A 144,179-nucleotide genomic window follows, 5' to 3' on the forward strand; every position below is an offset into this window, starting at 1 on the left:
TGGTGTGGGCGGAGTTCAGCAGCTCTAGCTCCACCTCGCTCAGTACCGCCGCCTGCAGGCCGCTCAGCAGATCCGTCACCTCCTCCGCCGTGTACGTGTCCTCCGTCAGGCGACCCTCCACCACGTCCTGGAAGCACGACCGGACACTCTTCAACCGGAGCTGCCGCTTCCCCTGAGCGAAGCGAATGTAACTCATCACCTCCGCCCGGTGCGCCTCACTCAGATCCACCGCCGCCATCTTCACTGAGGCCTTCTCCGTCACCATGGACACGGAAACACAGTCAGCTGACCGGAACTACGCGTCTCCACGGCAACCAGGACTCGTCACTGCCTGGGGGAGAGAGACGATTGGCTGCAGTCTGAACCGCGTCACTGGACAGGCCAGCGCTCATTGGGGGAAAACTCCCCCAGTGCGAGTGACGTCCATAACAGCAGAGATGAGACGTGGTCTCCTATTGGTCCGAGGTTTCAGCGTGTCGTTAAAAGGCGAGAGATCATTGGAGGAACGCCCAGGAGTGAGGGGTGAGGCGTTATTGGGTAGAGCGGAGGGAAGGAGCGGTCTGCTATTGGCTGAAGCTTGAATAGGCCCCCCCGAGATCATTGGAGGAACGCCCCGGGGAGTGAGGGGTGAGACGTTATTGGATAGAGCGGAGGGAGGAGGCTGAAGCTTGGATAGGCCCACCGAGATCATTGGAGGAAACCTTCGAGTGACGGATGAGACGTGATTGGATGAAGCAGAGAGAAGAGGAGGTGATCTGCTATTGGCTGGAGTCTGGACGTGTCAGATATGATTGGCGGAAGGTTTTGCGCTTTTTTTTCGGACGTCATTAAAGGACGACACGTTTATAGGATACGGCTGAGAGAAGAGGCGGTCCGCTATTGGCTGGAGTCTCACCGTGACAGAGATGATTGGAGGAAGGTCCTCTACTACTTTTTTTTTTCGGACTCTATTACTGTATGTGAGGGACAGGGAACCGCCATCTCCGTCACCATAGAGACCGGACCGACGCCGCGTGCCTGTGTCTGCCCGGCAACCAGTGACGTCACCCAAAAAAAATTCTACTGGCAGCTTTCTCTTTCCGAGGGAGGAGCCTGGAAAGGAGGGGGGCGGGGTTTATGAGGAAAACCTGTGATGGGGAGGGGGGTGAAGGAGGAGCATGCAGCAGCCAGTGAAGGCCCCGCCCTCCTGTGTGAGCGATGATTACTGAGGAGGCGGGGCTCCGATGCCCCGCCCCCCAGCATTATAAATGTGCCTTACCATGAAAAGACATTCACATTATTGTTTTATTATTTTTATTTAATTTCAGGATTTATGTATTTGTTTTATTACTATATATATATATATATATATATATATATATATATATATATATATATATATATATATTATTTTATTTAAACTTTTTTTTATTTTTATTTTTACTTTTTTTTTATATTATTTATGTGTGTATATATATATATGATATTATTTTTTTATTTTTTTTTCTTCAGAAATTTTTAATCAATGTTTGCACATATACAGTAATAAGATGTGTGGGTTGTTGATAACATAATACAATCATCGTATTACATATCAGATACAATACTACAGGCAGTCCAAAACAATAAAAGACAAAACATAGTTAAAGATAAAGTTATAGATAAAGATAAAGTTATAGATAGGTGGCACTGATGGGTACTTATGGGTGGCACTGATGGGCATTTATGGGCACTGAGAGGTGGCACTGATGACACTGATGCGTGGCACTGCTGGGCATCGCTTGTCAGTACTGATCCATAAAGTTGCCAGTCAGTGCCCATTTGTGGGCACTGATTGGCATGTATTGGGCATATTTTTTTTATATGTGGATGGCCATGGGGTACATACCTGGACATCCACATGCTGGGGGCTTCCCTGGTGGTCCAGTGTGGGCATCCGTAGACATGTGCCATTAGTTTTGTACGAATGGAAAATTCGTAACGAATTTCCGTAAATTCGTACATTCGGGAGGATTCGAAATACGAATTGCTAAGCTTCCGAACTTTGTACGAAATACCGTTGACGAATTTCAGTTCCAAATTTCCGCTACAACGGAAAATGAGAATGTTCGTTAATTCCGATTATTCGTTATGATGAAGTTAAACAACCCCAGGAAGTCAGCACAGCACAGGGATGGTGGGAGCCCCTCCATAATGAGCACAGCACAGGGATGGTGGGAGCCCCTCCATAATGAGCACAGCACAGGGATGGTGGGAGCCCCTCCATAATGAGCACAGCACAGGGATGGTGGGAGCCCCTCATAATGATAAATTCATCATAACGAACATTCGTATTTCGTACAAATCCAAATTGTATTTCGGACACGAATTACGAAATATGAATTAAAATAAAGTTGGCAACTTTCATGGTCTAGTTGGATGGTCTCTCTTTTTAGATACGAAATATGAATTAATATTAATTCTAATACGAAACAAATTTATTGACAGCGCACATGTCGAGGCATCCGGGGGGGGGGGGGGGGGCCTACAGTTATCCTATATAGGTTGCTACAGAAGTGGTGTACCAAGCGTAACATAACTTTTATCCCCTGTATAGAATTTGTTTTCTCTGCAGTTTATGGGAAAGTTTGAGACTGTTGCTGGACCAGCCAGCAAGTTCCATCAGGTATGAATAGTGTTGGGGTATGTCCTGTGTGGTTTAGCCTGGACCGATTGCGAGGTCCAGCAGTGACCTAAAGGGTTAGGTAGAGTGGGGACAGGAAAGGTGGGGTGGGAACGACGGAGTTCTTATGTGTCTGGGCTGACTGTTACAGTGGAACCTTGGATTGCGAGTAACACGGTTAACGAGCGTTTGGCAATACGAGCACTGTATTTTAAAAAAATCGTAACTCGGTTTGCGAGTGTTGTCTCGCAAAACGAGCATGATTCAGGCCAAAGCATGTGCAGTACCGCGTTTGGCCTGAGGTAGGGAGGAGGCGCCGGACCGTTCGGAAATGCACAGAAAGGCCAGAGGACAGCTCGGCTGACCTCGGGAACAGAGTCTTTCCGAGGTGTCCTTGGGCCTTTCCGGCCGTTTCCGAGGCTCTCCGGCGCCCCCCACCTCTGGCCGCATGCGGTATTGCATGCCATTGAAGTCAATGCGGAACAAATTATTTTCGTTTCCATTGACTTCAATGGGGAAACTCGCTTTGATATGCGAGTACTTTGGATTACGAACATTCTCCTGGAACAGATTATGCTCATAATCTGAGGTTCCACTGTACTTGGTTTTCCCCTGTTGAGGGTACAGATGTGATCTGAGGGGTTTTAGTCACCGTGGAGTCTCTGTAGTGCAGGGATATGCAATTAGCGGACCTCCAGCTGTTGCAAAGCTACAAGTCCCATCATGCCTCTGCCTCTGGGTACAATGCTCTTGGCTGTCAGAGTCTTGCTTTGTCTCATGGGACTTGTAGTTCTGCAACAGCTGGAGGTCCGCTAATTGCATATCCCTGCTGTAGTGTATCCAGCAAGCCCAACTGTTTCTGTATTTAGTGTGATTGTCTTTAGCTTGGTGAATGAGCCTTTCCATTTCTGCAGTTTTATCTACTCTGCAAAGCCGTTCAGCAATAGTAGATGGGTTAGTACTTCTCCAATGGACAGGTATGCATTGAGTGGCCGGCGTTAATGAGGTGCAAGGAGAGGGATTTCTCTGGTATGCTGACCACGGCAGGGATGTGTGGGGTGGAGGAGATACTGTGCAGGAGTGAAGTCCGGGGTGTAGGAGGTGATGCTCACCATGAGGCCATGTACTTCCTACCAGAATGTTTGAATTAATGGGCATTCCCACCCAGGGGCGGACTGACCATGCGGCCACTCGGGCAGTGCCCGAGGGCCCCGGGCCACTAGGGGGCCATATTAGGGTTGCCAGCCTCAGTAAAACCAGGGACAGTATGTAAAAATCTGTGTTTTTTTTTTTTACATCTGTCTCTGAAATGTCCCTTACCGACATCCTTATGGTCTAAAAATCCCAAGATGATAGCTGCCCCACCTCTCCAGTACCTTCTCAGCCAATATAAACATGTCTGTGTATACTGTGTGTGTTTGTGTATACTGTGTGGCCCCATATTCTCTGATTGCCTGGGGGCCCCATAATCTCCTATTGTCTGGGGGCCCCATGATTTGTCAGTCTGCCCCTGTTCCCACCATATATGGTTGAGAGAGCCGAGGCTGGAGTTACATCGCCAACATGTTGAGGGGGACGGTCGGGAAGAATCTATGTATCTTATCAGGTGTGCGATACCATCCAGGGTAAATTTTGTATCTATTCTCTTGCGCAGATACGTTGATGGACCCCTTATGTGTGTGTGTTCATATATTCGTTCCCAACCGTCTTTAGACAGCTCAGTTGCTAAGTCTGTTTCCCAGCACCGGTTTGTCTGAAGGTTGGGAGTGTTGTTTGAGGTTAAGAGTGTAGAGATGGCTGAGATCAAATGGCTCTGGGACTCTGTGCTATTACAGATGTGTTCAAAGGGAACTAAGTCCCTGTGCCATTGAGATAGTGGATGGGTGCTCTGAAAAAAAATGCCTAGGTTGGAGAAATTTGAAAAAAGGGATATGTTGAGCTCAGGAAATTTAGAGCACATGGCCATGTGTGTGTGAGAGGAGAGTATCACCATTGAAGAACTGATGAGCTCTGACCGGGGAGGGGGGTCATTGGGAGGGGCAGTCATGTGCTAGCAAGCCTGGAGTGAACTCCGGATTTTGGGTTACTGGCGTCATTGGTTCCATGGACCAAATGTTTGCACGATGCTCTGAAGTTAAATACTGTTGGACCTATTAATGGGTGAGAGGAACATTCTTTAGTTACTGATTGTCGATTGATCCAGGGAAGATGAGAGAGTGGTATTTGCGTGAAGGCGCTCTCTACATGTATCCAGTCTTCGTTACTTTTGTGAACGGGCCAATCCACTATTCTTGTGAGTTGGCTCGCCCTATAGTACGTGTATATATCTGGTAACCCTATATCCCCTCTCCGCTTAGGAAGGATCAACTTTTCCCAGCTTAACCTGGGAGGTTGTGTGGACCATAGAAGGTTTCTGCACATTCGTTTATATGAAGCAAAAAAGGACGGGGGGAGGAGTTTTTGAATGGGATTGCTTGCAGCAAATAGAGTATTCTGGGGAGGACATTCATCTTTAAAATTGCCGCTCTACCGAACCTTTATTCCAATTGTTTAAGTCTCCCTGTATTTTCTGTAGTGTGGGTAGAAAGTTTTTTTTTGCGTACCGATCAATCAGTTTGGTGGGGAGTTTAATGCCTAGGTAGGTTATTTCATGTGGCTCCCAGCTAAAAAGGGAAATTGGTTTGGCACTGAGAGATTGTTACCGTTGGGAGTGTTATGTTGAGGGCTTTGGATTTCTCAAAATTGATTTGTAAGTTGTACAGTTTTTTTAAATAAAGAGAAGTCCTTAAGGAGGTTGGGGATGGATGGTGGTAATGGGATCCGAGAGGAATAGTAAGATGTCGTCTGCATAGGCAGCTATTTTATATTAAAGTGCAATGGTGAAAAACCAAAAATAAAAAAGTAAATATTAATAAAAATCAAAAATAAATAGTGAATAGAATATTAATACTAAGCTGCTCCCCTGATTGGACAAAAAGATCAATTAGCAGTATATAGGGGGCGCTAGTGGCTATAGCTAATTGGTAAACACTAGTGATACAACAATGTTACAATAGCAGGAAAAATATAAAAAAAATCTAAAAAAACTAATAAATAAACAATGTTGTGTAAAACAAAAGTGATAACACGCATAATAAAAAACAATAGTGATAGTGATAAAGTCCCAATAAAAAACACAACAGCCACAGTTGAATGGCAGATATAAAGAGGTGATCTTCTCAATGTAGGTGAAATCTTCTATATGAAAAGTGTAAATTCCTTCACCAAGAATTCAGTACACCCCCACAGTGGTCTGTGGATAATCTGCTTACCAGATGCCAATGACTTCTTTAGTTTAAAAAGAGAGTCATTAGTGCTTGTGCGGGATTGTGCCTGCTCACATAGGAAGGCTGGATGGCATTAGGCAAAAAGAAAACTTATGAGTGGGTGCCTACCCGGCACTGTGGCTGCTCGCTCGTCTGTGGTGGATCTCAGCATGGATGCTGTGACACCACTTCCCTAGTCGGCGTGCGTTCCACCCGATGAAAACAACAATCAGAAAACCGGAAATATGAGGAGATCACGTGACCAGGTACCGCTCCGACGTGCGTTTCGTATTAACATCTAAAGGGAAGCTATTTTATATTGCTTGTGTTGGATGTTAATCCCTTTAATATCTGGGTTCTCTCTCAGTCTGCGGAGGAAGAGTTCCATAGTGAGAACAAAAATGAGGGGTGAGAGTGGACAAGGAAAAAAGGAAGAAGAGGCGGACCACCTGGAAAATAAATGCCTAGTCAGCACAATGTAACTCTTACCCAGTGTCTCACCTCCTAATTAGGAGGTCATATCCGTAACTAAAACAAATATATTCAAAAAGGAAGGAAGGGTTTAAGGAAGGCACAAGAAAGTGACTCCTCTAGGCCCAAAGACAGTTACTATGGATATAAATGGACATTCATGGGAGAGTAGTGTTTTTCCTTCAGTTTTTTGTGATCCTAGTTGATCCGTCTGGACCACTTTGGATATCTTGCCTATTTGATCCATTTTACACTCATTGTTCTATACTTTTCTTGGGTCTGAGTACAGTTTTTTTGGGGGGTGACTATTATTCCCCTTTCCCCCATAATGGCCTTTACATTAGGGGAGGATATTGATAGAGAGATAAGAGAGACATTTGAAAAAGATGCATCCCAACCCTTGAATAGGGATAAGGAGATCAAAGAAGGATTTAAGGAACATAAAAAACTGCTGTTAAAACATCTCAATAGAAAATGGGACGTCTCCTTTTTGGAGACTTATATTGAACATAAGATAGTCCCTCGTGGACTACGAGATAGAACTATACCGGCAGAGCACCTCCATACGACCGATTCCTTTTCTAAATGGAAGGAACTGTGCGTTAATCATGGCATTGCGGTCATGAAATTAATAGTGGAGGAAGAGAAAATCCAGTTGACCGAACTTAAAGATAAAATAGAGGAGAGTGCTAGGGGACTGGACCTTTTGAAGGAGGAGGAAGAATTCACTAGACAAAATGAATTTCTAAAAAAGGAAATAGAGAAAGCACAACAAAATCTCAAACTAACCAAACAATCAAAGTATAGGAGGGATCCACAGGATTTCGAAAGTGATCAAGCTTTTGATCTGACAATCAGGAGAGGAAGGAGCAACTCCTCCAGAAGGGGCTCTCGGTCCCAATCTAGGAATAGACAGGACTGCTCCCCCCCCACCCGTAGATGAAAGCAATACCCAAAAAACAGTAACTTTTTTAGAGAAAGAGGGGGTGGGGGAAATTGTATCCCACACCCCCTCCCAGGAGAACCTCCCTACCCATCTGAGGACAAAAGAAAGCAGATCACAGAAAGGGAAAACATCAAAACAAAGAACAGGAGGCTCGCGAACAAAAAGCCAGAATCGTTAGGACAGACTAGAGAAGACCCAACAGGGAAATCAGATATGACTGTGATTAATTTATCATCATTCCCCTTGGCCATTAGACATATTCAATTATTGCAACGCGGTATGTCCTTCTCTCCTACGAGCAACATGGACGAATTTACTGTTTATAAGGATGTGATACTATACCTTAGAAAAATTTTCTTTAGATCCTTGTACACACAGGATCAATCAGTAGGAACGGGGGGAGTATGCCCTGATGTAGATGACCAAAATGCAATTGATATCCTCAACTCATTGTTAGAGGAGAATGAAGAGGGTGGAAGCAGCCATTCCCCAACAAGAATAATAGCAGATCTAAACATAAAATCTAAAAAAATGCCTCCCCTTAATAAAAACAAATGGTTAGGGATGTTTCTTGACATGATCCAGTTGGATCTGGGTGGGATTTCGTGGAAACACGTTGACCATGATAATCTCACTCAGATGGAACGCCAAGCACTTAAAGAGTTGAAGGAAGCCAAGAATATTATAATCAAAAGAAGTGACAAGGGAGGCAATGTCGTTTTGATGAACGACATAGATTATGAGAAAGAGGCCAAACGCCTCCTGGGGGATAATAATACATATAAGAAATTGGATGGAGATCCTCTCCCCAGGGTGGTGCGTAACCTCAACAGCAAATTGGATGATGCAGTAGAGGCGGGACTGTTGACCAAACAGGAATTTGAATATCTATCCGTGGAGGACTACAATATACCCACCTTCTACTGCATACCCAAAGTGCACAAATCCCTTGAGAAGCCACCAGGGAGACCAATTGTGTCAGCAATCCATGGACCCCTTGATAGAATAGGGAAATATCTGGACTCGCTTCTTAAGGGAATGGTTGGGGAACTTAGATCCTATGTACAGGACACACGCCATGTGCTGGCCTGACTAGCCGACCTTTCAGTAGAGGGGGAGGCATGGCTGGTCAGCATTGACGTTGAATCATTGTATACATCCATCCCCCACGAATATGGCATCTTAGCAGTTAGGAGTTCTCTGGAAAAAAATTTCCCCCTATGTGGCCCCCAAAATGAGTTCCTAGTGGAACTCCTTGAATCTACATAACAATTTCTTTCAATTCGCCTCACGATTTTATCAGCAAATCAAGGGCACCTCTATGGGGGCGGCATGGGCACCCGCCTATGCATGCCTCCATTTAGGTAGTTGGGAGGAAGAAGAGGTGTTCAATTGCCCGATGTACCTCAGCCATGTGCATACGTGGCTGAGGTACATCGATGACGTGCTGGTCATTTGGACTGGTGATGTAGATACACTCCGTACATTCATCGACCGGCTTAACACCAACGAGCGTAACATATGTCTTACGTACACTTACGATCGTTCCCAGCTATCTTTCTTGGACCTTAAGATAGGCTTGAAGGAAGGGAGGATTAACACCTGCACTTATCGCAAAGAAACAGCAGCAAACACTCTGCTGCAAGCAGATAGCCATCATCCCCACTGGCTTAAGAACGGTATCCCTACAGGACAATTCATGAGAATTAAACAAAATTGTTCTAATTCTACCGATCTGCGTAGGGAATCCAAGGACCTGTATATGAGGTTTCGGAATAGGGGTTATTCCCATAGACAGATCCGCAATGCCAAATGTAAGGCCGCCGCCAGGAGTAGAGCAAGTTTACTTTCCATGAACCATGAGAAGGAAGAAATAGAGTCGAAAACCGCTACACAGGGTCCAGTCAGACTAATCACCACATATGGGGCCCAATGGGAATCAGTACAAAGAATCCTTAAAAAACATTGGGGTATCCTCACAAATAACAAAAATCTGGCCAACATCGTGGGCGATGGACCCAAGATGGTGGCACGGCGAGCTAAAAATCTGGGGGATATACTTATTCACTCCGAATTCACGAGACATCAGGATCCCACTTGGCTGTTGGACTACCCACGTTGTAAGGGCATGGTCCCTTGCACGAGGTGTCAGATATGTCCATTTGTGGACAGGACGGACACCTTTAAGGATGCTATGGGACAGGGAGAATATGTGATCAAGGATTTGATTAACTGTTCCACCACTAAAGTTATCTATATGATCACCTGTTCGTGCCCAAAAATGTATATAGGAAAAACCAAAAGAGCTCTCAGGACCAGAATAGGGGAGCATCTGAGAGATATTAGGAAGGAAAGGGAGGGGGTGGTGGAGAAAAAGGTAAAGAAGGAAGAGAGACCAGTGGCGAAACACTTTGCCCGTTACCATCAGGGTAAAACCGAGGGACTGAGGGTGAAAGGTATTTATGTCCTGAAATTACCAGCAAGGAGAGGTGACTTCAATCGTGTCCTACTCCAAAAAGAAAAATGGTGGATATATACCTTGAAGTCCCTCGCACCCTTAGGGATGAATACAGAACTGAGCATGCAACCCTTCTTGGATTAAAATGAACCCATTCTCTCTCTTCCCCCAAGTCAACCAACTAGAAACCCCCTCCCCCCCACCTCCCCTACTCCTCTACTCCTCTTCCTCCTCCCTCCCTCCCTTCCTAACTCCTCCCTCCCCCCCTTCCCCAAGTCTATAATTTCCCTTCTTTGCCCATCCTGTATGTGGTTCTATTCCCTCCATGAAATACCTCCATCCTTGACTAATTACAGTTCCCAGCTCCCCACTACTCTCTATGCATTATATCATTGGCCTTTGGCCACAATGTCCCTACCCCGGTCCTAACTTTGGCATTTCCCCTTTTGTAGTACAATGACGGGAACTGTTAACCAGTGTGTACTGTTCTTTCTTATATAATCTTTAACTACATTAGGCACCTTAGGTGGTCTATTTATATATCAACCCCCTTTTTTGGTAGTAATACTTAGATAGGGTATGAACGGTAGATGCAATTGAGAAGGATTAGGGATCTCTAACAGAGATGTATGATAGAAATGGATTTTATGTTTATTTATTGTTTATTGTTATTTGTTTTCCTGTTTACTTCTTTTCTCTCTACATCTATGAATAACTGCTCGAATATGACCACCATCATTATATAAAAAAACTGTCTTCAAAACTAAAAAAAAAAAAAAAAAAAAAAGGGGAAAAAAAGTATAGTCAGAAACAAAAAGGACTTTTATCTGGGCTTGACATCACTGGCAGGATCTCTGCTATAGCCCATCCCGGTCTGAATAGAGTGGTATAATCAAGAAAGGAGGGACGGCGGCATCTTGGAGCAATAAGAGGGAGAGATGCCTGCCGGGCCCCTTTACGTCCAATTGAAGCTACGTAACCAATGACGTTGCGAAACGCGTCGACGTAATCACGCTGTGCAGACGCCGACTCTGCTATCTCCCCCTCGGCATGGGAATTGAGGGACGCTGCCGACAGGAGAAATAACATCTCTCCTAAAGAAACCGCCAAGCAACTCGCTACTAATAGCTGCTGTAGTCTGGGTCTTTATTAGGAATGGACTGCTATCCACCACGTCCCCACAGGAGCAAACCACAGCAGAAGCTATCCAACCAACAAACGGGTTAACCACGGTGTAACTCAGCTACCAGTGACACTTAGGAGAAGCTGTCCGGACCCCCTGCAAATAAGAGGTGGTAACGTAACTCTACTGATTTCAGTCTCAGCTCTCCCTCTTGCATTAATAGCAGTGTGGTTGTGCTTTGTTTTCAGCTGATTTTGGGACACTTTGACATGTTGGAGCAGTACCTGCTGATCTAATGATTGACTTTCGTTTCATCAACCAAGTTATCCCCAGCTAATCAGCTGTACCTTGCGACTTGTATGTGGCGGAGTCCGCAGCTAAGATTCATGTGATCATATCACCCCATATGCCCTATAGAGTTTCTTCGCTGGTTAATGTCCCATTATTTTGCAGAAATGGATTCGTCTGGATCTCTTTGATATGCTTGGTGCATGCGCATGCAATGATCTTAGGTCCATTTACTTCATATTCAATATTTCTCCAATTTGGATTCTATCTAGCAATTGGTGACACAGCCAGCGGGGCCCCTCCAGTTGGGACTATTTAGCATATTTTCAATATTCAGAAACCCCCCCCCCCCGGGGGACCACACATGCACAATGCCTCCTCATTACCAGGTCAGACCCTCTCCTTGGTCATTTTGATGTGGCGATTAGCCGTAGGGACATTGTGCATCTGTGGGAGTCTAGGCGCCTGCATTTTTGTTTGTTATATGTGAGTATCTGTTTGTCATTGTCAATTTTGCTTATCTGACTTATGTGCATATCGGGTGCAATGAGCACCCGGTGAGCACATCTTTCAGTGTATGGTGGATCATATTTTTGTGTACATCTGATGAATTTACTCTTGCTATTTTAATATATATATGCTAATAAACTATTAATAATTTCTTTAACACTACTCTCCCATGAATGTCCATTTATATCCATAGTAACTGTCTTTGGGCCTAGGGGAGTCACTTTCTTGTGCCTTCCTTAAACCCTTCCTTCCTTTTTGAATATGTGAGAGTGGACAACCCTGCCTGGTGCCATTGGCAATGGAGAAGGCGCTCGACAGTCGCCTGTTAACTTTGATCCTGGCAAGTAGGGGATGAGTACAAGGCCATGATCATTTGTAGGAGGCGTGCGGGGAGTCCTAGTGCTTGTAGTGTGGCGGACATATAGTCCCAGGCCACCCTGTCGAACGCCTTCTCCGCGTCAAGGGAAAGAAAGAAACCTTTGGTTGCAGTGAACGTTAGCCAGTGGTGTATGTTTATGGCCTTTGTGGTGTTATCCCTGGCTTCCCTGCCAGAGATAAAGCCGAGCTGATCGACTGAGATTAATCTGGGGAGTATGGGGAGCAGACGGTTTGCCAAAATTTTAGCATACAGTTTCACATCTACGTTGAGTAGCGAGATGGGGCGATCATTACAGACTATTGTAGTGTCTTTACCCGGTTTTGGTATTAGTGTAATGTGGGCTTCCAGGATATCTTTAGGCTCGGTTCACACAGGGGCAACACGATTTCAGCGCGACTTTGTACGGCGACTTCAACGCGGCTTCAACGCGACTTCAGCGCGTCTCCAGCGCGACTTTAGCAAATTACAATGTGACTTCAAGTCGCCTCCAGGCCAGGCGACTTTGACTGTGGCCAATCACAGGATAATCAGCTCTCTGGGAGGGAGGGGTTTGCCTGGGCAAACTAAATTTTTTCCCTGCAAAGTCGCTTGACTGTAGAGAGAGATCCGACTTGGAGGCGACTTCCATTGATTTCTATGGTACAGGTCGCCTACCAAGTCGGATCCATGTAGTACAGGGAGTACGCTCTGAAGTCGGAGCAACTTCAGTAGTGTCTATTAAGACGCTCCCATTCACTGTAATGTGAATCTCTTTCTGGGGCGACTTGGGGCGACTTGAGGGCTTACAAGTCGGATCCCAAGTCGTCCTAGTGTGAACCGAGCCTTAGTGGTTTGGGGAGAGGAGGGTAGATCATTAAAAGGCAGAGACAAATTGCAGAATTAATATGTCAGAAAAGGATTTATAATAGCTTGTCGATGGTCCGTCTGGGCCCGGACTCTTGCCAGCCTTTAACTGTTTCAGGGCCTTGAGGGCTTCCTCTATGGAGATAGGTAGGTCTAAATCCGTCAATGTGTTTGAGTTCAGTGGGGATGGGCTATATCTGGATAAAAAGTAATTTATGATCCTAGATCGGTCAGGGGAAGGGTCGCTTGTGCGTGTTTTGGGCAAGCTATATAATTTTGAGAAGTAGATCACAAAATGGCTAACTATGTCATCTGTATGAGCTATATTCACTCCTGATGGGGTTTTGATAGCATGTATGGTGCTAGCTGATTTTTTTTCTGTTGTAGGGCTCTGGCCAGTAGTTTCCCTGTCTTATTGCCAAAGTCATAAAATAGTTTGGGGGTTAGAGCGTATTTGCGTTTCAGTGTCTTTTGAAGTTCCTGTAATAATTCCTCTCTTGTTTTCAGCATGTCAGTGAGAGAATTCTTAGCTTGGGAGAGTTTGTGTGCATGTTCGAGTGTTTTTATACGGGCAGACAGTTCCTCAATACGGACCTTCCCAAGTTTGTTTCTTTTGGCCGCTAAAGAAATTAGAACACCTCTAATGACACATTTATGGGCGGCCCATGTAACTGTAGGTGAAGTACACCCTGTGATATCTTCTGTGAAATATGGAGTGAGATGCTCGGCTAAAGTTAGGGCATTATCCAGATCTAATAGCAGGGAGTCGTCTAGCTGCCAGTTCACGGATCTATTGCGCATTAGCGAGGACGTTAAAGTCATTGTGATTGGGTGATGGTCCGAGAGTAGCATGGGTTCAATTTTGGCCTCCGAGAACATTGTAAGGTCCTTTGTGTAATGAAAAAACAATCAATTCTGGAGTATTTATTATGCGGAGGGGAGAAGAAGGTAGTCTTTCACATTGGGGTATAGTGTGCGCCAGGGGTCATGTAGAGTCAAGGTGGTAAGTTGGGATTTTACGGCTCGAAGGGCTCTGTGCGTTAGGCAGGAGGACCCTTTCGGACGTGACCTGAGAAGGTGTCAGTGGAACTTTGAAATCCCCCACCTACAATTAGAGTGCCTGATTGAAAAGCGGTGAGTTGAAAGGTTTTGAGAAAGAAGGGATCTTGCTGCGAGTTCGGGGCATATATATTTGCGATAGTGATGGGTTTGCCGTGAAGTGTTCCTTTGATGAAGAGATATCTACCCCGTATGTCTCTCTGGATCTCCGATACCTGAATAGGGCAATGCTTTGATATTAAGATAGAGACTCCTTTCAAGTTTGCCGCCTCATTGGCCGCGTGGTAGACTGTCGGAAAATGGTCGTTCTGGAGCTTGGGGATACTATCCGCACGGAAGTGAGTTTCTTGTATAAGAGCAATGTGTGTCTTGGCTTTCAGGAGAGTATAGAGGAGCTGTGATCGTTTTTCAGGGGTGTTGAGTCCGCAAATGTTGAATGAGTATAGTTTAATTTGTATTGGAAGTTGTGTATGCTGGTGGGGTAACCTGAAAGGGTTGGCTTTGTCTGCCATTGTTACGAGCATGGAGTTGGGGGTTGGGTTGAATCAGAAAAACAAAAGGAGGGGGGGTCTTAATGTGCGTTAGAGGTCAGTATAGTGTTTTGATTGTGATAAATATCCCGATGAGGGGGAGGAGAATGTCCAACCGTCTCAAAGTGGGGATCAGATCGGAGAGGTACAGAGTGCAGAGGGTGAGCGCATGCCAGCTGGCGCGCTCTCACCATCATACGCTACTGTGTGGGGGTTGGCAAGTACGAAGCTATGAAGAGGTTCCAAGTATAGATAAGTGAATAAGTATGAGTCGGCCTGCCACCCCAGGATTTGGCCCGCCACCCCAGGTGAGGAGGTACATCCTCTGGTGAAGATAAGGGGAGGGGAATATACAGTGTGAGAATAAGAATATACCAGGTAGGGGGGAGGGTGTATTCACTGAAAGTCTGAGCTGTAACGGGTTTGATGCATTAAGTATAGACTCGGTACACTGATAGTCCTCTGTCGCGTGTCCCATTGCTGGAGTATCCACCGTGTATCGGTATAGGTAGACCAAAAGGGGGACAGGGTGTCTATATGGAGTTCAAGTCATGCCCCATACGTCTGTGCGAACAAGTGTAACATCAAGATAGACCAATTTTTAAACCAGACACTACTAATTGAAATAGTTGGAATAGTACCAAGTAACTAGTAACCGAGGTTCCTCACATTTCCTGACAATTCTAACACATGTGTTATATACTGTGACGGGAGTCACTTTTGGGCACAGGGTGACCAAGAAAATAATGAACCCTGAGAATAAGATTGGATTACTTCAAATGGGACAGTAATATTTGTAACAATATCATGTACTGGACATGAAACACTGTAGCTAGCTGCCATGTTGTTTGGAACGCAGCCATGACAGCTTGGCTAACCGTGTACATTACAGAGAAATCTGAACTCCCTCCTCCCTTGTCTTTGGAATTTAAAGCCTTTTAAGTTCAACAGAATCAACAGAGAAAACAGAACCAGACTAGGTCAGTAAAAAACAGCTTGTTGAAAGGGCAGAGTGTTCAGGCCTGTCGTAAAACTGTCACCCTCTCCATTCAGAGACCCAACAGGCCCCGGTTGTAAAATGTCTGAATACACATCCAGCTTAAAAGAGTGGAATAAGTATGAAATTTCAGCATGTTTCATAACTTCCGACTTATTAATAGCACAGCCATAATATGGACATATTTAGTTTCCTCAGATAATATGTAATGTTTCAAGTCCAGACACCCCTATGTCAGGTCATATGGGAAACTACTGGTACCCCTTATTCCTCCTAAGTAGACTATACACTGGAGATATGGCATGTTTAGATTTGTTTTGAAGGAAATCTCACGCTGAATAATAATATGGATATTTGCAGTCTGTAAACACTATAGATGCAGATATATGAATATGTATCACAAAATCTACCTGGGACGTGGTCATAAGTGTAGATACCTCCCAGCAACCAACCCCTAAACAAGATGACCAGACGATTGGTTACTGGTCGCTGTCAACCCCCCCTTTGATTTGACAGAAAAGAGGAGATGCCAAGACAATGGTCAGTTCTCCTTTTACCATCCAGGAAGAAACATCTGCCAAGTTGAGAACCGATTACCTAGCTCATCGATCGACCCTCGGACATTAATTGCAGGTATTCTTCCTTCCCAATTCTACCTTATTGCTTTGTGACTGTATATTGTTACATAGTTACATAGTAGGTGAGGTTAAAAAAAGACACAAGTCCATCAAGTCCAACCTATGTGTGTGATTGTGTCAGTATTACATTGTATATCCCTGTATGTTGTGGTCATTCAGGTGATTATCTAATAGTTTCTTGAAGCTATCAATGCTTCCCGCTGAGACCACCGCCTGTGGAAGGGAATTCCACATCCTTGCCGCTCTTACAGTAAAGAACCCTCTATGTAGTTTAAGGTTAAACCTCTTTTCTTCTAATTGTAATGAGTGGCCACGAGTCTTATTAAACTCTCTTCTGCGAAAAAGTTTTATCCCTATTGTGGGGTCACCAGTACAGTATTTGTAAATTGAAATCATATCCCCTCTCAAGCGTCTCTTCTAGAGAGAGAATAAGTTCAGTGCTCGCAACCTTTCCTCATAACGAAGATCCTCCAGACCCTTTATTAGCTTTGTTGTCCTTCTTTGTACTCGCTCCATTTCCAGTACATCCTTCCTGAGGACTGGTGCCCAGAACTGGACAGCATACACCAGGTGCGGCCGGACCAGAGCCTTGTAGAGCGGGAGAATTATCGTTTTATCTCTGGAGTTGATCCCCCTTTTAATGCATGCCAATATTCTGTTTGCTTTATTATCAGCAGATTGGCATTGCATGCCATTGCTGAGCCTATCATCTACTAGGACCCCCAGGTCCTTTTCCATCCTAGATTCCCCCAGAGGTTCTCCCCCCAGTGTATAGATTGCATTCAGATTTTTGCCACTCAAATGCATTATTTTACATTTTTTTACATTGAACCTCATTTGCCATGTAGTCGCCCTGCTTAGCTTAGTATCGTCTGCAAATACAGAGATTGAACTGTTTATCCCATCCTCCAGGTCGTTTATCAACAAATTAAATAGGATTGGTCCCAGCACAGAACCTTGGGGAACCCCACTACCCACCCCTGACCATTCTGAGTACTCCCCGTTTATCACCACCCTCTGAACTCGCCCTTGTAGCCAGTTTTCAATTCATGTACTTACCCTATGGTCCATGCCAACGGACCTTATTTTGTACAGTAAACGTTTATAGGGAACTGTGTTAAATGCTTTTGCAAAATCCAGATACACCATGTCTGTGGGCCTTCCTTTATCTAGATGGCAACTCATTTCCTCATAGAAGGTTAATAGATTGGTTTGGCAAGAACGATTCTTCATGAATCCATGCTGATTACTGCTAATGATATCGTTCTTATTACTAAAATCTTGTATATAGTCCCTTATCATCCCCTCCAAGAGTTTACATACTATTGATGTTAGGCTAACTTGTCTGTAATCCCCAGGGATGTATTTTGGGCCCTTTTTAAATATTGGTGCTACATTGGCTTTTCTCCAATCAGCTGGCACCATTCCAGTCAATAGAATGTCTGCCAGACCGTTGTTCCTAATTTTTACAATCACTTGACTGAGTTCCCTAAGTACCCTCGGATGCAAGCCATCTGGTCCCGGTGATTTATTAATGTTAAGTTTCTCAAGTCTAATTTTAATTCTGTCCTCTGTTAACCATGAAGGTGCTTCCTGTGTTGTGTCATGAGGATAAACACTGCAGTTTTGGTTACTGAAGCCCCCCGATTCACTCGTGAAGACTGAGGAGAAGAATAAATTCAATACCTTTGCCATCTCCCCATCCTTTGTAACCAGATGTCCTTCCTCATTCTTTATGGGGCCAATATGGTCTGTCCTCCCTTTTTTACTGTTTACATACTTAAAGAATTTCTTGGGATTTTTTTTTGCTCTCCTCCGCTATGTGTCTTTCATGTTCTATCTTAGCCGTCCTAATTGCACCCTTACATTTCTTGTTGCATTCTTTATAAAGTCTGAATGCTGAGGATGATCCCTCAACCTTGTATTTTTTGAAGGCCTTCTCTTTTGCTTCTATATGCATTTTTACATTGGAGTTAAGCCATCCAGGATTTTTGTTTGCTCTTTTAAATTTATTACCCAATGGGATACATTGGCTAATGCCCTTATTTAATATGCTCTTAAAGCAAACCCATCTCTCCTCCGTATTCTTTGTTCCTAATATTTTATCCAAATGTATGCTTTTTAGCAAAGTTTGTAGTTTAGGGAAGTTGGCTCTTTTGAAATTCAGTGTCTTTGTGTTCCCTTCATGTTTCCTATTTGTGTGATTTATACTGAAACTAATTGACCTGTGATCGCTGTTACCTAAATTGCCCCGTATTTCCACATCCGTGATCAGGTCTGTATTGTTGGTAATCAGTAGATCCAGTAGTGTTTTATTTCTAGTTGGTGCGTCTACCATCTGACCCATAAAATTGTCCTGCAAGACATTAAGGAACTGGCGAGCCTTAAATGAATGCGCGGTTCCCTCCGTCCAGTCTATGTCTGGATAATTAAAATCCCCCATTATGATAACACTTCCCATCCTTGCTGCTAATCCAATTTGTGATAGGAGATCCGTCTCCACTTCCTCCCTCAGGTTAGGGGGCCTATAGCATACTCCCAGTATTATTTTCCCCTTAGCTTCATCCCTTTGGAGCTCTACCCATAAGGATTCCACCTCCTCCCTAGCCCCCTCAGTGATGTCATCTCTCACATTCACTTGTACATTATTCTTGATATATAGGCATACCCCTCCCCCTTTTTTACCCTCTCTATCCTTGCGGTATAGGGTATACCCTTGAATGTTTGCCAGCCAATCATGAGAGCTGTTGAACCAGGTCTCTGAAATTCCCACAAAATCCAAATCCTCCTCGTACAACAGTATCTCTAGTTCACCCATCTTGTCCGCCATGCTCCTGGCATTGGTGAACATGCCACATAGTTTAGACCGGTCGCATATTGTCCTCGTATTGGGTGTTTCGAGATTGCAACTAGGACTTGCTACTATACTCACCTTGTGTTTTTGTGCTTTGGTTAACCTACCACTAATGCCCCCAATACTACCCTCTGGAATATCTTCCGCGCTGGCTCTCTCTGTCTCTGGACCCTCCCCCCCATCGCCTAGTTTAAAAACCCCTCTAACTTATTAAAAACCCCTCTAACTTAATTGTCTTTATCTTTTGAAACATCTTTTTTCTGTAAATCTTTTATTTGCATTAACTTTGACCTTTTCCTAATAAACCCTTATGTTGAAAAGTGTTAACCTTGTCTCTAAAGCTCTTAATGCAAGCTATAAACGAACCTGCCTCTTGAAGGGCACTACTGTTATAGAGTAAGACTCTGAGCAGACCTGTCTGTGGTGGCAGTGTGTGTGTGGCAGACGCTTATTCTAAAATTATAATTGGTATTGCTAAAATTTGGAGTCTCCCCCGGCTCGGTCTTTTAAATGGGGGTGGTGGCAGTTAAAGGGTTAATTGTGTAATTATCCCAGTGACAATCGCACCTAGATTCTGGTCCCGCAAGCTGGAAAATCTTTTGTGCTGGACGCAGCTAAGAGTGGCATTGTTATGTAAGTGACAGCGTGGTGTGAGGTAGGCCGGTCCTTCGTCGCAAGTTAGCGAGGAGGGCAGGGATCTGACACCCGCGTTCGTCACAATATTCATTAACAATATCTCTCAAGAAATATGAAGATTTTATCCCCTGTACACTGTGAGGTCTATGGCCAGGAAGTATAACTCCTAATATGGGCATTCCAGGAAGTTCAATGTAAGAGACCGACCGTCTATTGCTTAACAATGTTGCTTTTGTCTGGATAAGTAAATTGTATTAATCTTGTCTGAGGCAGCTTTCCCTTCACCTATTATTAAGTGTGCTAATGAACTCGCCTGCTGCTCGCTAGGGAAGGTATTGACACTCAGAAAAATGTGTATTGGGGACTCGTTATGTAACCATTGTGTGATGTTGTGGGTGGATCCGGGTCATTGTTCATGTGGCGCCTGCAGTATTCTCAAGTGTATAAAAAGAGCCTGCATGTTTTTCAATAAAGAGTCTGATTCCTGTTTGACCCTCAAGACAGAGCCTCATCTCGTACTTGGGGGGGGAGAGTTATTCGTATGGGTTTCTTGTTCGGCTGATTGGAGTGTTCGGTAGCTGCCTTTGTGTTCGGAAACGGAATGTCCTAAACGGCTTTAACCCATTTCATACTCGGGGTGTCTTTACATATACCTACTACAAAAGTCCCTGTATTGCAGAACGAGGAATGTCTGTAAGGAGAGAGAGAGGGGACTCCGGTTTTGTTGAATAGTCACTAAAGTGAGTTAAATTGAGTGGGAGCATACTTCTGTATTCCAGGAGTAGAGATGAGCCGAACACCCCCCGGTTCGGTTCGCACCAGAACCTGCGAACGGACCGAAAGTTCGCACGAACGTTAGAACTCCATTGACGTCTATGGGACTCGAACGTTCGAAATCAAAAGTGCTCATTTTAAAGGCTAATTTGCATGGTATTGTCCTAAAAAGGGTTTGGGGGACGTTTTTTCGGGAGCAGTGATTTTAATGATGCTTAAAGTAAAAAAAAAAAAAAAGTGAAATATTCCTTTAAATATCGTACCTGGGGGGTGTCTATAGTATGCCTGTAAAGTGGCGCGTGTTTCCCCTGTTTAGAACAGTCCCTGCACAAAATGTCATTTTTAAAGGAAAAAATCTCATTTAAAACTGCTTGCGGGTTTAATGTAATGTCGGGTCCTGGCAATATGGATGAAAATCAGTGAGACAAACGGCATGGGTACCCCCCAGTCCATTACCAGGCCCTTTGGGTCTTATATGGATATTAAGGGGAACCCCGCACCCAAATTAAAATAAGGAAAGGTGTGGGGCCACCAGGCCCTATATATTCTGAACAGCAGTATACAGGCGGTGCAAACAAGACAGGGATTGTAGGTTTGTTGTTAAGTAGAATCTGTTTGTCATTTTGAACGGGTACATTTTTAACGTGTTTAGCTCCAGCCAAAAAATCTTTTTTAAGCTTTTTGGAAAACATAGGGAAGGGTTATCACCCCTGTGACATTTGTTTTGCTGTCTTTCCTCCTCTTTAGAAGATTTCACCTCACTTTTTGTCCCAATGACAAATGTTTTTTGAGAATTTGGGTTTTTTTGTGGAACAAGGATTGGAAAGCATCAGTGGAAAGGAGAAATGTTTTTCCCATACTAACTCTTACAGGAGAGAATTTCCCTTTCTAGGGGTAGATTTCATCTCACTTCCTGTTGTCTCCTTCCGTTTGCAAGTAGGAGTCGTTTGTAAGTTAGATGTTTGAAAGTAGGGGCCTGCCCTATATACTCAGCAGAAATTTGGGCCTTAGGTGGTGTTGTGGCCACAACAACGTAAGCCCTCACAGGGCCCTGCTGTGAAATATTAGATCAAGAATTGTAATTATACACCCCTGTTGAACAGGGGCAGAAAAATTGGGCCTTTGGTGGTGGTGCTGGTGCCACAACACTGCAACCCCTCACAGACACTAGTTGGAATGCAGGAACGAGCTCTGCTGCAAAGTATTGCATCAAAAATCGTAATTACACGCCCCTGTTAAACAGGGGCTGAAAAATTGTGCCTTAGGCACTGGTTGTGGCGCCCAGAACCAAAAATGTTCTTACAAGCTATCAGCGTGATCATTGAGGAGGAAGAGGAATATTACTCAGGATAGTCACTCAGCATCAGCATAGGCAGTCTTTGAAGGGATCTGAGATTTCCAAAAAAAATATTTGGTTACATCAGCATCAGGTGCTTGGTAGCTGGTGGTGATCCAAGACTGATTCATTTTTATGAAGGTCAGTCGATCGACCGTGTCGGTGGACAGACGCACCCTGTGATCGGTTACCACGCCTCCAGCAGCACTGAATGTGCGTTCCTGAAAGAACGCTGGATGCAGGACAGGCCAGTAGCTCAATTGCATACTGTGCAAGCTCTGGCCAGTGATCCATCCTCAAGACCCAGTAACCCAGAGGATTTTCGGTGGGAAAGGTGTCCAAGTCTGATCTTGCCCCTAGGTATTCCTGCACCATGTAAAACAGACGCTGGCGATGGTTGCTGGAACCAATCATACCTTGAGGCTGCGGACCAAAAAATTGTCTGAACGCATCGGTCAGACGGCCACCTTCTCCACCGCTCCTTCTTTGACTAACCGAAGCCTCAGCAACACGTTGTCCAGAAACAGGAGTTTGTAACCTCCCAGTCTCTAGGAACGCGTTGCACAGACCTTTCTGCAAGGCCTCCCGAAGATGTTTCATCCTCTGCTCCCTCTGCGATGGCAAGATAAGGTCCGCAACCTTACCCTTGCAACGTGGATCAAGGAGGGTTGCCAGCCAGTATCGGGGTCCTTCTCCTTGATACCACGAATACGAGGATCCTTACGTAGGCTTTGCAGGATCAGGGAGGCCATGCAGCGTAGGTTTGCTGAGGCATTCGGTCTGGAGTCTTCTGGGTCACTAAGGACGACATGGTCCGCAGCCACCTCCTCCCAGCCACGTACAAGTCCATGTGTTTCTTGGGACTGATCCCTTAAAGACTGCTGCTGATGCTGAGTGCCAGACTCCACCTCCATACTGACACAATCTTCCTCCTCCTCCTCCTCGTCCTCGTCCTGTGTGATCGGCGGGCATGCAGGAACACTGTCTGGATAAAGGGGGCCTTGAGAGCTAAGGAAGTCCTCCTCTTCCTGCCTCTGTTCTGCCTCAAGTGCCCTGTCCATTATTCCACGCAGTGTGTGCTCCAACAGGTGGACAAGGGGGACAGTGTCACTGATGCATGCACTGTCACTGCTCACCATCCTCGTGGCCTCCTCAAATGGTGACAGGACAGTGCATGCATCCCTGATCATGGCCCACTGGCGTGGGGAAAAAAAAACAAGCTCCCCTGACCCTGTCCTGGTGCCATAGTCGCACAGGTACTCATTGATGGCCCTCTGCTGCGTGTGCAGCCGCTGCAGCATGGCCAACGTTGAGTTCCACCTGGTGGGCATGTCACAGATTAGGCAGTTCTTGGGCAGGTTAAACTCCTTTTTGGAGGTCCGTCAGCCGAGCACTGGCATTATATGACCGGCGGAAATGCACACAGACTTTCCTGGCCTGCCTCAGGACATCCTGTAAGCCCGGGTACCTGCCCAAGAACCGCTGCACCACCAAGTTAAGGACGTGAGCCAAACAGGGCACATGGGTCATTTGTACCTGTCGGAGGGTAGAGAGGAGGTTGGTGCCATTCCATTCCAGCCTTAGGTTGGCGTGGCGTCAACCACCTCTGAACCTGCCCCTGCAGAGCTGACAGAACCTCTGCCCCAGTGTGGCTCCTGTCCCCCAAACACACCAGCTCAAGCACCGCATGGCATCTTTTGGCCTGCGTACTTGCGTAGCCCCTTGAACAGCTACGGAACGCTGGTTCCGAGGACAAAGCACAGGAAGAGACCATGGAGGAAGAAGAGGAGGGGGTGGAGGAGAGAGGTGTGTCACAATCATTAGCATTTCGGAGGCGTAGTGGTGGAACAACCTCCAACACTACTGCACCTTGTCCTGCATCCTTCCCAGCTGCCAGCAGAGTCACCCAATGCGCTGTGAAACTTGAGTAACGTCCCTGTCCATGCCTGCTGGACCATGAGTCAGCGGTAATATGCACCTTACCGCTGACCGCCCAGTCCAGCAAGGCATGGACATTGCCTTCCACATGCCGGTAGAGAGCCGGAATCGCCTTCCGTGGGAAAAAGTGGCGTTTGGGTACCTGCCACTGAGGAACTGCACATTCCACAAACTCACGGAAGGGGGCAGAGTCTACCAACTGAAAAGGCAGCAGTTGAAGTGCTAGCAATTTTGCCAAGCTAGCATTCAACTGCTGGGCATGTGGATGGCTGGGAGCAAACTTCTTTCGGCGGTGCAGCAGCTGGGGCAGGGAAATTTGCCTGGTACAATCTGACGTCGGTGTACCAAAAGCAGATTGCCCACAAGTACTTGGCTGTGACACACCTAATTCTACACCTTCATTCCTCTCAGTGCCCGTCTCAGAGAGGACTGAAGGTATAGTGGGGTTGGAAATCTCAGCTGATGAGGAGCAAGGAGAGGTCCTCTTTGTTCTTTGGTGTGGGTCTTTTAGATACGCTTTCCAACGAACTGCATGGCAGGTCAACATATGTCTGGTCAAGCATGTGGTACCCAAGCGGGAGATGTTTTGGCCACGCGAGATACGCTTGAGACATATGTTGCAAATAGCAGCGGTGCGATCTGATGCACTCGTCTCAAAAAAGGCCCACACCAAAGAACTTTTTGAATAACGCGCAGAGACTGCAGCGCCCTGCACATGTGGAGCTTTGGGGTGTAATGCAGTCAATGTGCTGCCCTTAGGCTGGCCCCTGGAGGGCATCCTGCCTCGTTGGTGATGTGCCGCCTCCTCCTCCTCTCTCCTATCAGGCACCCATGTTGAGTCAGTGACCTCATCATCCCCTCCCTCCTCATCACTGGAGCAAACCTGGCAGTATGCTGCAGCAGGGGGAGCATGACTGCCAGATTACTGTCCTTCTTGGGCACCCCCTCTGTCCGTGCTCGTGTTACTGCCTTCATCGAGCTCAGTATCATCATCAGAGCCTTCCAAACGCTGGGCATCCTCCTGGAGCATGTACCCAACACTGTGGTCAAACAGTTCGAGGGACTCCTCAGGAGGACATGGTGGGGCTAGGGAAGGAGTCCCTGATGACATTGAGCCGAGGGAAGAGGACGCTGCTTTGCCAGACAAAGTACCCTGGGCATGGGTGAGAGAGGATGAGGACGGTTTGGTCATCCACTCGACCAAGTCTTCCGCATGTTGCGGCTCAACACGGCCAGCTGCCAAAAGAAAGGCCAAGCGTGTCCAACAGCCACGTGCTGATGGGGATGCACCGTCTCCACGACCAGCACTAGACACAGAGCCTGCTTGCCCTCTCTTATTGGCTTGTGACTGTCTGCCTCTCCTTCTTGGCCTTCCAGACATCCTAATGGCCTGTAGCTATACTAAGCTGGGATATATATATATATATATATATATATATATATATATATATATATATATATATATGTACTGATACTTCAGCTAGCAAAATCAACTGCCTGCCTGTAGTATGAGAACACCACCAACCTTCTACAGGTAGCTTTAGCTGAACACTGTGAGGTGGACCCACCCCACTAACTTGTAGGTTTAGCTGAACACTGTGAGCAGGACGCACTGCACTAACTGTAAATAGTCTAGCTGCCTAACTGTGGTACTAATAGGATCAAAAAACACCAGTAATTTTCTTCAGGTAGCTTTATATACTGTAACAAGACAAGCCTGCCTGTCAGTAAGAAGATAACAGGAACGGATCTAGCTGAACACTGTGAGCAGGACGCACTGCACCAAACTTGTAGGTTTAGCTGAACACTGTGAGCAGGACGCACCCCACTAACTTGTAGGTTTAGCTGAACACTGTGAGCAGGACGCACCCCACTAACTTGTAGGTTTAGCTGAACACTGTGAGCAGGACGCACTGCACTAAACTTGTAGGTTTAGCTGAACACTGTGAGCAGGACGCACCCCACTAACTTGTAGGTTTAGCTGAACACTGTGAGCAGGACGCACCGCACTAACTTGTAGGTTTAGCTGAACACTGTGAGCAGGACGCACCGCACTAACTTGTAGGTTTAGCTGAACACTGTGAGCAGGACGCACTGCACTAACTGTAAATAGTCTAGCTGCCTGACTGTGGTACTAATAGGATCAAAAGAACACCAGTAATTTTCTTCAGGTAGCTGTAAATACTGTAACAAGACAAGCCTGCCTGTCAGTAGGAAGATAACAAGAACGGATCTAGCTAAACTGAATACAGTGTATATATATATATATATATATATATGCAACACCTGGGATGCATATATATACACAATACACTGTAAGTTCAGCTAACTGACTGACTGTTCTGCCTAACTGTTCTATCTAACTCAAATCAAATCAAATCAAATCAAATGTCACTGTCTGTCTCTCTCTCTCTATCTATGAACGCCGGAACACACACTACACAGGGCCGCTGTGCAGGCGGCCTTATATAGTATGGGGCGTGTACTTAATCCCCTGAGCCATAATTGGCCAAAGCCTCCTTGGCTTTGGCCAATTAAGGCTCTCTGTTCAGGCGGCGCTGTGATTGGCCAAGCATGCGGGTCATAGTGCATGCTTGGCCAATCATCAGCCAGCAATGCACTGCGATGCCGCAGTGAATTATGGGCCGTGACGCGCCACACGAATTTGGCGCGAACGGCCCATATCGTTCGCAATTCGGCGAACGACCGAACAGCCGATGTTCGAGTCGAACATGGGTTCGACTCGAACACGAAGCTCATCCCTATCCAGGAGCTAACGAGAGGACATCTTGCAAATGTCTGTGTGAATTGCGATAAGCCAGCGAGTATCTTTCATTCCAACTGCTTGTGCTGCGGGTAGGGAATGATAGTACGTTAGAGCCACAGAATAATCAGGGGGGTATGAAGATTTCGTCTTTGCAGATGAAGATGGTTTTTGGATCCCAGAGTGACTCTGCCTGTTGTGCTTTCCTTCCATATAGTGGGTATTGACAGCGGTCAAATTAGTGAGAAGGGAGAAAAGTCAGTTCCGGATGCCCTGCCTTATGCTGCTGCGGGGTTGTGGTGAATCTCTTGCCTTATGTAGGTTGCGTGGGTATGGAGGGGAGAGGGTTGGGAGTGAAGAGGTAGCCATGCGTGAGGGGTACGCAGTAGGAGCAGATCGCTGTGTAGCTTCTATATATCTATAGTCCCGCCTATCTCCTACGTACAGTCAGTGATATACGGGTCAAGTCCACAGGTGGCTTGTACTGGTAGGAAGAAAGAGTGTAAAACTCCTCACCTGGCACACGGAGGCCTTTGCTCCTGCGTTGGCTGTTCCCGAGTTAGCTGTTCCGATGGTGATCTTATCCATTGATACCAGTGTAGCACCCTCTACCTAAAGGTAGGTGCTAGAGTAGTGTTTCCAGTTTAAGGGCCTAAGCATAGGTAAATCTGACCAGATCTGTGCATTAGGTTGGATCTGGTTGTGATGGTTTGGGACTGAGAGTGATCAGTATAGTGGGGGTGTGGCCACCTACACTCTGACTCATGCCACGTACAACCGAGCAGACTTTTCAACCAGAGTGGTCCGACGGACTTTCGGCAGATTTTCGGCGGACTTCCGATAGACTTTCCTAACGAACGGACTTGCCTACATACGATCACATCAAAGTCCGACTGTTTTCGTACATGATGACGTTCGACCGGACTAAAATAAGGAAGTTGATGGCCAGTAGCCAATAGCTGCCCTAGCATCGGTTTTTGCCCGTCAGACTAGCATACAGACGAGCGGACTTTTCGACTGGATTCGAGTCCGTCGGAAAGATTTGAAACATGTTCCAAATCTAAAGTCCGTCAGATTGTCGACCGAAAAAGTCCACTGCAGGTCCGATGAAGCCCACACACGGTCGGATTGTCCATCAGACCAGTCCAGTTGAAAAGTCTGCTTGTGTGTACGTGGCATCAGAGATATTGTTCTGGAAGAGAGGTTGGACTTGAGATCTGAGTGGCAGGCAGCTCATGTGAGGAGCCCTGGCCAATCATTAACTTGCATTGGCAAGGGGCAGGCCTCTCATATAAGCTGGGGTCACATGCTTCCAGGGAGGAGTTGGAAGTTACAGAAAAACAGCATGGAGTAGCAGGTGCTGTTCTGGGCATCCCTATGGGGTGATGCGCCATGCGCAGAGGAGGGATGGAGATGCCATCAAGAGAGAAGTCGAAGATAAGGATCTTCACCTTTTATGGAGACATCGGGTTGCTGTGACCGGGGAACACAGAGCTTGGATGTAAAGAAGATCAAGCCGAGGAAGTAGCGGTAAAGCGGAGGAGAAAAGAGCAGCATTCTGTGACCGGGGACACAGAACTGTTCTGGGAAAGTAAGGTCAATGTAACATAAGAAGAGGAATTGGTCAGAGCCGTGTAGAATGCGAGAGCCAAGGAACACAGTATTGGTAATGCTGGACTGAGGAGAAGCAATAGTCCGTTCACGGCCATATGTCAGGTCATCGTGTGGGGATACCGAGTCGTCAACTCCGGCCTGGTTAGCATAATGACTGTGCCTTCCAAAGACTATGTGGGTGTTTAATTCTCTGGAATGTCAGGAAGAAGCGGAGACAGTTTCTGGCCTTTGGTTCACAGAGATGATCCCATCAATGTCTAACTTTGAAGAGTTATTCAGAGTGACTTTTCATTGTCCAATTGGAAGGGAAGAGAAAAAGGACATTAGTCCTAAGCACTAAGCACTATACCTAGAAGTTGAAGAAGTAATAGTCTGCAGAGGAAATGACTGAAACAAAAGCAACTAGAAGAGAGGAGTGTACTTAGTGTTCCTACAAGGCCATGGCCAATGAACAACTATTTACTACATGTAGTGCATAAAAAAGCATCTCATGCTAACCTTTCCCTATTCAAGTTCTAATACTGAAAATAAACTTAGCAGAAAACTATAGGATTGACTGTTCTTTTATTTTAATGGCGAACTTAGGAGTATGGCAGTGGGGTGATTGGAGGATTGCTACAACCAAATCAGCAGCCCTTACGGGGGTACCGCTACACCAGTAATTGAGGGGCTGCGGGGTGAAGTGGCGTCCGTCCTGTGAGAAGGCATCATCACTTTGCGTCAGCTGTGGGTGTGTCCTGGGAGTTCCTGCCGGAAGTGTGGTGGGATCAGTTGCGGCTTCCGTTCCGTCTCAAGTTGAGAACCGCAGGGTGTTATGGGAGTTGTAGTTTGTTTGTCAAGGAGTGGGAGATCTGTGAGCCCAGCTTGACAGTCATGCAGGTACCTTGCTGAGTCCAGTGTTGCTGGGTAGTAGTAGGCATAGAGAATGTTAGGAAGGCAAATGGCGTCCTCGGTGAGTGTCATGTAGTATAACACAAGAATCATAAAACTGGGAATAAACTGAGTTTTAACAGGTCTGAACGGGGTTAATGGTACTTTCGTTGATTAAACATTTTGCCCGGGAAATCAACAATCCCGGCGTGCTCTCCTGGATCTCAGAGAGGTGGAAGGGCTGTGATCCTGGTGAGGGTTGCGCAACATGGTGTGGTGTCTGTGACCCGATGGGGATCGTCGCCTCCGGTACCCGGTATCCTGAGCTTCCATGGGTTCTTCCGGTGGCTTTTCTCTTATGCTAACTGCGCGTCTGAAGCTAGCATACCAGTGAGGAACTTCCACAAGGGGATTGCCCAGGGTATGACAGAAATGAGGCAGATCTTCTGCCACTTTGAGCAGTTCGGCCCTGAAGCGTGGCAGACAGGCAGAAAGGAAACTTCCATTTGTAATGGATACCCTTAGCACGAAGGGTATCCAGCAGGGGTTTCAGATCACGTCTGTGTTGCAACGTGATGCCCGATAAATCTTGAAAAATTTGAATGGGTGCCGTTTCATATGTGATTTGTTGTCGTCCCCTTGCTTGTCTCAGGATCCCTTCTTTAAGTTTTATAGTCCACTAAACAGCAGACTATGTCTCTGGGGGGGATCCGTGTCCCTGCCCTTGGGTCTGAGGGCGCGGTGGATTCTTTCCATACCAATCGCATCTTGTAACGGTCGGTTGAGCAGGCTGTTGAAAAGGCTGGTTACCGCCTGTAAGATTTGTTCCCCTTCAATAGATTCCAGCATTCCCCTCACTCTCAAGTTATGCCTCCTTCCCCTGTTGTCCAGGTCCTCCAGTGGCGCTTCATATCTCTGAGCTGAAGGGTGTGGGCATCAATCTTTCTGGTGGCTCGGCAGATGACTGTGTCGTGCCTTTCTGTTACTGTCTCCACTTGAAGCACTCTGTCTGCTAGTGCATGGATTTCTATGCGGAGTTCCAAAGTGGCCACTGACAGCGTGTCCTTGATATCTGCAGCGATGGCTCTCAGATCTTGTATATTCAACTGTGGTTGAGGGTGGGGGGGCATCCATCCCCCTGTTTCCCGGTGTGTTCGGTTGGGAAGGGGCCGATGGTGTTTTAGTCAGGGAGATCTCTGAGAGGGGTAGAGAATGTGCCTGAGAGTGGCCCTGAGTGTGGCTGTGGTGGGAAGACGCAGTGTTTCCTATATTGGTCCTGAACATCTCAGGTATATTCTGGCTTAAACCCCCATTCTGTTCACGGGGTTTGGGACTGGGATGTTGACGAGTGCCTGGAAGCAGTCTCCATAGTTTGAGCTGGGTTTGGGGTGAATGTACCTCCGTGATTGAGTGATGAAGTTCTGAGGTGGCGGGTGCTCTCAGCTCAAGCGTCCATCTTCCAGATAAGTCAGGCCACGCCCTTATTTGTATTTATTTTATTAAAAATTCTTATCGTCTACATTTTATTTTTTTTGTTATTTTTATTATGTATTTCTTTTTTTAGCTATTTTTAAAGTTTTATTAATATTTGATTTTATTTATTTCTTTAATTAAAAAAGTTTATTTGTTTTGTTAATTTTTAAAAAAAATTTTTTTTTTTTTTTAATTATTATTGTTTTTTTATTAATAATAATAATAATAATATTAATATTTTTAAATATTAATTCATTTTATTATTATTTTTTTAAATCCATTGTTAACCCCTGAAGACGTTGGGTATAGGCTGACGAAACGGCGTTGGGTGGTGTTTGAGATACGTCATTTCCGGTCAGCTGAAACGCAGGGCGGAGCGCTAACCCAGCGATTCCTATACAATACATGCTGATGCTTGTCGTCTTTGATGTCAGGGCAATACAACCTTTTTATTTAACCACTTCAGCCCAGGAAGGACAGGAAGGACCCTCTTAATGACCAGGCCATTTTTTGCGATACTGCGCTGCGTCGCTTTATCTGACAATTGCGCGGTCGTGCCATGTTGCACCCAAACAAAATTTATGTCCTTTTTTCCCCAGAAATAGAGCTTTCTTTTGGTGTTATTTGATCACCTCTGTGGTTTTTATTTTTTGCGCTATAAACAAACAAAAAAACGACAATTTTGAAAAAAAAAACAAAAAAACAATTTTTTACTTTTTGCTATAATAAATATCCAATTATAAAAAAAAAATCTGCCTCAGTTTAGGCCAATATGTATTCTTCTACATATTTTTGGTAAAAAAAAAAAAAATTGCAATATTGATTGGTTTGCGTAAAAGTTATCGAGTCTACAAAATAGGGGAAAGATTTATGGCATTTTTATTATTAATTTTTTTATATTTTTCTACTAGTAATGGCAGTGATCTGCGACATTGTGGCAGACATATCAGACGCTTTTGACACTTTTTTTAGGACCAGTGACATTTATACAGCTTCAGAGCTAAAAATATCCACTGATTACTGTATAAATGTCACTGGCAGGGAAGGAGTTAACACTAGGGGGCGATCAAGGGGTTAAGTGTTCCCTAGGGAGGTGATTCTAAAGCTGGACGCACACACCTTAACAGTTTCATTTTGTATGCAATCAGGCCGGCCCCCTCGCACTACATGGTTTTTGGTAAATTTAAAGGAAATCGGACAACAAAAGTTGTATAGTGTGTGTAGGGTCTAAAGGCCTCATACACGCGATACAAAAAATCTAATGGAAAGATTTGTATGACGAACGATCTGCCAATTTGCGGATCGTTAGTACAGCGCTTTCGACAGCTGATTTCGCTTTTTTCCGCCAGACAAAAGCTGGATGTGGAGGCTTTAAAAAAACTTTCGGATGTGAACTCAATGTCCAATTTTCATTTCATCAGTATGGTTTTCATAAGAAAAAAAAAAATCGTAAGAGCGAGACTGTGCATGCTCAAAAACCAGAAATGCGTACAAAACTATTCAACGCGTTCCGTCACTTCTAACGTGTTCTGTCGTACGAACACTTTCGTATTGTGAGTAACCTTCTTCTTTCCACACGAGACCCGCATGCCACAAAAAAACGGAAGTTTGGTCATCCGAAAATCTGATGGTGTGTATGAGGCTTTACTCCGGGGGGGGAGGGGACTGACTAGAGGAGGAGCTAGATCACAGTATCTACTTAGTAGGAACAGACGATCTGTCTCTCACGTCAGAACCCTGTTTACACACACAGATCCCTGTTCTGGCTCTCATGCCTGCGTATCACGGCAATCACACCCGCCACCTACACGCATTGTGTCCTCCGACGAGCAGCTGGTGCGCGTGCCTGCTTCTGCTATGGCTCTTAAAGGCAGCTGCTGTACATATATATGCCGATTCGCGCACGAGAGCCAACCTGCCGCCGTATATGTACTGGAACCGGTCAGCAAGCGGTTAAATAAAATGGAAGTGACGCGGGTTGCCCATTCTGCTAGGTTTGACATTTTGTCACAACACTGGGTGCTTCCGTCAGATTAGGCGACCCGTCAGATTTTTTTTTAACAGAAGTGACGTTCCATTGGTACACCCCACACTCCTCTGCAGTAATCCTACAGTCATAAGGCTGCAGCGGCCTTGGTATACCCCACACTCGGCTGCAGTAATTCTAGTCAGAAGGTGGCAGCGGCCATCTTGGTATACCCCACACTTGGCTGCAGTAATCTTACAGTCAGAAGGCGGCAGAGGCCATATTTTTTTTATTTATTTAGGAACTGCAACTTTAAAATACAAGCAGACTTTGCATGGTAGCAAAAATACGTCATCTGGCAATTATCCACGACTTTGCCACCAGGATTGACATTTGATTTGGCCAAGCACAACCTTATCACACACACAAAAATTCAAGACACTAGCAACACCCCAATACACTAACAGAACGGTGATCTTCAGGCCTTACAGCCTTATATGTACAAAATATAACAGAAGCTCAGAAAAGTCCTCCCCGACAACACCCAGGATACCTGGTTTGGACCTCACCAAGGACCCAGAGGCATCACTAAGGCCATGTATGACCTTCAAACCCGTCAATTCTCCACAATTCTTGTAAGGGTCCGGGGAGCAAAACTTTCTGTAATCCCTCTCAAAAATCAGAGAAGTGAGGTGGTCATACTGGAGCTCCCTTAACCGAAGCTTCAGGTCGGACACCTTTTCTTGAGAGCCACCAGAAGAGACTAGGCGATCCAATTGTCCCCTCAACTTCTGATAGGCCCTGTACTTGGAAACAGCCCGGTGCTTTGAGACATCACGGAAAAAGTCCTCCGACCTTTTCTTTACTGCTTCCCACCATTCCAGGTGGGAGCAGCCGCTCTCAAGGAGCGTGGCTTGGTCTAAATAGAATGTCTAAAAGGCCTCCCTAACTACAGGATCCTCAAGGAGCGTCACATTCAGACGCCACAGACCTTGGCCTCTCTGAGGGGTCTCTGCTACATTCAGAACTACCGACAGAAGTGATCAGAGAACTCCACCACCTGTAGCTCGGTAGCTGCAAAGACAGAGTCCCCCTTTAAAAAAGTAGTAGGTCTATTCCAGACCTACTACTACCTCTAGAGAAAGTGTGGTTGGGGAGGTGACGAATGTGCACGTCCACCAATCCAGCATCCCTTGCTATGCTATTTAGAAAAATACTATCATATCCCAGGGGGCCTCTGGCGCCCACCCTGTCTTTGGGCCTAGTGACGGTGTTAAAATCACCCCCGAAGACCACCTGCTGGGATGAAAAAAGATAAGGCTTGACCATCGTAAGGAGGCTCTTCCTGTCCCTCTTGCTTTGAGGGCCATAAAAGTTAATTAACCTGAGGAATTGCTCCCTCACGATGGCGTCAACCACTAAGCACCTTCCAATCTCTACTTCAATGACTCGTCAGCAAGCTACCGAACCAGTTTTAAAGAGAACTGCCACTCCACTATACAGCCTGGCCGCAAGAGACCAGAGGGAGGCTCCCCATCTCCACTCCCTTTTAGCAAGAAACATCTCTGCCGTAGATGTTAACCTGGTCTCCTGCAAAAATAAAATGTCAGCTTCAATTTGGCTGAGAAAAGTGAAGGCCATGTAACGAGCCCTTGTAGATTTTATGCTTGCAACATTAATGGTTGCAAGCCTGATTGGAGGGGGTATTGCCATTCTTAATCGGTAAAGTAGATTCTTTAACGATTGGTCTGTTACATACACACACAAAAACACATCAAACTCCACCACCCACCTCCTCCTCCATCCTTTCAACAGGCTGATTGCGGGGGAGATCCATGTTGGAGGGATCAATGACCGCAAATTTGTTGTTCAACAAAGTTTGTGGTGTTGCTGGGGTCATACCAGTGTCTAGCACTGGATCCCCAACAGCCATAGAAGGGGAAGGACATTTGTTTCTGCCTCAGAACTTCACTGTCTCCCAACCTTCATCCCTGTGTTTTTTTTCTGCTCTAGGGGGTAGCCCTTCCTCAGGCTGAGTCCCCTGAACAGACTTCTTCCTTGTCCTTTTCCCTCTTCTTCGGGACCAAGGCTTCGCCTCTGGAGGGTCCAGGACCTTAGAGCTACCAAGCTGCATGCCATCTGGGGGCAGGGGGGCAGGGTCCTGCTACCACATAGGGATCGGTTGTGAGTCACCTAGATGCTTAAGCACCACCCTAGGCTCTGGATGTGGTTTATTTTTTTTAGGGATTCCTGAGGATGTGCTTGGCACCTGGGTCTGGGGGGCTACTGCCGCATGAGGTACACGTACCTCTGCACCCTCCCGAGATCCCTCTTGATCACCACCCTCTACCAGGGGCGAGTTCCTCTCCCTCCTTTTGGCCAGTCGACTCAGTTTTGAGGGGCTTTTATTTCCCTTGGGCGACGGGCCTGACCAACGACCACAGGGGGGCCTGTCTCCCAGATCCCACCACGAACCCTCTGCCTTGGTCCGGTGGGATACCATCGGTCTGGAGGGCAGTGGCCGATGCGATAACTGACCTGGGACCTGCAGGCCCAGCAGAGGTCGTGGGATTCACCGGGGCACCACCAACCTCAGATGACGGGTTGCCCCTAAAGGCTGCAGGGCACAGAATGAAGGGGTGGCCCATGATAACACACAGGTTACACTGTATCCGGGGGCACCCCTCAGCCGAATGCCCTACCTTGTTGCATTTGGCACACCTGGTTTCAGTGCAATTTGTACTGTAGTGCAGGGGGCTGTTGCACTTAAAACAGAGTCTGGGCTGCCCCTGATAAAAAGCAAGAATCTGCTCCCTCCCTATGTAACCTGAAGCTGGTATATGGGTTACAGAGAGGCCGATTTTGCAGAGCTTGACAGGAACCGCCTAGCTCCCTGTCCATATGCCCCGTGTATCAACCTCTTTTTTGGGGGGACCATTACCTACCCAAATCTGCCCAAGCATGTTACAATATCCTCCGAGAGGACCAACTCATTCCTGACAAGAATCGTAAATTTCTTGACCTCATCCTGACGGGACAGAGGGATCACCTGAAAGGATTTCCAACTCGGGCGGCCCCTGACCACCTCATAACGTGACAGGAAGGACCCCATAAGTATGGGGGTCAGGAAACCTATGTCGTACTCCGAGGAGTTCAAGGGGTGGATAATGGCAAAGATTTCTGCAACCTTGAACCCCAAGGCCAGAACCATATCCACCACCTCGCCCCTGTTGTGGAATCTCATATTAGCCAATGTATTTCATATTATATATATTGATTTGCATATATTTTATTTATTATTATTATTATTATTATTTATATTATTATATAGTAGTGGTTTTATCAATATTATTATTCAATAAGTAAAGCAACAATTATTAATTTTTAATAATGTATACTGTGTTTTCCATAGATTTAGAAAGTCTTCATTTTTAAATGCTGAACTTTGGATGACCTCTCTGCTTCTTTCTTATACTTTATAGTTTACTGGGTGAAAGTTCATTAGAATAGATTCAAGTAATATAGAATTGTCTCAAGTCTGAAATGCATATAAATCAGACAGATAAGATAAGAAAACAGGTGGTTAAAATAATTAGGTGGAATACAGGAAAGTTATGTACAGAACATTAATTAAGTTTGACAGGGTCAAACAAAGGTCTTTTGAGCCCTCATTAAAACTACTGTTAAAATACATTGAATAAGGAAATACATGTGTGTATGTATTTGTGTATATATATATATATATATATAAGTATGTAATAATTAGACAATATTGAATTAGTAATTGGCTATGTGTGTATGTGTGTGTGTGTGTGTGTATATATATATATATATATATATATATATATATATATATATATATATATATGTGTGTATATACTGTATATATATTTGATACAGTACTTTTGCATATAGGATTATATAGACACATCTGGTGGGGTTATTGAAAGTTCATTGTCTCAGTCGTAAATCTGCAAATCCTTGAAGCTAGTATCAAGATAAGGAGAATTTGATAACACAGCTGGGTGCCAGACTGTCTCTACACAAGGGTTTTTAATTGGACAAAACCAGTTATAAATCACTTTAATGAACATATAGGAATTTGGGGAATAATTAAGTTTATCTGGTTGTAGAACAAGTGTCAGATTTATGGTTAGTTACTTTGACATAGATCTTAGCGACCAATCATATGTAAGAGAGATAGTTGAGATAAGACTTGTAAAATGGTATATAAATGCAAGCTCTGCAATTGTTAGACAGACAAGTCAGATAGGAGCTCATAAGGCTGAACTCTGTGTATGCTGCCCTATTGCACGGGTCATAGAGGTCAGAACCAATGGGCAAGTATCTGTCCATAACTTGTCTCCTCGTACGAGTCAGAGAAGACTCCTTAACTTGTTCCAGAATGTGGTCTCAGGTGAATTTCCCTCAGGAACTTGGTCGAGCTGGAACTCAGAACTCTGTGAGGGGACCAGACCACTGGCCAATTGGCTGGTCCCTATCAGGTGAGAGGTTCCTAAGAATTGGCAGTAAAGACCCATTCTGGTTCAAGGTGAGAACAATTCACAATTGTTTCAATTTGGTTAGAGGATAAGAATACCTATATCTAATGTGCATGCATTGTAAGAAACTGTATAAATTAGACCTGTATCTTGTAATATTTTGAACATAAACCTGTATGTTATCAGCTGTTAATAAACCTGCATTGCTGAAGTTCTGCCAGGTTTGATACTTTACTATTCTACTTCATTTGGTGGCCCGTACGGGGACAGCATAACCTCAACTCCGATCTTGACTAACTCCATGCTGGGGAGGCACTGAGCTCAACACAATATTGCGCAATATATCAGGTTAGCAGACACCTATTATTAGTTCTGCATTGTGTTGTGCCGTGTTTTGCTAGCGCTAGGAGGGGCAGGTGGTTGTTGTTGGGGTATCGCTGTCCACCAGGCAGATCTTTGTGATGGTAGGTTGGGTTTTCTCAACTGTGAATGCCTTAAAATGCATTGTGCAGGATGTGATACCCTGGGTAAAAAAAAAAAAAAAAGAAATAATTTTTCCAAAGGGGTCCCCCTGTAGAAGGCTAGCTACTCTCTGTGTGAACCTACCTTTAACATGCATGTTGGTATCCTAGACTGAATAAATCAGTCTAGAAGAGGTTATTTTGATTGGTATCCTAGACCTACAAGAGGTCTGGATGAGGTTCTGGGGTAAATGTTTTGACCCCTGGAGAACCTACCTTTAACATGCATGTTGGTACCCTAGACTGAGTAAATCGGTCTAGAAGAGGTTTACTTTTGATTGGTATGCTAGCCCTACAAGAGTTTTGGAAGAATTGGTATCCTAGACTGGTAAGTCCAGTTTGGAAGAGGTTCTTGAGTTGCCTAAATTTACATGCATGTTGGTATCCTGGATTGGCAATCAATTTGAAGGAGGCTTTGGGGTTATCAGACCCCTGGAAAGCCTAAGTTAAAAACAAAAACAGTACTGATATGTAGCTACTAGTAGAAAAAGGTACCTTTTTGTTTTGTATAATATTAATCACTTCAATACCAGGCACTTAGACACCTTCCCGCCCAGACCAATTTTCAGCTTTCAGTGCTGTCGCAATTTGAATGACAATTGCGCGGTCATGCTACACTGTACCCAAACAAATTTTTTATCATTTTGTTCCCACTAATAGAACTTTCTTTTGGTGGTATTTGATCACCTCTGCGGTTTTTATTTTTTGCGCAACAAATAAAAAAAGACTGAAAATTTTGAAAAAAAACACGTTTTTCTTTGTTTCTGTTAAAACTTTTTGTAAATAAATACGTTTTCTTCTTCAATGACAGGCACTAATATGGCTGCACTGACGGGCACTGATACGGCGGCACTGATGGGCACAGATGAGGTGGCACCGATGAGGTGGCACTGATGAGGTGGCACTGACAGGCACTGATGATGGGCACTGATAGGTGGCACTGATGGGCACTGATAGGTGGCACTGGTATGCGGCACGGATGGGCACTCATAGGTGGCACGGATGGGCACTTATAGGCGGCACTGATGGGCACTCGTAGGTGGCATTGATGGTTACTTATGGGTGGCACTGATAGTTGGCACAGATGGGCACAGATGGGCACTGATAGATGGGCACTGATGGGCACGGATGGGCACTGACAGGTGGCATGAATGGACACTGATGGGTGGCACTGATGGCATTGCTTATTTGCAGTGATGCCCCTAAGGGTGTCATTGCTGGGCATCACTGCAACATAATTGTGCCAATCGGTGCCCATTTGTGGGCACTGATTAGCACAGATTTGGCACACTGGGCACATGTGGATGGCCATGGGGTACATACCTGGCCATCCACATGTTGCCCCTTCCCTGGTGGTCCTAGTGGCGATCCCTGGTGGTCCAGTGTGGTGATCTGTGGGGGGGCTGCGCTGATAAACAATCAGCGCAGACCCCCCCTGCCAGGAGAGCCGCCGATCGGCTCTCCTCTACTTGCGTCTGTCAGACGCGAGTGAGGAAGAGCCGATCAACGGCTCTTCCTATTGACAGCGTGATCAGCCGTGATTGAACACGGCTGATCACGTGGTAAAAAGCCTCCGCCGGACGCTTTTTACCAAGATCAGTGTAGCGGTGTGTCAGACTGACACACCGCTCCACCGATCGCCGCGATGCGCGCCCCCAGGGGCGCGCTGCGGCATGTTATCCTGCTGGACGTCATATGACGTCCAGTCAGGATAACAGAACCACTTCCCAGACGTCAATCCGCTATAGGGCGGGCGGGAAGTGGTTAAACATAAAAATTGTGGTGTAAAATAATACTCATGAGTTTAGAAATGTCAGGTGAGGTAAGTCCTGACAGGTAAATAAGGTAAAGGTTTTGGAGCTCCATTTGTTAACAAAGTTAAAAGGTATGCATCGTCTTTGTGCTATAAGTGTATGTGTTTATATGTATCTGTTGTAACGGTCTGTGTACTAACTGAGTTAAGATCAGGTTGAGACATTCCTGATCGCCGTGGCAAGCAGGGCTTGGTGGTTTTTCGTGTCTTGAGACAAGCGTTTTGGTAAGGAGACGTATGCGCGTACGGTGCCTATTGGCTTTACTCTGAGCACTGCTGTCCATAAGTAATTACTAACCAACCTGTCAGTTTTAATAATTCTGTGAATATTTGTATATTTATATATAGTCAGGAATTTGTGTTCATGTGTATGCATACTTTGCTAGGTGGAGTGACTGTGTATTGCTATATAGAAAACAGAAGATAATGACATTTTGTTAATGAATGTTAACAAATGTAAGTTAATTTCTTTGTAATCTTTGTAGACTGTTAGGGAATATTATATGTGTGAGGGAGACTGATCATCTCCCAAATTAGGTTAGAATAAGTCTGTAGTGGTTGTAAAAACGTTGGTGTGGAAGGACCCTATGTGTTAGTTCTATGAGTGAATTGTAAGAAGTATGCAACTGATGCTGAATTCTGCATAGTGTATGACGAATATGGAAATGGTATGTATCTTCCATACAAATACAATTTGAACTTTTCTGTGTCATACCTTTGATTTTGTGACACGTGTTATTAGTATTTGTTAGGAGGATTTATATTTATATGAGTTAAATGTGTGTGTGTGTGTGTGTGTTTTGTTTTTTTTGGTTTTTTTTGTATGAGGTGTAAAATGAATCCCTATGTGAATGATTGTATGTCTTTCGTTGAGAGGCTAGGGATTGATAAATCTATGGTGACTGATTGACTTTAGCGTCAAAGTTCTAAATGTTATTGGCAGTGATTAAGTGTGTGTGTGGAAGGCACGATTCATTTTTTATTTTTTATTTATTTATTTTTTTTATTCTTTTGAATATGTACCTCAGCTAGTTAGCACCATTAATGAGCTGAGGGAGTTAGAAGTTATTTAAACTGTAGAAAAAAGAAAGTTGTTTGTTTTAAGTAATTTACGACACAAAGTTCACCCATATTTTTTTTTTTTTTTTATCCAGCATACTGCTTCTGGAAGGAAACAATCTGTAGATAAATTCAATGCCGCTAATGTAATTAATGTCATGCTTAACAGATTTTACAGTTGTAGGTTTTACATATTAGACAAAATACTGTATTTTTTTTTCAGTATGTGTTTAGGAGCTTATGTGCAACAGCATTAAATCACTTTTTGTGACAGCTCATCTCAGTGCTCTGTACTGAGATGAAAGGGGCACGTTTAGGGGAGTTATGTCTGGTGCCTTTAGACAGAAACTGGATGAGCTGACCAGAAAATAAATAAAATCTCAGAATACGTTCTTATTCTTAAACATTTGTTGATTTTTTATTAGAATATAAACTGTAGATTATAATAGGTATTTTGTCTTTTATATTATGGACTGTAGTAATGAAAGGTGCATTTTATTTTTAGTGTATCACTCTTGTAAGTAGGGTGCTTATTCTCCCTTGTAGCTTTTGTTGTTTATTTTGTCATGTCCCTATCTTATTGTACAGTATTATGTATACTGTCATCTTTATATATTTGCCTACTTAGTAGTACTCACAAAGATAGTAATGGGATTTATTTATTTGGTACAAGGGAACTCCAAATTTATTTTTGTTTCTTATTTTCTAAAAAGAAGAGTGATGCATGGTAACAACAGTGCTACCATCTTATTATATGTGCTATATGTAGCACATACAGGGGGGTGAATTAGATAATTAGAGTCTTAATTTTTAATCTTAGCTTGTAAGCTCTGGTGAGCAAGGTCCCTTATTGGTATTGGCTAGAACTTATTTTGTCCTACCTGATTACAATATTTAGTAATTATCAGGTTGATTATTAGTTTACCTAAATAAATAATGTGTTTCTTTATTCCAGGAGCAGCCAGCACATTTTCATATGTAAAGTTATAACTTGTAAAATTTCACTCCTTTTGATTTTTTTTATTTCCTAGTTATGCTACTACAGGTGGCAAAGTCAGTTTTTTGATTAGGGTCACTCTGCATTAATATGATCTAATTAACAATAAAATTTGTATATAATTATTCTTAAGGAAGGGACAGTAATGCAAATTTTCTTGACCTCTTTAGATTTAACAGACTGTGAAAGTGACCATGTAATTTTATTTTGATTTCTTTTTAATTATGAACAATCACAATGTAGTTTCACAAAATGTAGTTCTTCAAAGTCTATTTTGTGTGCCTGTATATAGACTTTATTGCAATGAAAGAACAAAGCTGTAGATATAGATATACTTTAATAAAAGTCTGCTCATTTTTAAAGTAAATCATAGTTTTTCATATGGTCATGCAAATGTACGAGACAACAGCTAAGTGTCTGATGTGGAAAGTTTTCCCCAGGATTGGAGTGTATACAGCACTGATATCAGATAATTGTACCCATTTTTATGAAAAATCTGTTCCATTTTGCTCTATGCGTGGCATAGACAATAGAACCTTGTGTCCACACTCATATTCATTGGTGGATAGGTTGCATGGGCTGTTGTAGACCAAATTAAATACAATTTTCTGGGCCATATGAAACTTTGGATAGATTTGTCACTAAGTTTAGGAGTTCTAGAGGCAAATGATAGTTGCTTAGACTTCATGCTGTACAGTGGGGGATAAAATGTTCATATGTTTAAAATAATTAACCAAATTGGTGTAGTTTTGTTTCTAAACAGATCCTTGTTTTGGATGTGATCTCTTGTTCCAGTCAAAGCCACTAAAGGAATGTATGTCAGTAACTCTTGATGACTGCAAGTACATTCATAAATCAACATAAATCAATCAATAAACAGATCATAAAAGGAAGTGGATGTCCATTTAAATCCACATTTGTGACAGTGACATTTTCCATTTCTATAGTAGTCAAAGTCTGAGTGAGATTACCAAGAGTGTTATTCACATGAGTGCAAGTGGAATATATACAAGAGACTGTTGAAGACAAAGACATTGGAAATATTTCAGTAATGGACACTTCTAATTAATTATATGTGATACTTTGTATGTAGAGACTTACTGTTGTTTTGTTTGTTATATATGTTATAAGTATTAATATTGTGAACACCTTAAAGTGGAACTTTGGTCAGAAAATTGATTCCTGCTGGATCACTTGAGGCTGACCCTTTTTGCAGGTGTAGCTATGAAGCACAGTAAAAAATAAGTGCCTATACTGTTTAAAATCCACTGTTCTACCCTGCTCTACACAGGCTCAGTTGTGCTCTATTTTTTTTGCACTGCAAATCTAGAGGACAGTCTGCTGACAGCCTGAAATTCTACTGCTGCTCAAAGGTTATGGGTTTCAGTAAAATGGTAGCATAATAATTAATGTGGAATGTATTTTTCTTGCTAATGAACCTTATTTTATCACATTTTTGTGAGTAGAGTTCCACTTTGAGTAAATGTTCAATCATTATAAACAAATATTTTTATCATTTTTTGAAAAAAAAAAAAAAGTGGGGAGGTGTAATGTAATGAGTATGACGTTTTCGATAAGAATGTATAATATTGATGCTTTATAATGTAATGAGTATGACATTTTCGATAAGAATGTATAATATTGATGCTTTATAAGATACGTTATGTTATTTATCTTGATATTTGCAGAGTTATTTAATATGATGTTTTATAATTTATGTTTTAAGACATAGGAGAGGTAGGCTACTGACTTAGACAGTATAGCAGTGACTGACAGAAGAGACCCATGCTGACTGTTATTGTATAATATTCTGCAGTATAGTATGTGCAGAAATGGACAAAAAGTGAAATGGTTTTGGGTTTAGCAAACTTTGTGGGAAGACTACAAAATTAAAATATATATTGACAGTATGACATGACCAGGGTAATAGTGACTGAAAGGTGGAGTCAAGGTTAAGAAATTATAAGAATTTACAATTATTGTATGGGAAATGGTATAGGTTGGGAAATGTAAAAAGAATAGTCTATATAAAATACTTTGTAGTGAAAACATGTACTTCAAGGGATTTATACTAATAATTATTATTAATATTGTAAGAGTATTGTTTTATGATAAAACTATATAGATATATTTATGTTATTTTAGCAGATGTTGTAGAAGTAAAAGGAACACACTAAATTAAGTTATTAAATAAAATGAGAATGTAGGAGCCATTGCTGTGTAGGTTGCCCTGAAGTGCTTGCCGGAGACCTATTGTATCCTGACACTGACTTTATTTTTATTTTTATTTTTTATAACTATATTTTTGAAGTGTATTTTATATTCAGACAAATATCGGGTGATCGCAGAAGACATGATGCAACTTGTTACAAGTGTTAATTGCTACAAAGGAAGGATTTCATGCAATAAAGGAACATCTGAGACTTGTACCCTTGCAGAACAGGTATGCACTGAACTTGTGTCTTACAGCATCCAAAGCAGCTTGTGCTATGATACTGGACCAGCAACTGATGATGAAGAAGGAGATCTCTCCAAAAAACATCAAGCACTTGGCTAAGCTGAAAAGACCTATGCAGGAAAAGGCAGAGCCTTATGGGACTGAGTCTGCTGAATGCTCCTTGGGACCACATACTTGGCTTTCATTCACTAACTAAACGGATTGTTCCTCTTCCCTGTTATCCTTGATGTGATGTTACTGAGTGACTGTTGCCTGTTGCAAGTAGTTTGTGGCAAGAATGATCACGATGCCACTGAGACTGACAACTATGTTTTCCGTGCCACATATGGAGAAGGACTTTGCAGCTACAGAAGAAGATGCAGTGTGTTTTTGATTGGACTGATTTATTTATTTTTTATTTTTTGGACTGATTTATTTTTATTTTTTTTGGACAATTTATGTGATCAGTGTTGGGTGCATGGGGTCTCTGAAGGGCATGGTGGGTGATCTGTACTGTAATTGCTGTGAGGCTTATGCCTCAATAGGGGGGGAATGTTGTGGAATCTCATATTAGCCAATGTATTTCATATTATATATATTGATTTGCATATATTTTATTAATTATTATTATTATTATTTATATTATTATATAGTAGTGGTTTATCAATATTATTATTCAATAAGTAAAGCAACAATTATTAATTTTTAATAATGTATACTGTGTTTTCCATGGATTTAGAAAGCCTTCATTTTTAAATGCTGAACTTTGGATGACCTCTCTGCTTCTTTCTTATACTTTATAGTTTACTGGGTGAAAGTTCATTAGAATAGATTCAAGTAATATAGAATTGTCTCAAGTCTGAAATGCATATAAATCAGACAGATAAGATAAGAAAACAGGTGGTTAAAATAATTAGGTGGAATACAGGAAAGTTATGTACAGAACATTAATTAAGTTTGACAGGGTCAAACAAAGGTCTTTTGAGCCCTCATTAAAACTGTTAAAATACATTGAATAAGGAAATACATGTGTGTATGTATTTGTGTATATATATATATATGTATGTATGTAATTAGACAATATTGAATTAGTAATTGGCTATATGTGTATATGTGTGTGTGTGTGTGTATATATATATATATATTTGATACAGTACTTTTGCATATAGGATTATATAGTAACACATATAGACACATCTGGTGGGGTTATTGAAAGTTCATTGTCTCAGTCGTAAATCTGCAAATCCTTGAAGCTAGTATCAAGATAAGGAGAATTTGATAACACAGCTGGGTGCCAGACTGTCTCTACACAGGGGTTTTTAATTGGACAAAACCAATTATAAATCACTTTAATGAACATATAGGAATTTTGGGAATAATTAAGTTTATCTGGTTGTAGAACAAGTGTCAGATTTATGGTTAGTTACTTTGACGTAGATCTTGGCGACCAATCATATGTAAGAGAGATAGTTGAGATAAGACTAGTAAAATGGTATATAAATGCAAGCTCTGCAATTGTTAGACAGACAAGTCAGATAGGAGCTCATAAGGCTGAACTCTGTGTATGCTGCCCTATTGCACGGGTCATAGAGGTCAGAACCAATGGGCAAGTATCTGTCCATAACTTGTCTCCTCGTACGAGTCAGAGAAGACTTCCTAACTTGTTCCAGAGTGTGGTCTCAGGTGAATTTCCCTCACGAACTTGGTCGAGCTGGAACTCAGAACTCTGTGAGGGGACCAGACTACCGGCCAATTGGCTGGTCCCTATCAGGTGAGAGGTTCCTAAGAATTGGCAGTAAAGACCCATTCTGGTTCAAGGTGAGAACAATTCACAATTGTTTCAATTTGGTTAGAGGATAAGAATACCAATATATAATATGCATGCATTGTAAGAAACTGTATAAATTAGACCTGTATATTGTAATATTTTGAACATAAACCTGTATGTTATCAGCTGTTAATAAACCTGCATTGCTGAAGTTCTGCCTGCTTCAATACTTTACTATTCTACTTCACCCCTCCTCGGAGCACGATCAAGGCCCTCCTGCCAACGCAATTGTATAACATTGCGTCTCCTCCTTTCCACACCCCTGGTTGCACAGGTCCATGCTGGGGCTGCAGCAGCTCCACTGAAAGCCATGGGCTCATGCTGATTGTAAAAATGCCCCAGCCGGACACGGCCACTGGCGATGTCCGCAAAAGACATCCCGGTCCTGAGGGCCGATGTCAACTGTGTTTCCTGGGACCCGCTTATCACGGGGGGGCTGGTATCATCACATGTAGGTGGCTGAGAACCATCTGATACATTCGGAACCACAGAAATCGCATTACATTCTTTTTCAATATTCACTGTAACAACATTAACATTTGGATCCCCCAGATGGACAGTGGGACCTGCAAGCATTGCAGTGGGTATACCGCTGCCAGCTTGATGACTTGCCACTGGAGGTGCCTCTGCATTACCCAGCTGCCCCTTCTGGGATTGGACCATCCCCTCCTCTGGACTGACAAGCCTTTCAGTTGGGGGGGGGTGCTGCTGCAGGCAGTATCATGGCTTCAGGGGACACACTGGGCTCACCGCTACCCACAACCCCAGGCTCACCCTCAAGTCAGCGGAGGTAGTCTAGGGCGAGGCTTGGACCCTGCAAAGAGCCCTGAGAGCACTCGCCCCAATCTCCAGCCTGCTGAGGGGTCAACGCCGTATCCGGGGCCGAGACTATGGGGATTAAGACTTCCGGGGACACTCAACACGCTCGAACCTCCGTTGTAAACCCAACGTCAGGCTGCACGGCGGCAGCAACAGTCAAGCTGCACGGCGGCAGCTGCAGAGCCAAGTTGCACAGCGGAAATAGTTGCTCCGAGTTGCACAGCGGCAACAACAGATGTGGCATCAACCACTTATGGAGGTTTCATCTACAATCCCTCCAGCAGCCTCACCTGACACCTCCATGTGGTGCTGGCCTGATAGTCGCCCTCCACTGGCCGGGCCAAACAGGCCTCCGGGTGGGATCCCCGTCTAGCGGCTAGGCTGTTTTTTTCCCTGGGCCACACCAACCCTCCTGCTGAACTCAGCAAGTTCAGGGGTTACCTGCCCTGCTGACCGGCTTAGCTTCCCCCAAAAGGCCACTGAAGCGGACTGTCTCCTCCTTCAATACCGCAATTCTGTATCTGTACCCCTTTCTTTTAGTCTTTGAGAACGCATCCTGGGCACTCCTGAGCCGGGAGAGCTCCGCAAATGTAGTCTCAAGAAAAATACAGACCTCATTTATCAAACCATAGATTCTTGCATCTCTTACTGCCGTTGGCTGCGTCTTCCCCTGGTTGGGGTCTGAGCCAGCTGATCCCCTCCTGTGTCCCCAGAAAAAGGATCTTTGTGGTTCCAGGCCTCATGTCGTTCAGGCATTGCTGAAAATTTTCTAGCCCATAATCAGGCTCTGTTGTGTCGTCCACTAGCTGTGGGTTGGATCCATCACTTGGGCTGGCTGTTTCCATCACTCTGGAGCCTCCAGGAGCTCCTAGCACACCCTGCACTCGGCCGCAGTAATCCTACAGTCAGAAGGCGGCAGTGGCCATCTTGGTACACCCCGCACTCGTCCACAGTAAGCCTGCAGCCAGAAGGCGGCAGTGGCCATCTTCGTACACATCACACTCGGCCGCAGTAATTCTACAGTCAGAAGGCTGCAGCGGCCATCTTGGTACACCCCTCACTCGGCCGCAGTAATCCTGCAGTCAGAAGACGACAAGCAGACATCTTTTTACACCCAGAAAAGTCTAGCATTTCACACTTATTTTTACCAGTAAGCTGAGCTTATATAGTGAAATACAGGATTTATAAATCTGTGACACTATTTTGATGTTAAATTTAAAAAGCAGCGGCAAGCCTTCTGATCTCACAGGTTTGCTAATCTGACAGAACATTGCCGCTTTTAAAATTCAACAAAACAATCATACGGATTTCTAGATCCTGTATGTCACTATATAAGCTCAGCTTACTGGTAAAAATAAGTGTGAAATGCAAGACTTGTCTGGGTGTAAAAAGATGTCTGCTTTTCACCTTCTGACTGTAGGATTACTGCGGCTGAGTGTGGGGTGTACCAAGATGGCCGTCGGAACGTCACTTCTGTTACCTAATCTGACTAGTCGCTGATTCTGATGCAACACCTGGCAACCAGTGACGTCACCAAAAAAGAAGAAATTCTACTGGAGGTTTTCTCTTTCCGAAGGAGGAGTCTGGAGAGGAGGGGGCGGGGTCTCTGAGGAAAACCTGTCACAGGAGGGAGGAGTGAAGGAGAAGTATGCAAGTGAAGGAGAAGTATGCAGCCAGTGAAGGCCCCGCCCTCCTGTGTGAGTGCTGATTACAGAAGGGGAAGGACTCTGATCCCCCCCCACACTATAATACCCCTATAATGGGGGACATACTAAAAGAAATGACAGAAAGGAACGTCCATAGAGAATAATGGAAGAATAGATTTCAGTTGGTCACAGAACCATTAGACCCCTTTCACACTTGTGTGACTTGGGACTGTAGGTTGGGTTCTTATCTCATCCCTTAATCCTGAACACATATGAATTACACGGGTTCTGAGGATAATTTAATGCAGATAAGGCACCAAGTGAGTTTAATTACCACCTTAATTAGCTACAAAACCCATGTAATTATTATGTGTTTGGGTTTAAAGGGATGAGGTGACAACCCTAGTGCAAAGTCACATGACAAGTGGTACCCCATGATCTCCAATGAGCACCGCTCATATCTGTGTGACTTCAGATTAGTCCCTGCACTACTTTGGTCAGACTTTGATGTGACTGGAGGTCCATAGACCCAACATTACACAGGCATTGCTTCAAGTCATGTGACTTACATCAGAGGTTCTCATCTCCTGTCCTCAGGACCCACCAACAGGCCAGGTCTGCAAGATAACTGAAACACATCACAGGTGATATCATTTGCTGCTCAGTGATTGCAGTATTCTAGTCTGCATCTCCCCCAAGGTAATACCTAAATTCTGCCTGTTAGTGGGTCCTGAGGATCTCACAAAAGTAAGTACACCCATCAGTCACATTTGTGTAAATCTGTTCATGTGACAACACTGAAGAAATGACACTTTACTACAATGTAAAGTAGTGGGTGTACAGCTTGTATAACAGTGTAAATTTGCTGTCCCTTCAAAATAAATCAATACACAGCCATTAATGTCTAAATCGCTGGTAACAAAAGTGAGTACACCCCTAAGTGAAAATGTCCAAATTGGGCCCAAAGTGTCAATATTTTGCGTGGCCACCATTATTTTCCAGCACTGCCTTAACCCTCTTGGGCATGGAGGTCACCAGAGCTTCACAGGTTCTCACTGGAGTCCTCTTCCCCTCCTCCCTGACGACATCACGGAGCTGGTGGATGTTAGATACCTTGCGCTCCTCCACCTTCCGTTTGAGGATGTCCCACAGATGATCAATAGGGTTTAGGTCTGGAGACATGCTTGGCCAGTCCATCACCTTTACCCTCAGCTTCTTTAACAAGGCAGTGGTCGTCTTGGAGGTGTGTTTGGGGTCATTATCATGTTGGAATACTGCCCTGCGGCCCAGTCTCTGAAGGGAGGGGATCAGGCTCTGCTTCAGTATATCACAGTACATGTTGGCATTCATGGTTCCCTCAATGATCTGTAGCTCCCCAGTGCCGGCAGCACTCATGCAGCCCCAGACCATGACACTCCCACCGCCATGCTTGACTGTAGGCAAGACACACTTGTCTTTGTACTCCTCACCTGGTTGCAGCCACACACACTTGTCACCATCTGAACCAAATAAGTTTATCTTGGTTTCATCAGACCACAGAACATGGTTCCAGTAATCCATGTCCTTAGTCTGCTTGTCTTCAGCAAACTGTTTGCGGGCTTTCTTGTGCATCATCTTTAGAAGAGGCTGACCCCCCACACCTACAACCTATGCAGCAATGCTGGCAGCACTCATACATCTATTTCCCAAAGACAACCTCTGGATATGACGCTGAGCACGTGACCTCAACTTCTTTGGTCGACCAAGGTGAGGCCTGTTCTGAGAGGAACCTGTCCTGGTAAACCCCTTTATGGTCTTGGCCACCGTGCTGCAGCTCAGTTTCAGGGTCTTGGGAATCTTCTTATAATTTTTTTCAGATCCTCAGAGAGTTCTTTGCCATGAGGTGCCATGTTGAACCTCCAGTGACCAGTATGAGAGCATGAGAGCGATAACACCAAATTTAACACACCTGCTCCCCATTCACACATGAGACCTTGCAACACCAATGAGCCACATGACACTGGGGAGGAAAAATGGCTAATTGGGCCCAATTAGGACATTTTCACTTAGGGGTGTACTCACTTTTGTTGCCAGTGGTTTAGACATTAATGGCTGTGTGTTGAGTTATTTTGAGGGGACAGCAAATTTACACTGTTATACAAGCTGTACACTCACTACTTTACATTGTAGCAAAGTGTCATTTCTTCAGTGTTGTCACATGAAAAGATAGAAGAAAAGATTTACATAAATGTGAGGGGTGTACTTACTTTTGTGAGATACTGTATTATCTGTGTTCTTCTGTATAAAAGTTCCTATGACTACGTGTCTCAGTCTCAGCCCCTCCCTGTGTAGGAATGTACAGAACTGGTTATAATCAGTGTCAGATACGTTCAGTTTCATTTCTCTCTTCTACTCTCAGCGATGGCGTCTGCTGATCTGAGGAAGGAGCTGGAATGTTCCGTCTGTCTGAACATTTATACAGATCCTGTAATGCTGAAATGTGGACATAACTTCTGCCGGGACTGTATTGGTCGTGTGTTGGATACACAGGAGATGTCTGGAGGTTATTTCTGTCCTGAATGTAGAGAAGAGTTCCAGGATCGGCCTGCACTGCACAGGAACATAACACTACGGAACATAGAGGAGAATTTCCTGTCCACCCATCCAGATCAGGAGGAGTCCGGGGTCTTCTGTACTTACTGTATTCACACTCCTGTACCTGCTGTGATATCCTGTCTGCTGTGTGAAGCTTCTCTGTGTGACAATCACCTGAGAGTCCACAGCAAGTCACCAGAACACGTCTTATGTGACCCCACCACTTCCCTGGAGAACAGGAAATGCTCCATCCATAAGAAGATCCTGGAGTATTACTGCACTGAGGATTCCACCTGTATCTGTGTGTCCTGCAGTTTGGCTGGAGAACATCGGGGACACCAGGTGGAGACTCTGGATGAGGCCTCTGAGATGAAGAAGAAGAAACTGAGGAATGTTCTGCAGAAACTGATGACAGAGAGAGAGAAGATGGAGAAAAGAGTCCAGAGTCTGCAGGAACACAGGAGGAAAGTACAAGGAGAAGCAGATGATGAAACAGAGAGAGTCACTGTCCTGTTCAGAGACCTCAGGAGACGTCTGGAAGACCTGGAGAAGAGAGTCCTGAGGGAAATCTCCGGGCAGGCAGAGCGGATCTCCGGGATAATCAATGATCTGGTCCGGGATCTGGAAATAAAGAAGGAGGATCTGTCCAGGAAGATGGGGGACATTGAGGAGCTGTGTAACATGACGGATCCACTGACTGTCCTACAGGAATCAGACACAGGTGACTTGTGTGATACTGAGGATGGAGATGATGAGGACAGAGAGAGACATGATAAACTCCTCCATGATGGAGGGGATCTGGATGTGGGGGGGATCTCACACACATTACACACAGGTTTATCTGATATCATGTCTGGGGTAAATGTAGAGAGGGGGGTTACAGACATATTACTGGATGTGAGGACAGCTGGTAATAATCTACATATATCAGATGACAGGAAAACTGCATCCAAATCATCACATCAGAATCGCCCAGAAACACCAGAGAGGTTTCGGTGTTCTCAGGTGATGAGCAGTCAGAGGTTCTCCTCAGGGAGACATTACTGGGAAGTGGATGTCCGGAGGGCAGAGTACTGGATAGTCGGGATGTGTTACCCCAGTATAGACAGGAGAGGAGGTCAGTCAGGGATTGGATGGAATAAGAAGTCCTGGTGTTTGGAGAGGGGGAGGTTGTTGGGTAATCAGTACTCAGTGATACATGACAGATATAAGACCCCATTACCCGGCGGTGTCTCCAGTGGGAGAGTCAGGATAGATCTGGATTATGAGGCCGGGCGGATCTCCTTTTATGATCTGTGTGACCCGATCCGACATCTCCACACCTTCACCACCACCTTCACTGAGCCCCTCCATGCTGGGGTATGTGTAGGGGGAGGTTGTATAAACATATGTGGGGGGAATCAGAAGTGAGAGATCTGCCCAGAGACATCACAAGGTGGATGATCTGATTGGTGGAATACTCATCCAATAGGAGGAAGCAGAGGACAGGAAACATGAGTGATTTATTTATAAAGCTGCAGGTTCCGGGGCCGTCATCTTCATCCTAAACCTCACTTCACTATCTAGTGTGTCACTGACCAGGAACAAGCATGCAGGAGGTCAGATTGTTCAGCCTTCACTGGCTGCATGCTTGTTCTGGGTCAGTGACACACTACATAGTGTAGCCAGGATCAGGATGACGGCCCTGGGGTCTCCACCATCACTCTGTATCTATAGAAGAAAGGGGTATTTTCAGCTTTGGATGGAGTTCGGGGAGGATTAGAACCTCTGTCAGATTTTTTTCTGCTATCTGGGGCTCCATTAGAGAGATTTCCCCTCACTTCCTGTTCCTGTGACAACATTTCCTCAGACAGGAAGTGAGGGGAACTCTCCAACAGCAACACAGACAGGAATAAAAATCCTTTTCTTTAGTAGAGTAGGGGAAGGATTAGAGCCCCTGTCAGATCTTTATTTCTGTCTGTGTCCCTGTTGTAGATTTTCCTTCATTTCCTGTCTGATAAAATGTTGTCACCAGGACAGGAAGTGAGGGGAAATCTCTTTAATGGAGCCCCGGATAACAGTAAAAACCTGACAGGGGTTCTAATCCTCCCCCACTCCATCCAAATCTAGAACAATAGGATTTGTCTAGACACACACTTTAATATCCACAATGAGAATTTCTACATTTCTGTCCTCACAGGTTCCTTTACATGACCAATCCATGGATCTGTGATTGTTCCTCCCCCTCACAGTGATTGGCTGTGATGATTATTACTATGAATACAGCCAGTGCTAGTCTTGTTCCTATTGGTTATGATGTGGAGGGGGCGGGGATTGTGGTGGGGGTGTGGTAATGTGGACAGGTGACGGGGGAGGGGTATACTGTCTCAGGAAGTGGAAATCCTCAGCTCTGTATATGGGAATATTGATCAATGATTGGATATAGATATAACAATCAGACAGATTGGACTATTACTAGTATAGCACAGACCCGATACAATAAGCCGGAGTTGCGATACAACCACCTTTTGGGTGGAGCCTCCCACTGTGACGTCATCATGCTCGTTTCTTCAGAGACGGTGGATGGGCGCACGACATAGGAAGTAGAGTGAGAGCGATGGTTGTATCACAACTCCGGCTTATTGTATCCACACTGCCTGTTTGCTGATAGATGACTTCTTTCTTGTAAGTACAATACTTATTTCTCATGACATTTTATTACTGAACGTTCTACACCATGGAAGTCCTTTTTGCTTTGTGATTTGAGTTCTCATAGCAGCAGCGGGAGTCTTGGATTTCCCATAAAGGGTTGAGGGAGACCAGACTTCCCTAAGGCTGGGTGAGACTGCTATGGAGGTCATCGCTTTCTGCTAAGCAGGTTATCTATACACTTTGGGTGCTGATCTGGAAGAACTTTCCTTTGTTCTGAAGACTTTGTCACCATCTCCTTTCTGCAATTAATCTCATCTAGATGGACTCTGTTTTATAAGAATCTATGGACTTGTTTCTTGATGGGACCTTGCTTTAGTTTTTCTTTTTTCACTTTTTTCTTTTTTTTTCACTTTGGTATTTTTTCACTTATATTTTTTATGTATACTCACATTCATACATGTATGATTTCATGAATTTAAATGCACTTCCCTTGTGGTGTTAGAAATCCTGTTTGCTGCATTTTTGGTGCATATTTGGTCAGTTATAAAACAAACAAAAAACGCTCCTCCCCATAGAAATGAAGAAACTGATATCTCTGCCCCGTGTCTTCCGCCCCTCACCCACCTTTACTGACATCTGAAGTTCCCTCCACCTCATCTCTAATGCCCCCTTTCCCTGCCACTTCCCCCCAGCACTGATCCCCCCCAACACTGATCCCCCCCAGCACTGATCCCCCCCAGCACTGATCCCCCCAGCACTGATCCCCCCCAAGCACTGATCCCCCCCAGCACTGATCACGCCCAGCACTAATCCCCTTGCACTGCCCCCCCAGCGCTGATCCCCCCCAGCGCTGATCCCCCCCCAGCGCTGATCCCCCCCCAGCGCTGATCCCCCCAGCACTGATCCCCCCCCAGCACTGATCCCCCCATTGTAAACCCTGATCCCTATGTGGTCACCCTACAGCTTCCAGCTTCCCTCCCCCATCCTCCTGTTGGATTTGGGTGCTGCAGGGCAGCCACAGGGGGATCTATTTGTCCAAATAAATCCCCCCCCACTGCTCTGACCCCCCCTCAGTGCCCCCCACCTCACTGATGGCCAGATGCCCCCTCTGTGCAGCTGTTGGCTGGATTTCCTTGCTCCCCCTCCCACCAGCTGCAACCTCTACTGGGGCGGGAGATCACTGTCAGGATGGAGAGAGGGGGGGTGATAATCCTGCGTTTACAAGCCCCCTTTCATTCTTGAATGAATACAGTCAGCGATCGTTACTGATCACTTCTGTATTCATTCATCACCGAAGCATACTAAACTGTGTTTACTATGCATCAGTTTGTGAATTAATTGGAGCCTCTATACAGACTCCTATTCATTCATCTACAGTGCAGAGAAAGGGAATACAGATAGTCCAGAAAGAGACATTCAATGTTTGTTTAGATCCCTGATGTCTCTACAAAGCCCCCCTCCAAAAATGAGAAAAATAATAAAAATAAAAAAATAATTGTAACTGTATAACTAAATTTAAATTGTAAAACATAAACTATAGTAAGGATAGACATTCGTCTAATTCTCCCTTTCCTCTGAAGTCCGATCCATGTGTGGATTGCTCTCCAGTAGGGATGGTGAACGGTTCGGGCCGAGGTTTGGTTGTTCGGATGTTCTGTGAACAGAGAATAATATGTGATGTTCGGGGAAAATTCGAAAGCCGCCAGAACACCATTAAAGTCTATGGGACAAGAACATGACAAATCAAAAGTGCTCATTTTAAAAGCTTATATGCAAGTTATTGTCATAAAAAGTGTTTGGGGACCTGGGTCCTGCCCCAGGGGACATGGATCAATGCAAAAAAAGTTTTTAAAAGGGGCGTTTTTTCGGGAGCAGTGATTTTTTTAATGCTTAAAGTGAAACAATAAAAATGAAATTCCTTTAAATATTGTGCCTGGCTACCCCAAAGCACCCTCCCCATGTTGGGGGCATGTGGCCAGGTACGGTTCAGGAGGGGGGGCGCTCTCTCATCCCCCTTTTCCTGCGGCCTGCCAGGTTGTGTGCTCGGATAAGGGTCTGGTATGGATTTTGGGGGGACCCCTACGCCATTTTTTTTTATTTGGCGCAGGGTTCCCTTTAATTTCCATATCAGACCCGAAGGAAAAATAGCAATTTGATAAACATTTGCGCAAATATTGATAAAAAAGGTAAAAAAGTGCAGCACTAACAAGTGAAAGGTCATTAAATCACTACAAATAGAACAGAAACTGATTTGAAATATACATAGAGCACATGGATACACAAATGATTCCATATGTACCGATTGCACCCAATAATATCCAGAATAGCAGAACATCATGCCTGGCTGATAAAATCATTAATGTCTCATTCAATATTTAATCCAAAAGATGAATAAGTCTGTAATTGGTGAATCCAATAAGTCTCCAGACGTGAGACCCCACGTGTCATGGCTCCTCCCCTCCAAGGGGGGATATATTTGTCAATGATAAGGAATTGGGAACCCTTGGGGGTCTCGACTATGGTGTTCTCTATAATGTCGGGGCACATTATGTTTGACATCACCACGCTTCATTTTAGCGATATGCTCACCTACCCTGATGGAAAACGCACGGATCGTACGACCCACATATTGTTTGCCGCAAGGGCAAGTGATCATATAAAGGACATGTGTGGTGGCACAGGTACAAAATGTTTAGATGGGATTTACCCGATTGGTGACATTAGATTTGTATTCAAGACTTTTACGTCTCCCACAAGAATTATATTGGCATACTGTACATTTCCTGCAAGGAAAATATCCAACTAGATAGTGAAAGAATGAACATTAGTTCATTAGTGGTAGGTTAACCAAAGCACAAAAACACAAGGTGAGTATAGTAGCAAGTCCTAGTTGCAATTTTGAAACACCCAATACGAGGACAATATGCGACCGGTCTAAACTATGTGGCATGTTCACCAATGCCAGGAGCATGGCGGACAAGATGGGTGAACTAGAGATACTGTTGTACAAGGAGGATTTGGATTTTGTGGGAATTTCAGAGACCTGGTTCAACAGCTCTCATGATTGGCTGGCAAACATTCAAGGGTATACCCTATACCGCAAGGATAGAGAGGGTAAAAAAGGGGGAGGGGTATGCCTATATATCAAGAATAATGTACAAGCGAATGTGAGAGATGACATCACTGAGGGAGCTAGAGAGGAGGTGGAATCCTTATGGGTAGAGCTCCAAAGGGATGAAGCTAAGGGGAAAATAATACTGGGAGTATGCTATAGGCCCCCTAACTTGAGGGAGGAAGTGGAGACGGATCTCCTATCACAAACTGGATCAGCAGCAAGGATGGGAAGTGTTATCATAATGGAGGATTTTAATTATCCAGACATAGACTGGGCGGAGGGAACCGCGCATTCATTTAAGGCTCGCCAGTTCCTTAATGTCTTGCAGGACAATTTTATGGGTCAGATGGTAGACGCACCAACTAGAAATAAAACATTACTGGATCTACTGATTACCAACAATACAGACTTGATCACAGATGTGGAAATACGGGGCAATTTAGGTAACAGTGTCAGGAAGGGCATGCCAGCACCCAAGATGGCTGCCGAAGAAGACGACCTGTTACCTCTGCCTGTCAGGAAGGGCATGCCAGCACCCAAAATGGCTGCCGAAGAAGATGACCTGTTACCTCTGCCCCTGTCAGAATTCCATTGGTGCACACACACCCTGTGACAGCTTTTTGACACCCAAACAGACTACTTAAACTCAGTCAGTTTCCAGACTCAGTGCTGTCTGCTCTACAGCGTTCCCTGTGTATCCTGCAATTACCTACCTGACTTCTGTTCCTGTTGTGACCCGGCTTGCTTCCTGACGTTCCTGTTTCCTGCCTGCATCCGACCCCGGCTTGTCCTCTACTCTGCATCTGCCTGCTCCTTCTGCCACTTTGCTGCCAGTCTGCTGACGACCCGGCCTGTAATCTGATTCCGCTTCCGCTTCAGCCTCTGTTCCTGACGTGCCGTTTGTATATGACCCGGCCTGCCTGTACCTGCCTTCTCTTCAGCCTCGAGGGTGCCACCATCCCTTCTGCTGCACCTGCACTTCTGCCTGTGGGGACCAGTTGTCTACTCACTCCAGCTACCTGCCTACCACTGCTCTGGGATTCCTAAAGACACCTCTACAGCCCGGCCGAGTGCTCCGATCCAGCTCCAGGTTCAGTGATCCCGCCAGGCACTCGTGCGGCTCTGCATCTTGGTGCTTCCTGTCAGCTCTATCAGGGGCTCCAAGTCAGAGTTGTAAGAGAGGCCGTCCTCTGCATATCAGGCTCCATCACCAGGTACGTGAAAGTAGCAGACAGCCATGTCTGAGCCTGTGCAAGGACCCTCTCCTATGGAGGAACTCTGCCAACACCTAGCCGGATTAACACAAGCTGTAAAGGACTTACAACAGGGTTATACCCAGCTGGAAGGCCAAATACAGACCTTGTCTGCCTCTGCTGCTCAAGCACCTTCCACTTCTGGGATGCCAGCAGCTCCTGCAGTCATTATGCTACCACCTGAACCCAGAGTCCCAACTCCTGAAAAGTTCCACGGAGAACGCAATGAGTTCAGAGCCTTCCGCAATGCATGCAAACTCTATTTTTCGCTACAACCACGAACCTTCTCCCTGGAAGCCACCAAGGTCGGGTTTGTCATTTCCTTGCTTCAGGGGGAACCACAGGCCTGGGCTCACCGACTCCTTGAACAAAAGGCCACATCTCTGATGGACTTAGCCTCCTTTTTTGGAGCCATGGCTCAGTTATATGAAGACCCCCAGCAAGCCGCTACTGCGGAAGCCGCCCTTCACACGCTTCAGCAGGGTCACAGGGCCGTGGAGGACTATGTTTCAGAATTCAGGCGCTGGAGTTCCGACACTAACTGGAACGATGCTGCCCTGTGTTACCAGTTCCGCATGGGCCTTTCTGATAATCTCAAGGACGAGCTAGCATGAACAGATGTCCCCTCCACTTTGGAGACACTTATAAATCTGTCAATCCAGATTGACCGTCGCTTAAGGGAACGTAGGTCGGAACGAGCCACCGACCAGTCCCGTCCAGTATGGATGCTTCCACGAGTGTCTGGTTCTTTCAGTCCCGCTTCACCTGCTCCTGCCGCATCCGCTTCAGACGCACCTGAACCCATGAAGCTTGGTCTCCTCCGTCCTTCTCTGACTACAGAAGAACGCCAGCGCAGACGCCAGCTAAATCTTTGCCTGTACTGTGGAGGATCAGGACATTATGTGAGGTCTTGTCCGGTCAAGATCCGCAAGTGCCTCTCAGTTACATCCGCTTCTCCTCCATCTCTACCCAATCACTCTGCTCATCTTGCTCTTTCCATTTTGTTACAGCTCCCAGGAGGAACTATCCAGACCCCCGCTATAATTGACTCTGGAGCTTGCAGCTGTTTCATAGATTTAGCTTTTGCTGCCAAACATCAAATTCCTCTACTACCCAAGGCTCAGAGACTTTCTGTACATCTGGCAGACGGATCCACCATTAAATCTGAATTGGTTACTCATGAAACCATCCCATTATCTACCACTATTGCCGAGAACCATCAAGAGCTTCTACGCCTAGATGCAATCGCTTCCCCTCTGTTCCCAATCATTCTGGGTATGCCTTGGTTAAAAGCTCATAACCCTTACATTAACTGGGTTACAGAAGAAATCAAGTTTCTTTCCCCCTATTGCCTTCAGCATTGTTGGCAAGAGAATCATCAGGACCAATCTCCCCTGCTGTGCATCGATTTGGAGTCCGAAGCCCGCCAAGTCGTTCCAGTAGCATATCACGACTTTCTGGATGTTTTCAGCAAAAAAAGGGGCAGAAACGCTTCCTCCTCATAGGGCTTATGACTGTCCAATTGAGCTCCTTCCTGGGGTTGAAGTTCCTTTTGGCAGGATCTTTCCTCTATCTGAATCTAAACTTGTTGCTTTGAAAGACTACATTGATGACAACCTTAAAAAGGGGTTTATTCGCCCCTCCACATCTCCTGCCGGTGTGGGGATCTTCTTTGTAGAAAAAAAGGACCACTCATTACGGCCCTGTGTGGACTACCGTGAACTTAATAAGGTCACTGTAAAAAACCGTTACCCTCTTCCACTTGTGCCTGAATTATTCCAGCGACTCGGTACGGCCACCATTTTCACAAAATTGGATCTTCGGGGTGCTTATAATCTGGTTCGCATACGAGAGGGGGATGAATGGAAGACAGCGTCCCGCACACGGTTTGGGCATTTTGAATACCTTGTGATGCCCTTTGGACTTTGCAATGCCCCAGCTACCTTTCAGCACTTCATCAACAATGTCTTCCGAGATTTCCTGGATCTATTTGTTGTTTATTATCTTGATGATATACTAATCTTCTCTCCCTCTCTAGATCACCACCGTAGTCACGTCAAGAATGTATTGAGTCGCCTTCGACAACATGGACTTTATGCAAAACCAGAGAAATGTGTATTTGAACGCCAAAGCATCCAATTCTTGGGTTTAATCATTTCCACCGAAGGCATCCAGATGGATCCCCAGAAGGTTACAGCCACCCTGGATTGGCCTGCTCCCAGTGATAAGAAGGGTGTCCAACGTTTCGTGGGGTTTGCAAATTTTTATCGAAAATTCATCAGAAATTTTTCTGCAATCATATTGCCCATTACAAGTTTAACCAAACAAGGTACAAGATTCTCTTGGTCTCTGGAAGCTCAGAAAGCTTTTGACACCCTAAAAAGACTTTTCACATCTGCATCTGTCCTGAAACACCCTGACCCAGCCTTGCCCTACGTCTTGGAAGTAGACGCCTCAGAAACCGTGGTAGGAGCAATATTGTCTCAGAGGCGGGGAGCTAAGGCTCTACAGCATCCAGTTGCTTTTTTTTCCCGCAAGCTGTCAAATGCCGAAAGGAACTACGACGTCGGGGACCGTGAACTTTTGGCCATCAAAGCCGCCCTGGAGGAATGGAGGTACCTTCTAGAGGGGGCCGCACACCCAATCTTAATCTATACCGATCATAAGAACCTAGAGTATTTAAGAACAGCAAAAAGATTGAAACCCCGACAAGCCAGGTGGGCACTATTCTTTTCTAGATTCACTTTTCACTTAACATTCAGGCCTGGATCCAATGAATTAGAGTTGCCTGAGTCATTTAGAATCCACCCTGTGTTCCACATAACCTTGTTGAAACCTGCCATTCCTGACCCATTCCAAGGATGAAGTTCCGGCCCACCTGAACCTGTAATTATTGACGGGGAGGAAGAGTTTGAGGTGGAAACAATCTTAAACTGCAGGAAGAGAAGAAATCAGATCCAGTTCCTGACAAAATGGAAAGGGTATGGGCCAGAGGACAACTCCTGGGAACCTGAAGGTAATATCCATGCCCAAAATTTGGTTCAAGCTTTTAAGAACTCCCATCCTGACAAGTGGGCCAAGTTGGGCATCCGGAGGCTGCCCTTTGGGGGGGCAGTGTCAGGAAGGGCATGCCAGCACCCAAGATGGCTGCCGAAGAAGACGACCTGTTACCTCTGCCTGTCAGGAAGGGCATGCCAGCACCCAAAATGGCTGCCGAAGACGATGACCTGTTACCTCTGCCCCTGTCAGAATTCCATTGGTGCACACACACCCTGTGACAGCTTTTTGACACCCAAACAGGCTACTTAAACTCAGTCAGTTTCCAGACTCAGTACTGTCTGCTCTACAGCGTTCCCTGTGTATCCTGCAATTACCTACCTGACTTCTGTTCCTGTTGTGACCCGGCTTGCTTCCTGACGTTCCTGTTTCCTGCCTGCATCCGACCCCGGCTTGTCCTCTACTCTGCATCTGCCTGCTCCTTCTGCCACTTCGCTGCCAGTCTGCTGACAACCCGGCCTGTAATCTGATTCCACTTCCGCTTCAGCCTCTGTTCCTGACGTGCCCGTTTGTGTATGACCCGGCCTGCCTGTACCTGCCTTCTTCTCAGCCTCGAGGGTGCCACCATCCCTTCTGCTGCACCTGCACTTCTGCCTGTGGGGACCAGTTGTCTACTCACTCCAGCTACCTGCCTACCACTGCTCTGGGATTCCTACAGACACCCCTACAGCCCGGCCGAGTGCTCCGATCCAGCTCCAGGTTCAGTGATCCCGCCAGGCACTCGTGCGGCTCTGCATCTTGGTGCTTCCTGTCAGCTCTATCAGGGGCTCCAAGTCAGAGTTGTAAGAGAGGCCGTCCTCTGCATATCAGGCTCCATCACCAGGTACGTGACAAACAGCGATCACAGGTCAATTAGTTTCAGTATAAATCACACAAATAGGAAACATGAAGGGAACACAAAGACACTGAATTTCAAAAGAGCCAACTTCCCTAAACTACAAACCTTGTTAAAAGGCATAAATTGGGATAAAATATTAGGAACAAAGAATACGGAGGAGAGATGGGTTTGCTTTAAGAGCATATTAAATAAGGGCATTAGCCAATGTATCCCATTGGGTAATAAATTTAAAAGAGCGAACAAAAATCCTGGATGGCTTAACTCCAATGTAAAAATGCATATAAAAGCAAAGGAGAAGGCCTTCAAAAAATACAAGGTTGAGGGATCATCCTCAGCATTCAGACTTTATAAAGAATGCAATAAGAAATGTAAGGGTGCAATTAGGACGGCTAAGATAGAACATGAAAGACAAATAGCGGAGGAGAGCAAAAAAAATCCCAAGAAATTCTTTAAGTATGTAAACAGTAAAAAAGGGAGGACAGACCATATTGGCCCCATAAAGAATGAGGAAGGACATCTGGTTACAAAGGATGGGGAGATGGCAAAGGTATTGAATTTATTCTTCTCCTCAGTCTTCACGAGGAAATCGGGGGGCTTCAGTAACCAAAACTGCAGTGTTTATCCTCATGACACAACACAGGAAGCACCTCCATGGTTAACAGAGGACGGAATTAAAATTAGACTTGAGAAACTTAACATTAATAAATCACCGGGACCAGATGGCTTGCATCCGAGGGTACTTAGGGAACTCAGTCAGGTGATTGCCAGACCGTTGTTCCTAATTTTTACAGTCTATTGACTGGAATGGTACCAGCTGATTGGCAAAAAGCCAATGTAGCACCAATATTTAAAAAGGGCCCAAAATACATCCCTGGGAATTACAGACCAGTTTGCCTAACATCAATAGTATGTAAACTCTTGGAGGGGATGATAAGGGACTATATACAAGATTTTAGTAATAAAAACGATATCATTAGCAGTAATCAGCATGGATTCATGAAGAATCGTTCTTGCCAAACCAATCTATTAACCTTCTATGAGGAGGTGAGTTGCCATCTAGATAAAGGAAGGCCCGTAGACGTGGTGTATCTGGATTTTGCAAAAGCATTTGACACAGTTCCCCATAAACGTTTACTGTACAAAATAAGGTGCGTTGGCATGGACCATAGGGTGAGTACATGGATTGAAAACTGGCTACAAGGGTGAGTTCAGAGGGTGGTGATAAATGGGGAGTACTCAGAATGGTCAGGGGTGGGTAGTGGGGTCCCCCAGGGTTCTGTGCTGGGACCAATCCTATTTAATTTGTTTATAAACGACCTGGAGGATGGGATAAACAGTTCAATCTCTGTATTTGCAGACGATACTAAGCTAAGCAGGGCAATAACTTCTCCGCAGGATGTGGAAACCTTGCAAAAAGACCTGAACAAATTAATGGGGTGGGCGACTACATGGCAAATGAGGTTCAATGTAGAAAAATGTAAAATAATGCATTTGGGTGGCAAAAATATGAATGCAATCTATAGACTGGGGGGAGAACTTCTGGGGGAATCTAGGAAGGAAAAGGACCTGGGGGTCCTAGTAGATGATAGGCTCAGCAATGGCATGCAATGCCAAGCTACTGCTAATAAAGCAAACAGAATATTGGCATTAAAAGGGGGATCAACGCCAGAGATAAAATGATAATTCTCCCGCTCTAAAAGACTCTGGTCCGGCCGCACCTGGAGTATGCTGTCCAGTTCTGGGCACCAGTCCTCATGAAGGATGTACTGGAAATGGAGCGAGTACAAAGAAGGGCAACAAAGCTAATAAAGGGTCTGGAGGATCTTAGTTATGAGGAAAGGTTGTGAGCTCTGAACTTATTCTCTCTGGAGAAGAGACGCTTGAGAGGGGATATGATTTCAATTTACAAATACTGTACTGGTGACCCCACAATAGGGATAAAACTTTTTCGCAGAAGAGAGTTTAATAAGACTCGGGGCCACTCATTACAATTAGAAGAAAAGAGGTTTAACCTTAAACTACGTAGAGGGTTCTTTACTGTAAGAGTGGCAAGGATGTGGAATTCCCTTCCACAGGCGGTGGTCTCAGCGGGGAGCATTGATAGCTTCAAGAAACTATTAGATAATCACCTGAATGACCGCAATATACAGGGATATGTAATGTAATACTGACACATAATCACACACATAGGTTGGACTTGATGGACTTGTGTCTTTTTTCAACCTCACCTACTATGTAACTACTATGTAACTTTGTAAGATCGTGTCGGAGGATTGATCGTATTAGGGGCAATCTTTCCTCGCAATGAAGACACTCCTCTAAAAATGACTTTCGGTTGTTCCGGAAGTACAGTTTTCAGTACACGATCATTTCTGAGTCTATCCCAATGACGACGGATGATGTTTTTAATTTCTCTATGTTGGAGTGAAAATGTGGTGAGCATGGAACATTTAAAGGAATTATCTTGTTCCCGAGGAGGTTTCTTTACCAACAAAGAACTCCTATCAATCCCTCTCCCTTTATTTAGTTCTGAAGTTACCAGTACTGGATCATATCCCTTCTCTATAAATCGTTCTTTCAGTGTTGGCGCCTCAACCAAATAAGTGTTTACATCAGAACAATTCCTACGCAGTCTCAGGAACTGGCTGCGAGGAACGGAATGTAACCAGGATTGAATGTAACCAAGAATGACGACCGTGTTACGTTTTTGTCCCACTAACAGCGGCGCCATTTTTTTGGTTGTCAACGCCTGCTATGGTGTAGTCTGACGTCATATCTGCTTCCGCATGTCAGAACGAGGCTTGGGACGCACGCTATGGCGCCATCTTGGCCGAACCAGGAAGTAACCTTAGAATTGCATTACCAATCAGACGGAGCTGCTATTCATTATGGGGGTACTTAGCATATATAAAAACACAGTGACCACAGTGGATCAGCACTCCAGATGATGACTCATAAGTCGAAACGCGTCGGGAAGCTATGCTGAGACCACTGTCACTTTTTTACTACATAACGTGAGTGTATTTCCTCTGTTTTTTTTTTATATATTACATTTTCTCAACGTAATTACACTATATGCCTTCCTTCTTCTTTCAATGGTGGGGCTGAATGCCCGATTCATCCGAACCTACTTACATCCAATATCCACCTGGAGGTTATATCCGGATCCTGAACCTGATATCCTCTGGGTATATTATACCACAAAGTTTGATGGACTCGCTAAGTGTACACCTACTTGAGTTCAATCCCTCCGGTAAGCATTTGGTGTTTCTGGTGGTGGATCTACTATCAAACGATCAAATTAGTACCATATTTGATGATCACATAGGAAGTTGAAGATTGTCACTGATCTTTTTGGACATTGCACTTTGAAGTTTCTCTTTCTCTTTAACCACTTGCCACCCAGGCCAATTCTGACATTTCTCTCCTACATGTAAAAATCATAATCATAATTTTTTTGCTAGAAAATTACATAGAACCCCCAAACATTATATATGTTTTTTTAGCAAAGACCCTAGAGAATACAATGGCGGTTGTTGCAACTTTTAATCTCGCAGAGTATTTGCGCAGCAATTTTTCAAACGCGTTTTTTGGGGAAAAAAAAGTTTTGTGCTTAAAAAAAACAAAATAGTAAAATTAGCCCAATGTTTTTGCATATTGTGAAAGATGAAGTTATGCCGAGTAAATAGATACCTGACACGTCACGCTTCAAAATAGCACACGCTTGTAGAATGGCGCCAAAGTTCGGTACTTAAAAATCCCCATAGGCGACGCTTGAAATTTTTTTACTGGTTACATGTTTTGAGTTACAGAGGAGGTCTAGGGACAGAATTATTTCTCTCGCTCCAACATTCGCGTCGATACCTCACATGTATGGTTTGAACACCGTTTTCATATGTGGGCGGGACTTACATATGCGTTCGCTTCTGTGTGTGAGTACACGGGGACAGGAGCACTTTAAATTTTTTTTTTCTTATTGTTAATTATACTTTCTTTTTTTAGTTTGACACTTTTTGAAAAAAAAAATTTTGATCACTTTTATTCCTATTACAAGGAATGTAAACATCCCTTGTAATAGGAATATGGCATGACAGGTCCTCTTTACAGTGAGATGTGGGGTCAATAAGACCCCACATTTCTTATGGTGTTGGGAATCACCGGCTGAAAACAGCAATATCTGAATGATGTCTGTAGCTTCACCCATCATTTACATATCCCCGCTCAAAGTCCATCACGTCATATGACAGCGGGCAGCAACCGGTTAAAGACATTTTGGGGGTTATTTACGAAAGGCAAATCCACTTTGCACTGCAAGTGAACTTGGAAGTTCAGCCGCTGGAGATCTGAGGGGAAGATCTGAAATGAGGGGAAGCTCTGCTGATTTGATCATCCAATCATGTGCAAGCTAAAATGCTGTTTTTTTATTTTCCTTGCATGTCCCCCTCGGATCTACAGCGACTTTACTTCCAAGTGCACTTGCAGTGTAATGTGGATTTTCCTTTAGTAAATAACCCCCTTTGTGTTTCAATTACAAATTATTGGACATTTTTTCACTAAGTTTACATTACCAGTTTACCTTTATTATTTGTATTGGTTTAACCACTTGCTTACTGGGCACTTAAACCCCCCTCCTGCCCAGACCAATTTTGAGCTTTCAGCGCTGTCGCACTTTAAATGACAATTGCGCGGTCATACAACACTGTACCCAAATGAAATTTTTATCATTTTTTTCCCACAAATAGAGCTTTCTTTTGGTGGTATTTAATCACAGCTGGGATTTTTATTTTTTGCTAAACAAACAAAAAAAGATGGAAATTTTTGAAAAAAAAAAAAAATCATGTTTAATAGTTTGTTATAAAATTTTGCAAACAGGTAATTTTTCTCCTTCATTGATATGCGCTGATGAGGCGGCACTGGTGGGCACTGATAGGCTGCACTGATGGGCACGGATAGGCACAGATAAGGCGGCACTGATAGGCACAGTTAAGGCGGCACTGATGGGGACAGATAAGGCGGTACTGATGGGGACAGATAAGGCGGTACTGATGGGGACAGATAAGGCGGCACTGATGGCCACGGATGGGCGGCACGGATGGGTGGCACGGATGGGTGGCACAGATAGGTGGCACGGATGGGCACTGATAGGTACCACTGATGGGGGGCACTGATGGGTGGCACTGATGGGGGCACTGATGGGTGGCACTGATTGGCACTTATGGGCACTGGTAGGTGACACTGATGGGCCTCTGATAGGTTGCACTGATGTGGGTGCTGATGGGTGGCACTGATGTGGGTGCTGATGGGTGGCACTGATGGGTGGCACTGTGGGCACTGATGGGTGGCACTGATGGGTGGCACTGTGGGCACTGATGGGTGGCGCTGATTGATGGCACTGTGGGCACTGATGGGTGACTCTGGTGGGCACTTGTAGGCAGCACTGCTGCCTATTGCTTTGTGTTGTAATAGCTGCCGGTGATCGGGTTTTTTTTTTCCTCCTCACGCTGTCAGCGCGAGGAGGAAAAATAGCCGATTACCGGCTCTGTTTACATCACATGATCAGCTGTCATTGGCTGACAGCTGATCATGTGGTAAGGGGTCGGGACCAACCCCTTACTCTGATCTGTGATCAGGCGAGTCTCATAGACTCGCTGATCACCGAGCGCGCCGCGCGCGCCCTGCAGGGGGCGCGCAGGCCGCTAGTGCAGGGGACGACGTCAATAGACGTCGTCCCGGCAATTTAGATCCGCGCTGTTGCCGTCATTTGGCAATGGCCCGGATCTGAAGCTGTTAATGACCTTTCACTTGTTAGCGCTGCACTTTTTTACCTTTTTGTCACATTTTGTAACTTGATCTACTGCAGTGCTGGCTGCTATTTTCCTTGTTCTTTAGACAGCGCGGTATATGTGCATTTATAGTTTGAGCAAATATTGCCTAAAAAAACAGTAGCTCCTTCTTTTTATTCTACGGGTCATGTGCTTTCAGGAAATGTCTGGTTTGGGGGTCTTTCACAAACTCTGATAGCTGGAAGGGAAAAATTAAAAAATCGATAGGAAAATTAGCAAAATGGTCCGGCCAGCCGAGTTTAAAAAGTGGAGTGCAGGGCCTGGCAGCCAAAGGGTTAAACTATATGGAAACCTTCCAGTTTCCGGTTCCTGAAAAAACAATCATGTGATTGGTGAGAAATGAAAGCGTGTGATTGGCTAGTTTCATTTTCTCTAGCTATGTACTTGTTATCCTGGGATTGGCTACAGTTCAGCCGCCTCCCTCTTGTGTCTTCTGGTATGCCGAGCTCCTGGGAGAGAAAAGGAGAGCAAAGGGCAGAACTTTATATAAGGCACACGGAAGCAAAAACATAAATAGGATAAAAAAGAGGTTTTAATAAATTCAAATATACAGTGGGGACGGAAAGAATTCAGACCCCCTGAATTGCAGCCATTTGCTAAAATCATTTAAGTTTATTTTTTTCCCCATTGATGTACACACAGCACCCCATATTGTACACACAGCACCCCATATTGACAGAAAAACACAGAATTGTTGACATTTTTGCAGATTTATTAAAAAAGAAAAACTGAAATATCACATGGTCCTAAGTATTCAGACCCTTTGCTGTGACACTCATATATATAACTCAGGTGCTGTCCATTTCTTCTGATCATCCTTGAGATGGTTCTACACCTTCATTTGAGTCTGAGCTGTGTTTGATTATACTGATTGGACTTGATTAGGAAAGCCACACACCTGTCTATATAGGACCTTACAGCTCACAGTGCATGTCAGAGCAAATGAGAATCATGAGGTCAAAGGAACTGCCTGAAGAGCTCAGAGACAAAATTGTGGCAAGGCACAGATCTGGCCAAGGTTACAAAAAATTTCTGCTGCACTTAAGGTTCCTAAGAGCACAGTGGCCTCCATAATCGTTAAATGGAAGACGTTTGGGACGACCAGAACCCTTCCTAGAGCTGGCCGTCCGGCCAAACTGAGCTATCGGGGGAGAAGAGCCTTGGTGAGAGAGGTAAAGAAGAACCCAAAGATCACTGTGGCTGAGCTCCAGAGATGCAGTCGGGAGATGGGAGAAAGTTGTAGAAAGTCAACCATCACTGCAGCCCTCCACCAGTCAGGGCTTTATGGCAGAGTGGCCCGACGGAGGCCTCTCCTCAGTGCAAGACACATGAAAGCCTGCATGGAGTTTGCTAAAAAACACCTGAAGGACTCCAAGATAGTGAGAAATAAGATTCTCTGGTCTGATGAGACCAAGATAGAACTTTTTGGCCTGAATGCTAAGCGGTATGTGTGGAGAAAACCAGGCACTGCTCATCACCTGTCCAATATAGTCCCAACAGTGAAGCATGGAGGTGGCAGCATCATACTGTGGGGGGGTTTCAGCTGCAGGGACAGGACGACTGGTTGCAATCGAGGGAAAGATGAATGCGGCCAAGTACAGGGATATCCTGGACAAAAACCTTCTCCAGAGTGCTCAGGACCTCAGACTGGGCCGAAGGTTTACCTTCCAACAAGACAATGACCCTAAGCACACAGCTAAAATAACGGAGTGGCTTCACAACAACTCCGTGACTGTTCTTGAATGGCCCAGCCAGAGCCCTGACTTAAACCCAATTGAGCATCTCTGGAGAGACCTAAAAATGGCCGTCCACCAACGATTACATCCAACCTGACAGAACTGGAGAGGATCTGCAAGGAGGAATGGCAGAGGATCCCCAAATCCAGATGTGAAAAATTTGTTGCATCTTTCCCAAAAAGACTCATCAAAAGGGGCTTCTATTAAATATTGAGCAAAGGGTCTGAATACTTAGGACTATGTGAAATCTGCACAAATGTCAACAATTCTGTGTTTTTCTGTCAATATGAGGTGCTGTGTGTACAATATGGGGGGCTGTGTGTACAATATGGGGTGCTGTGTGTACAATATGGGGTGCTGTGTGTACAATATGGGGTGTTGTGTGTACATTAATGAGGACAAAAATGAACTTAAATGATTTTAGCAAATGGCTGCAATATAACAGAGTGAAAAATTTAAGGGGGTCTGAATACTTTCCGTCCCCACTGTGTATATATAGATATATAATATATAATATATATGTGGCAGTGGACCCCGTGCTAGTTTGGATGTTGGGCAGAGTTGGAAGACTTCCAGATCCTCACATACCAAAAACGGTGAGTAGAAAGAAACTGTTTTGCAGCAATGCTGTGAGGAGCGGCTCATGTGAACCAGTGGAGTCTGCATGAGAAAGTCTGCTGCTTGCAAGTCTTAAAGAGACAGTACACCAAATTTTCCTGTGTTTATAAGGAACTGTGTTATACGTTGTGGGCCTGACTGCAGAGATGGGGCGGTCAAAATGCAAAAAGGAAGCAATGGGGGTTATTTACAAAAAGACAAATCCACTTTGCACTATAAGTGAAAAGTGCACCTAAAATTGCACTTGGAAGTTCAGTCCCTGTAAATCTGAGGGGTAGATCTGAGATGAGGGGAAGCTCTGCTGATTTATCATCCAATCATGTACAAGCTAAAATGCTGTTTATTTTCCTTGCATGTCCCCCTCAGATCTCCAGCGACTAAACTTCCAAGTGTACTTGTAGTGCAAAGTGGATTTGCCTTTGGTAAATCCCCCCCATTGTTTGCTGTGATGAGAGACAGAACCCTGTGTCTGGAGGGGTTGTTACCGACAGAACAAGCCCCAGACTGGTACAAGATGCATTTGGCGGCACTGGAGCAAAGACAAAAGGAAAGCAAGCCGTCACTTAGTGCAAAGAGTCAGCAGATGGGTGCGGTTGCCGTGGCAACAAAGCAGAAATCCGTCCAGCTGACTTCATACGGTCTATGTCGTCTTCTGAACATGTTGAAGACTTTTTGGATGAATTTGCGATGATTGCTTCCTACCAAGGGTGGCCCAGATACCGCTAGGCTGAATTGGTGCAACCTTTTCTGACACAAGAGTACCAAGGGGTGAACCGCTTGATGGGTTATGAGTGAGATGACTCCGATAATTATCTAGAAGACATCCAGTCTATGGAGCACTGGAAAAGTTCTGCAACCGGAGAAAGTCTGTTTGCAGAAAGGAGGAGCTACAGCGGAGATGTGGCTCAAATTCTGAGTGAAGAGGTTCACGTAAAAGTGTCTGTTGTTGCCCCTTGTTCAGCCTGCAGGGGGTGATGGAGAGCACAAGAAACCAGTGGTTTCAAGTTATGGCTGCTTGTGTGAAGTGGTCAGCCCAGAGAAGAGGGCACCGTATCCAGCATCCTGCAAGGGGGTGTGACAATGTGTGTGGGTCTGCTGTTACCCCTGGCAACAGGAAACCTGTTTGGCCTGCAGGGAATGTTGGAAATTCCAAGAAAGATGCAATGTTGCCCCGTGTCCATGAGGGGGCATTAGAGAGCACAGCAAAGAAGGAACAACACCCTCAATGGAAGCTTTCCACACCTGACAACTGGATTGGTAAGACTTACAAATGTGTGAGAGAGAGAGAGAGAGATCCTGGGACTATTCCCTGTGAAGTGGGAGGAAGTCCAGTGAGAAAATCTGCTTTCAGAGACTTGATGAAAATGAATACCCCGTCTAGTAGCAAAGCCCAGTTTAAATCTGAACCTGCAGCATGCTTGAGGACTGATAAGGACTTGTCTCCATGCAATGCTCTTTGTAGCAGAGAGACAAGGGTTAAAGGTAAACCTAATGATGTGGTATGTACTAACAATTCTGAAAATGGTGATCCATTTCCGTCTATGTTGGGGTTTAAAAGGGGAAAATGGTTCTGTGCAAAGGACAGGACTGATTCAGCAGAGTGCTGAAGTATATATGTCAGGGGTGACCACTGAGAGATATGTGCCATTGCCCCTAGCAACCATGACAGGTGTAACGGGGTTGTCCCTGGAGACCTCCCAGGAGCTCATGGTGTCTGAGCTTGAGGTCTCCCAGGATGACTGTGTAGCCACCCCGGCGGGTGAGAGAGAGTCTTATAAAGTAAAAAGTGATGTAATAAATATCCCACAGGCTCAAGCTGGTAATGATCTGGGACAGCCTATGAGAGTCAGGAATGATAATGAGGAATGTATTTCTGACAATGTTGATGATGGTTTTTCCATAGCAACCACAGGCGGTGCCGCAGAGTTGTCCCTGGAAATCTCACGAGGACCCCCTGTGTTGGAGCCGGCGGGGGTCCAGGACAGCTCTGATACTGCTCAGGTGGGACACAATGGGGAAAACAGCTGAAATGATGGAGGATGAATGATCACAATGTGATGTGGGTGACAGTGACTGGTGCAGGATGCCTGCTACTAAACCTCTCTGTCCACCTGTGTCTCCATGGGCAGAGGGAGCCGTACTACGGAGTGCTGGTGAGTGGAGCACAGACAGGATAGACTGCGATAGTCTCACCATAAAGGTGGTGGAAAGACATTTCTGAAGGTAATAGTAAGGTGGACACTATTGCTGCTGTGACAAATGGAGAGGCGGCAGGGCCAGTAGACACAGGTGTGTTGGCTTTTGTAGAAGTTAACCCTCTCCAGTTGAAAGGATCGGGAAAGGAGCATACATAGCAGAGGTTATGTCCACAGCAAAAGAGATGAGTAATGTTGAGTGTCAGGATGGTGGGATGATGGATAGGGACTTGGAAGGGCTCAGTGTTGCTGAAAATGAGAGGATGAGGGTGACACATGCGATTTGCAGTGCTCATGGGGAGACACAAGTTTTGTCAGTTGCCTCTGAGGTGGAGGTCTCTAAGTGTCTCGGCCTCTCAAGTCTTGGCAAATGAGCCCCTCCACGTCGTTAGTAAGGCGCTGATCAGGAATAAGCTAGGAGAGAACTTCACTCTAGGAAACTCTTTTGTTCTAAGGAGCAGACCTAAGGCCTAGGCTACAGGCCTGAAGCAGCCGGCAATAACCTAAGCCAGGAGGCTGAAGCATTTGGAGTCTGTAAGATCCAGTAATGGTGGAACCCCCTGCGTGGGATACTCATGTCTTTGTGAACCCCTTTATTAAAAAAAAAAAGTGGGCTACCACGCCCTTAAAATACAGTTTTGGACCGGTGTACTCACTGGAAACGCACCTATCACTTGAGTCTGATCACCCCAATCTTAAAATTTTATATAATGTATATAATTATCCACATTGCAAATGTGTAATGAAAATGGTCTTTACATTTGTAGGGGAAGTTCTCATAGTGGGGGGGGTTATCTTTTAATCTAATGGCAGGTTTAGGCTTGTTCTTAAGTAAGATTTTTTTTTTTTATTTTAAACTGAGCAATCAGATTGTATAGTGTATGGCCAGCTTTAAATTTAGTAATCTTTATTATAATTTTTTTTTTTTTTTTTTTACATTAATACAGCAGACACATTTCACATTCATCTTGTTCAGATACAGCAAAACTACACAATACATAAAATAGCCCCACAAATGATAATAAATAAAAAAAAAAATCTCCCATCTCAGATCTGGTAGCCCTCTCTCTCTCTCTCTTTCTCCCCTCCTCATCCCCCTCCCCCCTCAGGAGACTCCCATCAACTAATATCCCCCCCTCCATAACTGCTGTTAATTGCTCAACTGTTTTGCTACCAGTTATCTGCTATCATTGCTGCTAATTGAGATATATATATATATAAAAGCTACCCTGTTTCCCCGAAAATAAGCCCTATCCTGAAAATAAGACCTACAAGGACTTTAACTATGTCTTATTTGGGGGGTAGGGCTTATATTGCAGCCTCACCAACAATCACGCTAGGTCTTATTTTCGGGGAAGCAGGGTATAAAGCTGCTACTGAATTGTTGCAAGTTAATTGCTAAATTGATAAAGAGCAGAATGGTCAGATTTACACACTTAGTTGTTGGCATATGAGAATTTCTAAAACAGAATTTTGGACTAATGGCCTGAAAAGGATGGAGTGCTGCTTTTGTTTGTTTTGCAAGGTTTTAAACCATTTACCAATTTACCGTCTTCTCTCCTTTTCTATGTGTCTTTCCACTTTTCAGGGTAAGAAGATCTCCTCTTATGTGTCCCATTTTCTTTAAAGTGGAGACTTTCCTTTGCACTCACCTTAGAAGGGTTTGTATGAATGAGGCCCCTGATGAGGAAATCAAAGCCGCCATTTCTGGGGCTCGAGACAAACTATTCAAATCAGCCAAATGTTGTGCGGTCCCTTCCAGACAATTAGAAGAACAATTCAATCCAGAAATATTGGAAGACATTGCAAAGTTTTTGGAGGACAGAGGACTAACTGTAATAAACAAACCGAGCTTAACAAGGTATGTAAGGTCACCCTGTTTTGTCTTCATCTTACCACACCGGTTACAATCTAATTGGAATTGAGTAATGTCAGCGATGCACTTCCTTTTTTTTTTTTTTTATCTGCAATAACCTCCAAATCAGGACAAGTTTCAGGGTGTACACCCTTCTTCAGGCAGTACTAATACACAAAGTTTTATCATGGTGTTAATAAGACTCTCTCTGAAGATAAAATCCGATACTTAGTACGCATGCGCGGAGTCTCCACGATGGCCGCTTAAGCCAGAGCTCCATCACACCCAGCCCCAACGACGCACACAGCTCACCACAGACCGATTTTTTTTTTTTTTTTTTTTTTAAAGAGCCACAGCGTGCGATCCGGACCCCTGAGCATCCAGGGAACCCCACCGCATGTCTGGGAACCAGATCCGAAGAGATTTTGGGCCGCAATTCGATCAGGCGCCGCCGCCCTGGTGTACCAAGATGGCCACCGCGGCCCAGCAGCATGCTTCAGGGAAGCAGAGCCACGCTGTTCAGAGGCAAGTGTTGGCCCCGGCGTCTCTAAACTTCACCCCAACTAACCAGAGCACGCTCCAGCAGCAGATTACACCCTCCCCGGCCTCCACTAAATCGTTCCTCAGCAGGCACTATGGAGACCCCATGTTTTCTCCCCTGCACACCCCATGTTTTCTTCCCTGCACACCTTTCCCCAGAGGCAGGCCTCCACCCTGACGACCTACTATTGAAACTGTCAGCTTTACTGGAAAAGGGCCTTGCATCCACGGCTGCGAAGATAACTGGGGACATAAAGGCAGACTTCCAGAGTCTGGGCTCCAGGATGGAAGCCATAGAGCAGAAAACTTGTCATGACAGTAGCTATCACTAATCAGAACTCGAATCACATCCAGACACTTCAAGACAGACTTGATACAGCTCTATTCAGAATCGATGAACTAGAAAACAGATCCAGACGATACAACTTCAGGATCAGAGGTCTCCCGGAGTCCATTGTTGAGGTTTAACAAGCAACTAGGGATATAATCAAATCCCTGATCCCGAACATTCCGCAGCACCGCCTGGAATTGGACAGTCCAACGAGCCCTAGGGCCCCCCCAGAAAGGACGGATCACCCAGGGACATCATTGCTTGCTAAGCCACACTTCTACCTAGTCAAGGAGGAGGTGATGAAGCAGTCCAGAGTGATGAAACAACTCTCATGTCAAGGACACCCTATACAAATATTCGCAGACCTATCTCCCTCCACAATCCAGAGAAGAAGGGCACTGAAACCCTTACTAACAGTGCTGGCCCAAAAAGAAATTAAATACTAATGGACTTTCCCCTTTGCTGTCAAATTCTTCTACAGGAGCAAACACTATACGTTCTCTAATTTCCAAGACGGAGAGAAGACCCTCCTTTCACTGAAGCTCATCTCACTTGAAGCGGATATTGACTCCAACCCGGCCTACAACCCAGCTAAACGACCTTCACCTACCAGCCCGCTGACAACCATGTGGAACAAGCTGAAGACAAAGAGAACAAAGGACAATAATCCGACTTTAAGCACGGAATTGTCTCCTGCACTTTTCGACTCTGCGCCTTTTTTTTTTTTTTTTCTTTTTTCTCCGTACTCCAAGAGGGAGTAATGACCAGAGACTTCCTACCCAACTACTAGGAGTCATAACTCCTCCAAGGTGCCCCAGATTCCCTCTCCCCTTATTCCCCAATTGGCAACTATCATTGCCTCTGTATACTTTTCTCCCCCACTGGAAACTGTATGAGCAGACTCTGAGGGAGTGGGTTGACCCCTGAGTTAATCCAGTGCATAGCACTTTTGTTTCTCCAACTGACTGAGAAGAGTCTCACTGTCAATAAATGCCTAGTTATACAACCCCCCCCCCCCCCGCTCCCCCCCCCCCCCTTTTTTTTTTTTTTTTTATATGAGTTCATTTTTTGCTCCAACAGAGGCTAGGACATGAAAGTGGACCATTTACACACCTGTGGGGGGGTTGGGCTGGATACTTTGCTATATGGCTTTTCTATTGGGGATTGACACTAATCCCTACCTGGGATAGCGATCTGCCAGTTTTAGTTTCCTAAAGGGTTATTGGTTTGTTTAATTTTTACATATACAGACACCATGGTGCTGGGTGCTGAGCATGTGCCTCCACCTATCCCCCCAGATCCTCCAAGCTCTGCGGGATAGGTTGTCTGCCCCTTTGCGCAGATGTAACTTTTGGGTTTAGACCCCAGGGGATGGCTTTGTCCCCAGGGAGCTATCCCTAGACATCTGAAGAGGCTCACTATGATCTTGTCACTTCTCCTCTTTTTCCTTCTCTGCTCTCTACCCCCCCTTCCCCCTCCCCTCCCCACTTTTTGGATCTCTCAATAATCATTTTTCTCTCAATATCCAATCAGGTCTACTTGAAGGCTCCCAAACGCACAGGAGACCTACACAGATGGTCCTTCAAGTCGCAAGTCCATTGTTTGACTTCCCAAACGGTAAGTGACGCAGGGCCTGACAACAGACTCACTCCTCTTCTCCATGCATGACCCACCCAAATTCCCATTCAGAATAGCTGCCCACAATGATCAAGGTCTAAATTCCCCCCTCAAAAGGAGAAAGCTGCTTGACAGCTACAAATCCCTCAAGCTACACGTAGTAATGATACAAGAAACTCACTTCCCTGAATGGTACAGCCCCAAATTCTTACACCATCACTTTCCTCTATTTTACTTGGCAAAGGCAGAAGGCAAGTCGAAAGGGGTAACAATCTTCTTTTCCAAAACCTGCAACTTTGTTTGGCAGATGGACTTCAAAGACCCGGAAGGGAGATTCATCCTGGTCAAAGGGTTATTAAATGGGCATTTATTCTCCTTCGTCTCCTACTACGCCCCCGAATAAGGGTCAATACAAATTTTTTCAAGCAATGTTATCAACCCTTGTTCTTGGAGGGGACTCCCATACTCGGAGGAGACTCCAAAATAGCTCTAGATCAAGGGCTGGACAAATCCAACCCATCCAAACCCACTTTAACTCGTCCTACTAGGGCCAGTTTAAAATTTGCCAGATTGATCCATGCACATGGACTGGCTGATGTATGGCGTGAATCAAACCCAAAGAAAAGGGACTTCACCCACTTCTTTAGCCCCCATCAATCCTATGGTAGAATAGATCATATCCTATTGCCCTCACTAAACCTACCCACCATAACTAGCTCCAAAATCATTGACACAACACTCTCTGACCATTCCATCGTCACAGTGACTCTACATAATGTTTCCCACAGACCCAAGCATTTTCAATGGAGGATTGACTCATTTAGCCTCCATCGGACCCCATTAGAGTGACCGAGATTAACAAAGCAATAATAGAATACTTCTCGCTAAACAATGTGGGCGATATCTCGGCAGAAGTTCTGTGGGCGGCCCATAAAGCCACCATCAGAGTTAAGATCATCCAAATCTCATCGAAAGGAAAGAAGGCAGACATAGATATACTAGAAAAGTACGCTTTCCTCCGGGCACAACATAAAAGGGACCCGACCAGCGTCACAACTAGACACAGCCAGACTAGAACTGAACCTAGCCCTCACAGTTCAAGCTGAGAAACTATTACGGTGGAGTGGAGCAAAGTTTTATTCTCAGAAAGACAGACTAGGCACAATGTTGGCCAACAAACTCGCCCCCAAGACGCACTCCCTAGGATACGAACACATAACCAGATTACTACCTCTGACCCCACCAAAATCCTTTTAGCATTCAGGGAATTTTATCATAAACTCTATAGCGACAACCAGAAGGGCTCTGATAGCTCCATCTCACAATTAGGGATGAGCCGAACACCCCCCTGTTCGGTTCGCACCAGAACATGCGAACAGGAAAAAAATTCGTTCGAACACGCGAACGCCGTTAAAGTCTATGGGACACGAACATGAATAATCAAAAGTGCTAATTTTAAAGGCTAATATGCAAGTTATTGTCAATAAAAGTGTTTGGGGACCCGGGTCCTCCCCCAGGGGACATGAATCGATGCAAAAAAAAGTTTTAAAAACGGCCGTTTTTTCAGGAGCAGTGATTTTAATAATGCTTAAAGTCAAACAATAAAAGTGTAATATCCCTTTAAATTTCATACCTGGGGGGTGTCTATAGTATGCCTGTAAAGGGGCGCATGTTTCCCGTGTTTAGAACAGTCTGACAGCAAAGTGACATTTTGAAGGAAAAAACACATTTAAAACTACCGCGGCTATTGCATTGCCGACAATGCACATAGAAGTTCATTGATAAAAACGGCATGGGAATTCCCCACAGGGCAACCCCGAACCAAAATTTAAAAAAAAAAATGATGTGGGAGTCCCCCTAAATTCCATACAAGGCCCTTCAGGTCTGGTATGGATATTAAGGGGAACCCCAGCCAAAATTTTAAAAAAAAATTGACGTGGGGTTCCCCCTAAATTCCATACCAGACCCTTCAGGTCTGGTATGGATTTTAAGGGGAACCCCGCGCCAAAAAAAAAAAAAAAAGGCGTGGGGTCCCCCCAAAAATCCATACCAGACCCTTATCCGAGCACGCAACCTGGCAGGCCGCAGGAAAAGAGGGGGGGACGAGAGTGCGGCCCCCCCCCTCCTGAACCGTACCAGGCCACATGCCCTCAACATTGGGAGGGTGCTTTGGGGTAGCCCCCCAAAACACCTTGTCCCCATGTTGATGAAGACAAGGGCCTCATCCCCACAACCCTGGCCGGTGGTTGTGGGGGTCTGCGGGCGGGGGGCTTATCGGAATCTGGAAGCCCCCTTTAACAAGGGGACCCCCAGATCCCGGCCCCCCCCCCTGTGTGAAATGGTAAGGGGGTACTTACCCCTACCATTTCACTAAAAAACTGTCAAAAATGTTAAAAATGACAAGAGACAGTTTTTGACAATTCCTTTATTTAAATGCTTCTTCTTTCTTCCTTCATCTTCTTCTTCTTCTGGTTCTTCTGGCTCTTCTGGTTCTTCCTCCGGCGTTCTCGTCCAGCATCTTCTCCGCGGCGTCTTCTATCTTCTTCTCCTCGGGCCGCTCCACACCCATGGCATGAGGGGGGAGGCTCCCGCTCTTCTCTTCATCTTCTTCTCTTCTTCATCTTCTTCTTCATCTTCTTCTTCTTCTTCTCTTCTTCCTTCTTCTCTTCTTCATGTCTTCTCCGGGCCGCTCCGCAGCCATGCTGTGGCATGGAGGGAGGCTCCCGCTGTGTGACGGCGTCTCTTCGTCTGACGGTTCTTAAATAACGGGGGGCGGGGCCACCCGGTGACCCCGCCCCCCTCTGACGCACGGTGACATGACGGGACTTCCCTGTGGCATTCCCCGTGACGTCACAGGGAAGTCCCTCAAGTCACCGTGCGTCAGAGGGGGGCGGGGTCACCGGATGGCCCCGCCCCCCGTTATTTAAGAACCGTCAGACCAAGAGACGCCGTCACACAGCGGGAGCCTCCCTCCATGCCACAGCATGGCTGCGGAGCGGCCCGGAGAAGACATGAAGAAGATGAAGAAGAAGATGAAGAAGAAGATGAAGAAGAAGATGAAGAAGATGAAGAGAAGAGCGGGAGCCTCCCCCCTCATGCCATGGGTGCGGAGCGGCCCGAGGAGAAGAAGATAGAAGACGCCGCGGAGAAGATGCTGGACGAGAACGCCGGAGGAAGAACCAGAAGAGCCAGAAGAACCAGAAGAAGAAGAAGACAGTTTTTTAGTGAAATGGTAGGGGTAAGTACCCCCTTACCATTTCACACGGGGGGGCCGGGATCTGGGGGTCCCCTTGTTAAAGGGGGCTTCCAGATTCCGATAAGCCCCCCGCCCGCAGACCCCCACAACCACCGGCCAGGGTTGTGGGGATGAGGCCCTTGTCTTCATCAACATGGGGACAAGGTGTTTTGGGGGGCTACCCCAAAGCACCCTCCCAATGTTGAGGGCATGTGGCCTGGTACGGTTCAGGAGGGGGGGGGCCGCACTCTCGTCCCCCCCTCTTTTCCTGCGGCCTGCCAGGTTGCGTGCTCGGATAAGGGTCTGGTATGGATTTTTGGGGGGACCCCACGCCGTTTTTTTTTTTTTGGCGCGGGGTTCCCCTTAAAATCCATACCAGACCTGAAGGGTCTGGTATGGAATTTAGGGGGACCCCCACATCTTTTTTTTTTTTATTTTGGTTCGGGGTTGCCCTGTGGGGAATTCCCATGCCGTTTTTATCAATGAACTTCTATGTGTATTGTCGGCAATGCAATAGCCGCGGGTAGTTTTAAATGAGTTTTTTCCTTCCAAATGTCATTTTGCTGTCAGACTGTTCTAAACACAGGAAACATGCGCCCCTTTACAGGCATACTATAGACACCCCCCAGGTACGAAATTTAAAGGGATATTACACTTTTATTGTTTGACTTTAAGCATTAATAAAATCACTGTTCCTGAAAAAATGTCCGTTTTTAAAACTTTTTTTTGCATTGATCCATGTCCCCTGGGGCAGGACCCAGGTCCCCAAACACTTTTTATGACAATAACTTGCATATAAGCCTTTAAAATTAGCACTTTTGATTTCTCCCATAGACTTTTAAAGGGTGTTCCGCGGCATTCGAATTTGCCGCGAACACCCCAAATTGTTCGCTGTTCGGCGAACTTGCGAACAGCCAATGTTCGAGTAGAACATGAGTTCGACTCGAACTCGAAGCTCATCCCTACTCACAATTTATGGACACCCTCCCCATTCCACAACTCTCTGAAAAACACAAATCTATTATGGAGGACCGAATTTCAGTGGAAGAAACTTTAGAGGTCATAAAAAACCTTAAGAGGGGATCGGCCCCAGGACTGGACAGGCTATCGGTGCCCTACTATAAAACATTTGCAGAGACCTTGGCTCCCTACTTTACCAAATTCTTTAATAAAAAGGCGACTGGCTCTCCCCTCAACCCCGACCTAAATACGGCCTTCATCACTGTTATCCCGAAACAAGAGAAAAATTACAAAGGGGTAAGGAGTTACAGACCAATTTCATGAATAAATAATGACTTGAAAATCCTCACTAAAATCCTCGCTAACAGGCTAAACTCCTTTATCAAATCCTATATCCACAAAGATCAGGTGGGTTTCATACCAGGTAGACGGGGACCTGACCAAACCAGACGAACCATAGACATTGCATCTATCCTACAGACGAACTGGCCGGGGGGGTGTCAGACAACAGGGAATGTTACTCTCCCTGGATATACAAAAAGCGTTTGACTCAGTATCCTGGCAGTATATTTTCTCACTATTAGACCACTGGGGGTTTGGTGAACGCTTTCTAGGAACTATTAAGGCTCTATATTCCTGACCAACAGCACTTATTAGATTACTAGGATACCACTCCTCCCCGATCCGCATCGCTAGAGGCATGAGGCAGGGTTGCCCTTTATCCCCCCCAGTGTTTGCCATAGCCATTGAGACATTAGCAATAGAGATTCTAGTGAATCCAGACATTAGGGGGGTTTCCTGCGGAACCCAGGAGCACAAATGTGGTCTATTCACTGATGACCTAATACTTTATATCACCTCTCCCCTTACATCCCTACCCAACCTATGCAAAACTTTATCCTCTTTTGTGAACATATCTGGCCTCCAGATAAACTACTCTAAATCCCAAAGCCCTTAACATTTCCCTTAACCCTGAGACGGTCTCCCTACTGATACTAAACTTTCAGTTTGACTGGAATGAATCAGCCTTCAAATATCTAGGCATCTCCCTGACCCCCAAATTTGAATCTCTCTACACCAAAAACTATCCCCTCATGTACCATAAACTAGAACAAGACATACAATCCTGGTCCAAACAAAATTTGTCCTGGCTAGGAAGAGTAAATGCAGTGAAGATGACGTTGATGCCTAGACTACTCTACCTTTTCCGAGCCCTTCCCATCCCATTGAAGAGGGTTCACGTTCAGTCCTTCCAGAGCAAAATCCTAAAATTTTATTTGGGGGGGGGGGGGGCTCAGGATACAGGCTAAAACAGACCTTGTATCTATCACGACAGGGCGGGCTGGGCCTCCCTCATCTTCACAGATACTACCTGGCAGCCAGACTAGCACAGCTCTCTGGGATTTATTCTAACATGGGAAAACCAGATTTTATACAGATAGAATGTCAAGCGGTCCCCCAACACACCCTAGATTTTTTACTCTGGACTCTCCCCAAAAATAGACCCCCATTTTGCCCCTACACTCTCACACTCCTTCACGATGTGGGACAAACAGATCAAATCCAAACCTCTAATCTGCAACGAAACCCCTGTCACACTTGTTCTGTAACCCGAAATTCCCTCCAGGATTAGACATTAAGGCCTTCCAGTGGTGGCTTGACAAGGAGCTGTACCGGATAGGCCATTTCTTCATGTCTAGGGGGCCCTATAACCCTTGCACAATGCATCAGTAATCTAGACCTTCCACACTCAGAATGATTTTGGTTTGGCCAAATGAATCACTTCCTGCGAAGCATATGGCTGGATAAACCAAATCCCCCGAAATTTTCCAATTACGAGCTTTGGTGCGCTCAGGCCATGGAGCAAAAAGGAGGCATATCAGTTGTCTATGCGTCACTTTCCCAACCCCTCTGCAAATCTTCATACATGTTGGCCTGGGAGCAGAACCTACAATTCCAGTGGAGCCTGGAGACCTGGCAGTCGGTAATGGCATCGGCATACAAAGGTATCATCAATACCTCCTTCATGGAAGAAAATATAAAAATTATGACCAGATGGTACATGACACAAGCTAGACTGGCAAAAATCTTTCCATCAGTCGAACCCCTATGTTTTAGAGGCTGCCAACTTACAGGCACAATTTCGCATGTGTGGTGGACATGCCCCAGAATCAGGCCTTTCTGGAAAAAGATATTTCATCTAATCAAAAGGGCAATCTGATGCGAGATTCCCAGGTCTCCAGAAACCGCACTATTGAATGCACACGTTCTTTGCCTTTCCAAGTACAATCGCAAAATGATTCACTTTATATTTTTGGGAGCTAAGATGACACTGGCTAGGGCTTGGAAGCAACCCTCAGTCTCTACAAGGGCTGCTATCAGGAAGATCTCCTGGATCATGGACCAGGAGAAAATGGAGAGCATCCTCAACAATACAAAACAGAAATTTGAGATGATCTGGGAACCGTGGGCTAAACTCATGGGTATAGCAATCTCCCCAGGGTTGCTTCCGAGCCAAAGCCAGGACAAAAATTGAGACATAAAAACCTTACTTACCTTTTCTGTTCTTTTTCTTCTTTTGGGTCTGTCCCTTTCTATTACAGGGTTCCTGTTTTGTATGCTTGGTACATTCCCAGGGTCCCGCTCTAGAGGCAGCAGGTCTCAAGTAGAGGCTCCCCACAGGGTTGGGGGATCCCACTCCTCGGAACAGTATGATCCCGTAGGGGGTGCCGAGGTGATGGGACCCTCTTCCTCCAACCCTAGTCGGGCTTGAGGGGCCTCTCTGTTAATTTTGGGACTGCCGTCACAGATAAATTGTGGGCCGGGAGGCTACTCCCAGTTAACATCAACTCCCCCAATAGGGGGCGGGTAATATAAACATTATATTGTCTGGTTTGTACTCTTTCCACCATCTTATTTTACTGTATTATACCGACAGATTGTATCATGCCTATCTCTTTGTACCACAAGTTCATTTCGATAATGTTGTACTTCAAATGTTACTCTGTCCTATATTTTATGAAAATAAAATACATTGAAAGTAAAAATCTGATGCTTAGCAATGGTAAGTAAGCTTTGATAGTTGGTGAGAAAAGGCAGAAAAGGAGCGATGGGAGGAGGGAAGAGTCGGAGTTGATAGGTCACAAAACTGTTGGATAAAGATGTAAAAATACTGAGGCCTGCATTTAGTCCATTGTTTTTGCAAATAGACTCATCATTCAAATATTTTACTTTCCTGGGTAGTTTTGAAGAGGTAAACCATTCATGTCTTTCATAGTGTGGTCTGGTTGTGAGAAATGTCCCACACACTAGAGTCGTGTTCCTCAACTCCAGTCCTTGATGCCCCCCAACAGGTCATGTTTTCAGGCTTTCCATTATTTTTCACAGGTGATTTTATCAGTTTCACTGCCTTAGTAATTACCACAGCCATTTCATCTGAGTGAAATCCTGAAAACACGACCTGTTGGGGCGCCTTGAGGACTGGAGTTGAGAAACACTGCACTAGACCACACTATGTAAGATATGAATTTGTTCTTCTTAAAGTTATTCTTTTATGTACACAAAATATAATGGACTAAATGTGGACCACAGTTTTCCAAATATTTATCCAGGAAATTTAAGTAACTAATAAGTATGACTCCCACCTCTGCGACTCTCCCCCTCCCCCACACCATTTCATTGCTCTCTTCCGGTCTTCTCTCACAACTCCCTGAATTTGCTTTTACAATTGCTGTGTGTTTGATTTTTTTAGAGATTCTTTAACAGTCTACCTGTGTATTAGTACTGTTTGGACCTTGAAGAAAGGGGTACACCCCAATAGCTGGCCCTAAAATTTTGGATGTTGGTGCAACTAAAGTATCATGGACAGAACTCAGTTTTTGTAATGTGCACAAATATGGCTACAATTACATCAATTGAATTGTATAATCTCCTTTAGATCTGCAAACTAGCTGTTTGTACAGATTGATTTGGTTATTAAAACAGACTTCAACTATTCAAAGTCCCTTGCATAGAGGTTTCCTTTTAACAAAATTAGATAAAGTTTGTCTTTTTCAAGGAATAGAATGCAAAATTCCAAAACGTTTGGCCCAGTCTTTTTCGGTAGTTTAGTTTTAGAGTTGGTCATTTTTCATTTCCCCGTTTTTTCCAACATTTTTCTTTTGAACCGTTCGTTCTCTCATGCTCCTATCTGATGTTCACTTGAGTTCTTTCTCTTGATCTCACTTAGACGTTTTACCACACTCTCCCTCTATCCAACATGGTGTTGATTAAACACATTAATAAAACTTTACTCGGGTTCTTAAATTATCCCCCTCCAAGAGTCCAAATGGAACATTCATTGGCAACCCCAAGACCTCAGGTTAATACAGCAGTCACACCATATGTGCCAAATCATGAAGATCCAGGGAGAGTTTAGGAACCATCTGTAGAAGACTCCACAACATTGCAATGTTTAATGAAGACTCGTACAACCTCATCCCCATAAGGGACTTATTGGCTGAAGGACAGTCAAGGACTGCCATGGTTTCACCATGTGTGTCTGAAGAAGCTTCCGGTTCCTCACAATGCACATGGCCCACAGTGGAGAAAATGGTGCAGGAAGAAGAGGATACAGGAGATGATATACCAGAGGTTTATGGGGTTTCACAGTAACTATAACATTTTGTTTACAATTTTATCTGCATCAATTCAAACTCTCCATTCTTCTGCATTTCTAATGTTTTTCTAATAAAGGATTCAGTATACAAACTGGACCTCGAAGACACGATTACACATGAGAAAAGGAGGACTCTATGAAAGGCATTCTTTGAAAGCACCAATGCTCAAGGAGTTTGCAACATATTTGCATGAAACTTTGGTGATGGAGAACTATAAACAGGAGGTATGAAACCAGTACTCTACTAGATTTGGTTACCAAACTGTTAATGGATCAAAATAAAAACATTTAGCCTAGGTTCAGACTAGTGCGATGCAGGAACCAGCGCCGGTTCCCACATCTCTCCCGCAGGCAGGTCACACCGCCCTCTGCCAACCGCTGTGGGTGTCATTACAATGTTAATGACACCCCCAGAATGGTTCACAGATTGCAGTGCGAACTTTGAACTCACACAGGAATCGGACTGCTGAGAACACCCACGTGATCCGATTCCAGTGCGGGGAAAACACAAGTCCCTGCGCCATTTTCTGTATGAATCCAATGCATACAGTTAATGCATGCGAATACAACTGTATGGCTGACCTCGCATTGCTCAGACATCGCATGTGATCGACACCTATGGTGCGGGTACGAATCGCATGCGATGTCTGAGATCACACTAGTCTGAACCTAGGCTTAAATGCTGAAGAGGTCTTTCCAGGGGAGGGCCTTAGAGTGTGGCTCCACCTACTGGAGACAGAAAAACACGATGTTCACAAGATCAGAACAGAAGCCCCTTTCCTTCAGGCATTTCTTGTGTAGGGTTTCTTTAGGACCCAGGGGTGAGTGAAGGCGGGGTCTGTTTGGGACGTCAGTTTACACATGGGGGTGTTACATAATGGACTGACCCAATGTCCTTGCTTGAAATTCCAATGCTGCATCTGTCCAATGGTGTTCTGTCAGTTGGCGACCCATCAAATTATGTAATGGAAGGAACCTTCCTGTCAGATGAATACTTGCTACACATTTGTAGCAGGTTTGATAATGTGACAGAACACCTGCAGTCACAAGGTGGCAGCGGACATTTTACTACACCCAGCTAAGTCTTTTTTAAATTTCTAAATTTCAGTCATTTTAGCAATAAACTGAGTGGATATAAATGTAGCATGTTGAAATCTGTGAATAGCTGAAAATCTGAACATCTGAAAATAGCTGGATGCCAGCAGTAGGAAGCTGGCAGAGGCCATGATGGTACACCCCGCACTGGTCAGTGCTAAACCTTTAGACTGAAAATATAACATGAAAACAGCATGGCAGATCTCCATATACTATATTGAGTCATATATGATCACTTTATTTGTTAAAGGACTGAAATTCAAGACGTAGCTGGGTGTAGCAAGATGTCCACTGTTGCTTTATGACTGCAGGTGTTCTTTCAGATTAGCAAACCTGCTCATGCACAGTAAGTATTCAGCTGACGGAACGTCGCTCCCGTTACCTAATCTGACGGGTTGCTGATTCTGATGGAACACTGGCTCTAACACTGAGAATCGAGCAAACCCTGCCAATCGCTTGGTTCTCAGAGCTCCCTGAGCAGAGAGCTGGTGACTGTCAGTCACTGCTCTCTGCTCTGCCCCCCTGCTCACTCACTTTAGTGCTGGGCTGTGGAGGGGGCAGAGCAGCCGGCTCAGGTTCTCGGTGGCTCACTGGGAGCCTGAGCCGGGTGCTGGTCCAGGCATGTGGACGGATCCTGACCATATGGTCATGACCCTTCCCGAGCATGGACTGGCTCTGTGACATCAGCCGGCAGCGGGCTTCAGCCCGCTGAAAATGGTCCACAGGAGTGCAGAATGAACTGTGATCCACAGGAGAAGTACAGCCAAATGAGCTTTGACTGTACTTCTCCTTTTAATATGCCAGCCAGATTTTCCAATAAACTTATCAATCTGCTTCTCTGTGCCAACACTGCAGTACACCCTTCATCCAATTTATAATCAATTATGTTTTGTTTTCCCCCTAGGTTGAGGATGTGGTCAGATTCTTATATTTTATGAATCCAAAACGTGTAAACCTACATTTTGTGAAGGACATAGGAAAAGTAAATACATTTATCTCTCTGAAACGTCACCTTAAGAACCGGACCATAAGTGGCTACTTGAAGCACGTGAGACGCTTTGTAACCTATCAGTTAAAGGGAACTGATCTCTCTGTGAAAGATCCTGAACTTTTTCAACATTGTACATTTTTTATGAACATCACCGACGATATACAAAATAGGATAATGAAGCTCGTATCTCGTGAGAATGTCGGTAAAAGGTCATCTAATCTTTGGTTGTGCCGATTATTCTGACTTTGTCATTTCTTAGAACTTCCTGCAATGCTGTACCCTTCACATCAATTACAGGTTTGAAACCTTGATGACTGCCTCCAAAACTCCAACCGAATGCCGCTGGAGGTAGCAAAGGAGACCTTTCTGGAAGCTAATCGGGAAAGCCCAAAATAAATAGAATTTGGAAGTGAGCACCAAGTGTGATATTATATATTACCTGGAAGCAGTTCTGGTGCTTAAGTATCTTCAGAGACCAGGGGTGGTTAAGAACATGACAGTAAGTAAAAAAATGTTACATAGTAGGTAAGGCTGAATAAAGACAAAAGGCCATCCAGGTTAACCTGCACATGTGTCAGTGTCTATATTTCCCATATCCCTGTATGTTGTGTTCTTTAAGATGCACATCCAAGAGTCTCATAAAAATATCCATACTCCCCGCAGCCACCACTAATTGTGGAAGAGATCCACATCCTCACTGCCCTGACAGTGAAAAAAACCTGCACAGTTTAAGGTCAAACCGCTTCTCCTCCAATCTCATTGTGTGTCCTCTTACACTTCCTGAGACTGAATTGTTTTTCTATATGCTGGGATCACCATTGAGGTCTTTGTAAATCGCTATCATATCTCTTCTCAAGCGTTGTTTCTCCAGCGAGAAAAGATTTGGGGTTTGCAGTTGTTCCTCGTAATCGAGGTCCTCCAGTCCCCTTATTAGTTTTGTTGCCCTTCTTTGGACTCTCTCCAGTTCCAGCACATCCTTCCTGAGGACTGGTGACCAGAACTGGACAGAATACTCCACATGTGGCCTAACCAGAGTTTTATTAAGTGGCGGGATTATAGTTTTATCCCCGGAGTATATCTTTTTTTTTTTTTTATGCATGCTAATATTCTGCCGGCTTTGGTAGCTGCAGCTTGGCATTACATGCTATGGCTCAATCTGTCTTCTACTGGAACCACCAGATCTTTCTCCATCCTTGATTCCCCCTAGGGAGTAGTTTGCATTTATGTTTTTTGCCCCCCCCCCCCCCAGTGCATTACTTTACATTTTTTCCACATTAAACCTCATTTGCCATGTATTTGCCCACTCCATTATTTTGTTCAGGTTTTTCTGTAAAATCTCTATATTCTGATAAGTTATTGTCCTGCTTATTTTTGTCATCTGCAAAAACTGAGTCTGAGCTATTTATCCCATTCTCTATATCATTTACTAATAAATAGAATAGAATTGGTCCCAAGACAGAGCCTTGGGGCACCTCACTTACTTACCGCTCCAGACCAGTCTGAGTACACGTTATTTATCACCACACTTTGGACACACCACTGTAACCAGTTTTTTACCTAAGAACAAACATTATGGTCCACGAAGAACAAACCTAGTCCACGTCTTCAGACCTCAGCTTTTAGATTAAGCGCTTATGGGGAATTCTGTTTTGTGCCATTGTTATAAGTTCTCACATCTTCGTAGTGAATTACACCGGAGTCCTGAGCGTCTTCTGGTCTGCTTTCAGGTTTGAATTCAACCAAAACTTCTGACCAAAAACAGTGAAGAGGGGAGCACCGGACCCCTGATGTGATCCGATCCATACGGCAGTGTGACCCCAGACGTACGTTTTCACATTTTCTACCATTTTAGGAATGTTGTTGTGTTTTGTCAGCACTTTTCATCTAATTGATTGGACTACAGAGGACTGTATATATAATATTATTTTCTTTTTACAAAAGAAATTTATATATATATATATATATATATATATATATATATATATATATATATATATATATATATATAATTTTTTTGTACAAAAGTTTTGGCTATACATGTAAGTAAATTAAAAAAAGATGAACGTATTTTTGTTAATGCTTCTTGAACAATGCTGGGTTCATGGCGCTGCTTTCCATACTTTTGAGTAAAAAGAACTATTGGAACTTTTCTGTGGGTAGTTCTCATGCCCAACTCAGACAAGCATTTGCTCCAGTGTTGGTAACATTATTACCGTGTGACAATGTCAGATTAGTTCTTACTACTGCCACTTTAAGAATCTGTTGCTATGACGACAACGATTTCTTCAACATTTTCTGCCATTTCTCAGATTAGTAGATTGGTAATTAGGACCCCCTCTGAGCTGGCATAGACGGGTACATGAGTACTCAGAGCGGGCAGTGCCTTTGTTGGGAAGCTGGCTGGATGTACACAATATAGTGCTGTATCCCTGCCCCCACTTACATGTCAGCTGGGAGATTTCTTGTCCGAAAGATAAATGTAAATGTGATCATGGTGATGTCATAGCCCAAAAAAAGGACAATGCCCATATATGGGAAATGATTTGTCATTAAATGGGCGGAGTGTGATGGAGAACGGAGACTAGTTTCCCATCAGGTCTGCAGAGGACACGTTTGAAAGCCGACATTGGGCTGAATATTAGATATGGATCCTTTTTTTTCTGTGTCTGGCCAATCAAAAGCAAAAATGGAGCTGAAGGTCCCCATCGGGCTCCACCCCCCCCCCCCCCGGTACCAAAGACATTGGCTGCAAGCATGCTCAGTTCTCTTCATATGTATTTCACATATGAGAGACTTTTGGAGTTTCCCGGCAACTACATAGAAATATTTGAGGGATAAATGTCAAGATGAAAATTTGAACCAGAAATTTTACGCAAAAAAAAACCTTCTGCGGGGGATCCACTAAGACATTACTGTGAATACACAAATACCTTTTTTTAATATCTCACATTCTAAATACAATGGAAATATCATCATGTGACATTTCTCTGTGATAACAACATTGTACAAACTCTTTATACATTGTAATGGAATACAGCATCACACTCATATGATTTTATTTGTTTGCTACTTTTCAGGAGTATTTCATTATTCTGCAGACAGTGAGGCTTCTGTTGGCAACTACAAAATGGAACTGTATTCATAGTAATGGCTAGAGAGGTGAAGGCCTGGGAAAAAAAACGGAGATTCAGAAAAAACGTTTTGTTTTTTTTTTTGTTTTTTTTGTTGTTTTTCTAAAATATTAGAAAAATCGAAACAAAAAAAAAAAGTAGAATATTTAATTTTAACATGAGGAATAAAATATTTGAAGACAGGGTGTTCACCTTAAGTTTTTAGAAGTTCCTAATTGTGATGACGGACAGAAAAGAGAATCTGCAGAAGCAGAGAGACGGATAATGAGAATTTCAGAAAATGATTCTGATTAAATGTCCATTGAAACTTTAGTCCCAACTCTCTTCTTAACACTTCCCCCATCTTCAGTTCTTTTTATGAGAATGGGGGTTTTATTTTTATTTAATACTGTGGAGAGGAAATATGACAAATTGTTACTTTTGGTTTTGAAAATTGTTTTGTGGAGGATTTTTGGCTGTTCCACATAAACTAGTAATCAGTTCAGGAGATTGTCGCTCCCTTTGTTACAAATAAATATTATAAAAAGTAAATTCTGTTTGTGATAATTGTTTGGCTACACTATATATTTAATATGCTAGTTGTGATCATTTTATGCCAAGTCAAATTGTCCATAGTCATATTTTATGTTCCTAAAATAACAGAATGACTTCCAATCTTAAAAAGACAAAGTGCTAATGTAGCATTTTTTTCAATTTTTCTGAAAATTTTAGTTTTTCCCCAAAAAACTGTTTTTTTTCCGAGCTTCAGAATTTCCGGAAATGTGACATCTCTAGTAATGACAATGGAAAGCATGCTCAGGAAAGTTCATAGGAGTTGGTTTGCTTAGAAGAGCTGATCCTGCAGACAATGGGGACATCTTGTGGCCTTTCTAAGTAACAACAAGTTCTTATAAATGGTAATCATTCTACAGCGCATGCTTAGATGTATTCATAGGAGTTTGTAAGCGCTCATTGATCTGCAGACAATGCACTTTTTTTTGTATTGGTTTGTAACTACAAAATCAAATAAACGGTTGTGTATTCATAGTAATGATCACACCAGTTCTCATGAGATTGTTTCCTTACAAGAGATCATCCTGCAGGCAATGGGGACATCTTGTGGCCTTTCTAAGCAACAACAAGTTCATGTCAGCTACATTCACAGTAACATACTTACCAACTGTCCTGGATTTCCTGGGATTTGGACTCTTTTCCCAAGTTGATTGTTTCCCTGGAAATGTCCCGAGAAATCCGTTTTTTTACGAATTTTCGCCGCCGCCGCTAGAGGTCCGTCTCCGCCGGCCGCCATTTTTAAGGAGACCAGGAATGGCTGGGTGGCTAGACGAAGCTCCTGCGTCGCCGCCCACCCTGCACCCTGCTCCGCCTCGCCCCGCCTACCCCCCACCCCGCTGCCGGTCTGCTATGGAAAGGTAAGGGAGGGCACCATTGGGGACACCTGATGCTAGGGGGGGCACCGCTGGGGTCTTCTGATGTTAGGGGGGACCGCTGGGGACACCTGATGTTTGGGGGGGCACCGCTGGGGACCTCTGATGTAATGGGGGGCTCCGCTGGGAACATCTGATGTAAGGGGGGCTCCGCGTGGGACACCTGATGTAAGGGGGGCTCCGCTTGGGACACCTGATGTAAGGGGGGCTCCGCTGGGGACATCTGATACAAGGGGGGGCTCTGCTGGGACACGTGATGCAAGGACGGATGGTTGGTGGCAGGTGACACACTCAGGGATCCCACTGATTCGGCATTATGGTGAGTTGAATGATTTCATTTTATATTACAATGTAATAATAGAAATAATGCACTTCAATCATCCTGACATCATAACAACTATGGTGCCGGGATGATTGAAGTGCTAACACCAGGTGTTTGGAGTATCTTTATCTGCTGGTTGTTAAACTTTCTATAATACACATATTTCCATTGTTGTATAGGATCTGGGCCTGCTGTCCCTCCATCCCTCTCCCCCCTTTCCCTCTCCTTGCCTCATTCATTTTAGACTCTAACCACACACCCTTTGAGCCACGCCCAATTAAGATACGCCCACTATTTTGCGTAAACCACGCCCATTTTCTGCACTGTGCCACGCCTACAAATGCATATCCCACCCCCTAATTATAATAAGACTCCGCCTACAGCCAAAAATGTGTCCCTAAAAATTTTTTTTTCAATGTTGGCAACTATGCAGTAATAGTAATCTAGAGAGTGTGCTCAGAAGCATTCATAGGAGTCTGTAAGAGCTCATTAATCTGCAGACAATGTGGGCTTCATTTGTCATTGTTTTTACACTACAATATCAAATAAAAAGGTGTATTCATAGTAATGACAAGCTGGAGCATGCTCAGAGGAGGTCACATGAGATGGTTTACTTACAAGAGCTCATCCTGTAGACTATGGGGACATCTTGTGGCCTTTCTAAGCAACAGCAAGCTAATATAAACTATATTCACAGTAATGGTGATCTTCTAGAGCAGGGGTCTCCAAATTTTCTAAACAGGGGGCCAGTTTACTTTTGGAGGGGGGGGGACTGTGGTCAATGGGAGTAGAAAAGGTCCCAACATCAGTGGAAATAAACAATGGCGTCATCTTTGGTGTCATTGGTAGGAATTGTGCCCCATCGGTGATGTCATTGGGTGAGATTGTGCTCCTGTGTTGGTGGGAGGAGTTGTGCCCCATCATTGGTGTCAGTTGGAGGAGTTGTGCCCCATCATTGGTGTCAGTTGGAGGAATTGTGCCCCATCATTGGTGTCAGTTGGAGGAATTGTGCCCCATCATTGGTGTCATTTTGCCCAGTTGTTGGTGTCTTTGGGAGGAATTGTGTCCCATCGTTGGTATAATTGAAAGGAAGTGTGCCCCTTCACTGGTCTCAGTGTGGGGAGGGGGTATTATGCCCCATTATTGGTATCAGTGGATGACATAGTGCCCCAAGGGCCTGATAAAAGCAAGCAAAGGGCCACATCTGTCCCCCGGACCACAGTTTGGAGACCCCTGTTCTAGAGAATTGCTTCTCAACCTATTTTTAGTCAAGGCATCCTCTAAAGCTATGAACCGTCTCGGGGCACCCCATTCTAAAATGTAAAACATTATTCTAATAGTTTTACATAACACATCGTCATCCACACACGAAGGACACCCAACGTTGGGTGTGATGTATTTTTCCAAATCCACTATACTTTTACACACTGGTACTGACTAGTATTCCAAAGTTTCTCTTCTCCCTCAGTTTTTCTCCATTGCTAATCTAATGTAACCCCAGCGCTTACAGAGAGGGGCAAAGGGAGGATGATTGGTTGTTAGGACTCCGGTGGCTAGAAGGTGGTAATGGTGCACAATGAAAACCTGTGGCTTTATTTCACTATAAGGCAGGCTTGTTCCACCTGCTGGTCTGTATACATTTGTGGTAAATATTTTGCCAGGGCACTCTGGGGGAAAACGGCTGATCTAGAGAACATACTCAGAATCATTCATATCAGTTTGTAAGAGCTTGTGATTCTACAGACAATTGTGGGCTTCTTGCAACTACAAAATGAAATGTGGTCCAGCCTATGGATGGTCCCCAGACTCCCAGCTCCAGGAGGGGCCCCCCGGAGAAGCACTGCCCAAGGACCCCAGACAGAAGAAGTCTTCAGAACCAGGTGCTTGGCAAGTCTGGTTGGGGGGAGGGAACTGAACCCAGGCTCTGAGCGTTAGGTTGGACTTATTGCATACTGTAATAAATAGGGATTGAGAAGCACAGCAGCACTTGTTCTAAGTAACTATGTGAAATAAACACACACCAGAGGGTCTAGAACAAAAAATATAAGTGCATAAAACCAATATGGAATAGATAATAAATCACACAAATAACAAACAAAAAGCAAAAGCCAGGCTGACCATCTAACACACATATAAAATAGACATTTATATATAAACAGATGATATGAAATCAAATATAGAAGAAGAAGATAATACAGATCGTTCTTCATTGCACACAGTCCATGCCACCACCTTCTTCATGACTGTCTGCTTTGGGGTAGAGGGAGGGGGTCCTGCCAGATAGACATCAAGGGGACCCATTCAGCCTAACAGCTGCCCTGGCCAAGTGGTTCCGGCTGGTTGGTTGCACAATGTCACCAACAATGGTAAAGCTTCCCAACACAAGGGTTGCCTAATAATGTTTGAGAGAGTTATGGGCATTGTGGCTCGTCACACCTGGTCCATCTCCTGTGGATCTCGTGCTGTGAAAACACAAAACTGCCCCCCATCTAAGCATTGTAAAGTTTGGGGGTTGTAGCTCCACAGCGCCATGTACAAAGCCATTTAACTTCAAACTAAAAGCTCTTTACTTTTTCTGAAGGCAAACACAAAGAAATGCTTCCAGCAGCAAAACAAAGTGCAACACACAAAAAGTCTGCTTGTCTACAAAAGTACAAAATATAATGAAACCCGGTTCATAGATGGGACTTTACCCCGGGCTCAGCACAGCCCCAGTCTGCCTATTACTCCAAACAGGTGTCTCTCCCCAACTCCTTCTCACACCACCACACCGAATACTACTTTCTGGTTTAAGTGCTGCTTCCCAGAGGCTCCTAGACCTTTGGAGACTGGAGTCCCTGTAGTCAGGGGTGGAGGCCCTTTTGTGAGAATAGAAAAAGAAAATGGGGCGCACTGGTCTAGTGCATTATCCAACCAATTTATTTATTTCTCACCGAAATGTCACTTTAGGGGCTCAAAACCTCTGGTCCCAAATACCTCTCTATTAATACATAGAGGACTGCGAGTCAGTCCTCTCCTTAACATGGCTAACCCAGAAATTCCTCACCCACCTATGGTGACCCCCCGAGTACCCACACTCTTCCCTTAAAGGGATCCTAACTTAAACACTGGTGCCACATAGCACCCCGTTGAGGACCCATCCTTGGCGTCCTGTACAGTGTAAATGTTGGAAAGTAAAGGGTTAAAAACAATATGCACTCGCTCTGTAAAAGAGGGAATTGGACATTTGGTCATGCTCAGAGAAGGGTCACCTTAGAGGACTGCATAGTTCAGCAGACAAGCGGATGGATCCTACAGAGTTAATCGCTTGTCTATAGAACATGGATGAGGTTTTCACTTTTTCCAGCTGAGCTCCACATTCCATGAACGGTGACACCCGCGGTGAAGGACAATGACTCTGCGAGCCAAGAGCTGTATCGGGGTCACTCCCGTCATACTCGTGCAGCGCCAAGTCATCCTCCCACAACACGCTCACTTACACACTTGTCTCCAAGCTGCTAGTGAGAAAATAGAACGCTATACAGCTGTCAGTGTGGAACATAAAAACCTCTGTGACTTCTGGGGCACAAGGTGTGGTCTTGTGAGGTTGAAGCTGCCTCCCTAGATGGGAAGCAGACAGGGAGGATGACGTTTCTCATTGGATGAAGTTTCTGACTGAAGGACCTCAAATAACTGCGCATGCCAAACTGGAGGTGCTTTCAAAAAAGAGTTAAGGGAAATTGTAAGGGCTCCATCATGGAGAAAGGTGGGGCCTTGTGGGTGCCAAGCTGCCTCCTTTGATGGGAAGCAGGCTGTATCTTCTCATTGGAGGAGTGGGAGTAGCTGTCCATTGTTAGCTCCATGCCCCAGTAATAAAAAAATGAAGCAATCTTACTCAGATGGAAAGTGATTGTGGGAAAAGAAGCCCCTGACTACAGGACTGCAATTATCTATTTGTGCCAAGCCAGCCATACTATCCAAAAAGAGTTATGGGAAATTTTCAGGCTGTTTAATGGAGAAAAATATTCCTTGTGAGTGTAAAACTGGCTTCCTAGATGGGAAGAAGCAGATAGGGAGGATGAAGCTCCTGACTAAAGAACTACAATTAGCTATGCGCACCAAGCTGGACATCTTATGAAAATGCATACCTCCCAACCGTCCCGTGACTTTCCCGCATGCAGATGTTTGTCCCGCTATCCCGCTGTAAGGGTTGTTTGTCCCGCATAATTATGTTGCTTATGTTGTATATGGACTTGTGGCTAGATAGGACCTGCAGCAGTGTAAACAGCCACGGATTGGGAAACCAGCTGGATGTGCAGTGTGCAGTTCCAATGACAGACATCACCTGTCAGATCCAAGATGTGATGTCGGGTATGGGCGGGACTGCAACTCAGACCCGCCCCCTCTCTCAAATAACCAGTGTAATGAAAGAGCGGCTCCCATTGTACATCATAACATGGAGTGCTCCTCCCCCTCCTTATCACATCCACACACTACACTTCCCCATTCATCGCTTAGACAGAAGACAGCGGCCCCTCCCCTCTCGCACATTTGATCTAAGCCCCTCCCCCTAGGTCCTTTCCAGCATGAGCAGCTTCTGTTAGTACTATGCACACGGAGAACACTGGAGGTGAATGTGAGGTGAGAGGAGGCTAAACTCTGATTGGTTGGTGGGGTATCTAAGCCATTCACAGGAGGGAATACAGGTCCCAGCATGTCAGCTGCTTTCTGAGGAGGTTTGTGTGTCTGCAGCCTTGATGTTTATGATTGTGCTATCACTATGTGCAGTGCTAAGGATATCACTTCCTGGGTATTACATGCTGTGTGAGGTTCCATCTACTCACTGTGCTGGTGGGGGGGAAATGAGGTGTCAGGCTGGTCTCCCCCTCAGCTCTCTGTATGTATTGGTGAGATCTCTCTCTGCAGATTGGATCTGTCCAGTGTGTGGGCTCTGGGGCCCCCTACAGGAGATCTGAGAGGAGGATCAGTCACCTAGGGGTGTCGGGCAGTAAAGAGAACCTGTCATCGTCCATTCAGATCAAAGTAGAAGGTAAGTACTACAGCTGAGTACCTCCATTGCTGACACCATCCCTGCACTCTCCTGCCATCTGTCTGTCTTGTTATTTAAATAATAGTACTGAGGTTTGTATGTGTCTGTGAGACTCTATCTTGTGGCACAGCAATTAAAGCCTATTTTAGAGGTACAAGGAAACCTGGGTTTTGTTTAACCACACCCATTAAACCCCTCCCACTGTTAAGAGTTTGACCACACCCAGTTTTCCCACAGTGCACGTAGTGCGCTATCTGTCGCTTCCTCCCTAAAGTGTCCCTCATTCTGAAGTTCAAAAGTTGGGAGGTATGAAAATGGGTTAAGGGAAATTTTCAGGATGTTTCCTGGCCAAAAATAGTCCTTGAGTGTGAAACTGGCTTCCTAGATGGGAAGAAACAGGTGGAGAGAATGAAGCTTCTGACTAGAGGACTGGAATTACCTGCACTTTGATAGCTGTCTGTACTATCAATAAAGAGCTGAGGGATACTGTAAGGAGGCTTCATTGAGAAATGTGGGGTCTTGTGAATGCAAAGCTGCCTCCCTTGATGGGAAGGAGGAAAGGAGGATGTAGCTTCTCATTGTTTGCTTTATGCCCCAGTAAATAAGTGCTGATGGAAGGTATACAATTGTTCCCTTAACTGGAGTTCAGTTCTTCAGTGTTCTTCCTGTGAGGCTGGTCCCTGCCTGATCCTTGTTTCTGGACCTGCTCCTGAGTACTTCTCTTGTACCTTCATCTGTGACCAGCTCCCTGTACCCTGCACCCTGTTCCCTTCTTCCTGCTCCCTGTACCCTGCACCCTGTTCCCTTCTTCCAGCTCCCTGTACTCTGCACCCTGTTCCCTTCTTCCAGCTCCCAGTACCCTGCACCCTGTTCCCTTCTTCCAGCTCCCAGTACCCTGCACCCTGTTCCCTTCTTCCAGCTCCCTGTACCCTGCACCCTGTTCCCTTCTTCCAGCTCCCTGTACCCTGCACCCTGTTCCCTTCTTCCAGCTCCGTGTACCCTGCACCCTGTTCCCTTCTTCCAGCTCCCTGTACCCTGCACCCTGTTCCCTTCTTCCAGCTCCCTGTACCCTGCACCCTGTTCCCTTCTTCCAGCTCCCTGTACCCTGCACCCTGTTCCCTTCTTCCAGCTCCGTGTACCCTGCACCCTGTTCCCTTCTTCCAGCTCCCTGTACCCTGCACCCTGTTCCCTTCTTCCAGCTCCCTGTACCCTGCACCCTGTTCCCTTCTTCCAGCTCCCTGTACCCTGTTCCCTTCTTCCAGCTCCCTGTACCCTGTTCCCTTCTTCCAGCTCCCTGTACCCTGCACCCTGTTCCCTTCTTCCAGCTCCCTGTACCCTGCACCCTGTTCCCTTCTTCCCGCTCCCTGTACCCTGCACCCTGTTCCCTTCTTCCAGCTCCCTGTACCCTGTTCCCTTCTTCCAGCTCCCTGTACCCTGCACCCTGTTCCCTTCTTCCAGCTCCCTGTACCCTGCACCCTGTTCCCTTCTTCCAGCTCCCTGTACCCTGCACCCTGTTCCCTTCTTCCAGCTCCCTGTACCCTGCACCCTGTTCCCTTCTTCCAGCTCCCTGTACCCTGCACCCTGTTCCCTTCTTCCAGCTCCCTGTACCCTGCACCCTGTTCCCTTCTTCCAGCTCCCTGTACCCTGCACCCTGTTCCCTTCTTCCAGCTCCCTGTACCCTGCACCCTGTTCCCTTCTTCCAGCTCCCTGTACCCTGCACCCTGTTCCCTTCTTCCAGCTCCCTGTACCCTGCACCCTGTTCCCTTCTTCCAGCTCCCTGTACCCTGCACCCTGTTCCCTTCTTCCAGCTCCCTGTACCCTGCACCCTGTTCCCTTCTTCCAGCTCCCTGTACTCTGCACCCTGTTCCCTTCTTCCCGCTCCCAGTACCTTGCTCCCTGATACCCCTGTTTATTGTCCAGTTGTGACCTACATAGCCAGTTATTTGGGTTGCTGCGATTTCATGTTTCAGTGTCACTTATATTGTTGATGGTTTACTGGTGTTGGTGTCAGAATTGTGTTATTTGTCCTAATAAACCTCATTTAACTTCTTTCAGCCTACGGGCTTAAGGGTCAATGGTCAGCCTGGCGAGTGAAGGGGAGGCTGGAGGGGAGCCTTGAGTCAAGGGCAGGCAGGCCAAGGGGCTTGGTGCAGTGGTGTAGTGTGGGTTGTCAGCACCCGGGGCAAGGCAAGTAATCCCCCCCCCCTAACCTGTGGACTTCTAGCACTCCCCGAGTCCCTTCCAATACAATAGTACTGACCTACCTGATTCCTATACTGACCACTACACTTTACTGTCCACTACACTATACTGATAACTATACTACACTACACTGACCTCCATACTAAACTACACTACACTGACCACTATACTAACCACTATACTATACCACACTAACCACTGTACTGTCCACTATACTGACCACTATACTACACTGCACTGACCACTCTACTACACTGTCCACTATACTACATGACACTATACTGACCACCATAATACACTACACTGTCCACTATACTACACTGTCCACTATACTACACTGTCCACCATACTACACTACACTGTCCACCATACTACACTACACTGACCACCACACTATACTACACTGATCACTACACTATACTAACCACTATACTACACTAACCACTATACTGTCCACTATACTGTCCACCATACTACACTACACTGACCACCATACTACACTGACCACTATACTACACTGACCACTACACCATACTGACCACTTTACTAACCACTATACTGACCTCCATACTATACTACACTACACTGACCTCTATACTGTCCACTATATTACACCATACTGACCACTATACTGACCACCATACTATACTACACTGACCCCTATACTACACTATACTGACCCCTATACTACACTATACTGCCCACTATACTGTCCACTATACTGACCACTATACTACACAGCCTACACTATACTGTCCTGCCTACACTCTCTCTCTCCCACCCATCCCCCCCACCGGGGTCAGTAACATGTCTCTCAGGAGGGAGTCTCACTCACCTTCTTGTCCTGCATCAGTCCTGAGGAGGAGGAGAGGACGGCTGTGGCTCACATTGTTTTTCTCTCCCCTGTGCTCTGCCTTCTTGACTTGTTCAGTGTCCAGCGCACTGTGATTGGGCGTATGGGGGGATCATGTGAGGAGGCGGGACTTCAGGAGCGATTGAGGACAGGCCAGCCCTACACCTCACATGACCCCCATACGCCCAATCACAGGGCGCCGGACACCTAACATGGCGGCCGGAGCGCGGGGGACACAGGAACCTGAAATTAGGAGGAGGCAGCCAGTGACACATACTGGCACCCCTCTAAATGTCGCGCCTGGGGCCACAGCACCCCCTGCACCCCCCATGCTACACCACTGGCTTGGAGTCAAGGGCAGGAAGCACCGAGAGGCTCCCCGATACCCCTGTATATTGTGCCAGTTCTGACCTACATAGCCAGTTAGGTTGTTATTTGGGTTGCTGCGATTTCATGTTTCAGTGTCACTTATATTGTTGATGGTTTACTGGTGTTGGTGTCAGAATTGTGTTATTTGTCCTAATAAACCTCATTTACCTTCTTTCAGCCTGATTCATGATATCTTAAGGTACAGCCTACCAATCAGGTCATCCTTGCTGGATACCTCCATGTGGTATCCCTGAGAGACGCTAAAGTGCTCGGGTTTGACTTGAAGAAAGGGTGGCATCCCTACCCAAGATGGCAGAAAGGGGGCCTGCTGCAGGACATGTGAAAGGGTCCTTCTGTGGGTCCGTAATAAAGGGCCCCATGACAGGAGTAAAGGGATTGGTGGAAAGGTCCCTGGTGTCCGAGGTCAGGGGGGCCTTTCATGGGGTCTCGGCACTGAAGGTTCTAGACTAGCTACTCCTCTGGATGTGGGGAATGAAGATCCTCACTCCACACCAGGAACCTTAGGGCTGCATGGCAGTAGTGCTGATCACAAAGATACTGTACTGCCCCAAATCCTGAGTCCTTTCTGGTTCTGGAAGAGATCAAATATTTTAGAGTCTTCTGGCTTTCAAGATATAAGACTTTTTTTCAGTTTTTTTTTGGTGACAGGTTCTCTTTAATGTCCTATACATTACAAGTGCTATTTATACTCCTATACATGACATGTTCTCTTTATTCTCCCTAGGTGACAGCTCACCTTTATGCTCCCAAATGTTCCGGGTTCATATTATTATACTATACTACCATTATAGGTTTTGTATACTCTCCCATGTATGATGTCTCCCGTTCATATCATTCCAATACAATATACAGAAGGTTATCTTTATTCTAAAATTAATGAAAGTTCATCTTTATACTTCTGTACACAATATATCTTCATGTCCAGGTGAAATCCACAAGCCATCGGCAAACAGTTTTCATCTTCTGCAAGTATGAAAGAAAAGATATATATATTATTTTTTCCCCAAATATATTTATTGATTATTTTTGATCAGGCAGTAAAAGTAGATTAGACATTAGCAAAAACATACAGAAAAGCAATGAGTGGTTGTGTAATCACTAAACATAAGGAATAGTTACACTAAATAAGGAACAGTAAATAATATTTTATAATACATGCGATCAACCAAAAATATAAATGTAACATTTTTATGAACTAAATGACAAAATGAACCAAACCCTCTAAACACAAAATGATAAATCATACAGATGTAATTTTATACTGACCAGTTCAGGACTTGATAACATTTCATCAATCTTTAAAAAAAGTATTTGAGTCTTTTCTAGTGCTTACAACACAATCAAATGAAAGTTAATACAACAGTGACATCTAGTGGCTGCTATTTGAAATGACAACTAAAACCAACTCCTTTATGACACCTGGTGGCTGTTTGTACCTCTGCAGCCAGGAATGCGAACATTTCAATTAAAAATTCCTTGTGCAAACGCCGGACGGCGCAACAATTTGTGACTGGGCCAAAAAATGATATCACACCCTTGTCTACATTTGCGCGATATCGAGCTTCTCCCTACGTGTCTCACAGAGGCGCGTCCATGCGCTGTATTCAGTTCACGATGATGACTGCATAGGGACCGCTATCACAGGCGCCAGAAGGAAGATTACGGTGCCTGAGGTAAAGGGACCAGGCGAGGTTCCTTGTGGTAAAGCCGCAAAGGAGAAAAAAGCAAAACGCGGGCAAACAGTGAAACTGTGGTGGGCGACGCTCCTCTTGGCGGTCGCCCGGTCGTTCGCACATATTTTAAATGTCTCATTTTCGAGGTATGGAGGCTCGGGTAGACAACCCAGGGCATTCCGCAAGAGGCGGAGTCTGTGGCTCCTCCATACACAAAAAATACCAGAAGAGTCAAATCGGAGAGTCAGCATGGTATAGTATGGCATTGTGACCGATGGCGTCGGCGGACAATCTGCTGAGATTCTCAGATTTGCCTGAAAATGAGTTTCTATTTTACTTCCCAATATTCTCTATGGGCGTTCCCTTCTGTCATTCCATAGAAAACAATAATAATCCCACTTCATCTCAATATTAAATATCCCCACTGACTATGGAGAGGATGTCGGGATGTATTGGATATGGGGACATACTACAAGGAATGACAGAAAGGAACGTCCATAGAGAATAATGGAAGAATAGATTTCAGTTGGTCACAGAACCATTAGACCCCTTTCACACTTGTGTGACTTGGGACTGTAGGTTGGGTTCTTATCTCATCCCTTAATCCTGAACACATATGAATTACTCCGGTTCTGAGGATAATTTAATGCAGATAAGGCACCAAGTGAGTTTAATTACCACCTTAATCATCCACAGAACCCGTGTAATTATTATGTGTTGGGGTTTAAAGGGATGAGGTGACAACCCTAGTGCAAAGTCACATGACAAGTGGTCCCCCATGATCTCCAATGAGCACCGCTCATATCTGTGCGACTTCAGATTAGTCCCTGCACTACTTTGGTCAGACTTTGATGTGACTGGAGGTCCATAGACCCAACATTACACAGGCATTGCTTCAAGTCATGTGACTTACATCAGAGGTTCTCATCTCCTGTCCTCAGGACCCACCAACAGGCCAGGTCTGCAAGATAACTGAAACACATCACAGGTGATATCATTTGCTGCTCAGTGATTGCAGTATTCTAGTCTGCATCTCCCCCAAGGTAATACTTAAAATCTGGCCTGTTAGTGGGTCCTGAGGACAGGAGATGACCTAGATCAGTGCTTCTCAACCCTGTCCTCAAGTACCCCCAACAGGCCATGTTTGCAGGTTTTCCTTTATCTTGCACAGGTGCTTTAAATCAGAGTGAATGGTTTGGTATTTTGGAGAGATATTTTATCTAAGAGAAATTCCCAAAACATGATGTCCTGTTGGGGGTACTTGAGGACTGAGGTTGAGAACCACTTCCATACAGGTCATACGAGTGTGAAAGGGGCCTTAGTCCTACCAAATATATCCTTACATGACATCCTCTCCATATTCACTGGTGATCTTTAATATTGGGATTATTTGGGATTATTATTGTTTTCAATGGAATGATGAGGATGAAGGACAGAAGGGAATGTCCATAGAGTATAATGGGATGTAAAATACTCATTTGCAGACAAATCTGAGACGCTCAGCATTTTATCCTTTCCCACAGGTGTTCCCCAAGTAGAGGAGCGGATTATAAGATTGGGATTATTTGGGATTATTATTGTTTTCTATGGAATGACAGATAAATGATAGAAAGGAATGTCCATAAAGTATAATGGGAAGATGTGACCCGGAGTCAGAACCATTCACCGTACCCAATACATCCTCCCCCGACATCCTCTCCATAGTCAGTGGGGATCTTCAAAACAGAGAGGAATTGGATAATAATTGTTTTCTAAGGAATGAAAGAATGAAATGTCCATAGAGTATAATGTATATCAACTTTTCTTGTAGACAAATCTGAAAGATATAAGAAGTAAAGGGACATGTATCCCTTCTGAGACCACGGCCTCATTCAGAGGCTTTGTCTTTATATAATAACACACACATGGGTAGTGGCGCAGCCTATTAGGTGTTTTTAAATAAAACAAAAGTCCATCTAAAAGTCCTTTGATCTAATCAGCTCTGTGTAAAGGAACAGAACAGTCCACTGTATCAGGGCCAGCCTTGCAGGGGAAGTGGAAGAAGACTCCAGACATGCAGAAAAAGAGAGAGAAGACACAGGCGCCTATGTAATCAGGCACATATGGATCCAATGAACCATGCTAACGTCCGTCCAGGCTGTGTGTTTGACCCTCGCCTCCCATATCCAGATGGTGTTGTTGGAAGTCCTGGCCAGCAAAATACTGTGGCGCTTAAGCGGGATCCAAACTGAGGCTTGGAGCACAGCTGAGGTCCGATGGAGAGGGCTGGACCGCAGCGCTGGGCGTGATGTTGTCACTGGCGTGCTTGCGACACGTTTCAGGGCATGCGCACTGGGGAGATGTACACAGTGCAACCTCCTTTGTCAAGCTGGGAAAAGCCTTTTATGTGCCTTGTAGACGCTGCCATCTAGTGGAGAGAGTTAATTAATACTAATACTAGTATATAAACAATATATGTGTCCATATATACAGTATCTCACAAAAGTCAGTACGCCCCTCAGTCACATTTTTGTAAATATTTGATTCTATCTTTTCATGTGACAACACTGAAGAAATGACACTTGTCTACAATGTAAAGTAGTGAGTGTACAGCTTGTATAACAGTGTAAATTTGCTGTCCCTTCAAATTAACTCAACACACAGCCATTAATGTCTAAATCGCTGGCAACAAAAGTCAGTACACCCCTAAGTGAAAATGTCCAAATTGGGCCCAAAGTGTCAATAATTTGTGTGGCCTCCATTATTTTCCAGCACTGCCTTAACCCTCTTGGGCATGGAGTTTTACCAGAGCTTCACAGGTTGTCACTGGAGTCTTCTTCCACTCCTCCATGATGACATCACAGAGCTGGTGGATGTTGGAGACCTTGCGCTCCTCCACCTTCCATTTGAGGATGTCCCACAGATGCTCAGTAGGGTTTAGGTCTGGAGACATGCTTGGCCAGTCCATCACCTTTACCCTCAGCTTCTTTAGCAAGGCAGTGGTGGTCTTGGAGGTGTGTTTGGGGTGGTTATCATGTTGGAATATTGCCCTGCGGTCCAGTCTCTGAAGGGAGGGGATCATGCTCTTCTTCAGTATGTCACAGTACATGTTGGCATTCATGGTTCCCTCAATGATCTGTAGCTCCCCAGTGCCGGCACAACTCATGCATCCCCAGACCATGACACTCCCACCACCATGCTTGACTGTAGGCAAGACACACTTGTCTTTGTCCTCCTCACCTGGTTGCCGCCACACACGCTTCTCACCATCTGAACCAAATACGTTTATCTTGGTCTCATCAGACCACAGAACATGGTTCCAGTAATCCATGTCCTTAGTCTGCTTGTCTTCAGCAAACTGTTTGCGGTCTTTCTTGTGCATCATCTTTAGAAGAGGCTTCCTTCTGGGAGAACAGCCACGCAGACCAATTTGATGCAGTGTGCGGTGTATGGTCTGAGCACTGACAGGCTGACCCCCCCCCACCCCTACAACCTCTGCAGCAATGCTGGCAGGACTCGTACGTCTATTTCCCAAAGACAACCTCTGGATATGATGCTGAGCACGTGACCTCAACTTCTTTGGTGGACCATGGTGAGGCCTGTTCGGAGTGGAACCTGTCCTGTTATACCGCTGTATGGTCTTGGCCACCGTGCTGCAGCTCAGTTTCAGGGTCTTGGAAATCTTCTTATAGTCTAGGCCATCTTTATGTAGAGCAACAATTCTTTTTTTTCAGATCCTCAGAGAGTTCTTTCCATGAGGTGCCATGTTGAACTTCCAGTGACCAGTATGAGAGAGTGAGAGCGATAACACCAAATTTAACACACCTGCTCCCCATTCACACCTGAGACCTTGTAACACTAACGAGTCACATGACACCGGGGAGGGAAAATGGCTAATTGGGCCAAATTTGGAGATTTTCACTTGGGAGTGTACTCACTTTTGTTGCCAGCAGTTTAGACATTAATGGCTGTGTGTTGAGTTATTTTGAGGGGACAGCAAATTTACACTGTTATACAAGCTGTACACTCACTACTTTACATTGTAGCAAAGTGTCATTTCTTCAGTGTTGTCACAGGAAAAGATAGAAGAAAAGATTTACATAAATGTGAGGGGTGTACTTACTTTTGTGAGATACTGTATTATCTGTGTTCTTCTGTATAAAAGTTCCTATGACTACGTGTCTCAGCCCCTCCCTGTGTAGGAATGTACAGAACTGGTTATAATGAGTGTCAGATACTTTCAGTTTCATTTCTCTCTTCTGCTCTCAGCGATGGCGTCTGCTGATCTGAGGAAGGAGCTGGAATGTTCCGTCTGTCTGAACATTTATACAGATCCTGTAACCCTGAAATGTGGACATAACTTCTGCCGGGACTGTATTGGTCGTGTGTGGGATACACAGGAGGGGTCTGGAGGTTATTCCTGTCCTGAATGTAGAGAAGAGTTCCAGGATCGGCCTGCACTGCACAGGAACATAACACTACGGAACATAGTGGAGAATTTCCTGTCCACCCATCCAGATCGGGAGGAGTCCGGGGTCTTCTGTACTTACTGTATTCACACTCCTGTACCTGCTGTGATATCCTGTCTGCATTGTGAAGCTTCTCTGTGTGACAATCACCTGAGAGTCCACAGCAAGTCACCAGAACACGTCTTATGTGACCTCACCACTTCCCTGGAGAACAGGAAATGCTCCGTCCATAAGAAGATCCTGGAGTATTACTGCACTGAGGACTCCACCTCTATCTGTGTGTCCTGCAGGCTGGATGGAGAACATCGGGGACACCAGGTGGAGACTCTGGATGAGGCCTCTGAGATGAAGAAGAAGAAACTGAGGAATGTTCTGCAGAAACTGATGACAGAGAGAGAGGAGATGGAGAAAAGAGTCCAGAGTCTGCAGGAACACAGGAGGAAAGTACAAGGAGAAGCAGATGATGAAACAGAGAGAGTCACTGTCCTGTTCAGAGACCTCAGGAGACGTCTGGAAGATCTGGAGAAGAGAGTCCTGAGGGAAATCTCCGGGCAGGCAGAGCGGATCTCCGGGATAATCAATGATCTGGTCCAGGATCTGGAAATAAAGAAGGAGGATCTGTCCAGGAAGATGGGGGACATTGAGGAGCTGTGTAACATGACGGATCCACTGACTGTCCTACAGGAATCAGACACAGGTGACTTGTGTGATACTGAGGATGGAGATGATGAGGACAGAGAGAGACATGATAAACTCCTCCATGATGGAGGGGATCTGGATGTGGGGGGGATCTCACACACATTACACACAGGTTTATCTGATATCATGTCTCAGGTAAATGTAGAGAGGGGGGTTACAGACATATTACTGGATGTGAGGACAGCTGGTAATTATCTACATATATCAGATGACAGGAAATCTGTATCCGAGTCATCATCACCTCAGAATCGCCCAGAAACACCAGAGAGGTTTCAGGATTATCAGGTGATGAGCAGTCAGAGGTTCTCCTCAGGGAGACATTACTGGGAAGTGGATGTCGGGGGGTCTGGATGGTGGAGAGTCGGGATGTGTTACCCCAGTATAGAGAGGAGAGGAGATCAGTCACGGATTGGATGGAATAAGAAGTCCTGGTGTTTGCAGAGGTGGGATAATCAGTACTCAGTGAGACATGACAGTAATAAGACCCCATTACCCGGCGATGTCTCCAGTAGGAGAGTCAGGATAGATCTGGATTATGAGGCCGGGCGGATCTCCTTTTATGATCTGTGTGACCCGATCCGACATCTCCACACCTTCACCACCACCTTCACTGAGCCCCTCCATGCTGGGGTATATGTAGGGGGGGGATGGGGAGGTTGTATAAAGATATGTGGGGGGAATCGGAAGTGAGAGATCTGCCCGGAGACATCACAAGGTGGATTATCTGATTGGTGATTGGTGGAATACTCATCCAATAGGAGGAAGCAGAGGACAGGAAACATGAGTGATTTATTTATAAAGCTGCAGGTTCCGGGGCCGTCATCTTCATCCTAAACCTCACTTCACTACCTAGTGTGTCACTGACCAGGAACAAGCATGCAGGAGGTCAGATTGTTCAGCCTTCACTGGCTGCATGCTTGTTCTGGGTCAGTGACACACTACATAGTGTAGCCAGGATCAGGATGACGGCCCTGGGGTCTCCACCATCACTGTCTATCTATAGAAGAAAGGGGTATTTTCAGCTTTGGATGGAGTGGGGGAGGATTAGAACCTCTGTCAGATCTTTATTTCTGCTATCTGGCGCTCCATTAGAGAGATTTCCTCTCACTTCCTGTTCCTGTGACAACATTTCCCCAGACAGGAAGTGAGGGGAACTCTCCAACAGCAACACAGACAGAAATAAAAATCCTTTTCTTTAGTAGAGTAGGGGAAGGATTAGAACCCCTGTCAGATCTTTATTTCTGTCTGTGTCCCTGTTGTAGATTTTCCTTCATTTCCTGTCTGATAAAACGTTGTCACCAGGACAGGAAGTGAGGGGAAATCTCTCTAATGGAGCCCCGGATAGCAGTAAAAACCTGACAGGGGTTCTAATCCTCCCCCACTCCATCCAAATCTAGAACAATAGGATTTGTCTAGACACACACTTTAATATCCACAATGAGAATTCCGACATTTCTGTCCTCACAGGTTCCTTTACATGACCAATCCATGGATCTGTGATTGCTCCTCCCCCTCACTGTGATTGGCTGTGATGATTATCACTATGAATACAGCCAGTGCTAGTCTTGTTCCTATTGGTTATGATGTGGAGGGGGTGGAGATTGTGGTGTGGGTGTGGTAATGTGGACAGGTGACGGGGGAGGGGTATACAGTCTCAGGAAGTGGAAATCCTCGGCTCTGTATATGGGAATATTGATCAATGATTGGATATAGATATAACAATCAGACAGATTGGACTATTACTAGTATAGCACAGACCCGAGACTGGTCCTGCTGCTTGGTCCCAGGTTCTATTCCCTGATAGGCCCAGAGCAGCCAGGCACAACGCATTTCCTCCATCAAGTCATAGATCAGGCCTTGGATGTCCTTTTGTAGTTTATTTGCTTAAAAAACTGTGATGGGGGAGGGGAAGTTTTAGGATACTCCAAAATGTCTAATAAACTGTAATGAAGGACAGACATGTGCAATTCGTTTTGTTCCAAATTCGTTTTTAATGAATTTTGATAAATGTGTTTATTTCAACATTTCCGAATTTCCAAATTTTACAATTTCCGAATTCCGAATTTCTGAAATTTAAAAATTCGAAATTCGGAAATTGGAAGATTTTAAAATTTGGAAATTTGTAAATTCGAAAATAAGAATGAAGAAAAAAAAAATCTGAGAATTCAAAAACCAGAAAAAATTTCCTTTCAAATTTGTCTGTTTGTGATCGTAACGAATACAAATTTATCCGAAGTTACGAATTATCTTAACGAATGTCGTATCTGAGAGAATGGAACGTAACGATATAATAATAATACATAACAATAATAAAACCTTTTTATTATTATTATTATTTATTTATTTATTATTAATTTGTTTAGATGCGGCATTTATTATTTCGCATAATTCGTAACTTCAGATAAATTTGTATTTGTTACGATCACAAACAGCCAAATTTGAAAGGAAATTGAAAACACTTATAATTTAATAGTTGGTTGTTGTTAGTTTTCTGGCCATACAATATACGAAAAATCGGCTGAACCCATTTTCGAAAAACGAACGTTCGGCCGTCACCGCAAACGATTGTGCCATCATGTAATGACCGATAAATCGTTCAGTGGACATAAATAAATGATTTTTGATAATAATGTTCTGATAAAGAATTGTAGAATTGTGTTGGGTTTCCGATCCTGAGAGTTGAATATTAGTTTAGGGGATAATAACTGCAGTATGATATGTATATTGTGTGTGAGGTTTATCACAGGAATAAGAAATGGGTGTGGTGTGGAGCTCTGTGTGTTTTATATGGAATTAGCGTGTAGTCGAGGAGTTTGAGATATAAATTTGATCGATGGAAGAGGTGGTATAGATCGGGGTGAGACAACCTCAGCCCTCCAGCTGTGGTGAGACTACAAATCCCATCATGCCTCTGCCTCTAGGAGTCATGCCTGTGATTGTCGGGGTCTTGCGATGTCTCATGGGACTTGTAGTCTCACCACAGCTGGAGGGCGGAGGTTGCCTCCCCCTGGTATAGATGATCGATGGGGGCAGGACCCAGGTCCCCAAACCCTTTTTATGACAATAACTTGCATATAAGCCTTTAAAATTAGCACTTTTGATTATTCATGTTCGTGTCCCATAGACTTTAACGGTGTTCGCGTGTTCGAACAAACTTTTTTCATGTTCGCATGTTCTGGTGCGAACCGAACAGGGGGGTGTTCGGCTCATCCCTACCTCTCACATGTGTACAGATAGAGATAGTGGCGCTAATGTATATTTGTAAAGATATGAGTCAAAACAGCATGATACCGGTGACACTCTAATTCTATACAAAAAACAGTAATAAAGATAGGAATATAACACCCCGTGAAAAGTGTCAGTATAAAGATAAAAACATTACAAAAATCATAAACTGTGAAAAGTCCATGGAAGAAGTTCACATGACAAAAATCCAGCACACCAGTAGTTTTTCAATCTTTCTATATGATAGATCTTCTACTCTTCCAACACACCACTGTGATAGTGACACCACTCCCTCTGAAGAGCGCACTCACCAGAATGTATACCTCCCACTCTCGTGTTTGGCAAAACAGCAATTGAACCACACCTGGGTTGCATGTGATGAACCGTGACTCCAATCTAGCCGGCTCCATATGTGAAAGACAAATGAATAAAGTGCTCCACATATCATGATAACGTTTTAACAAATTTATTAAAATCACTCCAAGCACACTTCAGTGGTTGCACTCACTTTTAAACTGAAACAAATAAGCCTTTGAACAAATCCACAGCAAACAACAGGATCAATGATCCAACGGTGCACCGCGGTCACAGCGGACCTGAAGTGTAAACTGGTGTGTCTCTCACCCAACCTTCTAAGGCCCAGCAGTCCGATCGGTGTAGTCCTCTCCAGACAGCGGCATCTAATGTCAGTGCGATGGAATGCCGAGTAACCACGCCCCAGACATGTTTCGTCAAAAAGATTTCTTCAAATGGGATTGGTTACACAAGCGGTCCTTCAATCCTAATATACTACCCATGATCAATCATGTGATCATCATCAGTCATGTGATCCCCTGCTCCGCACATGCTCACTCATCGTGTCCCCATGTCCGTGAAGCACCGGTACACAGATTAAACACATAACTGGAATAAACATTTTTATGGGGTGTTGTTAGAGTGCTGCGTCCAGCATTATCACATAAGACATATCCTAACTTGTAAAACACCACCAATTACAGTGATGATATGGATACGCAAAAAAAAAAAAAATATATATATATATATATATATATACATAAATATAAATATATATATAAAAATGAACGTTTCAACAGGAGATAATAACTATATCTAGTTAAAATATATAAGCCATATAAACTAGTCATGATGCTGTCATATAGCTCCAAAGGGCAAACAATGCTTCAAGCACAATCAATATGTGTCAGTCACCGGCGCACAAAAATTTTGCTTTCCCTTTAAGATTTTGAGTTGCTGCATCCAAAAAAAAAACCATTCAGTGAAATGGGATATAACTATAATCTGTGTGTCTGAGTGCGCTACTCTTTTTCCATACACCACTTTTTATGTCATTAAGTTTCCTTAACCGGTTCAATACCGGGCAATTTCACCCCCTTCCTTCCCAGGCCAATTTTTAGTTTTTAGCGCTGTCGCACTTTAAACGTCAATTGCGCGGTCGTGCGACGTTGTACCCAAAAAAATTGACGTCCTTTTTTCACCACAAATAGAGCTTTCTTTTGGTGGTATTTGATCGCCTCTGCGGTTTTTATTTTTTGCGCTATAAACAAAAGAAGAGCGACAATTTTGAAAAAAACACAATATTTTTTACTTTTTGCTATAAATAAATATCCCAATTTAAAATAAATAAATAAATAAATAAATTTTCCTCAGTTTCGGCCGATATGTATTCTTCTACCTATTTTTGGTTAAAAAAATCGCAATAAGCATATATTGATTGGTTTGCGCAAAAGTTATAGTGTCTACAAAATACGGGATAGATTTATGGCAGTTTTTAAAAAAAAATATTTATTTATTTTTTTAGCGGCGATCGCAATTTTTTTTCATGACTGCAACATTATGACGGACACATCGGACACTTTTGACACATTTTTGGGACCATTCACATTTATACAGCGATCAATGCTATAAAATTGCATTGATTACTGTGTAAATGTGACAGGCAGTGAAGGGGTTAACCCCTAGGGGGCGGGGTTAAGTATGTTTCCTAGGGAATGATTCTAACTGAAGGGGGAGGGGACGCTCAAGGGGAGGAGACCGATCAGTGTTCCTCCGTTCTGGGAACACAGATCGCTCTCCTCACAACTGACAGGCTGTGGATCTGTGTGTTTACACACACAGATCCACATGCCGGCCCGGTTAACGGGCAATCGCGGGTGCCCGGCGGACATCGCGGTCGCCGGGCACACGCACCGGGTCCCGAGCAACGCGGCGGGCCCCCTAGACGGCCGGGAATCCCAGGACATCATATGACGTCCACCCAGGATGGGAGATCCCATCTGTGGACGTCATATGTCTATAGCTGGGTAATGAAGTGGTTAAATATACCTGATAGGTTTTTTTATTATTGATTATGGGAAAACCTATGTAATCAATTAACTAATAATTACTACAAACCACATCAAACCCCCCTAAATTTATATATATTTCCCACTTACATATCACCACACTACCAAGACATATATGTAAGTCACCAATATCCGACAATCTGTAAGTGAAAATTACTATCAATATAAGAGAGTTAACAAAAAGTCCATGTGCAAAGTGCAAATACGTAAATGAATGCTATATGTTCAGCCTTTTCATTAGGTTCCGCTGTGTATCATCTGTGATTCATCGTGACTTTTTCACCATGTTCGTGACACACCACCACCGTATAGATTGGCCACTCACCAGATACTGAAGCTTCCTGAAGACGCATACTATGATGCGAAACGCGTAGAGGCTGTTGGGAGATTCTCAACCACGTGAGCGTGAACGTCCGGAACGAACGGGAACGAGGGGTGAAGCGCAAGCCGGATGCGGGGGGAATCCTTATCGCACACAGGCTAACTACGCTACTAGAGACACCCATCCATAACTGCTGGAATAGCTTAGTGCCGGCTCGAGGGCACTTTTAAATGTGAGTTGACACTTTGTATTTTAGCGATAATAAATAAGTTTTAAACACATTGCGCAATGATCGTTGTCCATATATTTTGCATGAGGAAAAACAAAGCTCAGGCATAGCGGGTGTGGAACAGTACAAACAGGTGGAGTGGTTATCCCTATTAATGAACCGAAGGCATATTATACAAGAAGTATCTGGTGAGTGGCCAATCTATACGGTGGTGGTGTGTCACGAACATGGTGAAGAAGTCACGATGAATGACAGATGATACACAGCGGAACCTAATGAAAAGGCTGAACATATAGCATTCATTTACGTATTTGCACTTTGCACATGGACTTTTTGTTAACTCTCTTATATTGATAGTAATTTTCACTTACAGATTGTCGGATATTGGTGACTTACATATATGTTTTGGTAGTGTGGTGATATGTAAGTGGGAAATATATATAAATTTAGGGGGGTTTGATGTGGTTTGTAGTAATTATTAGTTAATTGATTACATAGGTTTTTTTATTATTGATTATGGGAAAACATATCAGGTATATTTAAGGACACTTAATGACATAAAAAGTGGTGTATGGAAAAAGAGTAGCGCACTCAGACACACAGATTACAATGCTTCAAGCACAGTCTGATCCCATTGACATTGAAAATATTAGAAAATATTAAAAAATATGGATGACTTCATGTAAAGCTAAGTAAAAAGAGAAAGGTGATAATAAGCAATCAGTGGTCACTATACAGACATCACTCTTGCTATACTAGATCTTTCTATTGATTTAAAGTGGAAGACTGGTGAACTCTGTAAGCCTATACAGTGAATATATAGCTACATACTATGGTGTCTGTATTAAAGGGCACCATCTTGTGTGCAGTATATATATAGAGTATATTATTATACAAGGGGACAGATATCATAACCATGAGTTGGTTGCACAACCCCAAGTTATGATGTATAAAGGTCAATAAATGAAATACACAATTATTAATGGGATAAAGGTGGTATTATTGCACATACAAATTATTTCATAAAAGGGAGATCTCATAAACTAAAAATCATTAATAAAGCAATTGAGGTCCATCTCAATGTTTAACCCCCTAGGTGCCATACATTTCATCAAGAAAATCCAGCGGGTTTCCCTCTGTGATAGGTCCCTTACTCTATTGGACCTCCTCCAAGAAGGATGGATGGTATCCAGACCGCAGAATTGTAACAGAGACGGGTCCTGATTATGCTTTTCTTTGAAATGTAGGGATACACTATGGTGACGAAAACCCAACCTGATGTTGGTGATATGCTCCCCAATCCGCACTTTGAGGAGTCTTTTTGTTCTTCCCACATAGAAAAGCCCACATGGGCACCACACCAGGTACACCACATGTGATGAATTGCAGGTGGTGAATTCTTTGATATCAAAGGATTCACCCTCTCTATTGGTGACCCTCGTTGTCCCTCTATTGCTAATGTTTACCGTTTTGCAGCATTTGCATTTTCTACACGCGAAAAAGCCCTTCAGATTAATTATAAGGGCTTGTTGATCTGGAGGGTCCAATAGCTTTTTAACGACCAGATCACCAGAATTCGGGGCCCGTCTATAGATAAACCTAGGTTGATTGTTTAGAATTTCTCCTAGATGTCTATCCCTGCCTAATATATGCCAATGCCTGCGGTAGATGTTCTCTACTCCTTTGTATTGGCAATGAAAACTGGATATAAAGCTCAACTGATGTTGATCATTAGAGTTCTGGTTCTCAGTTTTCTTTACCAAACATGAATCTCAGAAATCTCTTGAATAACGTCATTCAAGGATCCCTCAGTGTAACCCTTCTGTAGGAACTTATTTTTCGATATTTGAGCTTGTTGATGGAAGTCACTTGTTCTCGTTACGTCTAATTCTCAACATCTGTCCCCTGGGTATATTTTGGATCCAAGATGGATGATGGCCACTATGAATTGACAGAAATCTATTGCGGTCTGTGGGTTTGAAGTATACCTTAGTGATCAACCTGGTCTTCTCTTTTTCAATGATCACATCCAAAAAATTGACACTTCTCTCACTGATCTGAAGGTCCAACCTAATATTGTTAGTATTCTGATTAAGGTTTTCTAAGAACCTCATCACAGACTCAAGTGAGCCTTCCCAAATGAATAGGAGGTCGTCTATGAAACAACGGTAAAATTTAAGTTGCGGACACCTATATATATATATTCTCCGCTGGGAATGCCTGATGTAAGGATGAACTCTGCTGGGGGCACCTTATGTAAGGACAGACTCTGCTGGGGGAACCTGATGGCATCTGGTGGCAGGCGACGTAGCAGGTGACACGCTCAGTGGTCCCACTGATTCAGCATTATGGTGAGTTGAATAATTTCATTTTATATTACAATGTAATAATAGAAATAATGTGCTTCAATCATCCTGACACCATAACAATCATGGTGTTGGGATGATTGAAGCGCCAACACCAGGTGTTTGGAGTATCTTTATCTGCTGATGGTGAAACTCTGGAATACACATTGCTATTGTAGTGTAGGATCTGGGTCTGCCGTCCCTCCATCCCTCTCCCTCTACCTCCCTTTCCTCCTTTCCCTCTGCATCCCTCATTCATCTCAGGCTCTAACCACACCCCATTTTAGCCACGCCTGTGTAAGCCACGCCCACTATTCACGTAAACCACGCCCATTTTTTGCGCGGCGCACTGCGCGCCACATTTTTCATTTTCCCTATGCCACACCTACTAATGCATGCCCCGCCCCCTAATTATAGGCTGACTCCGCCTACAGCCAAAAAAGTGTCCCGAAATTTTTTTTTCCAATGTTGGCAACTATGTCAGACTTCTATAAGACTGAGAATTACAAGCAGCCTAGAGAGCAAGAGAGCAAATGTGCATTGTCCACACATACAATGCAAGACTATGGGGGTCATTTACCAAAGGCAAATCCACTTTGTACTACAAGTGCAAACTACAAGGGCAAAGTGCACCTGAAATTACACTGAAAGTTCACTTGGAAATCTGAGGGGGACATGCAAGGACAATAAAAAACAGGATTTTAGCTTGTACATGGTCGGATGATAAAATCAGCAGAGCTTCCCCTCATTTCAGATCTTCCCCTCAGATTTACAGACACTGAACCTCCAAGTGCACTTCCAGTGTAATTTCAGGTGCACTTTGCACTTGTAGTTTGCACTTGTAGTACAAAGTGGAATTGCCTTTAGTAAATAACCCCCCCCCCGTATTTCAAACTAACAAAAGGCACTTCAACAAAAAAAAGTTTATTTTGTAGAAAACACAATGATCAGAATGAGAGGACAGCAATGACTGTAGCATGGACAAAGATTACAACGAACATTTCTGAAGGTTCAATAAATGAATAGGAAGTGTACAGGCCCCTGTTTGGAATGACTTCAGTATATCTGCATCCACAGGACATCACTAGTCTCTCACACTGCTCTGGTGTGATTTTCTTCCACTCTTCTTCCAGTCTTCTCCACCGTTCCGTCACTGTAGTATGTTTATTGGCCCAAACCTTGTTACCAAGAACTTTCCAGAAGTTTTCTATTAGATCAGGACTCTGGGCCGGCCAATTCAATGTTTTCAGCTTCTGGCTTTGCCCCATTTTGCTGTGTGACGGGGGGCATTGTTGTGCATGAAAATTGCTGGTTGATTGTGTGATGAATGCAGGGAAGGAACCCCATGTTATCTCTCTGCCATGTATCTGTATGAGAGGCCCAACTCCTGCAGCAGAAAACATCCCCCAAACCATGATGCTTCCCTCCCACCTTTCACTGACTTCTTTACACACTTTGGGTTCAGTCTTTTCACAATTTGATGACAAACATAATGCTTCCCATTTATATTAAACGTGATTTCATCACTAAAGTGAAGGTTGGACCAGTTCTCCTCTGTCCACACAACATGCTCCTCAGCAAAGGTTAGTCCAGCCTGTTGAGGCTTCCTGCCAAAGAGAGTGAAAGGAATTCTGCTTCAGGTCGGCCATCTTTGGTTAATTCGGCAAGCCACTTGGAACTGAAGTGTGTAGTTATTCCTGCGCTACCATGTAAAGGAAGAGCAAAAACCGCTGAACTGCTGCAAGCACCGAATATGGGTCAAACCCGACCCATACAGCAAGAGAGAAGATATATGTAGAAGTTGGTGCTGCGCTGATCTTAAAACATGGAAAAAACCTATATTGCTAAAGGTGGCAGCACAAAAGTGTATAAAAACGTGAAATAATATAAATATAAAAAGTCTGAAACAATATAAAAATATATACAATCACTATAAGAACGCTTCTATACCCAATAGGTGCAGTGTGGTATACCAAAGTAATCGGTGATAAGTGCAAAGTGCAAAAAATCAATCAATAATGACTTTAAACCAGATGTGATAAATATCTAGCTGGAATGGGTAAAATCAATATACAATCACTAAAAACCTCAATAGATTGTGCAAATAAGCAAAAATAATGTGCAAAAACAGCAATAATGAACTAAATGTGTGGAGTGCAATCAATATGTGCAGACAATACAAAACACATATAGCCAGAAAACAAGGTCCAGTGTAGAACTCGTGAAAATTCAAGCAAAGCAACGGTGTGCAAAATATAATAGGACTAGGTATGTAGTCCAATGGTATGTAGTCCTTCCCCCTCCCCCCACCTTCCCCTTTCTTCTTCTTGCTGCTACTTACCCCTGCCCATTTGGAGATATATATTATGATCAAGATATACTTGATACATATCTCCCTTCTTATCATCATTGATTTTAGCAGGTTGAGTTTGTACTGTTTGCCTGTATTATTTTGCTTGTATATATGCACACGTCAGTGTTGCACCCTAACCGTTCGCCATAGACACACGTTTTTTACATTTTGAATTAATAAAATCCATTTATTTTTATTGATACTTTATTTTTTAATATTGCTGTTTATTTTTTGTTCATCTCGAAAAATATATTATTTTTTTAGATTTCTTAGATTGTCTTATTCTATTGCGGTTTTTGCGATGTCAGTCCGTCACGTCAGCACTTTTCAGTATGTATCTTAGCCCTTCGATACTCTGCTGACAGTTCTCCCTCCTCCCTCCGCCGCGCCCATCCTACAGAGGACTGGGGAATTGACCACGCCCCTTTCGGTATCAAACAGGCTGTGATTGGCGGCTGGATTATAGAGTAATAGACCACCAAGAAAATGTCTGCGCCCATGATCTCCCGGAAAATGGCCGCCAATGCTAGTATCTTATGGAGCTACGGGAAAATGGCCAACCATTGAACTTAATGAGAGATACTATTTAAGGACATCTACTATGCCTTCCCTTTATCCCCTGATGAAGTCACGTGACCGTGACATCACGCGTATGGACAGGATAGACATTTCAGACTGATGTATGCAAACAAGCTCGCCGCTCGTAGGAGATAAGTTTTCTGTTTGGTTTTACATGTAAGTTATGTGAGTACCCTCACTACTGTTTTAATAAATACCAACCTCTGATTGGAATTACTACACTATCTGGCCCCTTCTTTCCTTTACCCCCCCTCCTGCTCCGCTGAGAGACAAAGACCTACTAACAGCTCCATCCAGCCCAGAACATAAGGGAGAGGCAGTTAGGAATACAAGGGAGAGGCAGCCATTACCAGCCATTATATGCGGTTACATCTTTACCGCAAGGTAAGAAGCCACTTCACATCAGTGTGTATCCTGTGCACAAAGAGAAGCCACTTGGATCCTCGGTACCGTGTTATTATACAGACATTCCTACACAATCATATATAGACTGAAACCAACAGCAATGAGAGACTATACTGAAATAGCAGGAACAAAATGAAATGGCGGGACTTATTATAATGGAATATTATTACAGAGAGGTTTGGTCATTGCAGAGTTGGCTTTCAGGCCAGATTCTCCTAATCGGTAAGACACTGCTTGAGGAGACAGATCCTTACTCTTTTCAGCGCTAAACTGGCGAGCAATCCCAGCTGCAGTGTTGATTCGATCGTCCATTTAGATTCTCAGCGTTATCCTGTCCACTCTTACATTTGTCTTTTGTGGACGACCAGCCTTCTTGGGGGACTTGAATGAGTTTGTGACATTGTAAAGATACAATATTCTAGAAATCACAGATTTGGAATGACAAACTTCTCTTGTTATGGCTGAAAGGGTCATCCGTTTGTCCTCCATCTGGACAACCTGCTGCCAGAGGGCATAGCTCCCAACTGTCCCGGATTTCGAGGGACTGTCCCTGATTTGGAGCAATGTCCCTCTGTCCCTCATTTCTCCTCATTTGTCCCTCATTTTGGTCTGATCTATATAGATGTATATAAAATGCACTTTTTATCTATCAAAAAGTGTTTTCCAGCACTAAACCTTTCATCTGATTTCTAAATTGCTGCATTTGTAAATTCCAAAAGCCAATATGAAGGAATAGTAGTGGTAAAAAAAAGGACTTGTGGGTTTAAGCAATCTTTGTTTTTTTGTACAATTCTCCTTTAAGAGGGCGTGGCCAGGGGCGTGTCCTATGACTGCACACTTTTGCTGATAGGTGTCCCTCATTCCCATCTCAGAAAGTTGGGAGGTGTGTCGGAGGGTTCCAGTCACTTTAGAACGGCTCACCATCTTGTAGTCAGTGAAAGACTGGAAAGTAAAGAGCCGTTCACATGAAAAGAAAATCAGAAGTAACATTTCATACTATGAACAATCGGCTGATTGTCTGATTCTTAGTATTGGGCTTCTGACTGCCAAGTCTGACTTTTTGGGTAACAAAAACTGATGGTGCAGGCTGTAAAATTGTTATCGTACGTGAAGAGAAAGTTCCATTTTCATTTAATTAGTACAGTTTGTAAAAAAAATAAAAAATAAAATTGTAAAAGCAAGACTGCGCATGATCGCAAACAAAAATATACATACAAAACAATTCATCACATGACATCACTTATGAAGTTGTATTTGGTTTTACAAACATTGCAGTAACCTGTTCATTTTCTATATGAGACCAGCATGTCACCAAAAACCGAGGAATATTTGTCCGATAAGCTGATGTGTGGACCGAGATTTAGGCTGACAGTTCAATTGGATGTGGAAAATGAAAGAAATGAACACAAAGTGTCAGATGAAGTTCTGGTTCACATTGCAGATTTGTCCAAAGTGGTGTGACGCTCCATTTGTGGCACCGATTCCCAAAAAGTTGTTTCTGTGCTACTATTGGGGACTTTGGTGTGCGATTTCCATAGATATCTGTGTAGAAACCTGCAGATGTCTGACATCGGACTGACATTCAGCTGAACTCGTACAATTTCATCCCCGCTGTCAGTGTGAACCTCGCCCAACACCAATAACTGCCAGGTATCTGAAAGTCTTCTCCAATTTCCATCAATCTTCTTTTTCAAATCTCATTGAAGTTTTTTTTTATTCTGTGCTACAAAATATCTGCTACTCAGGAAAAACGCTTAACAAAACGGTTCCTTTACTCTGGTTTAGATCATTTCAATGAGGACTAAGCAGTGACCTTGACATTTAGGATATTGTAGGTTCTTCTCAAATGTTGATCTCCAGTCTACATGTAAAGCAAACCTATTTATTTTGTATGCTAAAATCTATCTTGGACAATGCTGGTTGCAGGGCTGTCTGTGGCTTCAATACTTTGGGTAGAAATAAAGTAAGTGGTACTTTTCTGGGTGGTTGTCCCCTTAAATACTTGTGCAGAACTCAGAGAAGTCTTTGCACCTGTGTTGGTAAAATGACTGATTTGTGTCCCAGTTTCAGATACTGAAATCCTCAGATTCCGGGTTTTCTTGTCAAAGCCCATTGGGAGAAGCTGAAGTTAGAAGCGGATTGGCTGGTTTTACTAAAATGGTAATGAGCCCTAAAAAAAAGTTCAACTCTCCCCATGATATAAAATAAAATAGTATCTGCCGATGGTATTGTTCTTGTCCCGCCCATGTAGAAGAACAAAAGATAAGATAATTATAAAACTGACACCAAAACTCAGCAAAGCAACAGAGAGAATCTGCTGAGCATCGCAAGTTTACTATTCTTTCCTGAACTTCTTGTAATCATGGAGAAGGTTCCACGTCGTCCGGAAGTATAAAACTCACATTGGTTTGTGATTTTCTACATTATAATAGGTCCATAGAATGTGTGATAACTGAACATAGCTAGACTGTTTATTTATTTGTATTGAAGATTAATGATCATTTAAGTGTTTTAAGCAATGAGTTATCTTTTATGTGGCTTATGTGGTCATTTAAGGTTTTTTTTTAACTTTATATATTTTATTTTTTCCACATTACATCATATAATGAAAATGGTCATTAACCACTTCAGCCCCGGAAGAATTTACCCCCTTCCTGACCAGAGCACTTTTTGCGATTCGGCGCTGCGTCGTTTTAACTGACAATTGCACGGTCATGCGACGTGGCTCTCAAACAAAATTGACGTCCTTTTTTTCCCACAAATAGAGCTTTCTTTTAGAGGTATTTGATCACCTGTGCAATTTTTATTTTTTGCGCTATAAATAAGAGCGACAATTTTGAAAAAAACGCATTATTTTTTACATTTTGCTATAATAAATATCCCCCAAAAATATATAAAAAAACATTTTTTTCCTCAGTTTAGGCCGATAAGTATTCTTCTACATATTTTTGGTAAAAAAAAAAAAATCGCAATAAGCGTTTATTGATTGGTTTGCGCAAAAGTTATAGCGTTTACAAAATAGGGGATAGTTTTATGGCATTTTTATTAATAATTTTTTTTTACTAGTAATGGTGGTGATCAGCGATTTTTATCGTGACTGTGACATTATGGCGGACATGTCGGACATTTTTGACACATTTTTGGGACCATTGTCATTTATACAAACGATTAAAAATGCACTGATTACTGTGTAAATGACACTGGCAGTGAAGAGGTTAACCACTAGGGGGCGGAAGGGGTTAAGTCAGTATTAGGGGAGTGTATATTGACTGTAGGGGGGATGGGCTAGCTGTGACACGTCACTGATCTCTGCTCCAGACTGGTACAAGATGCATTTGGCGGCACTGGAGCAAAGACAAAAGGAAAGCAAGCCGTCACTTAGTGCAAAGAGTCAGCAGATGGGTGCGGTTGCCCGTGGCAGCAAAGCAGAAATCCGTCCAGCTGACTTCATACGGTCTATGTTGTCTTCTGAACATGTTGAAGACTTTTTGGATGAATTTGTGATGATTTCTTCCTACCAAGGGTGGCCCAGATACCGCTAGGCTGAATTGGTGCAACCTTTTCTGACACAAGAGTACCAAGGAGTGAACCGCTTGATGGGTTATGAGTGAGATGACTCCGATAATTATCTAGAAGACATCCAGTCTATGGAGCACTGGAAAAGTTCTGCGGGGAGAATGTGATCTCCCATAGCAACCGGAGAAAGTCCTGTTTGCAGAAAGGAGGAGCTACAGCGGAGATGTGGCTCAAATTCTGAATGAAGAGGTTTGTGCAAAAGTGTCTGTTGTTGCCCCTGGTGACAACAGACAGAAAATGTGAGAAAATGTTGTTCAGCCTGCAGGGGGTGATGGAGAGCACAAGAAACCAGTGGTTTCAAATTGTGGTCAGCCCAGAGAAGAGGGCACCGTATCCAGTGTGGCAATGTGTGTGGGTCTGCTGTTACCCCTGGCAACAGGAAACCTGTTTGGCCTGCAGGGAATGTTGGAAAATCCAAGAAAGATGCAATGTTGCCCCGTGTCCATGAGGGGGCATTAGAGAGCACAGCAAAGAAGGGACAACACCGTCAATGGAAGCTTTCCACACCTGACAACTGGATTGGTAAGACTGTTACTGCCGGTTCACACAGGGGCAACACGACTTGCAGGCCGACTCACCGAGGCGACCTGCACACGACTTCAATTGCGACTTGCAAAATGACTTCTGTATAGAAGTCAATGCAAGTTGCCTGAAGTCGCCCCAAAAATAGTACAGGAACCTTTTTCTAAGTCAGAGTGACTTGTGTCGCTCCTATTAGACCGGTTCCGTAATACAGAACGGAACACGAATTGTCAGGCGGCTAAGTCGCCTCTGTGTGAACCGGGGCTTACAAATGAGAGAGAGGAGAGAGAGGAGAGAGAGGAGAGAGAGGAGAGAGAGGAGAGAGAGAGAGGAGAGAGAGAGAGGAGAGAGGGAGAGAGAGAGAGAGAGAGAGAGAGAGAGAGAGAGAGAGAGAGAGATCCTGGGACTATTCCCTGTGAAGTGGGAGGAAGTCCAGTGAGAAAATCTGCTTTTCAGAGACTTGATGAGAATGAATACCCCGTCTAGTAGCAAAGCCCAGTTTAAATCTGAACCTGCAGCAAGCTTGAGGACTGATAAGGACTTGTCTCCATGCAATGCTCTTTGTAGCAGAGAGACAAGGGTTAAAGGTAAACCTAATGATGTGGTATGTACTAACAATTCTGAAAATGGTGATCCATTTCCGTCTATGTTGGTGTTTAAAAGGGGAAAACGGTTCTGTGCAAAGGACAGGACTGATTCAGCAGAGTGCTGAAGTATATATGTCAGGGGCAGGGCTTTTTTTCAGGGGGAACTTGGTGAACTCAGTTCCACCACCTCTGGCTCAGACCCTTTGGTGCTGCTCACCACAATCCCTTGTAAACATAGAAGTCTGGTTTCTGTGTTTACAAGTGACAGATCTGCACTCTGTATGTAATGCAATCCTGATATTTATTGCTCCTTTAAGACCCTCCTACTGTTTATGTGAAATTTGACTGACCACACCCACTATTTGATATGATTTGGAGGGTGTGTGTAGGGGGAGGGGTTTTGTGGGGCCGTGGTTAAGTTCCAGCACCTATTGTTTGAGGGAAAAAAGCCCTGGTCAGGGGTGTAGTTTCTCTATTACTCTGAGATTCATTGAGTATCCTGATTGGCCCCAGCTTTGCTATTCTCATTTATTATGACTTTTGTCATCTTATTAGAATCTGTTCTTTGTTTGGACAGATTTCCTTAAACCCCTTTTTCTGATCCTTCTGAGGTTTAACTTTTTTATTGCAAAGAGGGAAGACACATTAAGGAGCGATATCAATGCTGCTCACCCCAATATGGACAAGAAAAATGGGAAAAAGTCCCCCAAGCCTCTAAATAAATATTTATCTTTTCAGATGGCTTTCACAGATATGAAGGGTAAGCAGATAAAAGAGTAATTAGCAGCCATATGTAGCAATCAGGAACAGTTTCATCAGTCGGCAACAATTCAGAGACTTCACAATAATTCGATAGTTTTGCAGTAATTGTATTGATCGTCTATTGGCAGCAAATCAATAACTGTAATGATTTAGCAATTAAAGTCGTTGTAAACCCTTTATAACCACCCTAAACTACAGACAAGCCTATAATTAGACTTCCCTGGAGCTGCACTGGATATCTCCTATACCTGCACGATTTAGGAGATATCCCTTTATTTGCCGACGTCATGCGGCACATGCGCACTTAAGCCAACTGAAGCAATGCCACAAACGTGCCGTTGCTTCAGTTGCACTGTGTGCTGTTCGCGGCGGCTCCCCCACGCCAATATGCGGGAGTGACATCATCGCAGCTCCGGCCAATCAGAGCGTCGGAGCTGTGATACCCGGAAGCAAGCCCCGGGCGACATGTCGGCTTCCTGAGGGGGAGTCGAGGACGGCTGCGGAGGCTTTGTTCTCGGTTAAGTAATTCATAATGAGCTAGTATGCTATGCATGCTAGCTCATTATGCCTTTATCTTGCAGGGTGTGTGTTTAGATTTTTTTTTGCAGGAGGGTTTACTTCCTCTTTAACTTGCAGTAACAGTTCATTAACCACTTAAGGACCGCCTCACGCCGATGTACGTCGGCAAGGCGGCACGGGCAGGCAAAATCACGTACATGTACGTGATTTGCCTCCTGCGGGTGGGGGGTCCGATCGGACCCCCCCCCGGTGCCCGAGGCGGTCCCGTTCTGTTCCCCGGCGATCGGAGTGGAGGGGGAGGCCATCCGTTCGTGGCCCCCCCCTCGCGATCGCCGCCGGCCAATGGGAACATTCCTTTGCTGCTGTATGCTAAACAGCAGCAAAGGAAATGTCATCTCTCCTCGGCTCGGTAGTTTCTGTTCCCGCCCTGAGGGGAGAAGACATCAATGTGAGTGCACAACACAAACACACACAGTAGAACATGCCAGGCACACAAAACACCCCGATCCCCCCCCCCGATCACCCCCCGACCCCCCTCCCCCTGTCACAAACTGACACCAAGCAGGTTTTTTTTTTTTTCTGATTACTGCATGGTGTCAGTTTGTGACAGTTACAGTGTTAGCACAGTTACTGTTAGCCCCCTTTAGGTCTAGGATACCCCCCTAACCCCCCCTAATAAAGTTTTAACCCCTTGATCACCCCCCCTCACCAGTGTCACTAAGTGATCATTTTTCTGATCGCTGTATTAGTGTCGCTGGTGACGCTAGTTAGGGACGTAAATATATAGGTTCGCCGTCAGCGTTTTATAGCATCAGGGACCCCCATATACTACCTAATAAATGTTTTAACCCCTTGATTGCCCCCTAGTTAACCCTTTCACCACTGATCACCGTATAACCGTTACGGTTGACGCTGGTTAGTTCGTTTGTTTTTTATAGTGTCAGGGCACCCGCCGTTTATTACCGAATAAAGGTTTAGCCCCCTGATCGCCCGGCGGTGATATGCGTCGCCCCAGGCAGCGTCAGATTAGCGCCAGTACCGCTAACACCCACGCACGCAGCATACGCCTCTCTTAGTGGTATAGTATCTGTACGGATCAATATCTGATCCGATCAGATCTATACTAGCGTCCCCAGCAGTTTAGGGTTCCCAAAAACGCAGTGTTAGCGGGATCAGCCCAGATACCTGCTAGCACCTGCGTTTTGTCCCTCCGCCCGGCCCAGCCCAGCCCACCCAAGTGCAGTATCGATCGATCACTGTCACTTACAAAACACTAAACGCGTAACTGCAGCGTTCGCAGAGTCAGGCCTGATCCCTGCGATCGCTAACAGTTTTTTTGGTAGCGTTTTGGTGAACTGGCAAGCACCAGGGGCCTAGTACACCCCAGTCGTAGTCAAACCAGCACTGCAGTAACACTTGGTGACGTGGCGAGTCCCATAAGTGCAGTTCAAGCTGGTGAGGTGGCAAGCACAAGTAGTGTCCCGCTGCCACCAAGAAGACAAACACAGGCCCGTCGTGCCCATAGTGCCCTTCCTGCTGCATTCGCCAATCCTAATTGGGAACCCACCACTTCTGCAGCGCCCGTACTTCCCCCATTCACATCCCCAACCAAATGCAGTCGGCTGCATGAGAGGCATTTTATTTATGTCCTCCCGAGTACCCCTACCCAGCGAACCCCCCCAAAAAGATGTTGTGTCTGCAGCAAGCGCGGATATAGGCGTGACACCCGCTATTATTGTCCCTCCTGTCCTGACAATCCTGGTCTTTGCATTGGTGAATGTTTTGAACGCTACCATACACTAGTTGAGTATTAGCATAGGGTACAGCATTGCACAGACTAGGCACACTTTCACAGGGTCTCCCAAGATGCCATCGCATTTTGAGAGACCCGAACCTGGAACCGGTTACAGTTATAAAAGTCACAGTTACAAAAAAAAGTGTAAAAAAAAAAAAAACACATACAAAAATATAAAATAAAAAAGAATAGTTGTCGTTTTATTGTTCTCTCTCTCTCTATTCTCTCTCTCTATTGTTCTGCTCTTTTTTACTGTATTCTATTCTGCAATGTTTTATTGTTATTATGTTTTATCATGTTTGCTTTTCAAGTATGCAATTTTTTATACTTTACCGTTTACTGTGCTTTATTGTTAACCATTTTTTTGTCTTCAGGTTCGCCATTCACGACTTTGAGTGGTTATACCAGAATGATGCCTGCAGGTTTAGGTATCATCTTGGTATCATTCTTTTCAGCCAGCGGTCGGCTTTAATGTAAAAGCAATCCTCGTGGCTAATTAGCCTCTAGACTGCTTTTACAAGCAGTGGGAGGGAATGCCCCCCCCACCATCTTCCGGGAGGGAATGCCCCCCCCACCATTTTCCGTGTTTTTCTCTGGCTCTCCTGTCTCAACAGGGAACCTGAGAATGCAGCCGGTGATTCAGCCAGCTGACCATAGAGCTGATCAGAGACCAGAGTGGCTCCAAACATCTCTATGGCCTAAGAAACCGGAAGCTACGAGCATTTTATGACTTCGATTTCGCTGAATGTAAACAGCGCCATTGGGAAATTGGGAAAGCATTTTATCACACCGATCTTGGAGTGGTCAGATGCTTTGAGGGCAGAGGAGAAATCTAGGGACAAATAGACCCCAATTTTTTCAAAAAAGAGTACCTGTCACTACCTATTGCTATGATAGGGGATATTTACATTCCCTGAGATAACAATAAAAATGATTTTAAAAAAAATATGAAAGGAACAGTTTAAAAATAAGATAAAAAAGCAAAAAAAATAAAAATAAAAAAAAAGCACCCCCGTCCCCCCTGCTCTCGCGCTAAGGCGAACGCAAGCGTTGGTCTGGCGTCAAATGTAAACAGCAATTGCACCATGCATGTGAGGTATCACCGCGAAGGTCAGATCGTGGGCAGTAATTTTAGAAGTAGACCTCCTCTGTAAATCTAAAGTGGTAACCTGTAAAGTCTTTTAAAGGCTTTTAAAAATGTATTTAGTTTGTCGCCACTGCACGTTTGTGCGCAATTTTAAAGCATGTCATGTTTGGTATCCATGTACTCGGCCTAAGATCATCTTTTTTATTTCATCAAACATTTGGGCAATATAGTGTGTTTTAGTGCATTAAAATTTAAAAAAGTGTGTTTTTTCCCAAAAAAATGCGTTTGAAAAATCGCTGTGCAAATACTGTGTGAAAAAAAAATGAAACACCCACCATTTTAATCTGTAGGGCATTTGCTTTAAAAAAATATGTAATGTTTGGGGGTTCAAAGTAATTTTCTTGCAAAAAAAAAAAATTTTTTCATGTAATCAAAAAGTGTCAGAAAGGGCTTTGTCTTCAAGTGGTTAGAAGAGTGGGTGATGTGTGACATAAGCTTCTAAATGTTGTGCATAAAGTGCCAGGACAGTTCAAAACCCCCCCAAATGACCCCATTTTGGAAAGTAGACACCCCAAGCTATTTGCTGAGAGGCATGTCGAGTCCATGGAATATTTTATATTGTGACACAAGTTGCGGGAAAGAGACAATTTTTTTTTTTTTCCACAAAGTTGTCACTAAATGATATATTGCTCAAACATGCCATGGAAATATGTGAAATTACACCCCAAAATACATTCTGTTGCTTCTCCTGAGTACGGGGATACCACATGTGTGGGACTTTTTGGGAGCCTAGCCGCGCACGGGACCCCGAAACCCAAGCACCGCCTTCAGGCTTTCTAAGGGCGTAAATTTTTGATTTCACTCTTCACTGCCTATAACAGTTTCGGAGGCCATGGAATGCCCAGGTGGCAAAAAACCCCAAATGACCCCATTTTGGAAAGTAGACATCCCAAGCTATTTGCTGAGAGGTATAGTGAGTATTTTGCAGACCTCACTTTTTGTCACAAAGTTTTGAACATTGAAAAAAGAAAAAAAAAATTTTTTTCTTGTCTTTCTTTATTTTTAAAAACAAATGAGAGCTGCAAAATACTCACCATGCCTCTCAGCAAATAGCTTGGGGTGTCTACTTTCCAAAATGGGGTCATTTGGGGGGGTTTGTGCCACCTGGGCATTCCATGGCCTCCGAAACTGTGATAGGCAGTGAAGAGTGAAATCAAAAATTTACACCCTTAGAAATCCTGAAGGCGGTGATTTTTTTTGCGGGGCCCCGTACGCAGCTAGGCTCCTAAAAAGTCCTAAAAGTGGTATCCCCATACTCAGGAGAAGCAGCTAAATGTATTTTGGGGTGCAATTCCACATATGCCCATGGCCTGTGTGAGCAATATATCATTTAGTGACAACTTTGTGCAAAAAAAAAAAAATTGTCACTTTCCCGCAACTTGTGTCAAAATATAAAACATTCCATGGACTCAACATGCCTCAAAGCAAATAGCTTGGGGTTTTTACTTTCCAAAATGGGGTCATCTGGGGGGGTTTATGCCATCTGGGCATTTTATGGCCTTCAAAACTGTGATAGGTAGTGAGGAGTAAAATCAAAAATGTACACCCTTAGAAATCCTGAAGGCAGTTATTGGTTTTCGGGGCCCCGTACGCGGCTTGGCTCCCAAAAAGTCCCACACATGTGGTCTCCCCATACTCAGGAGAAGCAGCTAAATGTATTTTGGGGTGCAATTCCACATATGCCCATGGCCTGTGTGAGCAATATATCATTTAGTGACAACTTTTTGTAATTTTTTTTTGTTGTCATTATTCAATCACTTGGGACAAAAAAAATGAATATTCAATGGGCTCAACATGCCTCTCAGCAATTTCCTTGGGGTGTCTACTTTCCAAAATGGGGTCATTTGTGGGGGTTTTGTACTACCCTGCCATTTTAGCACCTCAAGAAACGACATAGGCAGTCATAAATTAAAGGCTGTGTAAATTCCAGAAAATGTACCCTAGTTTGTAGACGCTATAACTTTTGCGCAAACCAATAAATATACACTTATTGACATTTTTTTTACCAAAGACATGTGGCCGAATACATTTTGGCCTAAATATATGACTAAAATTGAGTTTATTGGATTTTTTTAGAACAAAAAGTAGAAAATATCAATTTTTTTCAAAATTTTCGGTCTTTTTCCGTGTATAACGCAAAAAATAAAAATGGCAGAGGTGATCAAATACCACCAAAAGAAAGCTCTATTTGTGGGAAGAAAAGGACGCAAATTTCGTTTGGGTACAGCATTGCATGATCGCGCAATTAGCAGTTAAAGCGACGCAGTGCCAAATTGTAAAAAGTGCTCTGGTCAGGAAGGGGGTAAATCCTTCCGGGGCTGAAGTGGTTAAAGAAGAGATTGATGCAAGAGCTTCAATTAGTACTTTACAATCAACCTCTACAACTTCGCCAGTACCTGATTGTCTCTCCCTGGAACAAGATATTGAAAACTCTGGTGAAGAATTATTGACACAGGTAATACAATTATGGTTCATGATGAATTTTATCATTTAATGTAGGTGTACAATATTACTAAATCAAACCCAGAGCCAATTACTACTACCAACGTTTCACCGTGTCCAACACCTGAGACAAGAGGAAAGAAAAGAAAAAGTTCAGATACTACATCTGCATTTCTAGCGCAGGCAGCTGCTGCATTACAAAGGAAACCGGATGACTCTGATGGCTTTGCTATTGTTGTAGCCAACAAACTTAAGATGATGTCCACTGATCAAAAACAACTGGCTGAGATGTTACTCCTAGAGGTTCTTCACAAAGGAGTAAATGGTAGATTAACCCAGAAGACCCATTTGGAGGAAGAACAAGCTTTTCGACCACCAACACCTTCTGTTCCTCCCATGGTGTCCCAACCTTTGCAGCAGCAAGGCACACATTGGCAATATGCTCCTGGAGAAAGGCCACCTTCACAGTGGTCACATGACTACAACTACACACAGCTGTAAATTAATGTCCATTCTTGTTGAGCTATTGTTTTGTTTTTGCTCATTACTTGTAATATTCTATACAGTTTAATAAAGTTATGTTTTAAATTGTTACTGTGGTGTTAATATTTTTTTTAGATATTGATGATATGTAAGTGAAGGGTTAGTGTGTGGGTGTGGCGCTGTCCTAATTCATAGAAATACTTGGTAAATCGTGTGTAGCCAAATCCCATATGTAAAGTCGCATATAAAGTATAAACCAAAATTGCAAATAAAAAATTCAACGAAAATAAAACCAAACATAAAACAGCAAAGTGACCCCCTCTGGAGTGTGTAGGTGTAACGTTGTCCTAGTTTAAAAAATACTTTGTAAATCGTGTGTAGCCAAATCCCACATGTAAAGTCACATGTAAATTATAAACAAAATAAAAACAAAATCGCATATAGCAAATTTAACGGCTAGGTTGGCCCCCTTTGAATTGGGGGAGGGGGAAGGGGAACAGGGGATGAAATCAAAAAATGACTTTAGCCAAAGCTATTCCATCCGCATAAAAACCCCATATAGTGATTGACAAACATAACATTGCTGAATAATTACATAGGTTAAATCGTGACTAGTGCTCAGTGCAACTTAAGTGAAAAACTTGACATCTTTGTAAAACAAGGCAGGTATTTGTATTAATCTTGGTGACCAGGTGCTCGTGTCTTTTGATCATGTGGACACTCACCAGCTTCTTTAACCCCTGCGGGGTAATGAGCAGTCACAGTGTATGCCACTGTGCGGCAATCCACAGGCTGTTTCTGGGTCACGGTGACGTTTTAGGCATAAGAGAAGAAAGAGGAGATTCCATAGCATAAAACACTCTTTATTGAACGCAGATGACAGAATGGTACTCACATTTAAGCAGTTTATAATAGGCAACCAAATGTCATCAAAACAGGAGAGCGTCAGATTTAAGTTGGTGATCCTCTGGGAGATGATGCAAAAGCGTCAAAATAGGCCACGCCCTACACGTTTTGTCATAGGGACGTCAACTGGAGCCTGTTCCCCTTCCCCCTCCCCCAATTCAAAGGGGGCCAACCTAGCCGTTAAATTTGCTATATGCGATTTTGTTTATATTTTGTTTATAATTTACATGCGACTTTACATGTGGGATTTGGCTACACACGATTTACAAAGTATTTTTTAAACTAGGACAACGTTACACCTACACACTCCAAAGGGGGTCACTTTGCTGTTTTATGTTTGGTTTTATTTTCGTTGAATTTTTTATTTGCAATTTTGGTTTATACGACTTTACATATGGGATTTGGTTACACACAATTTACCAAGTATTTCTATAAATTAGGACAGCGCCACACCCACACACTAACCCTTCACTTACATTGATGATATGTGTATATCGTACAAATGAAATAAAGCATTACGTTATAAAATCATATGCTATTATATTAGGAAAAAGGATTAATATATTATAGTGCCCATCAGTGCTGCATATCAGTGCCAACATTCGTTGCCATCTGTGCTACCTAATCTATATACCATCCATCTATTGCCACCAGTCATCCTCTGTCATTTAAATGATTGTGAACATGGCCTCTCTGCCCACAAACAATGCATACACCCCTCTAGCTTCCTACTGAATATGACAAATAGCGGTATGTTTGTTTCCTTTGGTTTGTTTTGTTTCCGGTTCGTTCGTTGGTTTCCGATCATGCGCACTACTATTCCCGATATTATTATTTTCGTACGATAACCATACCATTGATACGATTATCGTTCGTTGCGTTCACAAACGGAAAAAAAATTCAATCTTGTTCCTTCTATAAATTTCATACGACTGGCCTTAATCGGATGCGACAGACCTGTACTAATGATTAGATTATCGAACGATATATCAGAAAGCGGGATTTTTCGTACGATATTCTTATCGTGTGTACGGGGCATTACACTAAACAGTTGAAGGTGAATCTAAAGCTTACTAATAGACTGCAGAAAATCAGCTGAGAAAAAAAATATGGCGTGATATAAATGCTAATAGACTGCAGGAAATTAGCAGTGAGAAAAAAATGGAAGGAAATAGATGCTAATAGACTGCAGGAAATCAGCTGAGGAATAAAATATGAAGGCAAATAGATGCTAATAGACAAATAACCACAAAATGAAGGCGCTCCATCAAAAAATGAGATGGGCCAAAATCTCTTAACAGTTTCTAACACAAAGTGTAACAGTTCTGTCACTTCCACTACAATCACTTCTTGTAGTTCTTCAGCCCACTGAGCTCCCCGTCTTTCTCTCTCTCTCTCTCTATCACTAGACTAGATGATTCACGGCCACTGAATCTCTTGAACTCCTCCAATCCTCACTGTAGTATCTTCCTCAAGTGTCTCCTCTGCTGGCTCGGTCCCTGGCTTGACACACAAGGCTGCTCTGCAAGTGTCACCTCCGCTGGTTGGGTCCATCATGGCTGCCGGTCGCACTGATTGGCTCCAATAAAAGCGGGGAGGCGCTCTGGTGACATGCACGCACCTACAACACTGCATTCACAAAATTACATACAGGTAGGTGATTTTGCGCAGTCAGACCGCCCTGTGGCAGTATATATGCGATGGGTGGTCTGTGGCAGTATGTATGCGATGAGTGGTCTGTGGCAGTATATATGTGATGAGTGGTCTGTGGCAGTATATATGCGATGGGTGGTCTGTGGCAGTATATATGCGATGGGTGGTCTGTGGCAGTATATATGCGATGGGTGGTCTGTGGCAGTATATATGCGATGGGTGGTCTGTGGCAGTATATATGCGATGGGTGGTCTGTGGCAGTATGTATGCAATGAGTGGTCTGTGGCAGTATATATGCGATGGGTGGTCTGTGGCAGTATATATGCGATGGGTGGTCTGTGGCAGTATATAGGCGATGGGTGGTCTGTGGCAGTATATAGGCGATGGGTGGTCTGTGGCAGTATATATGCGATGGGTGGTCTGTGGCAGTATATATGCGATGGGTGGTCTGTGGCAGTATATAGGCGTTGGGAGGTCTGTAGCAGTATATATGCGATGGGTGGTCTGTGGCAGTATATATGCGATGGGTGGTCTGTGGCAGTATATATGCGATGGGTGGTCTGTGGCAGTATATATGCGATGGGTGGTCTGTGGCAGTATATATGCGATGGGTGGTCTGTGGCAGTATATATGCGATGGGTGGTCTGTGGCAGTATGTATGCGATGGGTGGTCTGTGGCAGTATGTATGCGATGAGTGGTCTGTGGCAGTATATATGTGATGGGTGGTCTGTGGCAGTATATATGCGATGGGTGGTCTGTGGCAGTATATATGCGATGGGTGGACTGTGGCAGTATATATGTGATGGGTGGTCTGTGGCAGTATATATGCGATGGGTGGTCTGTGGCAGTATATATGCGATGGGTGGTCTGTGGCAGTATATATGCGATGGGTGGTCTGTGGCAGTATGTATGCGATGAGTGGTCTGTGGCAGTATATATGTGATGGGTGGTCTGTGGCAGTATATATGCGATGGGTGGTCTGTGGCAGTATATATGCGATGGGTGGACTGTGGCAGTATATATGCGATGAGTGGTCTGTGGCAGTATATATGTGATGGGTGGTCTGTGGCAGTATATATGCGATGAGTGGTCTGTGGCAGTATATATGCGATGAGTGGTCTGTGGCAGTATATATGTGATGGGTGGTCTGTGGCAGTATATATGCGATGGGTGGTCTGTGGCAGTATATATGCGATGGGTGGTCTGTGGCAGTATATATGCGATGGGTGGTCTGTGGCAGTATGTATGCGATGAGTGGTCTGTGGCAGTATATATGCGATGGGTGGTCTGTGGCAGTATATATGCGATGGGTGGTCTGTGGCAGTATGTATGCGATGAGTGGTCTGTGGCAGTATATATGCGATGGGTGGTCTGTGGCAGTATATATGCGATGGGTGGTCTGTGGCAGTATGTATGCGATGAGTGGTCTGTGGCAGTATATATGCGATGGGTGGTCTGTGGCAGTATATATGCGATGGGTGGTCTGTGGCAGTATATATGCGATGGGTGGACTGTGGCAGTATATATGCGATGGGTGGACTGTGGCAGTATATATGCGATGGGTGGTCTGTGGCAGTATATATGCGATGGGTGGTCTGTGGCAGTATATATGCGATGGGTGGTCTGTGGCAGTATATATGCGATGGGTGGTCTGTGGCAGTATATATGCGATGGGTGGTCTGTGGCAGTATATATGCGATGGGTGGTCTGTGGCAGTATATATGCGATGGGTGGTCTGCGGCAGTATATAGGCGATAGGTGGTCTGCGGCAGTATATATGTGATGGGTGGTCTGTGGCAGTATATATGCGATGGGTGGTCTGTGGCAGTATATATGCGATGGGTGGTCTGTGGCAGTATATGTGTGATGGGTGGTCTGTGGCAGTATATATGCAATGGGTGGTCTGCCGCAGCATATATGCGATGGGTGGTCTGTGGCAGTATATAGGCGATGGGTGGTCTGTGGCAGTATATAGGCGATGGGTGGTCTGTGGCAGTATATAGGCGATGGGTGGTCTGTGGCAGTATATAGGCGATGGGTGGTCTGTGGTAGTATATATGCGATGGGTGGTATGTGGCAGTATATATGCGATGGGTGGTCTGGGAGTGGTAAAAGGCAATCTATACTTCAGAACTGATTGAGGTTCCAGACTAGACCCCATCAGCTCAGGATAAAATGTATAGAGGGGTTACAGAAACGTAAACTTAGAACTTTTCCAGTCCATCATTCCTTGAAGGATATGATCCTTTCCAAATGAAAAGAACCTATAAAAAGTCTTTTTCAGTCTAGGGGTCATAAATGACGATTTCCTTTTAAAACTGAGAATGAAGATGGATTTTTCAAGCGCCCGAAACTGGATGCCCCTCTTTCTCCTCTGAGGATTATGGTGTATTCAAAGATCAAATGGACAGGAAGGACGATGCTCTGCTGGGGAAAGCCTGGGATGCCTCAGCTTTCTCCCTGGGTCCAGCCTTGGGTTGCCACCTCATCCCTTTAAACCCGAACACATAATAATTACACGGGTTCTGTGGCTGATTAAGGTGGTAATTAAACTCACTTGGTGCCTTATCTGCATTAAATTATCCACAGAACCCGTGTAATTCATATGTGTTCGTGTTTAAAGGGATTAGGTGGCAACTCTAGTCCAGCCTTGGCTTCCATGTGCATGGAATGACCCCCTGTACCAGGTGTACCAAGATGGCCGCTACTGCCTTCTGACTGTAGGATTACTGCGGCTGAGTGCGGGGTGTACCAAGATGGCCGCTGCCGCCTTCTGACTGTAGGATTACTGCGGACAAGTGCGGGGTGTACCAAGATGGCCGCTGCCACCTTTTGACTAGGCTCACTGTGGCTGAGTGTGGGGTTTACCAAGATGGTCGCTGCCGCCTTCTGACTGTAGGATTACTACGGGCGAGTGCGGGGTGTACCAAGATGGCCACTGCCACCTCCTGACTGTAAGATTACTGCGGCCGAGTTTTGGGTGTACCAAGATGGCCGCTGCTGCCTTCTGACTAGGCTTACTGCGGCTGAGTGTGGGGTGTACCAAGATGACCGCTGCCACCTCCTGACTGTAGGATTACTGCGGACCAGTGCAAGGTGTACCAAGATGGCTGTCGCAGGGTAGTAACAGAACGTCGCTTCTGTTACCTAATCTGATGGGTCGTTGGTTCTGATGCAACACCTGGCAACCAGTGACGTCACCAAAAAGAAGAAATTCTACTGGTGGCTTTCTTTTCTTGAAGGAGGAGTCTGAAGTGTAGGGGGCGGGGTCTCTAAGATAAACCTGTCACAGGAGGGAGGAGTGAAGGAGAAGAATGCAGCCAGTGAAGGCCCCGCCCTCCTGTGTGAGTGCTGATTACAGACGGGGAAGGGCTCTGATACCCCCCTCCCCCGCACTATAATACCCCTATAATAGAGGACATACTAAAAGGAATGACAGAAAGGAACATCCATAGAGAATAATGGAAGAATAGATTTCAGTTGGTCACAGAACCATTAGACCCCTTTCACACTTGTGTGACTTGGGACTGTAGGTTGGGTTCTTATCTCATTCCTTAATCCCGAACACATATGAATTACACGGGTTCTGAGGATAATTTAATGCAGATAAGGCACCAAGTGAGTTTAATTACCACCTTAATCAGCCACAGAACCCGTGTAATTATTATGTGTTCAGGTTTAAAGGGATGAGGTGACAACCCTAGTGCAAAGTCACATGACTTAGCTGCCAGGGGAAGAACTCCTCCAGTGAGAGTGGGGGGGCAGCAAAGGGAAAGGAAAGACAGATTCTGGTGGTAGGGGACTCAATTCTTAGAAGGACAGAGAGGGCAATCTGTAACCAAGACCTGAAGCGCCGAACAGTATGTTGTCTACCGGGCGCTCGGGTTCGGCACATCACGGATCTTGTGGACAGATTACTGGGAGGGGCTGGGGAAGACCCGGCTGTCATGGTGCACGTTGGCACCAATGACAAAGTCAGAGGCAGATGGAGTGTCCTAAAGAACGATTTTAGGGACTTAGGAGCTAAATTGAGGAAAAGGACCTCCAAGGTAGTGTTCTCAGGAATACTACCGGTACATCGAGCCACACCAGAGAGGCAGAGGGAGATTAGGGAAGTAAACAAGTGGCTGAAGAGCTGGTGTAGAAAGGAGGGGTTTGGGTTCCTGGAGGACTGGGCCGACTTCTCAGTCGGTAACCGGTACTATAGAAGGGACGGACTGCACCTAAATGAGGAGGGTGCAGATCTGCTGGGAATGAAGATGGCCAAAAAGTTAGAGGGGTTTTTAAACTAGGCGATGGGGGGGAGGGTCCAGAGACAGTGATAGCCAGCGCGGAAGATATTCCAGAGGGTAGTATTGGGGGCATTAGTGGTAGGTTAACCAAAGCACAAAAACACAAGGTGAGTATAGTAGCAAGTCCTAGTTGCAATCTTGAAACACCCAATACGAGGACAATATGCGACCGGTCTAAACTATGTGGCATGTTCACCAATGCCAGGAGCCTGGCGGACAAGATGGGTGAACTAGAGATACTGTTGTACAAGGAGGATTTGGATTTTGTGGGAATTTCAGAGACCTGGTTCAACAGCTCTCATGATTGGCTGGCAAACATTCAAGGGTATACCCTATACCGCAAGGATAGAGAGGGTAAAAAAGGGGGAGGGGTATGCCTATATATCAAGAATAATGTACAAGTGAATGTGAGAGATGACATCACTGAGGGGGCTAGAGAGGAGGTGGAATCTTTATGGGTAGAGCTCCAAAGGGATGAAGCTAAGGGGAAAATAATACTGGGAGTATACTATAGGCCCCCTAACCTGAGGGAGGAAGTGGAGACGGATCTCCTATCACAAATTGGATTAGCATCAAGGATGGGAAGTGTTATCATAATGGGGGATTTTAATTATCCAGACATAGACTGGGCGGAGGGAACCGCGCATTCATTTAAGGCTCGCCAGTTCCTTAGTGTCTTGCAGGACAATTTTATGGGTCAGATGGTAGACGCACCAACTAGAAATAAAACCTTACTAGATCTACTGATTACCAACAATACAGACCTGATAACAGATGTGGAAATACGGGGCAATTTAGGTAACAGCGATCACAGGTCAATTAGTTTCAGTATAAATCACACAAATAGGAAACATGAAGGGAACACAAAGACACTGAATTTCAAAAGAGCCAACTTCCCTAAACTACAAACCTTGCTAAAAGGCATAAATTGGGATAAAATATTAGGAACAAAGAATACGGAGGAGAGATGGGTTTGCTTTAAGAGCATATTAAATAAGGGCATTAGCCAATGTATCCCATTGGGTAATAAATTTAAAAGAGCGAACAAACATCCTGGATGGCTTAACTCCAATGTAAAAATGCATATAAAAGCAAAGGAGAAGGCCTTCAAAAAATACAAGGTTGAGGGATCATCCACAGCATTCAGAATTTATAAAGAATGCAATAAGAAATGTAAGGGTGCAATTAGGATGGAACATGAAAGACACATAGCGGAGGAGAGCAAAAAAATCCCAAGAAATTCTTTAAGTATGTAAACAGTAAAAAAGGGAGGACAGACCATATTGGCCCCATAAAGAATGAGGAAGGACATCTGGTTACAAAGGATGGGGAGATGGCAAAGGTATTGAATTTATTCTTCTCCTCAGTCTTCACAAGTGAATCGGGGGGCTTCAGTAACCAAAACTGCAGTGTTTATCCTCATGACACAACACAGGAAGCACCTACATGGTTAACAGAGGACGGAATTAAAATTAGACTTGAGAAACTTAACATTAATAAATCACCGGGACCAGATGGCTTGCATCCGAGGGTACTTAGGGAACTCAGTCAGGTGATTGCCAGACCGTTGTTCATAATTTTTACAGACAGTCTATTGACTGGAATGGTACCATCTGATTGGAGAAAAGCCAATGTAGCACCAATATTTAAAAAGGGCCCAAAAAACATCCCTGGGAATTACAGACCAGTTAGCCTAACATCAATAGTATATAAACTCTTGGAGGGGATGATAAGGGACTATATACAAGATTTTAGTAATAAGAATGATATCATTAGCAGTAATCAGCATGGATTCATGAAGAATCGTTCTTGCCAAACCAATCTATTAACCTTCTATGAGCAGGTGAGTTGCCATCTAGATAAAGGAAGGCCCGTAGACGTGGTGTATCTGGATTTTGCAAAAGCATTTGACACAGTTCCCCATAAACGTTTACTGTACAAAATAAGGTGCGTTGGCATGGACCATAGGGTGAGTACATGGATTGAAAACTGGCTACAAGGGCGTGTTCAGAGGGTGGTGATAAATGGGGAGTACTCAGAATGGTCAGGGGTGGGTAGTGGGGTTCCCCAAGGTTCTGTGCTGGGACCAATCCTATTTAATTTGTTCATAAACGATCTGGAGGATGGGATAAACAGTTCAATCTCTGTATTTGCAGACAATACTAAGCTAAGCAGGGCAATAACTTCTCCGCAGGATGTGGAAATCTTGCAAAAAGACCTGAACAAATTAATGGGGGAGGGGCGACTACATGGCAAATGAGGTTCAATGTAGAAAAATGTAAAATAATGCATTTGGGTGGCAAAAATATGAATGCAATCTATACACTGGGGGGAGAACCTCTGGGGGAATCTAGGATGGAAAAGGACTTGGGGGTCCTAGTGGATGATAGGCTCAGCAATGGCATGCAATGCCAAGCTGCTGCTAATAAAGCAAACAGAATATTGGCATGCATTAAAAGGGGGATCAACTGCAGAGATAAAACGATAATTCTCCCGCTCTACAAGACTCTGTTCCGGCCGCACCTGGAGTATGCTGTCCAGTTCTGGGCACCAGTCCTCAGGAAGGATGTACTGGAAATGGAGCGAGTACAAAGAAGGGCAACAAAGCTAATAAAGGGTCTGGAGGATCTTAGTTATGAGGAAAGGTTGTGAGCTCTGAACTTATTCTCTCTGGAGAAGAGACGCTTGAGAGGGGATATGATTTCAATTTACAAATACTGTACTGGTGACCACACAATAGGGTTAAAACTTTTTCGCAGAAGAGAGTTTAATAAGACTCGTGGCCACTCATTACAGGGTTCTTTATTGTAAGAGCGGCAAGGATGTGGAATTCCCTTCCACAGGCGGTGGTCTCAGCGGGGAGCATTGTTAGCTTCAAGAAACTATTAGATAATCACCAAAGCACCTTGTCCCCATGTTGATGAGGAGAAGAGCCTCTTCCCGACAACCCTGGCCATTGGTTGTCGGGGTCTGCGGGCGGGGGCTCATCGGAATCTGGGAGCCCCCTTTAATAAGGGGGCCCACAGATCCCAGCATCCCACCCTATGTGAATGGGTAGGGGTATATCTTACCCCTACCCATTCACCTGGGGAAAAAAAGTGTCAATTAAAAAAAACACACTTCACAGGTTTTTAAAGTAATTTATTAGGCAGCTCCGGGGGTCTTCTTCCAAATTCTCCACGCTCTCTGAGCAATCAGATTGTATAGTGTATGACTGGATTTACACACCTAATTGTTAGGATATGAGAATTTCAGACTAATGGCCTGAAAAGGATGGAGTGCTGGGCATAGTTTTTAAATACATTTTATAGAATATTTATATTATATATAATATATATTAGTGGGACCCCGTACTACCTGAAAGATTGCTGGTTTACACCAGATTTTGGAGAGACGGGCCCTCTGATTGGACAGCTGTGTGTTGGGCTATTTAGTTGTGACCTGACTATGGCTCAGGACCCCACAGACAGGAAGTCTGTACATTGGAGTCAGGGGGACTCTCATTCCTCTGCATGGGGTGAAGTCAGAGCATGCATGTCTGCAGGAGGCAGATGTACTTTGTGACAGAGCAGCAAGGCGCTGATCAGGAATAAGCTAGGAGAGAACTTCACTCTAGGAAACTCTTTTGTTCTAAGGAGCAGACCTAAGGCCTAGGCTACAGGCCTGAAGCAGCCGGCAATAACCTAAGCCAGGAGGCTGAAGCATTTGGAGTCTGTAAGATCCAGTAATGGTGGAACCCCCTGCGTGGGATACTCATGTCTTTGTGAACCCTTTATTAAAAAAAAAGTGGGCTACCACCCCAATCTTAAAATGTAAATATATTTTTATTTAATTAATTTAATTTCCACATTGCAAGTGTGTAATGAAAATGGTCTTTACATTTGTAGAGGAAGTGGTGATAGTGGGGGGGGGGGGGGGGGGGTTATCTTTTAATCTAATGGCAGGTTTAGGCTTGTTCTTAAGCAAGATTTTTTTTTTTTTTTTTTTAAACTGGGCAATCAGATTGTATAGTGTATGGCCAGATTTAAATCCAATAATCTTTATTACAAATTTTTATTTTTTTTACATTAATACAACAGACACATTTCACATTCATCTTGTTCAGATACAGCAAAACTACACAATACATAAAATAGCCCCACAAATAATAATAAAAAATAAATCTCCCATCTCTGATCCGGTAGCCCTCTCTCTCTTTCTCTCTCTCTCTCTCTCTCTCCTCTCTCTCTCTCTCTCTCTCTCTCTCTCTTTCTCTCTCTCTTTCTCCCCTCCTCATCCTCCCCTCCCCCCCTCATGAGACTCCCATCAACTAATATCCCCCCTCCATTTTATGGCCCCTCACATTTCCAGGCCTAGGACCTCCACCCAGTTTTTCCAAATAGCCTCAAACTTCCCTCAGCAATTTCTATGTAGAAGAGTAAATTTCTCTTTTATTATAGTTTCTTTTATTTGTGATCTCCATTCTTCCACTGTCTGTGTATAAGAAGAGATCCATTTCTCTGCAATTATCTTATGTGCCTGGAAGAAACTTCTTCTCATTATTGTATCTTCAGTATTTTCATCAAACTAAATTCCTCCAATATATTTATTATACAAATTCCAGGATCTACCGACAGTTTGATTTGAAGAACCTCATTAATAGTTATAATTATGTCCTGCCAATATCGGTGGAATTTCCACAACATATGTATTAAGTTTGCCGGTGATCCTGCCATAAATTCAATCCTTTTTTAGTTGATCCTGCCATAAATTCAATCCTTTTTTAGTTGATCCTGCCATAAATTCAATCCTTTTTTAGTTGATCCTGCCATAAATTCAATCCTTTTTTAGTTGATCCTGCCATAAATTCAATCCTTTTTTAGTTGATCCTGCCATAAATTCAATCCTTTTTTAGTTGATCCTGCCAATACCTTTTTTTAATATCTCACATTCTAAATACAATGGAAATATCATCATGTGACATTTCTCTGTGATAACAACATTGTACAAACTCTTTATACATTGTAATGGAATACAGCATCACACTCATATGATTTTATTTGTTTGCTACTTTTCAGGAGTATTTCATTATTCTGCAGACAGTGAGGCTTCTGTTGGCAACTACAAAATGGAACTGTATTCATAGTAATGGCTAGAGATGTGAAGGCTCAGAAAAATTCAGGAAAAAAAAACAGGTTTTTTTTTTTCTCCTGAAGGCTTTTTTGTTTTTTCCAAAATATTGGAAAAATTGAAAAAATAAAAAAATAGCCATCGATCAAAATCAAATTCCAAAATTTGAAAAACTTTGGCACCCTTGGATAAAACAACAGTTCCTGTCAAACTTCAATGACTCTGTCCTGTTGCCATTAAATGACTTACAGAGACACCCATTCTAAGGCTTCAAAGAGAACTAAAAAGAATAATAAACTGACGAGCGGGACAACCTTGTGGACCATACCTCTACCTTTCAACCCTTTTTCTTCTTTCTCTTTCCTTTAACTCCACCTTACGATTAAAGCTCATTATCAGAATTTATTTGACCTATATACACTCTACTTGTAAACAATATGTATAGTAGGTATAAATCATTTAACCACTAAGCCACCGCCCACCGTCATATGAGGGTGGGACGAGGCTTCTGTTGTTCTGGGAGGACGTCATATGACGTGATCGCCCTCCCGAGTCACTAGGGGGCGTGCACGTGCCCGCTGCGTCGCTCGGGACCCGGTGCGCGTGCCCGGCGGCCGCGATGTCCGCCGGGCACCCGCGATTGCCGGGTAACAGAGCAGGAGCGTGGATCTGTGCATGTAAACTCAGATCCACGTCCTGTCAGAGAGGAGACCGATGGCGTGTCCCTTGTACATAGGGACAGCGATCGGTCACCTCCCCCAGTCAGTCCCCTCCCCCCACAGTTAGAATCACCTCCTTAGGTCATACATTAACCCCTCGAGCACCCCCTAGTGTTAAACCCTTCCCTGCCAGTCACATTTACACAGTAATCAATGCAATTTTATAGCACGGATCGCTGTATAAATGTGAATGGTCCCAAAAATGTGTCAAAAGTGTCCGATGTGTCCGCCGCAATATCGCAGTCACAATAAAAATTGCAGATCGTCGCCATTACTAGTAAAAAATAAATAAATAATAAAAATGCTATAAATCTATCCCCTATTTTGTAGACGCTATAACTTTTGCGCAAACCAATCAATATACGCTTATCGCAATTTTTTTTACCAAAAATATGTAGAAGAAGCCTAAACTGAGAAAAAAATTTGTTAAAAAAAAAAAAAAATTGGATATTTATTATAGCAAAAAGTAAAAAATATTGTGTTTTTTCAAAATTGTCC

The 144,179-nt window shown here is 44.4% G+C and overlaps 2 protein-coding genes across 2 annotated transcripts in view; one reads left to right on the forward strand and one right to left on the reverse strand.

Moving 5' to 3' along the window:
* Positions 1-318, reverse strand: part of LZTFL1 (leucine zipper transcription factor like 1) — a 1,559-nt gene extending 1,241 nt beyond the window's left edge. The window contains exon 1 of the mRNA XM_073612069.1: positions 1-318. This exon is cut by the window's left edge and continues 1,241 nt beyond it. Coding sequence (XP_073468170.1) covers positions 1-265 — 265 coding nt within the window. The 5' untranslated portion in view covers positions 266-318.
* Positions 319-50,422: 50,104 nt separating this feature from the next.
* On the forward strand, positions 50,423-108,367 carry LOC141129008 (uncharacterized). The gene is made up of 5 exons (XM_073616731.1): positions 50,423-52,015; positions 73,484-73,756; positions 85,168-85,315; positions 87,090-87,233; positions 106,382-108,367. Exons 1-5 carry the CDS (start codon positions 50,436-50,438, stop codon positions 108,035-108,037), a joined length of 3,801 nt encoding a protein of 1,266 aa, XP_073472832.1. The 5' UTR covers positions 50,423-50,435; the 3' UTR covers positions 108,038-108,367.
* The last annotated feature ends 35,812 nt before the right edge of the window (positions 108,368-144,179 follow it).

This window comes from Aquarana catesbeiana, linkage group LG01 (genome assembly GCF_042186555.1).
Source record: "Aquarana catesbeiana isolate 2022-GZ linkage group LG01, ASM4218655v1, whole genome shotgun sequence".
Classification (NCBI taxonomy): domain Eukaryota; kingdom Metazoa; phylum Chordata; class Amphibia; order Anura; family Ranidae; genus Aquarana; species Aquarana catesbeiana.

What these genes read in the sequence shown, in the direction of transcription:
- LOC141129008 (XM_073616731.1), top strand. Translation starts at nt 50,436, where the DNA reads ATGGCGTCTGCTGATCTGAGGAAGGAGCTGGAATGTTCCGTCTGTCTG. An exon ending in ATATGTGGGGGGAATCAGAA is followed by an intron (nt 52,016 to 73,483) that starts GTGAGAGATCTG and finishes TCCACTTTTCAG; the next exon opens with GGTAAGAAGATCTCCTCTTA. An exon ending in TAAGTGGCTACTTGAAGCAC is followed by an intron (nt 87,234 to 106,381) that starts GTGAGACGCTTT and finishes CTCCCTGTGTAG; the next exon opens with GAATGTACAGAACTGGTTAT.